We start from the raw sequence: 144,179 nt of genomic DNA, 5'->3' as shown, positions 1-144,179 counted from the left end.
CTCTCAAATAGACAAACCACACGCCGTGGCGCAATGGTAGAGGCTTCGCCTCTAGCGCCGCCGTCCGAGGTTTGATTCCCGACAGGGTGTGCACAGAGTATGTAGGCACTGTGGTCCCTGGCAGGGACGCCCAGGAGGACGAGAGGAGGGCTTGTGCCTCCTCCAGACCGTGAGGGGGCGTCCGTCCTGGTTATGTTGGGGGCCTCGGGTAGGGGGCTTGGAAGCCCAGCCCTGTAGGGACCCTTGGCCACCGCCAGGCGGCGCCCCAGTGCCTATTTATCCCGGGAGCTCGGCACTTCCACCACACCAGGAAGCGCCGGGGGGAAGACGACAGGGGACAGCCGGACGGCTTCCGGGTGCGCAGCCGGCACTTCTGCCACACAGGGGTGTGGCCAAGACGAATTGCCAGGAAGCAGCTGGAGCCCATCCGGGTTCCTATAAGAGGGGCCGCCTCCCTCCAGTCATGGATGGATATCGGGAGGTAGCGAGACAGAGCTGGGGAGAGGATTGGAGGCGGCCAGGAAGAGAAGGCACAGTGACTGTGAGCCCTGGACTTTGGGGGAATCGGTGCAAGAGGCACTGGGGTTGATACACGAACTTGTAAATATTGTAAATAAACAGTGTGTTGGGTGAACTTATGATGTCCGTCTGTGTGTGTCCGGGCCAGCTTTCACAGCGCGCTTCCCGATTCATTTTACCCTCGCATCTCCATGGTTTGAGACGTATGAAAAAATATGTGGTTAACGCAGAAAGACAGATCACCAATTGAAGCTTTATGAATAATGGATACAAAGCGCGTTCCTAAAAATTCATTTCAAAAGACTACCCGACGGAAGCCTTGATAAAAGCGTGGTTTTGTGCAAACTGTCCAAATACGAACCTGATTGAAAGAAATTATAATCAAATCCTTGATGACAGCAACACTCATAATGTCACAAAACTATTACATTCGCAATTATGTTACGTTATTTTTAAAATGTTTCCTTTTCTTAGCACAAGCACAGCTGAGAAGCTTCGATGCATGTACTCCATAACGTGTTAAAAAACAATAACGCATTTAATCACACTTTCAATTCCAAGCAAAGGGGAACTTTTGTCAATGCATGATTTCCTGGTATTTCGATTACACTGATGCACACATCACAGCTACAAAAATGTTAGAGTCGGAATAAAGCGCGTTCCTATGACTGATCGGAGCAAAATTTCATTTCAAAAGAATACCCGAGCGAAGCCTTGATAAAAGCATGGTTTTGTGCACACTGAAAAGCAAGCAAAATTAGATGCATTACAGAAAGCAGACTTTGTGGCTCTTACTGGGAATCATTGGACTTCCGTGACCGCTAGTAATTCTAATTACATCTAATTAAAAAATGTTCAATGATCACACTGTTTTAGCCTAATGTACAAAATAATTTTGGCTAAGGTTACTCAGAGTTTAAAGATGAAGCTGGTCAAATTACCTTTTATGTTTCTGACTTACTTTTTTAAGAAGAAAAACTGCACTTTATGTTGAAATTTTAGGTTATTATTATTTAAAGACAATACCATTCTGAAAATGTACTTAAAGTACTTAAACTACCACTTTAATTTTAAATCTGCCCAATTTTAGCCAGGGATGATATTTTTGTTTCTGTTTTGAATTGAAATGCAGTTTAAAAAGCATTTTTTTTTTAGAAATTAAAAGAGCTTCAGTTTACAATATTCCTGTCCATGTCTATTATTTGATTCTGTCGCCCACTAAAACCCTTTTAAATAAAAAAAAAACCATTTGCGATTTCGGGCAATTTTTCATGTGTGTTTACATACGATTAATCAAGATTAATTATTACACAGCCTCTAATTAATTAGATTAATTTTTTTAATCGAGTCCCACCCGTAATATATATGTAGATATATATATATATAGATTTGTATATATATATGTGTATATACAGTATATATGTAGATATGTATATGTATATATATGTGTGTGTGTGTATATATGTGTATATATATATATGTATATGTATATATATATGTATATATATATATATATATATATGCCAGCAACACTCATGACAATGACAACACAATTACATTGTCAATCATGTTACGTTATTATTAAAATGTTTCCTTTTCTTTTTCATTACTTCTTTAACACACTACTTCTCCGCTGCGAAGCGCGGGTATTTTGCTAGTTATTATATAAACATTGATTTCTGAATTGTTCAGGGCTCATCCTGATTTGGCCGAATTGGGTTGAGTCCGTGTTATTGTTTTATTACAATAAAGCTATAAATTCTGTTTGCCTATCCTCTGAGTTCCTAATAGCCTTCATTTCAGGTAAAAGCTCTTTGGTGACAATTTTTCGCCATGACAGATTCAGGGCTCCGTAGTAGAAAAACTGATGCAAGTTTCAGGTCTGAGAACATCTGGGAATTTTTGAGTGATTTTGGAAAAATGATCTATGAATGAATGTGATAAAACTCTTTTACAGAAATGTGCAATGTTATGTGTTTTACCTTGGAGTTAGCAGAACTCACCAAATTCATTTTGGGTTGGCCTGTTCTGACACCCTAACCTTAACACACACACATAGATCCTACTCACTTAAGCACTACTTTTCAGAGATGTTTGCAAAGCCTATCACTCCACAGTACTCCACATACAGACTCAGTGGCTTTAGCAACACACAGATGTCCCAGACTATTATAAAGAGGACTTGAGTTTGAGCTGCTAATGGTAGAATATAGCAAATGCAAGCAGGGAAACCGACATGATGAATTTCATTATTTAAGCATTATTAAAATAGCTAGTGCCATAAATAAAAAAGAGTGTGGTAATCCATACCATACAACCTGGATGTTGTCATTGCTCCACAATGTTACTGTTACACAAAGCTTTGATGGTGACTCAACACCTTCTCAGGTTGACATCAAAGACCACAAGTTCTCTGTGATCAACTCTTTGGTAACACTTTACTTTAGGTACATTGTTCATTTACTCTGGTTTTGGTCTTCATACCACTTATAAAACATCAGTAAATAGAGTATTCATCTCTGTGCAGTGCGGAATATTGGCTTGATGGTAAAATGACTTGTTATAATGAAGGATTCTCTGGTATTATGCTAAATATGTAATATCGAGAGAAATGTGTCTCAGTTAAGCCACCTCAGACCACTCCAAAGTGAAGTTTTGTTAGCAGGTCACATTGCAAAGATGAATAAACACTTTGTATTTTGATGAAGACCAAAAAAAGTGTATGTTAAAGTCTTGTTATGTAATAGTAAAAGAGTAACAGATTCATGTTTGCAGTACCCAAAACTTTTACCAACTCTTTCACTGGCTTTGCAAAGCTAATCTAAGTGTGGTGAGGTCATCAGGCCTTCAAGACAACTTTTACCTTCTTGTTTCCAAATTCAGTCGCTTTTGGAGCTCACATTTCTAAGATTTCATGCTTGTGTAAGTTTGAAATGAGTTTGTGAAACCATTAACTGGGGAAACAGCTCTGCTTATTCATTTGATTTAAACTGCTTCCTATCTCTTATCAGCAAACAAAATGTGCAGCCAAGTAACAGAGTAGCATTCCTAGAACTCTAGACTTAAAATACTGCAGAGTTTTAACACATTATACTTTAAATTATCAACCTATTCAGAGAATTTTCATCTAAATACCTAAGCATTAACACATAGTAGCCAATTAACATAACAAGCTGTTTTAGCACAGAAAAGGATTGCATGGCGATGTAAAACTCCATTTTTTTAAATGTTACAAGAAAAGTTTTACTATTTTACCCTGCATCCTGATTGCACACCAAACCAAAAATCACATTCCAACCTTGAAACAGGGTGGAGAAGGAATCATGGCTTGATGTTTGTCTGCTACCAAAAAAGAAAGTGTGAACGTAAAATTGCATTGAGATGTTTGACAGGAGACTGGCAGGGTAGCAGATGGGTGACGTAACAAGACAATGAGCCAGAACACAGCAGTATATTTATAACAGAATGGTATAAACTGAAGAATGGCATAAACTGTTCTGAGATGGCCAGATGTGAACATTATGGAGAAATATCTCACATGGGATTCTAGGATTATCAAAGAACTGAAACAGTTTGGTAAGAAGAAAATGGTCTACATGTCCTCCTAACCATCAGACAAATCTAAAAAGAAGGTAAAGAAAGTGTTTTGTGTATGTAACTGAAGCTAAAGGAATTTAAACTAGATACTAAATATAAGGATTCACATACTATTTTGACCTGAATTTAGAAAATTTGAACAATGTGTTTAGTACTACAGAAGAGCAGGTCCAGTTGTTAGTGTGTTATTAGTTCAGCACAATTGTGTTTGTTTATTATTTTCTCTTAGTTGAAAACCAGACCACTTTTTTATATTGGGTGGTGCTGGAAAACGGAAAATTTTGGAACTAAGTGTTGGTGACCCTGGGATGTTGGCAATTGTTTGGGAATGATGCAACCTCGTTTAGAACCCCTTGCCATTAGTTATAATAGAGCAGTGGAGTGGTGTGCAATGAGCGTTCACTGTGAAAGCCTTTTATAAGAATGGTGATAGTGTGACTGCTGCCCAGTTGGGACGTCATGATCGTGCCCCGTCAGCTCATGCAATTACAACATGGGTGCATAATTTCAAAGAAACAGGTTGAGCCTTAAAAAAGAAGTCCCCAGGTGGAGCCACTTCACATACTTCCCTACAATCGATGGCAGCTATTCGACAATTGTTTGGAAAGGGCGTCATTTCACACAACGGTGACATTCTATGGCTTCTTAGATCCCCAGATCTCACTGTTTGTGATTTTTTTTTTCTGTGGGGACATCTTAAAAGCCAAGTGTAGCACACATGTCCTGCAACCATTGCTCAACTAAAAAGGAGGACTGAAGAGGAAATTGCCGGCATTCCTCTTGATACGTTGAGCAATGCAGAATTTCCACCACGGGCTGTCAGAATGTGTATGGAGAAATGGACAACAACTTCATGTTGTTTTCTTCAAAAAATAAAATGAATATTGATTGCATCAATTGCATATCCTGTACAATACATCCATCCATCCATTTCCCAACCCGTTGAATCCGAACACAGGGTAACGGGGGTCTGCTGGAGCCAATCCCAGCCAACACAGGGCGCAAGGCAGGAACCAATCCCGGGCAGGGAGCCAACCCACCGCAGCTGTACAATACATTTCATCATTAAATGTATTTTGTAACACATTTATTCATCGATTGAAAATTTCCCATTTCCCTGCACCACCCTGTATGTAGTTAATGAGAGATTGCATAAAGTTCAGCATTTGCACTTCCTGGTCATCCAAAATTGCCAATTTTAACTAAAGTCTTTGCAAGTGTGTTTTGATTATTGATTTTGTAAAGAAAATTGGAAAATGACTGAGAAATCCAAGTAATTCCAATGGGTTTACTAATGTTATTCTCTAATTGTGTATATATTGTATATGGGCACTGTTATTTATAGATATACATGTATACAATATGACCTGCAGGGGGCACCACTGAGCCCTAAACCCCAGACATAACTCCACAGACACAAGTTCTGGGTTCAAATAATAATGCATTTGACCAAAAACTTTCAACAGATTTCCAGAAGTCATGCCATACACAACTCTTCCTTTTTCGTCTCTCTGTTTTCTTGTCCTCCTCTATTCCTCCCAAGCAAGCTTTGTTCATCCTCCACACCTGACTCACCTGGGTGAGGCAGAGAGTATTCTTTAATCTCAGGCCTGGGAGTACTTTCCCGTTCCAGAGCATTACCCATAGGAAGAACTTCCGGTTCATACAGATGTTTCACAATGTAGTGATCACATATTTTTAAAGAACCCCCTTGTGGCACTCACAGAACCCAGCAGGGCTGCTTCATAGGACTACAGCTCCCAGCAAGCCTTGGGGGTGCCCATACAGGTACTACAGCCCAGGGATGCTGCCACCTAGAGCATAGGAGGAGCCACTGGTACAAATAAGTCGTCACCCACTATCCCTCCATTATACTGGCTTACCAGCTGGGATGCCACTGTACCAAACTTCCAAGTTGGCATCTGCCAATCTTCTAACTAAGGTAAGGAATGCCCTGCTATTCAGTATGGTGTCTTCCTGACAAGTTAAGGGATCATGCACTATCCCAGTCAGGATGCCAGTCCCTGCCTACCACTCATCACGGCAAATATACAACAGCAATACCACCCGCACTTCAGAAAAGGTTACCCCCCCTGAAGCTAAGCATGCTCAGGCCTGGCCTGTACTTGGATGGGAGACCAACCAAGAAAATTTTGGGATGCTGCTGGAAGAAGTGTTACTGAGGCCATCAGCATGCATTTACAGTACCCTGTGGTCTGAATGTGAATCCAAATGCCCCAGTGCAGTGACCGAGGACACTGTGCTGTAAAAATAATGCTGTCCTTCAGAATGAAATGTAAGGCAAGGTGCTGACTCTCTGTGGTCATAAAAGACCCCCTGGTATTTTTCAAAAAGGGTACAGTATTTTTGTGAGGTCTTGGCTAAACTGCTCACCACAGCCTGGTCATTCTGACCACCTGTCCTTTATTGGTTAACTACCCCTTTCACACCTTCATAATCTAATAGCCAATGTGTAGTGGATGTACTGGTGCAAAAGTGGCTGCCGTGGCATCATCCAGGTGATGCTAAATATTTACATATTTGCAGTCCATATTTTACTGATAAAAACATATTTCTGTAAGAAAAGTTATGTGCTGGACACAGCAATTTTTTTTCCTTTTTCAGCAAGCTACCTGTACAGGTATAAACACCGCCATATGCAGAGTCAGGGGCTTGTACATGCTCTATATATTTTTGCTGTTTAGCGTTCTTTTTCAGATTAATGATCGGGCTCAACATTTGCATTTTTGCTGGCCTGTCACAGTAAGCAGCTCAAAGGCTCAGATGGATGCATTGGCCTTGTAAATAACTATTTTTTTTTTTGTGCTACTGTTGATATATGACAGCCAATATGCTACAACAAGATCAACAGCAGACCTCTTGTGTCTGTACAACCAAATGTCTCCCCTTTTTAAGAAGAGCAATGTGAATGTTACCTCATTTCCTCCAGTTATTTTTTTTTTTTCGCTCCACTCTTTCCAGGACATTCTCGTGTTTTTAATATACAATGCCCACAAATACTATTTGCCCTTTTGAAAGTTTTTACATTTTATTGCTATTGATCATTGAACCACAGTGAACCTCATTTGACTTTTTTGTAATTGATTAACAGAAAATAGAGTCTTTAATGTCAAAGTTAACACAGATCTCTACAAAGTGGTCTATATTAATTACAAATAAACAACACAAAAAAATATAAATGATAGCACCACCTTCAAGTCAGTATTTAGCAGATGGCAGCCATGAGAGCCTTGAGTCTATGTACACAGGTCAGCTCTGCCATTTTTATCCATTCTTATTTACAGAACTGCTCAGCTCTGCCCTGATGTATAGGGATTGTGAGTGAACAGCCTTTGTCATGTCCTCCATTGGATTGAAATCAGGGGCCTCATGCATAACGCCTTGCGTAGAATTCACACTATAACATAACATAAGCACAAAAGCCGAAATATGCTTACGCACAAAAAAATCCAGATACATAAATCTGTGCGTTCGCCAACTTCCACGTTCTTCCGCTATATAAATCCCGGTCAGTGTGAAAATTAAAGCACGTGCACGCGCCGGCTGCCCCACCCCAACTACTCCCTGAATTACACATCTTTGAATAAGCAAATCAATATAAATAGCCCTTAAGCTAAGTTTTCTGTGAAAAGGCAATGGCAAAAGCACGAGGGAAAATAGAATTTCGGCGAATACCAAGTGGAGGCAAAGGAAAACCCATTTGTTGGTTTAAACAGTGGTATAACAAAAGGACAAACAAAAGGAAGTTGATTGAGTGACATAGCGTGTCGGAGAAACTTGAAAGCTCAAGTCGCACAGTGCCCGAAGTAAAAAAGAAGTTGTCAGATATCAAAGTCGCCGTGAAAAGGCGAGTTGTAGCCCACCACTTGAGTGTCATATGAAAGCTTATTAGGGTACAGTGTTAAAAAAGTATGAAAATTCAACTTTAATCTCAAAATTTCCACTTTAATCACATAGTTTATTTTGTCATTAAAGTAGAACATCATACACTTCATCTTAAAATTGTTTTATTAGTTTCTCAAATCCCATCGTAACTAAAGTAGCATGTTAAATGCTTTGTTTTGTATTTGATCTTCTATGTGCTCTATGTGTGTGAATCACTACATGCTTCTTAAACGGGCTTTCTCTTCCTCCGACAGGACACAGAATCCATTACATTCGTGATATTACAGCTCTCTGAATAATTAAAATACTGAGATGTATATGTGATATCATTTTCATAATGATAGGAGTTAAAGCATGTTATTAAACATGGGAACACGGTGGCGCAGTGATTGTTCATGTCTCATGCAAGTTGCTTGCTGTGCCATGCGTGACCTTCGATGAAATTATTTTTTGCAGCAGTACTGTCTCTTTCTAACGTACTAACTTCCAATTCCTGTCCTTACTTTTCTTTCTCCAAATACTCAATCGCCATACAATCAGCTCTGTAATAGACAATAAGCCATCTGTAAGCTTAGAACGCCGATTCTTCAAACCTTTTAAGGAACATTGAAATATCTTCATAGTACGTGTTTAATTATTCTATCCATCTATCCATCCAGTGCTGCGCCAGCCCCAGCAAATATATAGCGTGAGGCAGGAACAATCTGTGAACGGATGCTGCAGTAGCTAGTCCTCATATATCTAATTATTAACAATATTTATTATTTAAATGAAGTTAGTTTTATCTGTATAATATAATAAACATATTTTGCTGCATTTCATCTTAAAAATGATATTGTCATCATATGTAAATACACACTTTATAAAGTGGCTCAGGTTGTGCAATATTATAACTGTATCTCAAGTTTACAGTGAGGTAATTGTACTTATAAGTACAAACAGTTCTACAAGGAGCACTTGATATACTAATTGAGTGCATTTAGAGTCCTTGGGATGAAACAGTTTCTGAACCGCAAGGAAAGACTCTGAAGCATAGACAGCATGGCTGAGGCAGCCTGTTCTTGATGCTGTATACTGATAATTCTCTTTCCGATCAGCTGTTGTACAGCTGTGATTCACACTCAGATACAGTGACATAAATACTCTGAGTGGTGCAGTGAGAGTAATATGGAAAAAGATGATCCGATGTGGCAACCCCTAACGGGAGCAGCTGAAAGAAGAAGAAAAAGGTGCAGTGAGAGTAACAACACTAAAGCAGCTATGGTATTTAGAATAGTTTGACCATTCTGTGGACCATTATATTGTTAAGGTTAATTACAATCAGATGCATTAAACTAATAAACAATATGCGGTTAATTTCAGTGTATTTATAAAGTCACGTCAGGGATGTGGATATAAAAAAGAAAGGAAAACCACATAGGAAGAATAGCACTGCTTTGATGTTGGGTGCCACCAGTCTGCAAAACCGAGCGCAGAACTTGCATATGACAGGGTATGAACTACCATGGAAATGTGCGTGACTTTACGCCAAGTTTAGGTTTTATACATCGCGATTTGAACGTGGCAACATTTTTGTGCGAATGCACCGTTTATACATGAGGCCCCTGGACTCTGTCTCCACACTTTTGTTATTTTATAAACTATTCCTGTGCGACTTTCGCTTTATTCTTGTCAACACTATCTTGCTGATAACACACCTCCATTTTTTAAAACATTACAAGAAAAGTTTTACGACTTTATCCTACATCTCTATTGCACACCAAACCAAAAATCACATTCCAACCTTAAAACATGGTGGAGAAGGAATCACAGTTTGATGTTCCTGCTACCAAAGAAGAAAGTGTGAATGTAAAAGCTTTGTTGTTTAATAATCTATTCCTGTGAACTTTGGCATTATTCTTGTCATTATTGTCTTGCTGATAACAGATCTTCTCTCAAGGCTCAGGTTTCTTTCAGGCTCTTATCAGATTTTCCCTCCAGGATTTCCCCGTATTTTGCTTCATTCACTTTCCCTTGATAAGGCCACTAAGGCCTCCTGCAAAGAAGCATCCCCATAGCATTACGCTGACACCACCAGGCTTTACAGTGGGGATGGTGTGTTTTAGGTAATGTGAAGTGATTGGCATATGTCAAACATAGCATTTATTTTAATGGCCATAAAGCCCAGTTTTGGTGTCATCAGACCTTAAAACCTTATTCCAGCTGACTATTCCTTCTTGCAGTTTCTACCTAAGATGTCATAAACACCCTGGGTCCTCTCTGTGTGGAGTTTGCGTCTTCTCTTCGTGTTTGTGTGGGTTTCCTCCTGGTGCTGCGGTTTCTTCCCACAGTCCAAAGACATGCAGGTTAGGTGCATTGGCGATCCTAAATTGTCCCTAGTGTGTGCTTGGTGTGTGTGTGTGCCCTGTCTTGCACCTTGTGCTGGCTGGGATTGGCTCCAGAAGACCTCCATGACCCTGTGTTAGGATATAGCGGGTTGGACAATGACTGACATGTCATACACGCTTTTTTAACAGTTGCTTTCTCTTTGTCACTCTTCCTTTAGACTGTAACTAGTGTTGTCTGCATAGTCTCTCCAATCTCAGACACTGTAGCTTCTCTTGATGGCCTCCCTCATTAGTCTTCTTCTTGCACCTTCACTCAGTTTTTGCCCGCTCTAGGCAGATTTACTGTTCTTGTGCCATACTCTTTTCATATCTTCCTCGTACTCATACTCTTCCACACTCGTGCGAGTAGGAGGCAGCTAAATGGATTGAGTTATTGTAATTCTACACCAAACCAGGGGGTGGCGAGGTGCACTGACTGTATCTCTCAGTTCCCTGCAGACCTTTCTCGGGAAATCCCACCGGTTTCCGGCACCTCTGAAGACGTCACTTCCACCTCCAACGCCTCTGAAGATGTCATTTCCAGCCCTTATGATGACGTAATTTCCGGTCACGCCCCTTATGATGATGATGATGATGATGATGTCACTTCTGGTCTTGAAGACGTTACTTCCTCCACTGTCCTTTAAAGGTGCCATCTTTTCTCATAATGATCAGTTCTGTTTTGGACTATGTTCTATGAACACCTTCTTATTAAATTCTAAGCAACTTTGTAGCCAGGAAACAATATATGGATGGCTGCCCCAAACCTTTGTGATATCTGTGACTGTTCTTGTGACTCTGGATATTCAATGACTTAGAGATTTTCTTGTCTCTATCTCCTGATGTGTGTTTTTCCATCCCCTTTTCACAAAGTTCCTTAGAGTGTTCTTTTGTCTTCATTGTGTATGTTAGCGTGGGGTGGGTTTAAGGTATCTCTCATACAGTTTACTGTTATCATGCTTACATAGTTCTTTTTTTCTTCACTTATACACAATTACTGTATTTATGCCATTCTGTCAGTATTATTAAGGACAAATTTAAAAAAAAGCACTATGCTATGACCCCATTCTGTCTCTAACTGTATTTATTGCCTTCCAATTTTTCTATTAATGGTATAGAATGTATGTTGTGCAAAACTAACATTTATATAAGCACTTTCATTTGTAAAACTAACATTTATTACCAGGACGCTGCAATATAGACCTATGCAAAAATGATAAACTAGTTGTCCCCAGCTCTGCCCATGCAGTAGTGAAACAGGAAAAATTTTGAAAATCAATAAAAAAAAAAAAAAATTTAATTCTGGCCAAGCAGAAGGTAGGTACAATCCAAACATCAAACGTTGCCACTATATCTGATCGTGATCAGCACTGACGGGAAAGCGTCCTCCACATGAGGAGAAAAGCACGTGGCCATTATATCTCTACCAATCAGCAGCTACCCTCTAAAACACATGTAGCTCTGATATCTCTTAAAAACGTCAAATGTTACTCCTTAACAATCTCTAGATGATAATGTCTGCTGAACAAACATGTATCACTAGCTAACCAGAGGCAAGGTACACTCCAACACGTGACCAACTCGAATGAAGGCTGGAGCATGAGTGAAGAGGGCCCCACACCCCCTCCATTGAACCCGCAGCATCTCTCTCGGATTCACGCAAATAAATTGCTCTTGCAAGTGAACTATAATACTATACTATAATGAGAGAAGTCGCAAAATCAATCGGAATGTTCAAGCAAATTATAGAAACAAATCCAATCTAAATCCGTTAAGTAGTTCTCTCTTGAAAAGCTGACAAACATGCAGACAGACAGATGATGGATTATATATATATATATATATATATATATATATATATATATATATACATATATATATATATATATATATATATATATACTGTATATATATAGATATAGATATGCTAAATATAACATAAACTCAGCAAACCTAATTAAAAAGTAAAGAAATTAATTACTATGAAACAGTTTTTTTTTTTTTTTATCAACAGCAACTTTGTTAAAAATGTAAAGAAACTGTTAATTACTTTATTTTGACCAGCAACATGACTACAACTCTACAATATAATAAGAGTCCTAGAAGCATGGCATCTTGAAGAGTGCAGGCTTGGAAGCACATGTGTTGTTAATCCAGCACATTTTTTTGTGCTGCCCACGCTTGTTGCACACAACACTCTTAGTAGCTGTTGACTGTTTGCACACAGTGGGTGTCAGAATGTCCATGTAGTTGTGACAAGTCAGATGCCTTATGATGAAGAAATGTTTTCGGTGCAGCCATCCGCATCAGTACCAGAGCCTACAGGGTCCTCACCACCCAAATGATTGTCTTGATCACTGTAATTATCATCAAAATGTTCATCTTGCCACAAATCTGGCTGTTTCAAAACATCAGCAGCTTTATACTTTTGTCGTTACGACATAACTACAGACTATTAATAGCACTGCTTTCCGCAAGCTGTTGCTACCAAAAAAAAATTCTACAACTACCCACTAGATGGCAGCACTGTAGCAGATAGCTGTGATGTAACAGCAAACCTTACCAATAATCTGGTTGTGTCTATAATAGCTGTGTATACTGACATATGAGTTCTCTCGTATGTCGCACCCTGACTGACTCAATAAGATACGACTTAACTCCTACCTCGTGTTCAAAGTGTTAATCATTTACATCATTTACATTATCAGACATTTACACAAGATGGCTTGTACAATAAATAGGTAAATATGTTCTTGCTGTTGGAGTTTTTTCTGTTTAGTTTCCAAAAGCATTGACCTCAAAATTCTGCAGTCACTAAATGGATCATAAAAATGCTTGAATGTCTTCTAATGAAAGCAGGTGCATTGGTGAACTGCATTCTAATTAAAGGGTAATTGATTTTGCAGGTCATCTGAATTTATGTCTTTTCCAAGTGGGTTGTACTTGTATGACCAACAATGTAATTCATCTAAAATGGATAAATGGACTAGCTAATTGATGCAAAATGATTCTCATCTAAAACATTATTTCAAGGTTGTTGCCCTGATAAAAAAATAGGACTTACAACAATAGACGACTCAAAAAAAAAAGAACATGAACATGAAATTACAGCTTTTGGCTTTCAACAGGTTTGAATTTTTCCTAAAACTTTAGAAAAAGGGGAACTTTATTTCTTCTCCTTGTCTGCAAAGTAACATGTCATCAGGACTTTGAAACAGTTAAAGCCGTGGCCCATGTACCATACTAATTTTTGTTGCTTTGCACTTACACTTGTGACAAATGAGAATTTTTCAGGATTGTAAAGTAGAACAAATAGAACTGTTTACTGAACATAGTATACATACAAGGCGTGCTGATTCATAGCAACTGATATTTACAATATGGCAACATACTGCTCTCTTAACACCAGTGACATTGATCAAGTAGATCTAGTCAAATTCTTTCAGCTGAATGGTGAATCACATATGTGAGGACACTGGTGTAAATTAAGAAAGAGTGTATTTATGACTGAAGCCAGACAAATACTTCTTATTGCATCTGTTTTTTTAACTTTTCACAACACTGATAGTGGATTAGTTAAGATTGTAAATGATCTTCTCATGTTTGCAGATTTAGAGGTCCCAAGCCTTCTTATTTTGCTAGATCTAACTACTGGTTTTGATACTGTAGATCGTAGTGTTTTGCTTGATCGTTTGAATGACATAGGAGTCTCTGTTACTGCTTTGAGGTGGTTCCATATTTACCTTACAGGTTGAAAGGAGTTTGTTGCTCTCGGGAAACATCAATCAAAAACTAGTTGTGTTTAATCTGCAGTTCACCAGAGGTCTGTACTTGGCCCTATTTTATTTTTTTATTACTAGGGGGCTCTGATTCCTGCTCACTGACCCCCAGGCGACCCCCCCGAAGGACATCAGGACAACCCTCCATTAGAGAAAGCAATTGTATTTAAAGACTTAGTATATAGAAGTCTCTGGTGACTCTTCCTGTGAAGTCAGTGGACGGATTGGGAGAGCATGTGGGGTCATGAGGTCACTGGAAAGGGGTGTGCGGCGCTCCCCATATCTATGCAAAAGGACGAAGGTCCAAGTCTTTAGAGTCCTGGTGCTTCCTGCCTTGCTATATGGTTGCGAGACATGGATGCTATCCAGTGATCTGAGATGAAGACTGGACTCCTTTGGTACTGTGTCTCTCCGTAAAATCCTTGGGTACCATTGGTTTGACTTTGTGTCGAATGAGCGTTTGCTCATGGAGTCCCAAATTAGGCACATTACCTGCATTGTGAGGGAGCATCAGCTACAGCACTACGACCATGTGGCGCTTTTCCCCAAGTGTGATCCGGCTCGTAAGATCCCCTTTGTTGGGGACCCGAGTGGCTGGACCAGGCCAAGGGGTCGCCCACGTAACACCTGGCTGCGGCAGATAGAGGGTCATTTCTGGAGGCGGGGACTGGACTGCGTGTCTGCCTGGGGAGTTGCAAACCGGGATCCTGAGTTGTTTCACCGTGTAGTGGGTGCGGCAACGCATTGTACCAGTGCAGGCTCCCCAACCTGACTTGACTTGTATATAGAAGAGTGCCCAGGATGTGGGAGGAAGACAGTTTGGTCCATAGTTATCCTTAAGTATTTCACTACAACTGTCTATTTTCAAAACCAATGAATATTAAAACATAGGTAAAAGTACGAATAAATAAGTAGAAGTAAAAAAGTAAAATGTAATAAAAAGTAAAAAATATAAATAAATTACATTAATACATGGTCAAAAACAATATTATGAATTACTTTATTCTATAACTTACATTCTATAAATGTTGCTTTTTTTGCATTTCTGTTCACATATTCTCGTTTATTGGATGATTCCCTTTATTCTTGATTTTTATTTTATGCAGCCCTTTTCTGTACATTTTTTTTCTTTGACGTTCATTATCAAGTCTTGTTGTGGTTTTTCTATTGCAATCTAAAATTTGATGTTCTTGAATTGATAATCTCCTTTTCTGCCTTGCCATTATAACTGACTGTGTTGAAGGGAGAGTCACCAGCACTGAGAGTGTCACAGGATGGGATGGAGAGAGGATATGCGCAGTGGGAGTAACGACTGGGCGAGTGGTGTGGAGGGGAGTAGTCAAGGCTGAATAATGCGGACATGACAAAAATCTTAATTTAATATAATAGAGGGATTTTTCATTTGTTTGCCACCTTTAGGTTCAATCTTACATTAGCATAACATGTCTTGTCACTGCTATACTGATGATACTCAGATTTATCTCCATACCATTCCTGATGGCCATTTTCAACAAACACAAGGCACTCGCTGTCTTAGTGATATTCAGAATTAGATGAATAATAATTACTTACAGTTAAATAGTAGTAAGTTCAGTGGTTATACTTGTGGGCATTCCTTGTCAGGTAAAAAAAAGTCCAACATGAAACATATCAGTATTGATGGTCACTTAATTCCAGTTTTTTCACTGATTACAAATATTGGGGTTATGATTGGATTCTATGAGTACACTTTCATTTCAAAGTCACATTATGTCCTTGTCCAGAACCTCAGCAAGAATTACATCTCTATTGTAAATAAATGATGCAGAGAAGTTAGTGCATGCTTTCGTAACATCTCATCTTGGCTACTGTAATTCCCTGTTTGTTGGTCTTCTTAGAAAGACCATTCAGAGGTTACCGGATGTCTAAAACAATGCGGCACATATTTTAACCAAAACACATCAATTCATTTACATAACCCGAAATTGTATCATCCCTGCACTGCTAACTATTAAAAAGAGGATCCATTTGAAGACCTTAATCTTAGTTTACAAATGTCTTGCTTGTACTGCCCCTGCCTATCTTCAGGACCTACTTATCACATATGCACCTGTTCATTCTTTGCACTCAAGGTCTTCTAACCTCTTGGCTGTTCCCAAGACTGGGCCCAATGAGCAATCAAGCCTTCTGTTCTATTGGACTTCCGTTTGTCCGGTTTTTAAGTTTTAGTTTAAGAAGAATTTAGACAATGTTCTTTAATAATCCATGAAAGGAATATTAACTTCTATTTTATCCTGTTACATAATATTATTATTTAGTTATTGGATTATTTATTCTTGATTTATAAAGTCCCTAGTGATGACTATATTACTTTTTTGTGCTATATAAAGAAAATGTAATATTATTATGGAGAATTAACCAAGTCATGTACTTTAAGCAAAAACCTGGACAACCTTTAAGAATGATCTGGATGAGATATGTAACCTCCTCTGGGCTTTGTAGCTCATTTGTTGAGCTTAATTATTAGCTAAACAAATGAGTTTGATGGACTAACCGAATAGTCTCCTCTTACTTGTCAAAATTCTTATGGATGTTCCTGTGACGATTGCAGTGTAAGGAAAATTAGGCCATTTTATAGGTCCAGGTGCACTCTACACTGTTAAAAATAATTATTATTATACACTGACAAGCCAAAAAGTTATGACCACTCCTGCATGTTGTGAATGACATTGAATATCTCTTATTAACAGCTCATGTCAAGGTTAGAGATTTATTAGATGGTAGGCTGACATTAGATACTCATAGTTAACATGTTGAATTTAGAAGACATGTGCATGCTGTATATATTAAGACCTGAGAAACTTTGATAAGGGCAAATTCATTATGGCCAATTGACTAGATCAGAGCATTTCTGAAATAACAAGACTTGTTTAGTGCTCACAGATGAGTTCCTATTGAAAGTGTCCCACCATGGGAAAAATCACAAACCAAAGACAAGGTGCTGGTAAGCCAACAGGCCTACGAAGGCTATACAAACTTGAATGAACCAACAGGCCCCCTACTGTAGCATGAATCTGATCATTTTAATGATGGTTTTGGGAGTTATGTGTCACAACAACAGTCCATCAAACCTACTGTGTTACCACAGGCCACTCGAAGTGCCCATGCTAACCCTGTCCAATGTCAACAACACCTACAATGGGTACGTGAACGCTGGAACTGAACCTTGGATCAATGAAAGAAGTCAGTCTGGTCCAGGGATCCTCAATCCCAGTCCTGGAGAGCCGCAGTGGCTGCAGGTTTTTGTTCTGACCTGGTTGCTTAATTAGAAAGCAATTCTTGCCAATAAAGCACTAACAAGCTATGAAATTAAATTAACTCTGCTATGTCAGGTCATTCTCATATCCTAGATTTTCTTTCCCTTTCTATCATGCAAATGATTTGAAGGCTAAAATGGACGAGTAATTCTCAGTCCTTCACTTTTTTCTCTTCACTTTTCTTCTAAGTATTTAATTAAACCCAATAGTGCAGATAAATACACACAGGTGTAAATGTAAATAAGCTAAATGGAGAAATGCTGCTCTCTCTTGTCATTTGCATGTTATTGATAATAAGGAGCAATTAAAATAGCTGTTTAAGACAAAATTAAGCAATAAGGGCTCAAAATCACTAAAGTGAAGCAGAAGTGTTACTTTAGCAATAAGTGCTTTTTATTAAGCAACTGGGTTGGAGCAAAAACCTGCAGCCACTGCGGCTCTCCAGGACCGGGATTGAGGACCCCTGGTCTGGTCCAATGAATCCTATTTCAGTTGCATCATGTAGATAGCCAGGTACATGTGTGTCAACTATTATAAGAAGAGATGGTACCATGATGCACTGTGGGAAGAAGATAAGCCAGAGGAGGGAGTGTAATGCTTTCTTAACATACATTACAGGAAAATTAAGGATGGAAAGAAGAAGACTGAGCAGCACAGTTTTATGGAACAGTCAGCATGGGTTCAGAAGATGCTGGAATTCTATGAGATAGCAACAAAAGAATATGATCAGATTGGTGTATAAGATATGATCTATCTTGACTTTCAAAAAACATTTGATATGGTGCTACAAGAGAGGCTGGGCATCAACCTAAAAGAAGTGGGAGTTCAGGGGGTTGTGTGTATATAGGTACAAAATTGTCTCAAACACGGGGAGGAGAGGGTTTTGGGGTGAGGATCCTCATCGGAATTGGCTGATGTTAAGAGTGTTGTCCTTTGGAGGTCAGTGCTAGAGCCATTGCTATTTTTAATATATACAGTTAAATGAAAATGTTTGGGGACGCCTCTCAGCCTGCATAATAATTGACTCTACTTTCAACAAAAAAAGGTAGCAGTGGTATGTCTTTTCTAGGAATATTTGAGTACTGGGGTATCTTCTGAACAAAGATTTTTAGTGAAGCAGTATTTAGTTGTATGAAATTAAATCAAATATGAAAAACTGGCTGTGCAAAAATGTGGGTCCCCTTCTCATTGTGCTGATTTGAATGCCTGTCACTGCTCAATGATGATTACTTGCACCACCAAATTGGTTGGATTAGCCTGTTAAGCCTTGAACTTCATAGACAGGTGTGTCCAATCATGAGAAGGTATTTAAGGTGGTCAATTGAAAGTTGTGCTTTCCTTTGACACTCCTCTGAAGATTGACAGCATAGCATCCTCAAAGCAACTCTTAAAAGATCTGAAAACAAAGATTGTTCAGTCTCATAGTTTAGGGGAAGGCTTTAAAAAGCTGTCTCAGAGGCTTAAACTGTCAGTTTCAGCTGTAAGGAATGTAATCAGAAAATGGAAGGCCACAGGCACAGTTGCTGTTAAACCTCAGGTCTAGCAGGCCAAGAAAAATACAGAAGCGGTATATGCGCAGGATTGTGAGAATGGTTACAGACAACCCACAGACTCCAAAGACCTGCAAAAACAACTTGCTGCAGATGTTGTATCTGTACATCGTTCTACAATTCTGCACAATTTGCAAAAAGAACATCTGTATGGCAGGGTGATGAGAAAGAAGCCCTTTCTGCACTCACGCCACAAACAGAGTCGCTTGTTGCATGCAAATGCTCATTTAGACAAGCCAGATTCATTTTGGAACAAAGCGCTTTGGACTGATGAGGCAAAAATGGAGTTATTTGGTCAGAACAAAAAGTGCTTTGCATAGCGGAAGAAGAACACAGCATTCTAACCAAAACACCTGCTTCATACTGTCAAATTTGGTGGAGGTTCCATCATGCTGTGGGGCTGTGTGGCTAGTTCAGGGACTGGGGCCCTTGTTAAAGTCGAAGGTCGGATGAATTCAACCCAGTATCAACAAATTCTTCAGGATAATAATGTTCAAGCATCAGTCACAAAGTTGAAGTTATGCAGGGGTTGGATATTCCAACAAGACAATGACCCAAAACACAGTTCAAAATCTACAAAGGCATTCATTCAAAGGGAGAAGTACAATGTTCTGGAATGGCCACCACAGTCCCCTAACTTGAATATCATCGAAAATCTATGGAATGATTTGAAGCAGTCTGTCCATGCCATCAAATATAACTGAACTGGAGAGATTTTGTATGGAAGAATGGTCAAAAATACCTCCATCCAGAATCCAGACACTCATCAAAGTCTATAGGAGGATTCTAGAGGCTGTTAGATTTACAAAAGGAGGCTCAACTAAGTATTGATGTCATATCTCTGTTGGGGTGCCCAAATTTATGAACCTGTCCAATTTTGTTATGATGCATATTGCATATTTTCTGTTAATCCAGTAAACTTAATGTCACTGCTGAAATACTACTGTTTCCATAAGGCAAGTTATATATTAAAAGGAAGTTGCTACTTTGAAAGCTCAGCCAATGATAAACAAAAATCCAAAGAATTAAGAGGGGTTACCAAACTTTTTCATTTCACTGTATATATAAATTAACTGGATTGGAATATAAACAACAAGCTGGTTAAGTTTGCAGATAATACCAAGCTTGAAGTATTGAATCATTGAGGGATTTGGACAGCATACATGCTTGGGCAGATTTATAGCAGATGAAATTTATTGTAAGTAAATGTAAGGTGTTACATGAAGGATGTAAACATGAGATTTGAATACACAATGGAAGGTATGAAAATTGAAAGTACCACTTATTAGAAGGACCTAGGAGTCATACTTTAGTTGACTATTCACTATCAGCTGTCAGAGAGCGTTCAGAAGCCATTAAGAAGGTTAACAGAATGTCAGGTTATAAAGCGCCTTGATGTGTGGAGTACAAGTCACAGGAGGTTCTGCTCAACCTTTATAACACACTGGTGAGACCTCATCTGGAGTACTGGGTGCAGTTTTGGTCTCCAAGCTACAAAAAGGACATAGCAGTACCAGAGAAAGTCCAGAGAAGAGCGACTAGACTGATTCAAGGCCTGCAAGGTATGAAATATGAGGAAAGACTGAAAGAGTTGAAGCTTTTCAGTTTAAACAAGTGGAGATTATGAGGAGACATGATTGAAGTGTTTCAAATTATGAAGTGAAATAGACCAGTGGATCGAGACCGTGACTTTAAAATGAGTTCTTCAAGAACACAGGGACACAGTCGGAAACTTGTTAAGGGTAAATTTTGTACAAAGTTCAGGAAGAACTATAGACACATGGAATAAGCTACAAAGTAGTATGACAGACAGCAGGATTGTAGGGACATTCAAATTTTGGTTTCATGTTGTTTTGGAGTAATTAAGTGGAATGGATTGGATTGGTGAGCTTCTTCTGGGCTGAATGGTCTTTTCTCGTCAAAAGCAATGATATTATCCTGTGGAAGTAGAATGTTTCAGCAGGATGATATTCCCTGAGGAACATACTGAAGAGTTCAAGGATTATATATATCTTTCTTATGTAAGTACACATTATTTATTTATCTTTTGTATATTATTTATTATTTGTATCTAAAATTAATTTGTTTTTCTTTGCATGTAACTACTTCTTTGACATGTTGTAAAGCACTTTGAGCTACATATCTTGTATGAAAATGTACTATAGAAATAGATGTTGCCATGTTTGTGGTGCTCTGGCCTGTAAATTCCCCAGATCTCAATCCAGCTGAAGATCTGTGGGATGTGTTGGGACAACAAGTCTGATCCACAGCAGCTCTCCTGTGCTGTTTACAGGTGTTAAAGGATCAGCTGCTAATGCTCTGGTGGTGCCAGATACCACGAGACATCTCCATAGGTCTTGCAGAGTCCAAGCCCCAGCAGATCACAGCTGTTTTAGCAGCATACACAGGAGCAACAGCATATTAGGCAGGTCTAATATTAGCGTCTAGTTAAGTATTTCCATTGCTTTTTCACTCCTTGTAGATGGCAATAGTTTTGTGCTCCTATACTGTGTAAAGCAACCATTGCTGTTGTATTTTTTCTCAAAAGTTCTTGTTTTTTTCTCCTTTTATTGTGCAGTTCACAGCTTTGACGTCTTTGTATTTTTTCTGGTGTACTGACAAAGTTTCATCATTTTATATGAGCAACTTCATGTCATTTGAGCTCCCAGATTCTGTTGGGTGGTTAATGCAACTGAAGTTCCATACTCTGGGAAAAAATAAAACATGCAGCACTGAGCCATGTTGATATTCAGGTCCCCAAACTGCTTAATTGTAAGTCGATGCTTTGTACTTAGACATAGTTTGCACCGTAGTGCATTGTCGGCCTGTTAGTGAGCTGAAAGCTGAAGGATTTACTTCATTTTCTGCAATACAGAATGAGCTCACAGGTGTATGAATAGCATCTGAATGTTCATCCCTGTCAGCTGCCTAGTTAAAGAAGGATTTGGTGGCATCAGATATGCGGGTGAATAATGTGGTTCATGAATCAGGAGTCGTACACGAGAGGTGGCATAGCATGCCTAATTAAGAGAAGAGAACAGAACTGCTTTTATTTTGCAAGAAAAGCTTTCACTGTCAAGCAACCCGGGTAAACATCTTTTCACGTTCCAAAAAAATATTCTTGTGCTAATTATGGCAGGTGGAATAAATAAAGGAGAGAAAGAGAGAGAGTTATCAATATTCAAAAAAGTAATTATAAGCTTAGTTAAAAAATACCTGGAAATTTGCCACTAGAGCCGAATGTACCGTAAATCACAATGTTTTCACCCTGATGCTAGTTGTCATCTTTATTACAGAGAAGAGCTATCTTTACACTTAATGTTACGTATTTGACAGATTTCTAGACCAGTGAGTTTTGCCATGCTAAAATTAACTCAATTCACAAAACTTTACATTAAACAGATGTGTGGATAACTGTTGAGTAGTAAAGAACATTTCCTTCATTTTTATTCCATTAGTCGAAAAAAAAAAAAAACAGCAGTAGATTTTGCAGCTGGGGGTCTGTTGTGACTCTGACTTCTTTTTCAGTATAACAATGCAGTCGGTTTGCCAGTTACTTAAGTTAAAAAACAACCAGTCTGTCATTTTCCAACCCACTTAGTCCTGATCAAGGTTGCAGGGTTCTGCTCTAGCCTATCACAGCCTACATAAAGTACCAATTTAGTATTGCCAGTCCACCAAACGCAAGTGCTTTTGGACTGTGGGAAGAAATCAGACCACCTGGAGGAGACCCACGTGTATACAGCAGGGGGCATTAGCTCCTTTGTTGGAATGAGTTCTTTTGTAATTGTGGTGTGTTACATAAACCAAATCTATATAGCTATGATAATAAAAGGCAATATCCCTCCCTAAATAATACGGCGGTAAGAAATCACATAGCAGAAATAACTTAGCTTTCTTTAATGGCGGCTTACACTGCATAACAGACGAAGGAAGCCAACGGCAAGAACCCAGTTCGGGAGTGGGGCCCGATGTGTAGAGTCTGCCATTTTTGCCGCTGCATTGGAAGGATTTTCAGGATCGGATGACGTTATCTTCCATCTGTCCGTCGACTTCAAAGGTGTGCCGGGCAATGTTTCAAGGCTTTATACTATTTCTTCACGTAAAGGCCCCCACTTTGGTGAATCATACCATTCCAAACAATGCAACGGAGGAAATAATTTCATGCTGACTTTAATACACAAAAATAGTATACAATGGTCATCAGTCTGACTGCCCATTTCACAGATGTCCCTAACTGTCTTGTCTTATAATGCTTGCCTAGCTATTCTTATATGGTGAACTCCTGTGCTAAATCTGGCTCTGTGTCAACTGTGCATGTGAGCAAAAAAGGCAGATTAATAAAATATATTTGCACAGAGCACAATGACACATTTAACTTATACACTTATTACACCATGCAGACATTTTGAGAACATGTAAACTCTGAACCCTGGTCTCCTTACTGTGAGGCAACAACACTATAACTGTGCCACCCAGTTAAAAAAACATCCATTCTGATATAGAACTTCTGCACATTCAGAATTAAGTAAAAGCAACGGTTTTGTTTTGTTTAAGCAAAATAATTGTATTCAGAAGCAATGGTCCAGTTTTCATGAGAATCAGAACTGCAGCTCCTATATAAATTATTCACCACTTGGAAGTTTTCATATTTTATTATTATACAACATTGAATATTTGTGACAACCTGGGCCATTGCTGGGCATAGGCGGTCTAGGCAAGCGTCTAATGGTCAGGACACATTACTGCACCCCCATGTAGAGATTCTTATCTTTATTTTGTTTAGAATTTGTCCGGTTCGAACAGGAACACAAAGAAATGTTTATGTTGTGCGCCTCAGCAGAGCCTGCACTGTCTGCACTATGCACCGCACAATCTGTTGTCCAGAAACGGTCCTGGACAATGCAACATTTTTTTTTAAACAATGCAGACCTACAAACACTCAGCCTCAAAGCCAATGTCCGAATACATTGTTCTATATTATCTTCGCATACTAGCGGTGTTTAGTCTTAATATCTGACATACACAGTCCAACAATAACACGTACAACAATAATGATGATGCCAATAATAATAATCTTCAAACTGTAGCATAGAAGAGAAACACATGGCAAAATAAAATGAAACAATCAAAACGGCAACAGGACTGTAACTCTTGAGTGAATTGCTAAAAGTTGATTCAAACCAAAGTATCCCCTTGAGGTTAGGAGCATGCACTGATACAGTGAAATGGACACACAACTACTAAAACAATTGAATTAAACAATTAAAACTTATGTTAAAACTTAGCAAATATCATCCTCTGTTGCTCACCACCATTTGTGAGATTTGCTCTGGGCATGCTAAGGTAGTTGTGCTTTCTTGTGGTTCAGTTAGATTGAATGATTTGCATACACATGCAAATGATAAACAGGAATTGTGGGTATAAAGACTCCTATTTAAAGATAATCATTATATTTTAGCGTCCCAGCCAGGTTAAAGCCTGGTTGGGGATTGAGGGGCAGGGATTAATGGGTCGGCGCTGGGCTATGGTGGGTAAAGAATGGCATGCAGCAATAATATTGGGAATATGATTGACAGTAAATGGAGGAATAGGGGATGCACCCTGGATGGAGGGGTGGGAAACAGAGGCAAGAATTTTTCTAGGTGGTTTGAGGAAGAGCTGGGGGGTCGTGAGGTGGGTTATCAGCTGTTTGTTTTGTTTTTTTGTCCATTGACAGTGTCTCTCAGGGCTAAAACAATGAGAGATATAGACTATTGTAAACAGTTCAAGTTCAAAGTCATTTGTTTTTATTTTGTGTATTTTTTTCTTTCACTGTTCCAGTAAATTGTTCTGCAATGCCTTCTTTGTTCTTCTGTGTTTCTTCCTTTTCAAACCTGAAACACTGAGGTCAATACAATATTCACAATTTCACTGAATATTGTCATTATGCTAAGTTATGCTATGTAGAATATCACCAATATCAAAAGGAACATGTTTAGCTGGTGGTTTAAATAGATAACTATAGAAACTACACCATAGCTTTAGTAATAACTTAAGTGTGTCTTTCTAAACTTCTTTACAGAATCATTTGAAGCAATAAACAAAGACTACTAATACAGCCTGATCCCTACTGATCTTCTGAAATTGCTCTCCTTAAGAGCATATTTTTCTGATACAGTCTTGTAAACAGATTTTTCTATAACTCAACATTCTCAAATTTTGAATTTGAGGTCCCAAATACTTTGCTGTCCCCAGTCTTGTCTCAATGTACAGGTCTGGCAGTGCTGTAATGGGGAGCCATTTACAAAAACCCTTGAACTGGCTCTGGTGACAATAGAAAAAGCGTGAAAATAGATCTCTGAAAAGTGGTCTAATTACAAATATAAAATACAAAATAAATAACCTCATAAGTACAGTATTTACCCCCTTTAAGTCAGTATTTAATAGTCAAGTATGGGTGCTCAAGTCTCCTTTGCACATCTGCTCTCTGTCCTTTTTCTTCATTCCCTTTGTAAAACTGCTGAGGCGCTGTTGGGTGTCTTTGTAAAAATGAAGGAACAGCCTTTTTCAAATCCAACCACAAATTCTTAATTGGTTGGAGATCTGGACCCTGATTTGACCACTGCAGGACATTCACATTGTTGGTTTGAAGCAATTCATGTGTTGCTTTGGCTTTAAGCTTGCGATTGTTGTCTTGTTGGAAAACAAATCTCTCAAGGTGCAGGGTTCCTTCAGACTACATCAGATTTCTCTAAAGAATTTCCTTTGTATTTTGTGGTATTCATTTTCCCCCCACAAGCCTTGCAAGGCCTTCTGCAGTGAAGAATCCTGATGCTTCTTCATGACTGGGTAGGATGGTGCATTTTTGATAATGTGCAGTGTTCAAACATTACGTTCAGTCTTGGCTGAAATGCTCAATTTTCGACTCATCAGACCATACAGCCTTCTTCCAGCTGACTTTAGAGTCTCCCATGTGCTTCTGGCAAACTCTGAGCTGCATTTTTTCACTTTGCCAATCTCTGATGAAGCTGCTGCTCATGAAGTTCCTGTGCAACAGCTGTTATCTGCATAATCTCTCCAATATCAACCATTGTGGTTTGCAAAACTTTCAGGAGTTTTCCAAGATTTCCTGATGGCCTCCCTCACTTGTCTTTCTGCACAATTGTAACCCCCTTGCACGGCCTTTCCTTCTCAAGGAGTTCTTTAGTTTGGAGTCGCCACCCAATAGTTAAATTTACTTTCAACTATTTAGCTCATTTGGCTTGTAACAAATTACACCTTTCACTCAGTTTAAAGAACAGAAAACGTTCTCTTTACTTGAAACCAAGAAACAGACAACCAAACATTTGCATATTATAACTATTGACAGCATGAAAAATAACATGTTATTTACAAAACTATACGCTGTCCTTTCAACACTACTTGTGAACTCATCGTTAGTGCCTATACCCTTTTACAGCAATTAGTCACTTCGCTGGGTGCCCCAAACGTAGCTCGGGTGCTTAGTGGCCAACAAACAAAACAGCACTGGCCCCTTCACTTGAGCTTTACCTCAAGCCACATAAATCAAAACAAATAATAATAAAAAACACACACAGACTTTGGGTGGATGAACTCCTTGTGTCTCTCCTTTCGTCTCACCCCTTTCTGGTATCTGGAAAAATGCACCAGTGGGTTGCACTCATTTACCCCTGCTGGACACCTTCTATCCAATAGTGCCTGTTTGGGAATGGCGTTCGCTTTCATCCCAATGAATCATTTAACAACTTCGCCCCCCGCACACCAGTGTTCTGCTGTACGTTTCTTTTTCTTCCTTTTTCTTTTCTAGATTTCAATATATTATAGTTTTATCATCCTCGTCAGCATTATGTTACCTCTTAACTTTACTAGTTTGGTGTTTTGCTAAAGCTGTCTTCTTATAGCTGTGTCACACTTCAGCATTCCGCTAAAGTTATCCTTTCTCTCTTAACGCCGTTCAGCTCTACCCCACGTGTATTCCCCTCTACCCTCTTTTACTTCCGTGTTCCTCCAGTCCTCTCTTTTTCCTCCAACCCCATCCCTGTATCTACTTGACACAACCTGAGGAGGGACCAGTGAGGGAGCACTAACAGGTGTTAAGCTAGGCTTTATGTCCCTGCTCTGTTCTGGGTTACAATTTGCAACCACACTTATTTTAATTATGACATTAACTTTATTAACAAAATGCATTCTGCAAAATCTACCCTGGTTACACAATCATTAAGCTTTTTGAGAATGGCTACATATTCTCTTTCTGATACACTAACACTGAGGACTTTCAGCCCAACAAATTATTCAGCAGAAGTGTGTCAAGAAACATGACTGGGATTCCAACAGCAAAACGCCCGCATTGTCCCTCACTGGGATGGACTGCGGCAGCCAAGCCATACATTTTTATTTCTTTTTAATTTTCTTCTTTTATAGTCATTCTGGTGTGTGCTCAGACCAAAATGTGTGTGTATATTTATTTATTTTGTAGTATTATTTATTTACTTATCTACCTATTTATGTATTTATTAATTTTAAGAGCTTCTGTATAAAGCAAAATTTACCTTTGGGGACAAATAAAATTCCATCTATCTATTGAAGCATCCTCCCCCAGTATAATAGATGGCAATGCTCAGCTGGCGTGGACCCAGTAGGGATGCACGCAGGGGGATATGGGAGTCATAATCTTATGGGTCCTTGGGTGCCATCAGAGGGTGCCTAAGGGAGAGGGACTCTCAGTTTCAGGAGGCTTTCAATGGGCTATGCCTGCCCCAGTACTGGAAGTACTCCCGGGTCTGACATAAAAGTGAGCTGTCCAGCCTCCACAACTGAAACAAAGTTGGGATGCAGAAGGCAAAGCTCACCTGAAGGAGGAAAAGGGAGAAGTAGTTTATTGAAAAGCTTTTGACTGGCCTATGTATAAGGTATTTTGTGCAATAAAAACCTTTGTTTTGAGCCTGGAACTCTTTAGTGTGGTGTGTCTGGGGTCTTGTGGCTCTGTGATGCCCCCTGTCTTGTACACTATCTATCTATCTATCTATCTATCTATCTATCTATGTAAATATACAGCTGTACCATGTTCTATTTCTTCATGATTGATTTAACTGGATATTTAGTGACTTGGTTATTTTCTCATCTCCATCCTCTGACTCGGAGTTGCTTGAAGTGTTCCTTTATCTTCATTGTGTAAGTTAGTCCACCATAATGACTCACCACAAGTTGCTCCTTCCACATTCAAGTAAATCAACTGAAACCCCAGGCAGTTGGTTTCTTCTGAGCTGATTACAAGACATTTAAATCCAGCTGGCAGCATCAGTGAAGATTGGCATGTTTCATATTAGAGGAATAGAATACGTATGAGATCAATTTATTTGTGTTTTATTTTTATAATTAGGGTGTCGCAGTGATAGCACCGTAGTTTTTCAATAAGGATACCAGGGTACACATCCCATGCCCTCCCTGTGTGGGATCTGTATGTGCCCCCCATGTCTATGGAGGTTTCCTCCCACAGTCTAAATACATGCAGGTTTGGGTGGATTGGCGATGTTTAGTTGGCCCAAATGTATGTGTGTGTGTTCACCCTGCAATATCCAGGAATTGTTTTTGCTATGCTTGCTGGGAAAGGCTGCAGCCACCCACGGCCCTGCTTATAATTAAGCACACGTAGAAAATGGCATGGTATATTTGTAAATAATTTAGACCATTTTGCGGAGACCTGTTTTCACTTTGTCATTAAAGAGTCTTTTTCTGTGTCAAAAAAAAAAAAAGCAAACAAATTAAATCCACTGGGATTTAGTGTTAAAATTTGTAAGGGTGAACGTGCTTTATTGGTACTGTACATCTGTATGAATTTCATATATAATTTGAAGTGATTTGCACTTTATATGTGAGTATTTGCTCCTTTCTATACCTGATCTTCCAACGTCATTCAAGTCAATTCTAAATGCATTGTATTGATTGCTTATTTCAGGTTAGTAAGCCATGCTTTAGCTAGAAGAGAAACTCTTGGCCATGTGAGTGCGCAGTATAAAAGACACAATAAAAAACAAAGGATTAAATTAAACTAAATGGCATTTAACCTGACAAACTTTTACAAAACGCTGTGTTTTCCTTCTCTGGTGCAGGTTTAGCCACAACAAAAGAACACTTTGAAACAGCAATCAGTTACAAAACATATACACTCTCAAATAACTTTTCATTTACCAGTGCGGGATCAGCAGAGGAGGGTGGCTGTGATGAATGGTCCGTGATGAAGTGCGATTTTAAATGAATGGTCTGTGGTAAAGTGAGGTCCGCGGTTGACTGGCATTTTAAATAAATATTCGCTGCAATCTCGTCTTTTTGTGGGAGAATGTGGTGAGAGTGGTTCCCGTGTGCGATGCAGGAGTAGACAGCCTTGCACTTAATGCACAGGTACAGGATTGTCCGCCGGGAGCTGCCGATTGCCGCATCTGTGCCTCGTCCCCACGTATGAAAAGGGAAGCACGAGTGTGAGAGAGGAGGGAAAAGGAACAAACTAAAGAAAAGAGAGCAGAGGTTAAAGGGAAAAGAACAGAGGCAGGAATGTGACAGTGAGGCGGTACAAGGAAAGGAGGCAGACGGATGGGTTTGGAGCCCCAGGGAGAAGCGTGTGTGGTGAGCACTGAGGAGGGAGCTGAATGGTCAAACTCTACCTTTCAGTAATTTAGTTTAGTTTTTCTATCCTGTTTTGTTCAGTTTGAGGTGTTCCACACTTGTTTCCAGGCCCCAGGCTTGCGTGCAAATGTATTTCTCAGCTAGTAAATGAACAATGTTTGTATTGACTTAACTGTTGGCAAATTGAGTCAATTATTCTTTTAAATGAAGAAACAGACAACGACTGAGGAGGGGAAAACACACACATCTAGGATCGACAGAAAGCTGCTTTTGGTTCACCCCATTCACTGGCTTGATGAGGAGAAAGATGACAGAAGAGGAAGAGAAAGCAAAATGCAAGGAACCAACTCCAGTAACTGCAAAGAAAAATCTTCCTAAACCCAGACCCCAAGGGGCAAAGCAACTCTGGAAAGTCTCCTGCAGTGTTATTAGACATCTAACTTTTGCAATGTTCCTGAAATGGGAAAATGCAGTGCCAGTAATCTAGTTAATATGCTATTTAAAGTTTAGGTTTGAGTGTCTAATTATACCAAAATATTTTACTTTCGCCTTGACTTTAAATTCTAAGGGATCAAGTATGTTTCTAATAGCTCATTATTTCCATGTTTACGAACAACTAAGATTTCAGTCCCCTCTACTACTGAAGCACCTCTCCCATGATTGCTCAGTTTCTCTTGCCAATTGTTCCAGACTTAGTCCATTTATGAGTTATGGAGTCCACTGTGCTCTTGGGAACCCTCAATGTTGCAGAATAGTTTTTGTATCCTTCCCCAGATCTGCTCCTCGGCACAATCCCCTCTCTAACCTCTACAGGTAATTCCTTCAACCTCATGGCTTAGTTTTTGCACTGATACACATTGTCAGCTGCGGGACCTTCTAAGGACAGGGTGTGTCTTTCCTAATCACGTCCAGTCAAGTGAATTGACCACTGCTGGACACCAAACAAGGTGAAGAAACATCTCAGGGGTGAACCATAGAATGGGGTGCATCTGAGCCAGACATCAATGGTCATAGCAAAGGATCTGAGGACTTGTGTCAATAAGATAAGAAGCACTTACCTATGAAATGGATATTTTCAAAGGCAGGTTAATATATTTTTAAAATGTATTGCAATACCCAAAAAAGACATATTTTGAAACATACATATTGGAATAGTTTTCTAAAATATATCTTACTGTATATATTTCTGATTATTTTAAAATATATTAATGAAGATTTGAATATTTTGAAAATATATGCAGTATACAAAAACAACAAAATGTACTGCAAACATTTTGCAAAAATATTACAATATGTTTATCCTTAAAGAATTGTATAACTTACTTTAAAATGTATTTATTTTTGTAGTGATATATATTTTTTAAAATATATTTTCCATGTGCTTCATTTTTCTAAGGGAAATAACCTATGCAACAATAAATAATAACTAATTGCTCAAAAATGGAATTTGGAAAAAGAGTCTATTTTTTTTAAACATAATTAAGACAGCTGATGATTACAATGTTCTTTGGGCGTCTTTCAATGCAGAGGACGAGATGTGACATCACATGCCAGCTCACATGAATACACCAACCACATTAACCTGTTGGTGCCATCTTGTTTTTCAGAATTAAGTGAATAAACACTATGAGAAACAGCCTTGATGAGCACAGACACCAAGACAGCTTATGTCCAGAATACACGTTTTTTTTTTTCCAAAACAAGTACAGTGCACTAATCACTCACAGTCCTTTGCTCTTTTAGTCTTTTTTTGCCGCCTCCACTTCTCTTTCGTAAGCTTTGTTCCGCTCCCTCCTAACTCCAGCTCCTCTTCTGGAGTGAGGTGGCCCCTTTTATGTAGTACCCGGGTGTGCTCCATGTGCTTCTTGACTATCTTCCTGCAGCACTTCCGGGTGTGGTGGAAGTGCTGCCTGAGCACCCGGAAGCACACCAGGTGTATTTGCCTCCTGGCCTTCCCAGCTCCAAACGTGTGGCTCACCTGCGAACCAGGGCGGTTGCCCTGTCGTGTCCTGGGGAAGGTATTGGCCCTCTCCCGGTCCTTCCACCTCCCAGGCATCCCGGCTGTGCAGACACCCCAGCTGTCTGTCACAACACTCATCAGGCAAATCAGAAAGAAAGAAAGAAAGAAAGAAAGAAAGAAAGAAAGAAAGAAAGAAAGAAAGAAAGAAAGAAAGAAAGAAAGGTCTCAGAAACAAAGACATTTAGCCAAGTGTAAAATCTGAAAATCAGCATATTAAGAAATCCAGCCTTGGTTTTAGCAGCAGTAAGCATTGCCAGGTGTACATTTTGTTTAATTTTGTTATTTCTTTTAACTGTATACTTGCTAGAGAGAAGACATACCATATTCATTGAAACAGTGTATTTCATTTGTGGAGATGGATGTTCATACAGGCTGCTTCAAGTTGTCACGTGAGGTATATATAGAACAATATTCCATTTTAAGTGCTATGGAGGAAAACACAACTCAGCAGTGGGTGACAAACTGGAGTAGTACTGGTTCTGCGAGCAATGTACTAAAACCAATACATTTTTCCCTTCATACTCCAGCGGAGGTTGCAAATATTGTATATCACACGAAAAGAAGTCCTCATAAGTTGAAATGATTATATTAACAGACCCGTGTGTCATAAATGTTATGTCAATGTGAAAGTCACCATTTATAGACTACGTTTTCATGCACCACCCAGTAGATCTGTAATTCTTCCCTTCTTTCCTTTCCTTCACAACTTTTTGATGGGTGCTCAGCAAAAAAAAAGTTGTTTCTTACATTTAGTGCTTATCTATAAAGCAGTTTATGGTAATGAAAATATATTTCGCCAGATAGTCACCACTTAGAGTGGGGCTACAACAGGAAGTGACTTTGGCATTTAGCAGGTGATTACAACATTCTTCTGGCTTCTTTCTATGATGAGGACAATATGCGACATCACATGCCATGCTGCTCTTGTTGCGCTTTTCATTGAGACAGCAGTTAGACTTGAGGATTGTCTCCTTTTAGACTCATAAAACACACAAACCTAAACAGTGTACTAATATTCTTTTAACTGTAGGTTAGTAATAAAATGGCTACAGCTAACTGATATCCCTCCATACCATCAAATCCAAAGAGTCAGTTGAAGTCTGCTATATGCTCAGGATGATCCTGGATGATCTTAGTATGTATTTATGGTAAAGCGTCTAACTTTTGGGTTTAGTGCTGTTGCTTTGTGCTCCAGAACTGCAGACTAGCAGCGAACTAAGACAAACATGAAGTGCAGTTACAGTGTGCTTCTGGGAGTTGAAGGGGAGCAGAGTTAAGCACTAACCTTAGACCATCTCTTCAGCAGGTTTAATGGACACAGTATAGTGCGTAACGTGACAAAACATATTTCACACATATCAGACAGACTGTTACGGACATGAAAAAACACTTATATGCCATTCAGAAATATGGAAACTATGTTATAATTTGTATTTATATTTGGACTGAAGTATGTAGTGATGCTAAATCAAATATATTCAACTCAATACTATAGAAAAAGACAAGTGATGAATGGAAATATTTATATTACGGAATGTAAGAAGCTGAAAAAATCCTGATCAACATACATTTAACCAAATCAAATTTTAGTTGTTACTCAACACATACTGCAGATTGTAGTGAAAGTCTTACATGCAGAAGCTCAAGAAAAATATAAATATTACAAAGAAACAACAGTCCATCAAACGCACATTAGAATTTCTAGCTTTGTGGGTGTCCTTCAGATCTCCCTCATTATGTATTATATAGGGTTTACACTCTAATGTCAAGTTTGTGCTGCGATGACACCTTCTTTATGAACATTGTCCAGCCTCTGAATAGGTATGGATTAATTCAGATATTAGGAAAAGTTGGGCACATAATGAATGACAAGTATTAGCTCTTCTATATTATGTGCCTAATTGTTAAAGAGGTTACAGAGAGACGATTATGCTTCAGATACAATTCTCCAAATGTGTAGATCTTGTCGTCATGATTTACTATTTACTTAGGGTCTTTTTATATGCCAAAGTGAATAATGACAGCCATACTCATTTCGATCCAGTATACCTCAGCAACTACAATTTTTTTATTATGTTTATAGGTAAATGAGGATGTACTTTCTGACTATGCACTGCCCTTTAAATTGAGACGAATGTGTAATTGTACATCATTAATTGAGAGAAGTCCAAGAAGTAATAGGAAGAGTTATAATGACAAAAATACAGATACATAATAAATAAAATAATAACACAATCAATCAATAAATAAATACATCTAAAGAGACATTACAAATAAAAAAAATAAGACAAAAGAAATAACTTACTATTAACTATGCACAGTAATTATTATGATAAACATCAGAATCCAATGCTATGGTCAGAGGGAATATGTAAAACAAAAACTATGGCCGACAAAATTAATCTGCAGGGGTTTCAAGACCAAAAAAAACACCAGCCCCTGAACATTCTGCAATACATAACTGTAATACAATTATGCATCATCATTATGAAACACTTTAATAGTTAATAATTGTGGCATCCCCATCCATCCCAACATTAAAGGCTACCCCAGAAAAACAGGAAAACAAACCTCATTCATTGGTCAAGAGTCTTGTCTTCAGTTCCAAAATACAGTCCCTTGTAGCTTGAGTTTCCTGTTTATGATGTGCACTGATTTTTCCTGGAAGTATTATTTAACAGTTTTAAATGTTATGAGCATATGGATGGATATGTATCATGTGAATTATGTGACACAAGTAGTGTGGGATTTTATTTATTTATTTATTTTTTGGTCCAGGGAAGTGTATCACATTGTCTACCATTGTCCAGCATTGCCTACAATTGGCTTGTATTATATCAAAAACTTTTATTATCATCATTCCGCATGAAAACATGACATTAAAAAAATTGAATTGGCCTTCTCTACAAACTATATTGGGTAACTAATATATACATTTTTTTTATTTTTGACATGGAGTATTCTTTTAAAACAGTACATCAATGACTACTGTCACAATAATAGTCCACAGACATCAAAAAGGTTTGGGGCAGCCGCCCATATACTGTATTATCCCTTGGCTGTAAATTAGTTATTTTTGTTGAGTTGTTTACAGGTTGGAGTCCAAAACAAAACTGATTTACGAGCACAAATATGGTGGACTGGGACCAGAAGTGACGTCCTTGGAACGGGATGTGACGTCCTCAGTAGTGCCAGGAGCGGAAGTGATTTCCTGTGGATGGTCTGCAGAGGATTGAGAGAGAAAGTCAGTGCAGCTCGTCACCCCCTGGTCTGGCATGGTACTATTATTATTCAGGCCCTTTTGCTGCCTCCCAATCGCATGTGTGTGACACTACCAAAAAATGTCTATGGTATCAATAAACAATGGTTGAATACTACACTTACGACCTTAAGGAAAAGTAAAGAACAGTAAGGAAAAGCTAGCAAAAGGACAAGACAGAAATCATGGTGATCAACCAGAGACAGAGTCAAAGCATGAACAAGTAGTAAATGAATCCAGTTGGCTGAGTGAAGAAGATGTCCAAGGAGTCAAAACAAGTGTTAATGCTGAAAGTCGTTGTACATAAGTCATGTGTGCTACTAGAAACCAAACGTAAGATGGTGTCATTAGAAAGAATCACAGGCTAAAGGCATTGGTAGCTTGACAATGCAAATGACTCTAAGGAAATGCATGGAAACTTGGGATCATTGTTAAGATATAGGGGTTTACTACATAATAATGAAATGTAATTCACATCACTGCATATTACTTTAATCTGACCTGAGCACCCTGAAATGGTGTATGCATGTGTAAAATAAAGAGAACTTAAACATTAAAAATGTATTCTTTCTTATTTCTAAAGTTTCTGCACTGGAATATAGAGTTGTGTTAATTTTTAAGATTTAACAAGTAATTACTTAATAAGTAATTTATTCTTAATCTTTGCTTTCAAGGCATTTTTGTATTAAGGCTCTTTATCATTGCCTGCTCAGCATGCAAATTACCACTGCATTTGTATTACAGAGTCATTTGTAAGAAATGACTGCTTTGTCACTTCACGTTTGTCTCACCACTGTGAGAGACAAGCACTGGGCAGTGAATTCTTTAAGCAAATACATTTTCAGCTAGATAGAAACTCTTGGGAAAACATCAGTGTCTATTCTTAGAATATTAAACTTTAATATTTGGAAGAAAGAAAGAAAGATGCTCTCAAACATATTGGTACATTTAATATCAGAAATTGTTTAAGCACAGAACTAAAATGCATGCACCTCTTATAATTAGTTTGTAATAAACTCTAACCTGAATTTATAATGAAAAAAAGACTTCAGTCAGCAAGAGACAATAGGTTGATAGGTACTGGCATTCTTATGCTAATTATTGTATCTGGGAAACAAAAATTCTATTATTATAGGGTTTTGCTGTAATACAGCTCCCAGCCCTGGAGGAAATTTACAGCACACACTGTCTCAGGAAAGCCACCAGCATCAGCACTGATCCCACTCACCCATGCTACAGTCTATTTGAATTTTCCCCATCCAACTATAAAGCCTTTCATGCGCAGGCCTTGAGGCTCAGAGACGGTTCTATCACAAGAGCTATAAACACACTCAATCAGTACATCAAGAACTGCTTGTATTTACAACAACCTCCCTGTAAACTTGCACTACAACCATAACACTGCATAATCTGAGCCATTTTATGAACCATTTGCACTATTTACACTATATGTATATTGTACTTATTTTTTTATAGTGTATATTTTTATTGTTTTATTGTATTGTTTTTATAATTTAATAGGATGATTATTTCATGGAGGAGTTGAAACATTGAATCTCAATTTACGGGGCAAAATGACAGTAAAGGAATTCAATTCAATAAATCTATACCAGACTGAATAAAAATAATAGTTAATCACTTCCATAAAGTGTAATGAATTTGAAATCCTCATTTCATACAGTACCTTTGGTGTCACATTACATATTAGAAGACAATACAGGCCTAATTTTGCCATGGTGCCTGATGTGAACTGCTAGTATGGAGCAGAACCCAACCAGGTAATCCTGTGGTCAACCTGATTGGCCAATTTTGGAGCTCAATAATCTAATCAGCAATCGGCTGAAGTGAAACCGATCAGGTGCCAGCGTTTTGAGTGGCAGAGTTCATCAAAACCTTTGGTGCACACGTAAAAGGCGTGATCCAAAAGGTAGAGGTAAGTACACTTGAGAAAGCTCCTGATTTTATAAAGTAGCTAAGCATTTTTTGTTCTTAGGGAATAATATTTGGGGCAAAGACACATTTTTCCTTAATGCACCCCTCTGTTCCACCGCTCAAAATTACAAATCAAACAATTAAGATGGGATTAAAGTGAGCCTGTACTGACAGACTCCAAAGGAAGTCTTTGGGTCGAAGCAAGTCTTGGTATCTTATGGCAGGACTAATGAAGCAATGAAACACCCCTGAAGAATCAAATACACCTGTGATGTCAATTGTCCCAAACATTATGGTACCTTGAAATGAGGGAACCATGTAGAAAAACTGTTGGCATTTCTACACAGTGCGAGCAAAATGTATGCAAATTCCTTTAAATCAAAGTCTGCAATGTGCACTTTAATCCGTCTGATTTGTAATTTTAAAATATGAAACAGAGACATACATCAAGGAAAAATGAGTCTTTGTCCCAAACCTTATGGAGGGCACTGCATATACATTATGTACATTGTGGGATTGTCTGTGTAAGAAAAGTAACATGATTATGGAGAAAAGTGGGACAAATGTGCAAATGTGAAACTGTTCCTGATTGTTCCTGATTGCTTAAACACAGCACTCTTTACTTTATTCACCCTCACCCTGCACCTTGTCCTGCCCTCTGCTCCCCTATTTACATTTCTGAACATTCCTGTTTGGGCCAGGGATTCCCAAACTGGGGTGCTCGCAAGATGGCATTTTGGGGTGGGGTGTCACCACAATGATGAATTGTGCAAAATTAAGTGAGGTGTGTTGTCCGACTAAGAAAAGACGTCAGACAAATATGTCTTAATTTTATTGCCATTTTATATACTTTTATTTTTATTTTTAATGCTCTATATTCTTTTCTGTTCAATTTTGGATACTGAATGACTTCTTGGAGAATCTTTATACTGATGCAAATGGTAATGTAATATGTGATGTTGACCTGGTGCATCATGGGACACTCTCCAAGGTGATGGGCAACACATATTCCACAAAATTGCGAAGTCTATCACTAAAACAAAATGGCATCAATAAAGATGGTAAACAAATAAGAACTTAAAAATGAAAGCTCTGATTAAAATTCCAATTACAGAAAAATATATATTTTTTAGCTTCTGAAAAGTCGGGGAAATATTTAATGAGATCAACATTATAACAGTTTGTTATCTCTGTTATACAAGAAAACCTAAAATGAAAATGTCTTCTGGGTCATCACTAAAAACCACATGAGGTAAATAATATATTAAAAAGTATCTCTGGGTGCAGTATTCCTTTAACGTGCATATGTCATTGAACAACGACAGTCGGCAGTAATTCTGACTGTTACGTCACAATGGGGCCAAGTCCAAGGTAGAGGACAGGAGGAAATGTGTTATACAGGCAAGTAGGCTAATTTCTTTTCACTTGATTCACAGAATACTTCTCCACCGTGTACACCCTAAATGGGATAGATGGGTGTTTGTTATTTGCTGTTGACCCTCACATTTTGTAATAAAGTCAATCAAGCCCTTATGGTTGGTATTTTGATCCATTGTGTCACCAGTGTACACTGATTGTCATAATATTGAAATCTGTACTAATTCTTTTTATTGGGAATATAAAGGGATGTATTTATTCATTTATTTGTTCGTTTTTTGTTTGTTGGCTCAATCCTTGCCCATCTTTGCTGGTCATTATTAGGTGTTATTTCCAACAGCTCAGCCTATGTAGGTTGCAAATCTGGGAAAACTGAAATAAGAAGTGAACTTGTGATGGTTCGTATACTCCTTTTACTGTGGCATTTCATCTCAAACCATTAGCACAGGGATCACCAGCAGCAGATAGTCCTGTCTGATTGAGGGGCTTATTATTTCAGTAACTCAATCAGTGGGATCCGGAGACAAGGAGGAGTAATTACATCCAACATCCCTGTAACTCAGCATGTCTGTCAAACACAGATAATTACATAGCAGGGAACTCACACTGGCAGCAACACTCTGCTGTAAGCACATTAACCTCTCTGTGTAGCTGAAATAATCACCAATTATGCCTTATTTACCTTGTTAGTGTTCTAGAAAACCAATTTACTATTCATACCATGTGAATACGTATTAATGCATTAAATTGTTGCACATTAGATATTTGTTTAGAAATGGAATATTTTACCTGCAACAAAACATAATGGCATTTAATGAAGAAGGTTTCAGAGATGCCTTTTTGATAGAGCACAAGGGGAACATGAGTATATTTTAAACTATTCCTGATGCAGGGAATACAATGACAAGATGAGCAGGCATCTAAGAGCATATTATCAAACTACCAAGAAAGTATTTAGAATAAATATGAATTTTTAACCAACTTTTTTCATGGTCACTGAAAGACGACAACTACCCAAGTATTAACAAGCATATGGAAGGAACAGGACATTCCTGTGTCTTAAATGGGTGTCCATTCTATTACAGGACAAACTAACACAGAGATTCATAAGTCAAGCAAAAGTAATGTCAAAAATGAACTTAACTGCACATATTTAGAAATCAAGACATTCCAGAGGAAAGACAAAGAGAGAAAGTACAAAGTCCACAAAGATGGCACCTCAAGTGGGGCTCTGACTGTTCTGGTGAGGAAGCAGTGTTATTTTCGGTGCCTCCTTGCAGTCTTTAGTAGTGTTGCATTTATTCTTTTGGAAGAAAAGAATAATTGTGAAAGTCCTTAAAACATAAGTTGATAATTGGTTATTAGGTTCTAAAGAATATGGAGGGTTGGCCTGATGTACAGTTGGGGTTCAGGTCATGGTTGTCTTAAGTAACAGCATATCTATACATACGAATAAGCACATAAAACCCTTAAAATTTCTTGTCAGTTTTCATCTAGCAACTTCTGCTTTTTTAGTTACAAATGAAAAATCTAGTTTTGAGGCAGATGAAAATGTGGCAACTATCACTGCCATTCCGGAATAATACTGCATGCTACAAACTTGGTGACCATTTTATATCATTTTGTGTTTTAGTGCACACATGTCACTGACTGTATCGACAGCACACACGGTAAACTTAGTGACAGGTTAGTGGCTTGAGTGGCTTCAGTCCGTTTAGCTAAGAAGTGGTGCAAACAGCAGTTTGTGATTCTCAGCCTGCTAAGTATGCTTTGGAGCCGTGCTATCAGAGGGAGTACAGCCGCTACGAGGAGGATGTGACATTCTGAGTGACCCCTCAGCAAAGACAGCAAATCTTTGCTGAGGGATCACTCGCCAGTTTGAGGTTTGTTTTGCCTTTTCCAACTCCACAAGGAACTGTATATACTTACATATATGTGGTACATTTTAAATGTTTTTCTGTTTTGTGATTTAAAGTACAGTCAGATTTCTTCACTATCATTCTATTGATAAGTTTGAAATGTTTCTCTGTAAAATAACAAGTAAAGCATTCTGCAATTTAGCCAATATTTCCATTAACAGATATCTACAGTACAAGTTCCTACTTGGGTATAAAATCAGAGAGGAACAGAACTCATTAACCCGAGCAATACCTTTGACATTTCAGAGAAATAACAGTAAGTATTATGCTGGTTTGCAACAAAATCTTCCCACCCTATAATATTGGTGTACTTTATAGAGTTATGTGTTCTGAGACTGGAATTTCTCTACAACAAACCATGTCTGAAAGAAACGTAATTTAATTTTTAAGTAAGTCATTTTTATGTCATAATTTATCATGTTCGGGATATTATTTAAAATATATTTTGACATGAAAAATGCCTTTCTTCCTCATTCTTAATATCGAGTGTGTGTGGAGATAACCCAAATTCATTTATTTGCTTCACATTTTTTGCTCTCAGTCATTATTTTTTCCCTCCCTTCTTATTACTCCTAAAGAGATAGGAAATTATCTTTAGAAGCTTAGAATGACGTCTTTCCATTGCCCAGAAGAGAGAAAGCTATTGTTTAAATAATTTAAATGGTTTGAACATGGAGAGAGCTTCCACCAGGACATCACTCAAATAGTGGAAAGTGGAGTGAGTCTACTTTAGCAGACTTCTGTTGGTCATCTTACCATGAAAACACCTTCAGAGGATTATAAACGAGAGTAAAAACTACCAAGCTACTTTTTGTAGGTAATAATTGCATATATAAAATACTTATATGTGCAACCTTCATCTACCAAAAACTGGATATGTCATGGCAATTCTGTTGTCAAATCTATAAAGAACATCTAAAATATTTTGCAGACTGTCATTATCAATGAAAATAATAACCCAAACGATATTATACTACATTTGGAACAGAAAAAGAAAGTATGGAGTGTAAAGACATTTTCGGGGTCAAATGGGCTCCAAGTTTTCAAATGTTCATCTGCAGAGCAATTCTGGATCTAAGCGTAACGGATATTTTCAAGTATGAAGCCAAACAACCATTTTAACCTGTAAAATAAAATGCTGTGCCAAAGAAGCTTAACATTTTAAGAGTTTTTGACCTTCCTGTATTTATAATGGAGAAATACACATATACTGTAGTAGCAGTAGTAACATTGTCAAAAGTATAATTAAATTCTTTCTTGCATGCAGTATATCACCACTCTAGTGTGTCATGATAATCAAGAATGTATTAAAACACATACAGTACCTTCATTTTATTGAATGGAAGCCCCTCTGAAGTACTCCTTTTCCAGATTTTCATTATTGTCTCAATAATGACATTGTCATTGTTTATAAGTTTTTAAACTGTTCTGTTTGCAACATTCCTATTTTACAGGAAAATTATGCAATTGTTCCTTCCTTGCTATCCTGCACAAATCAAGGCCATCCTAATAACTCTTTATTTCTGAAAGTCTCACTATTAAAATTGACTTGTTGGCTTATTAAGAGGCATTTGTGAACACATGAAAGGCAGAAAAAGCTTTTTTTTTAATTTAATATTGAGTTATGTTTTGTACATCTCCCTTCTTCATATATAGTTGTGATAAACTAGAAGAATGCCTGTGGCCCAGCTTTCCGCACCTTGGTAACTCCAACACTTTTATTCCCCCAATGCCCAAACAACAATTTGAATATTGTGTTCATAAAACCACTTTTCAAATCTCTTCTGTTTTTAGCCAATGGTATGAGAAAAGCCTCACATATGATATACCATTCGACTTGTCTTAACACCTACTTATGCTTACGTTGCTTTTTGGGGTTTTCCCTTTTTTTGGCCCTCTAAACTTGTAAAACCCTCATTGTTAGGCCATTTTTTGACCATATTTTGTGTAGAAAATCACACCCTTATGATAAAGAGTAAACCCATCACTGTCTTTAGCAAAAATTAATCAGAAGGACATCAAGCTGTACATGAAACATCAACTTGACCCCAGGGGTTCAATCCCTAATTTGATTCAAACAGTCAAATTCTGAAAAAATAAAAATTGTTAATATAAACATGTGGAGTGTCATTTTATGTATTTCAAATGTACTAATCATAAATCTAAAATATTTGAGTTTTGATTTTTATCAGTGGTCCAACCCAGAAGGTTAAAAATGATAAATGTTAAACACAACCATGTGGGATATCATTTTAGACTATTTCAAGGTCAGTGATTACTAATATGATGTTATTTTTGTTTTTTAGCCGTTTATTAGGGGTCTAACCCTCTATGGACAACTATCAGATGGTGACAAATGACAAATTTCTATTACAATTGAGAATATTTGGATGTTAAACAATTAAATTGAAGTACAAATGCTAATATTTTAGATACATGATGCAACTAAACTGCTCAAAAAAGTTAAAGGAACACTTTGAAAACACATCAGATCTCAATGGGAAAAAGAAATCCTCCTGGATATCTATACTGATATAGACTGGGTAATGTGTTAGGAACGAAAGGATGCCACATCGTTTGATGGAAATGAAAATGATCAACCTACAGAGCCCTGAATTCAAAGACGCCCCAAAAATCAGAGTGAAAAAATGATGTGGCAGGCTAGTCCATTTTGCCAACATTTAATTGCAGCAACTCAAAATTGTACGCAGCACTTTGTATGGCCCCTGTGTTCTTGTATACATGCCTGACAACATCGGTGCATGCTTCTAATGAGATGACAGATGGTGTTGTGGGGGATCTCCTCCCAGATCTGGACCAGGGCATCACTGAGCTCCTGGACAGTCTGAGGTGCAACCTGGTGGCATTGGATGGACCAAAACATAATGTCCCAGAGGTGTTCTATTGGATTTAGGTCAGGAAAGTGTGGTGGCCAGTCAATGGTATCAATTCCTTCATCCTCCAGGAACTGCCTGCATACTCTCACCACATGAGGCCAGGAATTGTCGTGCACCAGGAGCCACTGTACCAGCATAGGGTCTGACAGTGGGTCCAAGGATTTCATCCTGATACCTAATGGCAGCCAAGGTGCCTTTGTCAAGTCTGTAGCGGTCTGTGTGACCCTCCATGGATATGCCTCCCCAGACAATCATTAACCCACCACCAAACTGCTCATGCTGTATGATGTTACAGGCAGCATAATGTTCTCCATGGCTTCTCCAGACCCTTTCACTTCTGTCACATGCTCAGGGTGAACCTGCTCTCATCTGTAAAAAGCATAGGGCACCAGTGGTGCATCTGCCAATTCTGGTATTCTTTGGCGAATGCCAATCGAGCTGCATGCTGCTGGGCATTGAGCTCAGGACCCATTAGAGGACATGGGGCCCTTGGGTCACCCTCATGAAGTCTTTCTGGTTGTTTGGTCAGAGACATTCACACCACTGGCCTGCTGGAGGTCATTTTGTAGGGCTCTGGCAGTGCTCATCCTGTTCCTCCTTGCCCAAAGGAGCAGATACCGGTCCTGCTGATGGGTTATGGACCTTCTATGGCCCTCTCCAGCTCTCCTAGAGTAACTGCTTGTCTCCTAGAATCTCCTCCATGCCCTTGAGACTGTGCAGGGAGACACAGCAAACTTTCTGGCAATGACACGTATTGATGTGCCATCCTGGAGAAGTTGGACTACCTGTGCAACCTCTGTAGGGTCCAGGTATCGCCTCATGCTACCAGTAGTGACACTGACTGTAGCCAAATGCAAAACTAGTGAAGAAACAGTCAGAAAAGATGAGGAGGGAAAAATGTCAGTGGCCTCCACCTGTTAAACCATTCCTGTTTTGGGGGTCATCTCATTGTTGCCCCTCTAGTGCATCTGTTGTTAATTTCATTAACACCACAGCAGCTGAAACTGATTAACAACCCCCTCTGCTACTTAACTGACCAGATTAATATCCCATAAGTTTCATTGACTTTATGCTATACTCTGATTAAAAAGTGTTCCTTTAATTCTTTCGAGCAGTATATTTTTGTTGATTATGTAAGTCTACCTGACAAAGTAAATCATTCTATTTCTTATGAATACCCCAAATTAGGGCAACTTTTGCTATTTCTGACTATTTGGGTTTTGGAAATGAGCATCAGGGGGAAAGCAGAATGTCTTGATGACTATGACTTTTTTTTTTTTTTTCTTTACCTAGTGACATCTTGGAACTCCAAAATTTCTTAAATTACTGTAAAGAAACTTGTTGACTGATCATTTTGATTCATAATCTACTTATAAGTCAGGAAATAAATTTAGCAGGGGGTAACTGAAAGTACAGAAGATTTTGATTAAATTTATGCAATGTGTTGGTTGTTTTGCAGACAAAACAGAATTACACAGAGTAGCAAATATTATAGGGTTGGTTGAGCTCCTAAAAATGCCCTTTTTCTCCTTACACATACTGTAGAACAATCCAAAGCATCTTATATAGTGGAAATTCATATACTGTATGGTGACATTTTCTTAGACAACCCGTTACTTTACCTTTGAATTAACAGTGAACATAATTAAACCTGCACTCAGCCATATGTACATTTATATACAGCACATCGATATGTACCACAGCAATATAACAGATCAGTGTAGAGTTGGGTTATTTTGCAGGAGATTCGGGCTCCATGTGTTACATTACATTTGATGTGCATGCTACTCCACCTGGTTTTGATTCAAAACACTTTTTCATGAAATTGATACTTAGCCGATTGACTTCAACACTTGAGGAGATACATGCAGCGAGTAAGACAGAGAAATGATATGCAGTGTGTGGTGTGAGACTGATGAGAACATGGCAGAATAGTGTGAAAAGGACGAGACTACAGCTGGCACATCTGTAACTAAAAGTTCAGCCTCCCACTGTGATTTTATTAATACTGGGAATCATAAGCAGGCTGGCATCTTCAGATCTTAATGTGCACTCTGCTTTGTAAGTAATGATAAGTTCAGATAAGTAAGCAGGACCTTGACCATTTACGGCTTTATATGTTAAAAGGAGGATTTTGAAATCAGCCCTAAACTTAAACAGGATCCAGGGTAAGGACTTGAGTACTGGCATTATGTGTTTGTACTTTCTAGTTCTTGTAGTAATTCTTGCAGCAGCATTTTGAATTAACAGAAACCTGCATAAAGGATGATTTGAACGTCCAGTGAACACCGCATTGCAGTAGTTAATCCTACTAGAAATAAATACATGAATCAATAATTTCAGTATCTTGCATATTTAGAAAATTTCTTAAACTTCCAACATTTTTAAGATGGAAAAAACATGTTTTGGACTTCATTGCATCATTGTTTCTCATATTTATTCATTCGAACTACTGGCTTTTACCTGTTTGCTGTGGGACATTTGTTGGTGAAGAAAGATTCACTGATCTTGACTTTGCTGATGATGCTGTGATCTTCACAGAGTCAATAGAAGCTTTGATTGGGGCTCTCAAGAGACTGATTGAGGAGTCTGAGTGTCTGGGTTTGCGAGTGTCCAGATAAAACCAAGATCCAGGGCCTTTAATGACCTCTTAGGCACAGCCATCAGCAGTGTGTCTGTCTGTGGAGAGAGTGTCAATCATGTTGAGAGGTTTACTTACCTTGGCAGTGACATTCACGTCTCTGGTGACTCCCTCAATGAATTCAATAGATAGATTGGGAGAGCATGGGGGGGTCATGAAGTCGCTGGAAAGGGGTGTGTGATGTTCCAAATATCTCTGCAAAAGGATTAAGGTCCAAATCTTTGGAGTCCTGGTGCTTAAAGTCTTGTTAGATGGTTTCAAGATATGGATGCTATCCAGTGACCCGAGATGAAGACTGGTCTTCTTTTGTACTGTGTCTCTCAGGAAAATCCTTGGATACCGTTGGTTTGACTTTGTGTTGCTCATAGAGTCGTGAATGAGGCACATTATCTGCATTGTGAGGGAGCGTCACTTATGCACTACAGCCATGTGGCTCGATTCTTTGAGGGTGATCCGGCTCTTAAGATCCTCATTGTTGTGGACTCTAGTGGCTGGACCAGGTCAAGGGGTCGCCCATGTAACACCTGGCTGTGGCAGATAGAGGGTCATTTCTGGAGGGTGGGACTGGACCGCGTGTCTGCCTGGGGGTTTTCCAACCGGGATCCCGAGCTGTATTGTTGTGTAGTGGGTGTGGCAACACACTGTACCAGTGCATGCTCCACTACTTGACTTGGATTTAATGATTAGAAAATTGCTTAATAGAAAACTTTATTATGCAGAAGTGCATTGTATATTTTTTTCATTACATGGCTAACAACAAAAGATGCTGTATATCGTAAAGGTTGGTTAAATCATTTCTGCACTGCGTCAAAGTACTTATCAGTGCTGCTATTGTCTTTCAGGTTGTATTTTGGGCTGCCTGACCTGTGTTATTTCTTTTCTTTTCATATAAAGTTTGATGAATCCCCACTGAAATTATTTTCAAAAGAAAATGCAAGTATTATTAAATAAGGCCTGTTTACAGGTCACATCAGCTAATTTCGGGTCACGTATCTGTTTATGTGATAGAACTGCTAGTCACGTACTAGGAAAAATATTGGACTTTTTCAGATTATCAGCTCAGCTCAGCAAATAACCTCACGCTGAACAAGTATAAAAATACATTATTTCAATGTAAAAAAAGTGGTATAATGGGATGTGAGCGCAGATCCTAATGTATGAACATGAAGTCTGAGTCACACAAGTCAATTTCAGCATAGCACCTACAGTTGTGATCTTATTCACCAGACAAAACCTGTCTAAATTTATAAGCAATCATTTCTCTAGACCAGGCTTTACAGCCAAGAAACACATCGGATCTATTCATTGCTTTGCTGTTTCAAATAATTTTTAGTAATGATATCCTGCCTGCCAAAGTTTTTCTTACATCTTTGGTTCTATTGACAAGATATTCCCCCTAAAATTAGTGAAAGGTCTATTGTATCTCTCCTCCATACTCATACAGCCCCCTAACACAATGAAGCTATTAATGTTTCAGTGTCTATTCGAATATAGTTAACGGTTCACTGCTGGACTTTTACTCATTTTAGTTTAGTTTCTTTTTTCTTGCCATGTGTCACAATGACAGCAGAATTCTTATACGTGGTTGCCTTATATAAAACAAGAAAATACTTAATAAATATTACAGCTTCCACAACATATGCTTCAGAACCAAAAATATAAATGAATCAGTACAGTAAATAATAAAATGTATTTTTGTTAGGAATTTTTATATTTATTCTTTATAAACATTACTCTTTTTTTTGGTAAAATCTTTGCTTCAGCATTTCATAAATTAGTCATTTCATGGGTGCTGTCAATAAGTATGTTTAGTCAGGGGCAGCTCTAGCATTTTTGCTACTCTAAGTTGTAGCGGACAGAAGCCGCTAAGATTCACACCGTCGTGAGTGACAGTGATTTATTTATTTTATACAAGGATTACCAGGGACAACCCCAGCCTTGGCACGACACACACACACTACAGAGACAACAAAGAAAACACACTGGGAACTTAAACGATAAAAAAAGTATAATGAATTTAAATTAACTAAATGAAAACAATAATACCACCCCTGATCCCTTCAACGATATTACATTTAACAGATAAACACGACAAACACGCAGTAAAGTCCATGTATGAAATGATCAGCGGTGAAGTTATGTCCAGCGATTTGTATGAAGCGAGGGAAATGGAAAAACACAGTCCTACCGGTAATTGCTGAAGTATGAAGACAGATGAATGGTTCAGGAGCGCTCCTTCTTCCGTGAAAGCCAATGAATCCAGACAACGTCCTCAGTAACAGTAAACAGGTAGACAAATGATTCCAGACCACAACAAAACAATACAATCCAGGACATGAAGATGTAAAGCAGGTAAACGACAGGCAGTTCAACAGATAAATACAATCAGCAAACAAACAAACAAAACTTTTTTTTTTTTCTACGTCCCCTGCCCTCCTTTTAAACCCCTCTGGCCACCTTTGAACCCAACAGTCCCTGCAAGTACTGCTGGGAGATGCAGTTCTAAGTAATGGTAGCACTGCTACAAAGTGATGCTGTACTAGTCAAACGAAAACCTTACATCCCCCATAATAAATGAACAAGTGTCGGTGTTTCTGTGTATCTGTTTTTTGTCCATTTGCTATGCCTCTGTGTCACAAACATTAACACTGCTTTTACAAATTCCACACCAAATGGCATATAACATGTACTCCAAACAAAGTCTTGTTTGATCAAATCCACTGTCCAAACTTATCATAATACTGGGTTATTTGCATGAATGTACCTCTAGCAATTTGGATCATCTTGACTTAAGAAGGTCAACTTATGTTCCTGCAGTAAACATTTTTGTACACATAAGACTTTGGCAATTAGTTGATTGTTTAGTTTAATTTTCATTCACATAATAATCACACAAAATATAAAGACACTATGTTGCTGAGTTATTTAGTCATTGTGCAGAATGCCCTGAAAGGCCTTTTTTGCATACCTGAAATAAGAAAGATAGTAAATCAAGGAGCCTCAAAACCTGCAAGATGTGAGTGGCTGACTAAATAAAAAAGCTCCTTATGAGCTTAGAGATAACACCACAGTTCTGTAAAAATTAAATAGCCAGTCGAGAAGTAAATAAATATAATCAAATGGGTACAAAGCTCTCAACATAGTAACTCAAAGAGAAAACACAATAACTTAATTGGAAGAGAAACGTCAAAGCGAAGAAAAGCCAATTCTGAAACAGTCTTTTCTAAGGCAAAATTCAGAATAGATCCCATTTTTTCAGGTGTTTGTAATTCGTTTGCTCATGTCCTTTCATTTATCCATCTCCCTAACCCGCTTACCCAGCACAGGGTCGCAGGTGGAGTCTATCCCAGCAATCATCAGGTACAAGGCAGGAATAACCCCAGACAGGGCTTGGATGGTATTTTTCTGGGACATGCTGTGCATTGGTAGTACATAACTGCTTCCAGTCTGAGTTTTTTGCACTCGTTTAATAATCTCTTGGAACAAAAAGAGAGCACAACAATTAAGAGATGGGGTGCCAGCCCAGCCACCTGGCATAATTGGTTTCAGCAAAATCATAACAAAATTCAGAATTATTGTGAAGTCATCTTTGCAGATGTGAGGTCAAAACAGAACTCTCCCAAATGTGGGGCCTCCAGTTATGGGTCCTTCTGGCAGAAAGAGGAGAGTCCAGCTGGACAGACACAGGAAGTGGCTTCAGAGGTGGTCTAGCCATCGACCAGCTGGTCTGCAGAGGGAGAGAAAAGGCATTAGGACACTGCGCCAACCCTTGGAGTGGCGGTAAAATTGTAGTTATTAGAGCCCTTCATCTGCCCCATATGTGTGTGCACAACACTCTATATATGTAAGGAAGGGGTGAGAGACTGAGAAAAATAAGGAATTTTTAAAATTTTAATTTATGTATCTGTTTTTTTATAGTTAGACTTTTAAAACCCTAAATGTAATACAAATAAATGGTAATGTATAAATTGTTACCAATAGGGTTGCTCGAAATCAAAATAATTCCATAATGATCAATGAAATATTAAAATAAAATAAACAAGGAAAGGCTTTTACAAAGGATACAAGATAAAAAAGGAAAACAAGTAACCGTTGTCTCTCTGCACCTGCCTAAACAGAATCGTTAACCCTGTTTTCTAGAATGGATGCCTGGTACAAACAGCAAGAGCTTCTTATCCTCACCTTTACTCCAGTGACATCCCTGGCCTTTCTTCATTAAACAATTTGAACACAAAAATAAAACAATTGTGACGAGAACAGGGCATTAAGCCCAACAGGCTTGTCAATCCTAGTCATCAAGATTCTCCAAAATAAGCTCAAATCGAGATTTAAAGGATCCTAATCTCATATTCTTTATCACGTAGTGCCACTTTACAAGTTACTAATTTATAACATGTGATTGTGGTTCTGTGTAGAAAAATGTCCTATTGGTTGAGTTCTTGCCTCTCCCTTTCTTTATAGTAAAATAACCGCTACAAGTTTGACCAAAATTACATTTTGGGCTCTGTTTTGTAACTTTTTACAAATTCACTAACCTCCATCTTAATGTGTTTCTAATGGCAATCTGGGCCCTTTAGTGCAGAATCCTAGTCCATACTTAGAAAGCCATGCACCTCACAGACACCCATCCAAATGGGTAGCATTGTCATGCATGTGGGTATGACGTTGGCTGATAACATGGGGAAGAAAATAGAAGTAACACTGCTATTAATGCAATTTCTGTTTGCTTTAAAAAGAAGGAGAACTATCCAGAGGAGCAATGACCTTACATTGTCTGACCAGGAAGCCAGTGGCAATGCCCCTTCCTCTTCCACTACCTATATAAGCCACATGAGCCAGAATTCCCTTGTCATTTTAGCCATAACTTCTAACCAGAATGGAACTCTGTAAAGAGCTAATCACCTCAACATAGGCACATCCTTTTTTGGCATTCTTTTTTTTCAATAGTTTTGACATTAAACAGGGTCACCCCTTCTTTTTTTCTGTTCTTTGATTCCGCAGTATATAACATTCCTTGGTACTTCCACATTTTTGAATGGGGCTCTTTATTTCTCCCAATCTCCTCCTCTAACCCTGCAGCTTCCATTTCTTCCATCTGGCTTCCCAGGTGTATGTACAGTTCTACTAACAGGATGCATACCTTTCTTACTTTTATGGGTAGCTAATGGACTTTACTCCTCCTTCCTGATGGAAGCCAAGCCCCCTCTGCAGAAAGACACAGGTTGTTTTTTCATAAGGAACTCCCTAACAGGGCATCTTACGACTTGACTCCTGTCCCAAACTGCACACATCAAACTGCAACCTCAGTCCCTACTGGTACCGATCCCTCTCCCACCTGGACAGAGGCAGTGGTGCTGTAAGAATTATGTTTTTGGACTTCTCTAGTGCCTTCAACACCATCCAACCTCTGCTCCTTAGAGACAAGCTGACTGAGATGGGAGTAGACTCACACCTGGTGGCATGGATTGTGGACTACCTTACAGACAGACCTCAATATGTGCGTCTTGGGAACTGCAGGTCTGACATTGTGTGCAGCAATACAGGGGCACCGCAGGGGACTGTACTTTCTCCGGTCCTGTTCAATCTATATACATCAGACTTCCAATACGACTAGGAGTCCTGTCACGTGCAAAAGTTCGCTGATGACACTGCTATTGTGGGCTGCATCAGGAGCAGACAGGAGGAGCAGTACAGAAAGTTAATCAAAGACTTTGTTAAATGCTGCAACTCAAACCACTTACACCTTAACACCAGCAAGACCAAGGAGCTGGTGGTGGATTTTAGGAGGCCCAGGCCCCTCATGGACCCTGTGATCATCAGAGGTGACTGTGTGCAGAGGGTGCAGACCTTTAAATATCTGGGAGTGCAGTTGGATGACAAATTGGACTGGACTGCCAATACTGATGCTCTATGTAAGAAAGGTCAGAGCAGACTATACTTTCTGAGAAGGTTGGCATCCTTCAACATCTGCAGTAAGATGCTGCAGATGTTCTACCAGACGGTTGTGGCGAGTGCCCTCTTCTACGCGGTGGTGTGCTGGGGTGGCAGCATAAAGATGAAAGACGCCTCACGCCTGGACAAACTTGTTAAGAAGGCAGGCTCTATTGTAGGATTAAAGTTGGACAGTTTAACATCTGTGGCAGAGCGACGGGCATTAAGCAAATTCCTGTCAATCATGAAGAATCCACTGCATCCACTGAACAGTGTCATCTCCAGGCAGAGGAGTAGCTTCAGTGACAGACTGAGGAGATCGTTCCTCCCCCACACTATGCGACTCTTCAACTCCACCCGGGGGAGTAAATGCTAACATTAATTTTATTTTAATTTTTTTTTTCATTTTTATTACTATTTAATTTAATATTGTTTCTTTGTATCAGTATACTGCTGCTGGATTATGTGAATTTCCCCTTGGGATTAATAAAGTATCTATCTATCTATCTATCTATCTATCTATCTATCTATCTATCTATCTATCTATCTATCTATCTATCTATCTATCTATCTATCTATCTAGCTCACCTTATGTTAAAACAAGTGAGCACTGGAGCAAAAGAAGACAAACCTCCATGGTATACAGAGTGCCGATGGTCCTTAGTAAAACTAGAATTCAGTTAATCTGACCCTGGTCAATTGGCAGCTCAGTCCCTACTTAAGCTTTCCGCAGTGATAGGAACTGTTCAGGCTCAGGTCTTAAGGAGTCATACTCTTTTTTTAATAGCAAGGATTCTGAGCAGCATCCATCATAAGAAAGAGCAAGTGCCATACACTCTTCTATAAGAAGCAGGGTTTTTCACCTAATATAAATGAAATAACTGCTTGCTCACCCAATACTGCAAGTCTAATTCTTAAGCAATATATTACTATATCAATCACTTAGTAAATTAATCAAAAATCATTTGCTTTACAGAAAGACATTCCCAAACTGCTTATGACTTTAGGCTTTATGCAATTAAAGTGTAATTATCAGTGAGCTGAGATGTGAAGTCTTTTGAGAAGTTAGAAGTGCCAGTCATGTCTGCAAGACAAAATAATTAACAGAGGTACATTCTTCTTACCAGAAATCAAGACACTAATGTATTGACATTTATCTTTCAAACAATAAGAAATATTAATTAAAAGATAGAAAGGCCTATTGTTGCTGTGATTACAACCGTTATGTGATAATGAATAGCTACAGAGTTTTTTTATGGTATAATACAAAAAAACATTTCATTATACAGTAAAATATTGTTTTGCTACCCAGTCACAGATAAAGAGCCCCTAGCAGATGCAGGTTTTCTTCCGGCTTTGATCTTCCCAGTGTGAAAACTGTCCCACATTTTCCCATTTTTCAGAACATTCTACTTCATTTAATAGTCACTTTAGCTCCTTCAGCCTTCATAGCACCCTTTCTTCATTCTGGATGTATCAATATTACATGCTTGCTTTCACTGTTAATGCAGCTTTATCTGCTTTAGCCGTTATAGATCATGTAAATATGAATGTTATCCACTCTAGGGGTTCACTGTGCCATGTTTGCACACCTGGTGTGTTAGATGTTTCTGTCTTAGGCGGGCAGAAAAAGCCCTCTGAGACTGGAAAAACTCAGCAGAAAACTTTAATGACTGATAGCAGAGACAGAGACAGAGAGAGACAACAGCAAGGGAGCTCAAAGACAAGGGGTTCACCTGTCTAGGCGAATGTCTCACTCTCTCATTGAAGCTGAACAACTACAGTCTTTTCATACCATTAAAGTCACAAGGGTTTGTCAATCAAACCTTTCCAGTACAGGTATTTGGAATCCTGTTGACCTATGGGAAATCTGACTCCTTTATCCTAAGAGTTTATAGTTTGTTGTCCATCCATTATCCAACCCGCTATATCCTAAGTGCAGGATCACAGGGGTCTGCTGAAGCCAATCCCAGCCAATACAGGGTGCAAGGCAGGAAACAAACCGCGGGCAGGGCGCCAGCCCAGCGCAGTATACTTTTTTTATGTTTAATAAATATATGTTGAAGACTCATCACAAATGATTGGCTTATACATACATATTTAATTTAGCTTATTAGCTCACACTCATATATTTATTTATACATTTCTAATAAGAACCTTCTAAAAATGTAATTGTTTGTGTGTTTGTGTATATATATTGTGATGTGTGAGTCCCTGTCTTGGACCCCAAAACACGAGGCTGAGTCTCAGTACTTTAGCAAATCAGCTTTATTCTGCTTGAAACAGAAACAGCAGGGTTATTTATTGTAGTGGGATCTACCACTCTCCTATACCCACACACAGTGGTCAGGCAGGGTTATGGCCAGGTTAGTGACCAAGTAATACTGTTCCCTTGCATCACCCACCGATGACAGGCGTTTATAGCGCAACTGCGGTCGGTTCGGACTTGCTTTCGCAGCAAGCTTGGTATCTTTCACACTTGGTACTTCAGGACGCTTTTCAGCATGTCGTCCCATTGGAGAGAGTCCCAAAACAGTTTAGAAACCTATATATATACTGATATATATATATATATATATATATATATATATGTGTGTGTGTGTGTAGTAGAGGGTGGAGACAGTAAGGACCAGAAGAACCGAAGAATATTTGTGGTGCCAATTGGGCTACCCTGTTTACTGCAGTCATCCAAAGAAGCAGAACAAAACTGAGCATGTGGTGTCACAACAGAAACCAGGTACAATAAATGCCTCTTTATCCTTAATGGTTTTTCTAAGCCATCAGCTCTCTCAAGCAGGTTTGTTGCAGGAGGCTCGTGCATGTGTGATGAAGATCCGTATACTGAGACGCCAGCCTCCATTAGCCTTGGATTTATACCGTCCTGACCAGAAGGGGTGTGGCTTACTTGAGTGGAGGGTGTGTCTAAATTGCCCTACATGGATGCCATCTCTAAACTAGAGAAAAGAAATGAGCAGATATGGTTAGATTAGACTTGGTGCCCCCTCTTGTCCTGGTTGGTTATTGCATACCTTAATGGAGCCTGGAAGGTGATGTCCAGGTGCCTGTGTGTGAAAAGTTTCACTCTTGAACATGTTGTCAATATTGTTATTGTGGATGTGAAATTGTGTTTAACACTTGTCCAACCATTCTTAATCCATCCATAAACATGGTAAAACACTGCCTGCCTATGGTGCACCTTTCACCTGAAAAAGAAAGGTTCACTGCTCACTGTTCTTCTTCATTGCAAATGGAGAAGAGAGCAGCAATGTTTGCTACTTAAGTGAAACTTAACGATGAAAGCTGAAACTTTACCACTGTGAACACATTCGTGCAGAGGCAGCCATAGAAGCCAACCCAAACAAAAATGTCAATAATGATTGACTCACTGTAATCAGTATATATAGCAGGCAGGCAGGAGCTGGCCTTCCGTTCAAAATGGTTAGTATTTCATTACCTGGCCAGGATGCCAATATAATGGACTAAAATAGAAAGACTGCCACTTGGAGCCACATGTTTCTCCAGAATGCTGGATGGCAGCATCTTTCTGGTGGAGCTCCTGCATTCCACGAACTCCTGGAACATTACACTTTACAAGCCCAGGAAGGCTGAAGAAGATGGGTGGAAACTTCTGGGGCATTGCATAACTAAAGCCTCACAGAAGGTAAGGGGAGGTCATAGACATGACTCTAGAAGATGATCAGCAATACTGGAAGAGCGAACGCATCTTCAGAAACAGCATTAGTTTTAGAAACTGTTATTTCAGGAGGCATTTTCCATGGCCATAACAGCAGAAAAATGGTTCTTCTAATTCACTTGTTATTTTGCATTAACTCTCTCTCGCTGTGTGTCTCGGTCATTCAATCTCGGTACTTGTTACAGCAATCCCACCTAATTGGTATTTCTGACACTCACACAATGCCTTTCCCATTTGAATGAGATGCACTGAGGGTAGGCCCGTTTAAAGAGAGGACTCGATCAGAGCTCTCACTACACAGATACAGGGAACAGACTATTGTGGTCCTCCTAACAAGCAATCTTACTTGATGAAGTGATAGTGATGGAGGCTTGAAATTTTCTTTTCCCCAGGATCATCGAAAGAAGAAAACTACTGGATTATGGTTAAAGGGGAAAATTTTGAAACTAAATTTTAATGGTTTTCAGAAACGAGGAGTATGGTGCAGTACCTCGCAGCCAAAGTGTGGGCCTCACCATACAAAATCTATGGTTAGCTGTTTGACAGGTGTCAGGTCAAACTTACAGGTAATCTAACTTAGACACCATTTAAATATCCGACTACGCCACCCAGTTTATTAATAGACTGGGAACTCCTGAAATTTACCAATAATAGCACACAGTGTTCTTTAAATTGGGTGGTGAGTAAACACACAATGAAAGACACAACAGTAATATCAGGAAAAGCAACTGTAACTTCTGTTACACTAGACAATAATAAGTACGTGAAAAAGATAAATGAACATAAACAAAATCTAACAATATCAAAAATGAATTTCCTTTTTCTAAAAGGAAAACACACAGTCCACACTCTAAAAGTCCGTCAAAAACAGAATTGGAGGATACAACCTTTAGTGGTGCAGAGTCCAGTTTGTTCTCTGTGTTACCCCAAAACTTAATTGTTCAACGGTCCATGGATGCACTCTGTTTCCTGGACACTCGATCCCCTACAGAAGTTGTGTCAAATTGTTGAATCCCTGTCAGCGTCTCTTCGTTGTTCCTTTTTCTTTCACTCTGGGCTCCTTGTGTGGCTGGGAGCTAGGCACGCCTCATTTCTCGTCTGTCAGCTTCACTTGGTCCTTTCATGCGGATTCCCTCTTTCGCTGAACCCACATCCGGCGTCTCTTTGTGGAACTGTCTCTTCCTCCCTGGAAGTGTTGCCGTTCTTGTGCCTCACGTCATGCCAGCCAGGTACCTTTGTCTGCCTGTAAGTCCCTGTGCTCTGTCCGAGTGCCTTGGCAGTGTTTTCTGTGGACTGTCCCCCTCTGACAGCTGTTCGAACTAAAATACTCTACTGTTAATAAGCAAGATGTCACTGAGGATACGTAGACCTTGGGTTTTTTAGCCAGACACCTGGATTAGAGAACAGAATATCCTCATTCCTCAATGAAAAGAAGAAAAAACAATTCAAACTATATTACAGTGCCTAGTTTGCAAGGCGATTGCTCACAATGATTTGTAATAAGATGTTTTTCAATAATTCATAAAAAAACGTCTCATTCAGTTTCACTTAAGCCCTATTAATGCAATATGCCAGAAGAGAAATAGAACAGTGTATCACCTTTCTCCTGATTTTTATCATCATAACTAGCCCTGTTGCCTCCTTCAGTGTGTATGCTGAGGAAGACATGCTAAATAAAACATGCTTACCATTTGGATGGGGACAATAAAGACTGAAAATTGCATTCCTGTAATTCCAGATTTCATTTCAGAAAGTAAATTCTGTGGAATCCCAAGGGCCTCTGCTCTCAGTCTACGTTTGATAATTGGTTTAAGTTTGGAAAATTTCCCCATCCAGGTGCAATTTCTAAAACCTGATAACACTTTCAAACTGTAAAGCAGACTAAAGGCTATATTTAAGGTTGCATTATAAATTTAATTCAGTTTTATTCCAAATAAAATTGCTAAAGTTTGAGTTTATTGCCTCAGGTGTTTGAAAGAATATGCCTGTTTTTTTGTAACCTTAAATACCGAGATATGAAAATGTGTTATAAAAATATTGAGATTGGTAATCACCAACTGTAATTTACAAAATGGACTATTCAAATATGACTGTATGTATATATTTCATAACACCGTTACATATGTTCACCAGAATTTTGCTTAGTTCTTATTCCTAGGTGCATTTGTTCATCAGATTTCCTAATGACTATCTTTACACAACAATCACAAATACTAATAAAATTTAAATATTGCCTTAAATATTAATAACTTCACTCTGTGATCTTTGTCAGAAACTAATCTTCCCACAATTTTTGAACTGAATGAGCAAATTTACAAATTACACTTGCATGTAGTTAACCCCAAGGGTTTTTCAGGCTCTGAATTTTGTCTAAATACAGTTAAGCCTGAGTGTCTCTTGGGTTAGGTTCTACTGTTTACATGTACAGTATTAAGCCCAAAGAGCATGATGGAGAGTATTCTGATGCATCTAGGGAATAAAATGACATCATCCTGCAAAACAATCATAAATATTTCTATGCATTTTGCCACTCTTTAGTAGCTCCTCAGTATTCATGAATGGAGTGGAGCCTTCAACCAGACACACAAGGGTGTGTAAATGAAAAGCTGTAAAGCCAGTTTTAGAACAAACTGAAATTGACCCATTAGTTGAGTCAATTCACAGGGATGACATGACGTGAATTGGTCATCAGTCATTGACCCGGATAGTAAAACTGATGCGTACAGCACTGTACGTATGGCACTGTATGACTGAATCACCATGATATGCTTGATGAATTTGGTCACGTGAAGCTTCAGCATGCCAAAAAAGTAAAAAAAATTGCAATCATGGGAAACGACAAGAAAGATGTTAGGCCCTTAAGCACATTCACAATGCAGTAGATGTCAATATTTGTGTCAGGGGAAATGTGGAAGTCACTAAACCTTGTGCTGTGGTAGACTACAATAACAGAATTTGTACATTGGTCAGGCACTGACATTCTACTGCCTCCTTTCCACATGAAGCCTGAAAACCATGAGGACTGATCGAGATCATTTATGTTAGGTAGAATGCGTAGAGGGGGCTGGGCAGTTTCGTGGCCTGGAACCCCTGCAGATTTTTATTTTTTTTTTCTTTCTCTAGCCGTCTGGAGGTTTGTTTTTTTTTCTGTCCTCCCTGGCCATCAGGCCTTACTTTTATTCTATGTTAATTAGTATTGCCTAATTTTATTTTCTTCATCCTGAAAAGCACTTTGAGCTACATCATTTGTATGAAAATGTGCCATATAAATAAATATCGTTGTTGTTGTCATGCTCAAGCAACAGAAAAAATATTATTAGAAGTCTGTGGAAAGAAATAAGTTTCTACTGCCCCACCTGACATTGGGCTGGGCATTGATTACTGTTACAAACCTAATCACAAGATGGACATATACTGCATCTGCTTCAGTAGAGCAGTGGACACTAAATGTACATTTCCTGATGTATTTATGATTGCATTTTGGCATTTAAATGTTTCTGATACACTTTATAACATTTTCTCTTGTTGAAACAATTCAATGTTCTTGTCTCGTTGTTCATAACGCTAAGGAGGCTACAACAGGTACCAGCTGTTCTGTGATGGACTGAATTGCCTCTCATTTGGCAAATGTCTTCTGGACTATTTTGTTTTATAATTCTGAACATCTCAATCATGTCTCATTTGGCCTAAACTGAAAAGGCTCAACTCTTGCGATCTTTTCTCATAATCCAACCCCTGTAGCCCTGGAATCAGCCTAGTTGCTCTTCTCTGGACTTTCTCTAGTGCTGCTATGTCCTTTTTATAGCAAAGAGACCAGAAATGCACCCAATACTCCAAACAAGGCCTCACCAGTGTGTTATAAAGCTTCAGTATAACCTCCTTGGACTTGTACTCCACACATCATGGCGCTACATAAACTGACATTCTGTTAGCCTCCTTAGTCGCTTTTGAACACTGAAGCTGATAGTATCTTGAAGTTGATAGTGAAAAGTCCTCTATGACTCCTAGATTCCTTTCATAAGGTGTACTTTCAAATTTCAGACCTCCTGTTGTGTATTCAAACCTAACATTTTTAACTCTATATGTAATACTTTTTATATTAAATTTCATTTGCCACAAATCTGCCCAAATCAGGCAGTCCTTGAATATTTTCAGGATCCTCACTTTCGCTACATGGCCCAATATTTGGTTAGAAATTAAAGCAACACATTTTCTGAAGAAGCCTTTCCAGTTAGAATGAACTCTTTACTTTCCAGTTGTATCCTTTAGAGTAGCGTAAAGTTCCTCTAACATTCTCATATTTGCTACATCAGTTGTAGGGATGCAGGATGAAAAGCAGGAAACCAGTCCTGGAGAAGCAGCCAGTCCATTACAGGACCCATTTATGCACAGTCCTGTACTCACATACAGACAAGAACCAACGTAGAATCACCAAAGAATCTAATGTGTGTCTTTGGAATGTGGAAAGAAAACCGCAATACCTGGCAGGAAAACCACTGTCAATGTAGCAAAGTGTAGTCTGTCTTTTGTAATTTTTGTAGCTACAGTATTAGTTATGTACTTCTTCAAAAATCAATTGCTCCTGTATATAGTTAGTATCATAATGATTGTATGTCATAGTAAAAACATAGATAAAACTAGACACTCCACCAGGGGCATCTGTAATAGAAATTTAATTCAAATTAAAACAAAAAATATATCAGCAGTTCAGAAAGAACCATGCAGTTTTAAATGCTGTTTATTGAACATTCGCTCTCTTGGCACTAAAGCTGTTTTGGTAAATGATATCATATTAAGTTCAAAATCTGATCTGTGTCTTCTTACTGAAACCTGGCTTAGTAAATGTGACACTGTTCCCTAGCTGAGGCGTCACCAGATGGATACTCGTTCCTTCATAAGTCTAGAGATTCTGGTCGAGGAGGAGGCCTTGGAATAATTCATTGTAACAAAATGCAAATCACTCCTAAAAATTTAGGCAACTTTACATCCTTTGAGGCATTCATTTTAAATATTAAAACAGATTCCAACACAATAATAGTGCTAGTCTACAGACCACCAGGGCCATATTCATTGTTCATGACTGAATTTAGCAACCTTCTGTCTGATTTGGCTATAAATTATGATCACGTAGTTCTGATGGGGGATTTTAATGTACACATCGATGTGGAAACTGACACTTTTAGCAAATGTTTTACTTATTTGTTAAATTCAGTAGGATTTTGTCAGATTGTCAAAGGTCCAACTCATAATCATAACCATACATTAGATTTAATTATAACTTACAAAGTTGAAATTCAAAATTTAAATATTACTCCATTAAATGTAGTTATTTCCGATCACTTCTTAATTACGTTTGATTTAGTTCTGCCCATGCCAGCACTCGCAGATTAAAACAAAGACAGTGCGACATCTAGATTGTAATTCTGCTTCAAAATTTATAGATACCTTGAGTAAGTCGAGTGTAATTGTGGAAAACCATTTAGATCAGTTAACATCAAATGTAAACGTGGAAAACAATTTAGATCAGCTAACATCACATTATAATGTGACCTTGAGAGATGCTCTGGACACAGTGGCTCCCCTAAAACAAAAGTGATCAAAGCACATAGAAACTCTCCCTGGTTTAATGAAAACACTCGAGCTCTTAAATTAGAGTGTCGAAAACTGGAGCAGATGGAGAACAACAAAGCTACATGTCTTTCAAATTGCATGGACAGAGAGTGTTAATAAATATAAAAGGCCCTCTTTAAAGCTCGCTCAGAATACTATTCTACATTAATAGATAGCAATAATAAAAATCCTAGGGTACTTTTTAGAGCAGTGGCTAAATTAACAAATGGGAATTCAGATCAACAGTGCAAAATACCAACAGATATTAGCAGTACAGACTTTATGAACTTCTTCAATGAGAAAATTAAAAATATAAGATCCCAGATCTCAGCATCACAGTACAAACCAAATACTAGCTTAGCAGACCCTGTCTCACATTGCATTCAGCACTTTAATAATTTTAATCCTGTAACTGAGCAGGAAGTCTTAACTTTAATTCTAAAATGAAGCCCACTACTTGTTCCCTAGATCCAGTGCCAACAAAACTAGTAAAAGTGCAATGGATGTTCTTGTAGCACCTATTCTAACATTATCAATAGTTCATTATTGCATGGCACAGTACCTGATGCACTAAAAGTGTCAGTCATTAAACCTTTACTTAAAAAGTCAGACCTAGACCCACACATACTAAATAACTATAGGCCTATTTCAAATTTACCATTTCTCTCTAAAATACTAGAGAAAGTAGTCGCCAGTCAGCTTCAGTCACACCTTACGCATTACAATTTATTTGAGAAATTCCAGTCTGGCTTTCGCACTGGTCATAGTACAGAAACGGCACTAACACGGGTTGTAAATGACATTCTGATATCCTCTGATGAAGGAAATTCCACTGTAATTATGTTGTTGGACTTAAGTGCAGCATTTGACACCATTGACCATTCTATTTTACTGCACAGGCTAGAAAACGATGTTGGGCTTACAGGCCCGTGCTCGCTTGGTTCAGTTCTTATTTATCAAATCGATTCCAGTATGTACAGAAATGTGCTGACAGTACTCCATCATTATACACAGAAGTTCAATATGGTGTCCGCAGGGCTCAGTACTGGGACCTTTACTGTTTTCACTTTACATGCTTCCACTGGGATCTCTCATTAGGAAACATAATGTTAATTTTCACTCGTATGCAGATGACACCCAGTTATACCTTTCATTTAAATCAAATGAAGTTTCTCCGATGTTGTCTTTAATTAGTTGTGTTAGTGAATTAAAGGAATGGATGAATGAGAACTACTTGTCTTTAAATACAGATAAAACAGAGATGTTAATTGTTGGAGGGAATGACGCTGATCACAGCAATATTTTGTCGTCATTTAACTCAGTTGGAATCCCAATTAATTTTACTGAATCAGCCCGCAATCTAGGAGTTATCTTTGACTCTAGCATGTCATTTAAAGCATATTACAAAGTCGTCCAAAACATGTTTTTCCATCTTAAAAATATTAGGAAATTAAGGCGCTTTCTAAATAAACAGGATTGTGAGAAATTAATTCATGCATTTATCTCTAGTAGGATTGACTACTGCAATGCGGTGTTCACTGGCTGCTCAAACTGTTCTCTATACAGCCTCCAGTTAATCCAAAATGCGCTGCAAGAATTATTACAAGAACAAGAAAATATGAACACATAACCCCAGTTCTTAAATCTTTACACTGGCTCCCAGTTAAATTTAGGGCAGATTTCAAAATCCTCCTTTTAACATATAAAGCATTAAATGGCCAAGGTCCGCTTACTTGTCTGAACTTATCATGACTTACAAACCTGAGCGCACATTAAGATCTCAAGATGCCGGTCTGCTTAGGATTCCAAGGATTAATAAAATAACAGTGGGAGGTCGAGCTTTTAGTTACAGGGCCCCTAAACTGTGGAATGGTCTTCCTGCTTCCATAAGAGATGCCCCCTCGGTCTCAGCCTTTAAATCCCGGCTGAAGACTCACTACTTCAGTTTAGCATATCCTGACTAGAGCTGCTGATTAACTGTACAGACTGCATCTCTGTTGTTAGTCATTAGCACTAAAACATAAGTAACATGATAATTATATTTGAATACTAACCCTCACCTATTCTGTTTCTTTTCTCGGTACCCAAATGTGGCCATTGGTGCCACGGCCCACCTGCCAAGTTGTTTGCCTGCCTATGGTAAAGTCATCCCTGATGGAGGATCACAGGAATCATGGGAAAGAGGGGTCCTTTCATCGGAGCAATGTTTCAGCCGTGGCATGGCCAAATGGAGATGCAGCTAGATGGATGAGGTCTCCAGGACTCTAAAAATATCGAAACCTAATTATGTCATATCATCTACTGTTAAACCGTAATTCTAAAATTTTTATTATGCTGTCTTAAGGAATTGTTCTGTTGTGTATATTGTATTGTATTGACCCCCTACTTTTGACACCTACTGCACGCCCAACCTACCTGGAAAGGGGTCTCTCTTTGAACTGCCTTTCCGAGGTTTCTTCCATTTTTTCCTACAAGGTTTTTATTGGGAGTTTTTCCTTGTCTTCTCAGAGAGTCAAGGCTGGGGGGCTGTCAAAAGGCAGGGCCTGTTAAAGCCCATTGCGGCACATCCTGTGTGAATTTGGGCTATACAAAAATAAACTGTATTGTATTGTATTGTACTTATGCTAATTAATGCTACACTAAACCCCTTTGTTAAACCGACAGACACGGTGGATGCGTATTATGTGATATCATCTACTGTTCAGTTGTGCTCTGTATTTGTAATATTTCTATTGTACTGTTATATCGTTTTGAGGATTACTTGTGTTCTGTTCTGTGTATTGTGTAGTATTGATTTTCTTCTTTTTGACACCCACTGCACGCCCGACCTACCTGGAAAGGGGTCTCTCTTTGAACCGCCTTTCCCAAGGTTTCTTCCATTTTTTTCCTACAGGGGTTTTTTTTGGGAGATTTTCCTTGTCATGGCTGGGGGGCTGTCAAAAGGCAGGGCCTGTTAAAGCCCATTATGGCACTTCTTATTTGATTTTGGGTTATATAAAAATAAATTGTATTGTATTGTAGGGGTAAGTCATATTTTCAGCTCTACCCAAGACATTTTTAATTTTATTTTATTTGACATGTATATTATTATTATTCTGCAGTGGGTTGGCACCCTGCCCGGGATTGGTTCCTGCCTTGTGCCCAGTGTTGGCTGGGGTTGGCTCCAGCAGACCCCCGTGACCCTGTTTTCGGATTCAGCGGGTTGGAAAATGGATGGATGGATGTATATTATTTGGAAACTCTCAAGTTTGTCATAAGTCATTTTTTTTTCAAGTTCTTACTTGTGGTTTTTCTGTGTTTAATATATAAAAAAAAAGTTTGTGTTTATTCTTGTACCTCAGTGCCAGGCTGTTTTAATGTATGAAGTGTGAGCAAAACATACGGTGAATGTTTTAATAAAAAAACGCTTATTGCAGTAAAAGAGTTCCAACTACTAGTCCCCCTCAAAATACTCTCCTCCACTTTGAATGCACTTATCCCAATGCTCCTGCCACTTTGCAAAGCAGTTTTCTTTCAAGCGTGTCTTTAGTTGGGCTGTCATAGCTGCATGGATGTCCTCAATGGATTGAAATCGTTTCCCTTTCGTGATCATTTTCAATTTAGGGAACAGCCAGCAGTCACACGGCGCCAGATCCAGAATCAAGTGGATGCGGACACAGCATAATTATACAACAGAAATTTTTGTACTAGAAAGGATGTGTGACAAGAAGCATTGTCATGATGAACAATGAAACTGTTTCACCGTTTTCCTCAGTTATTGATGTTGAAGGACATCCTGATCTCTTCCTGTCTTCAACCGAGTCAGATCCATTACGAAATGGATCAAACTATTTGTAAAGAGTATTAATTGTCGGTGCAGTGTCACCATAAACTGATTTCAACATCTGATAGGTTTCCTGAGCTTTTTGCAGTTTGAAACTAAATTTCATGTTAATGTGTTGCTTGATATCCATTATTAACTACATACTTGAAAAACACTCTTCAACTCAACAGTGGCTCACAAACGACTGAAAGTATCAAATAAATTGAAACTTGTCACAAACTCGGCTCTAGGATGGACATATCAGAACCTGCATTGAACTGTTTACTGTTGCTCTGCATCAACATTCACGGTACTTTTTGATCACACCTTGTAATTTGCAGTGGTGTACAACATGGCCACGTGAATATTTTGGGCTAATTTTATTTTATTTATTTTGTCTTAATAGTTCATGTTAATAATAATTAGTAATCAATTTGATTTATTATTGAATAGGAACTGACAAGAAGCTGTTTGTATAATTGGAAAGATATGCTATTTTATGTTTTCTTGAGAATATATACAATTATAAAGTTGGAATATTGTTACTGTGCTAGGGTAGGTAAATTGTTTTTTCCTGGTGGTGTGTATGATGTATTGTAAATAGTTCTATATGTAATATGCACAGTTTATTATGTTATGAAAAAAGGCCAGATGCATGGCAAATAGTGTAAAGTTATTGACGAGAAGCTGATTGCACGATGCTCTGTTCCTTTTTTACTTCCTAGGAATAAAAGAGAAAAGGAAATTAACTTCTGTTTTGCCTCTACAGTATGTGTCTCTTATTTGACTTCCTTCCGACACAATACGGAGTAGGACAGATTCCAGTCGGATTATATAAACACAGGGAATACATGCAAAAAATAGATTGCAGCTGCTTTAACAATTTCAGCACTCTACCATGTATGCTGAAACAGTCAGGTCAGGTCAGGGAACATGCACTGATACAGCTTGTTGCTTCACCCCCCCATATAACAAAACAGCTTGGGATACTGGTTGGCAACCCCCCAGGCAGGCGCGCTATCTATCTATCTATCTAGTCCCACCCCCCAGTGTTAGGTGGGCTTCCCTTGGCCTGGTCCAGCCACTTGGGTCTCAACAATGAGCTGGATCACCTTTGGGGATTCGCACAAAATGGCCATAGTGCCGTAACTGACTCTTACTGAAACAGTGCTTTAATAAATTGAGGAAATGTATCATTCAAAAGAGGCATGATGTCACAGACAACATCATTTTCATCCATGTCCTGCTGAAAACCATTCTTTGTAACTAGTGATGAATGAAACAGACAGATTTCGATACTCATACAGTTTCATGAAACTGACACAAAAAATGTACTATTCTAAGTGTTTTCACAAATACAAAAATCACTGAAAGGAGGTTTCTGGAGGTTCTGAAAGTGGTCAGAAGGGCAGATACACGGACTCTGATTGTCTACACAGAAGGAAGTTGTTTTTAAAGATCTCAGTCAGCAATAGACGCCGGAAACAGAAGTGAAGTCATCGAAGGCGCTGGAACCCTGCAGGATTTCCCAAGAATGGTCTGCAAGGGATCAATGCAGAATTACTATTATTCAAGCCCTATAGGTGTCTCCTACTCCCCCAATTTCTTTCACACGTGTGACAGTATATATACTGTATATATATATATATATATATATATATATATATATATATATATATATATATATATATATATATATATATATATAGTAAAAGATTGAGGAGGAGACAGCAAAAAGGTTTGGGGTTTTCCGGCCCCGTATATTGTCAACAATCCACAATAAAAAACTGGTCAAAATTCTAAACAAAGAACTGTTCATAAGTGCGACGGCGAATCATGGCGTCGGCGGCCATTTTATGGAGGATTCGCCGGAAGTGGAGGAATGCTGGGAAGGAACCATGAGGGAGGATGAGATCGATGACATGAGGAAGGAGGAGGAAGGCCGGAAGTAAGCGTAGTGCGGGCAAACCCGGCTTATGGTGGTGGAGCGTCTTTTTTCCTGTAAGGAAGCATAGGGAGAAAGTTATTACCCCGCCATTCCCTGCCGGCGAATGTCTTCCCAGGTGTGTCAAGATCCTTCCGCTGTCTCCCACTCGCGCGTGCGTGACACGATCCCCCCCTTAGCCCAAGACCGTCAGGTCGAAGGACCTAACCGAGAGGTCGTGGATATGGGAGAGCGCATCGGCGTTGGCCTGAAGGTTGTCCCGACGATAAGTGACGGTGAATTTATAGGGTTGTAAATCCAGAAACCACCTGGTGACTTGCGGATTCAACTCTTTATGTAGGGACATCCACTGAAGTGCAGCGTGATCAGTCACCAGAGTGAATTCGTGTCTCAGCAGGTAATAACGGAAATGGGTCACCGCCCACTATGGCCAAGGCCTCCCTCTCCACCGCCACATACCGGGTTTCCCGGTCCGTCAGTTTCTGGCTCAAGTACATTACGGGATGCTCGACACCGTCGACGCTTTGGCTCAACACGGCGCCCAGGTCTGTGTCCGAAGCGTCGGTCTGGAGAATAAAAGGGAGCCCAAAATCGGATGTCCTCAATACAGGTGCCAACATTAGGGCCTTCTTTAGCTCACTGAATGCGTGTTCCGCCTTGTCGTTCCACACCACGTATAAGGGAGCACCCTTCTTTGTCAAAATGGTCAAGGGTGCTGCTCTTTCGGAGAAACGGGGCACGAACCGGCGGTAGTACCCCGCTAACCCCAAGAAAGCCTGCACCTGCCCCTTGGTATTCGGATGGGGCCATTCTTTGATTTTTGAACACTGTGGTGTCACCTGTCCCCGTCCCACGAGGTAGCCTAAATACTTGGCCTCCTTTAAGCCAAAAAAACACTTTTGAGGGTTTAAGTGGAGGCCGGCTTTAGCTAGTGTTGTGAGGACAGCAGAGACCCGCAATAGATGTTCCTCCCAGGTGCCGGAATAGATGACGACGTCATCCAGGTAGGCGGCACTATAGAACTGGTGGGGCTTCAGCACTCTGTCCACCAGACGTTGAAAGGTCGCTGGGGCCCCGTGCAGCCCAAATGGGAGGACCTTGTATTGCCAGTACCCGCGAGGGGTGCTAAAGGCTGTTTTTTCTTTTGCGGATGCCGTTAAGGGAATTTGCCAATACCCTTTCGTCATGTCAAGAGTAGTCAAGTATCAAGCCGTACTCAGCCGCTCAAGCAGGTCGTCAATGCGGGGCATCAGGTAGGCATCGAATTTGGAGACTTGATTCAGACATCTAAAGCCGTTACAAAATCTCCAGGAGCCGTCTGGCTTGGAGACGAGGACGATAGGGCTGGACCAGGGGCTATGGCTCTCCTCAATGATGTCCATGTCCAACATTCGTTGCACCTCTAATTCCACTTCTGCGTGTTTTTCCTCCGGGAGTCTATGGAGGAGGAAGGGCGGAAGTAAGCGTAGTGCAGGCAAACCCGGCTTATGGTGGTTGAGCATCTTTTTTCCTGTAAGGAAGCATAGGGAGAAAGTTAGTACCCCGCCATTACCTGCCGGCGTATGTCTTCCTTGGTGTGTCAAGATCCTTCCGCGGTCTCCCACTCGCGCGTGTGTGACTATATATATATATACACAGTATATAGTAATCCCTCCTTAATCGCGGGGGTTGCGTTCCAGAACACCCCGTAATAGGTGAAAATCCGCGAAGTAGAAACCATATGTTTGTATGGTTATTTTTATATATTTTAAGCCCTTATAAACTCTCACACACTGTTAACATTATTAGAGCCCTCTAGACATGAAATAACACCCTTTAGTCAAAAGTTTAAACTGTGCTCCATGACAAGACAGAGATGACAGTTCTTTCTCACAATTAAAAGAATGCAAACATATCTTCCTCTTCAAAGGAATGCGTCTCAGGAGAAGAGAATGTCAGAGAGAGAGCGAGAGAAAAGCAAACAATCAAAAAATCAATATGTGCTGTTGGGCTTTTAAGTATGCGCACAGCGATAAAGCGGCGCAAAGAAGGGATCAATGTGAAGGTAGTCTTTCAGAATTTTTTACAGGAGCGTCCGTATCCTCTAGGCAAACAGCCTCTGTGCAAACTGCCCCTCTGCTCACACCCCCTCCGTCAGACGCAGAGAATGTCAGAGAGAGTGAGAGAGACAGAGAAAAGCAAACAATCAAGCACCGAGTGGGAAGCATATCTTATATCATTGAGGAGTTTTAGTTAATATGTAATACATGCTCTGATTGGGTAGCTTCTAAGCCATCCGCCAATAGCGTCCCTTGTATGAAATCAACTGGGCAAACAAACTGAGGAAGCGTGTAGCATAAATTAAAAGACCCATTGTCTGGAGTAATCCACAAACCATCAAGGGATCACTGTATATTATATATATATATATATATATATATATATATATATATATATATATATATATATATATATATATATATACACACACACACAGTATATACAAAATCAGAAAAAATAATGCTGTTTGAAAATAGCATATAGAAGAGAAATAAAACCTGGAGTTTTCACAGTATTCTGTCTGTGCTCCCAAGACTGACACATATTATATTTTAATAATCTTTTTTCTAGATTTTAATAAGTATAATTAATCATTTTTTTATTTTCTCATTAAATATTTTTCCTTGCAAATAAATACTAATGAAAATCAATTTGCATACATTTCAGACATTATATCTACACTTAAAATTTATTTTGTAAAACCATAGAGATTTGTCATTTTAACTGCATTTGTAGTTTCAAGGACATGAGATGAAGGAGCTAGCTGTTTCGTTTCTTTTTTTTTTCCCTGGTACAGCCGTTTTTCATTTTTGAAAAGGTCACCAAATTATATATTTTTATAAGTCAGCTATGTGAAAATTCAAATGTTAATCTTTTAAAGAATTAACTTTAGCTTGCCCTCAGTGGGAAGGTAAATTTTATTTTAAATGCCAATTGAACAGAAATGATCTGCACACTTGTGATGTAACTTAAACATCAAGTGATATCAGCCCATTAGTATCATTAAAAGCCGCCAGGCTTGAGCTCCATGTCCATATCTATGATATTTTATAATAAAACCCCATTTCCAAAATGGTTTCAATGTTGTGTAAAACGTTAACAAAAACAATGTGATGAGTTAGATATTTAAACCCATATTTCTTTGAAAACAGAAGAAAGATAACACATGCTGAATGCTGAAACTGCAAAATGTTATTGTTTTATGAAAAATATATGCTCATTTTGAATTTGGTGCCAGCAACACATTTCAAAAAATTTTGGATGGGTTAACAAAAGACTGGAAAAAACAAAAACTGGTGGAACATCTCACAACTTATTAGGCTGTTGGAATCAGATCAGTATCATGATGGGATATGAAAAGAGCATCCCAGAGAGGTGGAGTCACTCCCAAGTAAAGATGAGGAAGAATTCACCAATTGATTAAAAATTTTTCAGGTACATCATTTCATTAAAAGATGCAGAGAATCTGGAGAAATCTCTGTACACAAGGGACAAGGCCAAAACCAATATTGGATAGCCATGATCTTTGTCATCTCAGGTGGCACTTCTGTTCTCTTTCTCCGATGTAGAACCCTCATCCTCAACTGAGTTCACCACTGTTGTGAACACTGCATGTCTTTATAGCAGTGCCAGATCAGGGGAACCGTGAACACAACTGAGAGAATGAATCCATCCATCCATCTATTTTCCAACCCGCTGAATCTGAACACAGGGTCACGGGGTCTGCTGGAGCCAACACAGGGCATAAGGCAGGAACCAATCCTGGGCAGGGTGCCAACCCATCGCAGGAGAATGAATCTGAATAATAAAAAAAAAAAAATACAAACTTTTATAAGTACCATAAATTTACACCAGCTGTTATAGTCTCAAATAGATCAAATGTATGTTTTTATTCTATAATAGTAACAATAACATCAGCTCACTACTCAAAACGGTAAATCTAGGAAGGGCCCGGAATCAAACCTACAACCTCTTGATTATGAGTCAGCAGTTCTCACTTCTACACCAGCCAAGCAGTCATGTCAGCATTGTACCCTAACCCAATTTCTTTTTCTTCGGTTATTTTCTTGAATAAAAACACACTTGTTATGTCACACAGTACTTGTACCTTTTGCGTTTATTTGATATTTGGACTTCAGTCTTCACACATTGTGCACTTTATGTCTTCATTTTGTCATTAGTACTATAACATGAAAAAAGTTTCTGTTTTAACTATGTGTTCAACATTTCTTGCCTCGCATTTCCTGTCATCCTACACTTACCCAGATCGTGGAACACACATGAAATGCATGTGTTTCAAATAACAATATATTATTTACACTCTACAATTCCAGACACCTCACACCCAGGTAAACAGACCTGAGTTCTGAGAATCTTGTGTGCGACTTGAGCTGCATCAGTGTGGGGATGGGATAGCAGACTGTTTGCTTCCTGTGCTGATTGACACCTTTACAAAACAAAAAATACTGATGGAGAGGTGCGAAGGAATTTAAGGTGGCCCGGGAATGCGTTTTTTCGTAGGTTTCAAGGATTCTAGTGTTAAACTTTTCAAGTGACAGCTTTCAGGTGAACGGCCGAGGCCTGAAAGTATTGTCAGGCTGGACAGGAGTGAAGTGGATTCTGTGAAAGCTGACAGGTAGAGAGCAGGACCTTAGAATGTTGTGTATAGCCGGTCTGTTTGCAGCTTAGTGCCGCTTTTAATGTTTGTGATGCGCCAATACAATGTATTTTATTACTACAAATGTTTGTGATGCACCTCTGTTGGAATGACAGAGCCAATGCAACCGTATGGATATACAGACACTTTTATTAAGGAGGATAACTGAGGAACTGGACCTTCTGGGAAATGTCGTCTGGCATTAAATGAAGACTGCATGAACCTACCCAATTGTGGCACCCCAGGCGATGGCACCTTTGCACAGTTTCAGACTCCAGGCACCTGGAGTGGTAACTGAGAAACTGGGGAATGGGAGAATTGAGACACAGACAAAAATAACTATTCAAAAACAGAATTCCTGGTTTATTCCAGATGTGCCAAAACATTGAGGGACAGTAAAACTAAAATTAGAAAATAGAACTAACCTTAACAAAACTGATAATGTCATTACTCAATGTAGTCTCCACCCTTCTCGTTGCACTTGTGACACTTGCCCGGAAGTGCCTGGATTCTAGCAGAATAAAAGGTTTTGTCTCGTCCTCACAACCCCTCGTGCACCAGAATTATTGTAGAACACTACATGCCGAGGTTTAATACAGTCACTAGTGTAAGTTACTGTGACATGCTGGAGACCAATGTGAAGCTTGCTATTTGATCAAAGCAGCCAGGACTGCTGTCTCAAGGAGTCCTTTTGCTACCAGACAATGACACACACATTGCTAAGAACACCAAGGCTTGTCTGGACAAACTGAAGTTTGAGGTAGTGTCACATCCTCCTTATTAGCCAGATTTGGCACTGTGTGATTTCCACCTTTTTGGACTGCTAAGAAAACATGTGGGTGGTCATTGATTCAAGTCAGATGACAAAGCCAATAACTTGTGCACGAGGGGTTGCGAGGACAAGACAAAACCTTTTATTCTACTAGAATCCTGGCGCTTCCAGGCAGGTGGTGTAAGTGCATCAGGAAGGGTTGAGACTCCATTTAGAAATGACATGAACATTTTTGTTAAGGTTCATTTACATTTTCTAATAAATTCCATTTACAAACTTCAGCTTGTCTCCCTCTCATATTTACAAAATAATGACTTGAAAATCTGTATAGAGTTCACTGCTAGAACATTGACAAAAACAAAAAAATATATAACTATAATTACATTGGCTTCATGATGAGAAAAATAGCAAAAAAATGTTTTCTTTTCCTCCTTTTCCTTCTTCTACTCAGACAGTTCACAAAGGACTGACAGAAAATAATCAAATTCAAAACCTGAAACCAAGCAAAACGAAAATAGTGAAAAAGGAACACTCACAGCCACAGGTTACCACAGCATGTCAAATATATACCAATACTGTATTAACAAAATCAATCACTTATCTTTATGGCTACACTAAGTCGCTCAAAACCACAGATGTGTTTAGTAGCCCCAAGACTGATTTAAAGACAACCCCTGGTGGTTTGGTCAACAGTTTTTTACAGTAACCCCAGTGGTTCTCAACCTGTGGGGCAGACCCCCCTAGGGGGGCACGATGTAACAAAAAGAGGGGTGCAAAGAAAATATAAAAAAAAATCTGTTGAAACCAAAACAAATTAACTTAAACTACATTCTGATACTAGAACAATAAATATAGAGTTAGATAAATGTCGTTAAGTAGGTATAATAAAATATGCATGTACATTTCAAAAAAATGTTAGTGGGGGCGATTAAAACTGTTATGAAAACTCGGGTCGCAAATACTTAAAGGTTGAGAAACGCTGAGTAACCCCTTTCATTTAGCCAATCCTCATGCACGCCTTCTTGGGTTATCTAATCAAGAATGACATTAAGATGTACAACCTCTGCTCAAGAAGACTTCCTCTATGTCAGCCTTCAAACTCTACATGCGGAAGTGTGTTTACAACCACAACGCTGCTATTGTTTATTATATTAAAAAAAACTACAGACTACAGTTCCCATGGAACCATGCAGGTGTTTAAGCTGGAATCATGCTAAAGGAGAACTGCCCCCTACTGTATGGAGGTAAGAACTGCTCCAATCATTCAGATTCTCTTGAACTATCCCTTATTCTTCCACCCTGGCTGGAATAGGAATTGAAAGCCAGCCCCACTTATGAAGTCCATCCATTACAGTGTCCCGGCCGGGAAAGTCATCAATCTCCATTCCAGTCCATCCATTAAGCAATTAATGCTGGTTTTCACATTTCTACCTATGCCCCATTAAGAAAAGAGCCTAAGGGGTTATATTGGTAGGTTTCGTGTTAGATGCATGTTACAGGTAACATGAAAAAACATTCTTCAAAACATTTTGTTTATTTAATCATATTTTCATCTCTAACCATACAGCGTAAATTTCGAGAATCTCTGATTCACCGTGCTTGTAATGTTTTCCCTGAGATTGCCAGGCAGGGCCCTTTATCCTCTGGAATGATCATAATTTATGAATTTGGACATAATTTGCAAGGCTGTCTGGTACGTTACGGACTTTTGACAAGGGAACTGAGAGGTAAGTTTGGCTCGCTTCTTCTGAAGGCCGTATAATAAAGGCACTTAAACAAACTGCAAACATATCAATATATTCAGTTTTTTTACGAAAAGTATCTTTATTTTTTTGTAAAGATGATGAATTGACATCAAAGTACAGAACATACTGTAACTTGTGAATTAATTAACACACAGCAAAACAAAAATAATCTTTTTTTAAGATAAATGCCTAACATTCTTTTCATAATGTGATCGTAGGGCCAAAATGTTTTAACTTCTTTTGTTGATTTTTCAGATCTTGAATTTCAATTTTAACAGCCTCTTTTCATAACCTTTCAAAACTTTTCAAATATTTCACTTCTTATTTTGCTACTTCATAAAGTGGTTCAATTTCTGCATGAGGAAAACTTGCTCGGTGTTGGAGTATTCATGAGTGGGGTCTGTGATGAACCGACCCATCCATCCATCCATCCATTTTCCAACCCGCTGAATCCAAATACAGGGTCATGGGGGTCTGCTGGAGCCAATCCCAGCCAACACAGGGCACAAGGCAGGAACCAATCCTGAGCTGGGTGCCAACCCACCGCAGGACACACACAAACACCAAGCACACACTAGGGCCAATTCAGAATCGGCAATCCACCTAACCTGCATGTCTTTGGACTGTGGGAGGAAACCCACGCAGACATGGGGAGAACATGCAAACTCCACGCAGGGAGGACCCGGGAAGCGAACCCAGGTCTCCTAACTGCGAGGCAGCAGCGCTACCACCGCGCCACTGTGCCGTCCTGAACCGACCCATCCTGAATTAATTCCTGCCTTTCACCCAATGCACTCGGCATAGACAAGGCAGCCTCAGACGCTTGCATAGCTTAAGTGCTTTAAGATTGTTTAATTCTGAATGGGTTTGGGTGTGTTAAGGAGCACAAGAAGATTGTGATTCACCTCGGAGTGTTAGTAATAACACTTCATAGATGTCAAGTGTCATTGTCACTTCAGTTGACTTACCAGTGCGGCTATTGCAGCATGACTTTTAATAATTCAAAGAGCTCTTCATGCAGTATAAATTCAATAAATGAAATAAGCACACAATGCTGAACAATTACTGCTAGCAACGATAAACAAGATAATGCTAAGCTCCATGAAACATCAAAAAAGAAGACCTATAGAGCAACAACTTACTTAACTATATCAAACGTTCACAATTGCAATTGCAATTTGCCACTCTCTCTAATTGTCTGACATGCTGTACCCCTTATTCAAAACTGTACACTCCATATTCCAGTGCGGGAAGCTTGTCATTTCACTCTGCTAAAAGAATGGTGTAATGGCCGTTGATCTTTGTTACTTTGTGTCTGAAAAAGTTCCTCTATTGTTTTTACAGTATGAACTTTATTGATTCTGCTGCAATGTTAAGGTACTTCAACAAGTACATTTTTAATCTATCCATCTGCTTTCTGGAACCATTTAAGTTCCCTTAAGGGTACAGGAGGCAAAAGCCTACCCCGGGAGCATCGAGCAGAAAGCAGACTCTATTATATTGTGGGAAACACTTAGCCCTCCTACCCTCACTAACACCCTTATTCACCTACATACATGACTTCCATTGAAACCACAAAGAAGGTCATGAGATGAAATGAAACTTTTTAATATAAGATTCTACAATAACACTATTCAGGGGACACCATGTTATTTTAGTCTATTACCCATTATCATAATATGATGTAAGGGACAGCTGGCATCCTTACAGGGCCAGGATGTCCATGAGGTGGAAGGATGGGGGAGTACAGCTTCTTTAATGCACTGTCTCCCCAGAACAGTAGATGGCAGCCCCCCTGAGTTGCAGCAGTGCCTTGGATTCACACAGAGCATCATGGGACATGAAGCTCCTTGATTCAGCACTGTTGGGATCCATGGGTGCTGTCAGGAGGTGCTTCAGGGACTGGGGAGCCCATCTTCATGGGGCTTCCACCCCACCTGGAAGTGCTTTCAGACCACATGTACAGAACACTGGAAGTACTTCTGGGTGGTAGATAAAAGGATCTGCTTGCCTTAGTTTTGCGAGCCAGAGTTTGGTGGAAGGTGGGCGAAGCTGGTGAGGAAGACTGGTGAAGGCAGTGACCAGTGACAGAGAGGAAAAGATAAGGAGTTGTCCTTGTGTATTGCTCATACTTGTGGCTGAGGTGGGAAACACTTGCTTAAGAAGAGTTTCCTGCAATAAAAGACTCTTTTGGCTTTTACACTTGTGTCCAAGCCGATTGTGATGGCTGTTTGGGGAGCTGAAGCACCCCTGGTGTCTGCAATGACAGCAAAGTTCATAAAATAGAAACAAAAAATGTTTTCAAAATAACCACTTGTGATAAACTTTAGCTGCTCGGGTGCACATTTCCATATTAATATTAATGTTAAGTAGTGTTAAATCAGTGCATTTATTTTGCAATTACAGTAAATGGTGTTCTTACTACTGTACAATACATATTAGAAAATGATAAAAAAAAAAAATGATGTAGTAGCATTTTGTGAAGTACAGAATATACATTTATTTATGAGCTTCTGTAAAATGTCACATTTCCCTTTGGCACAAATAAAGTTTTATCTATCACAGTCTTTTTCAAAAAGTGTGCCTCAGCACAGTAGCACACATAAGTGTGCATTGGCAGTAACAGTGTAGTGCACCTGTGTCTGAACCTGAGAGGGAAAAACTCTTCAGGTGGTTGAGAACTGTCAGATGAAGACATGACTTCTGGAAAAGCTAGCATAACAGCAGCTCCATGGTCGCTATGTTGAAGACATAGCATTTCAGACGCATCTTTAGGCTGCTAGAGTCCATCTTGCTTGGGTGTGTGGTCACCAGTGAGTTTCATAGGGCTGATGGAAAGTGGGCATATGACTTGCCTCTGTGGCAGAGAGAGGTGGTCAAAAGGATGAAGCATCTGGGAGATGCCACCAAAGTGCTCACTAAGTGCCATGTCTGTGAACTCTGATCTTGGAGCTGCTTTTGTATTGGCTTCTCTGGTGGTCCTTCCACTTCAGACAGTTGAGCACTTGTACAATAAATAAAGAATTTGTTATTAGCAGAACAGTGATGAGCCTTAGGATATTTTTGTGCCACCACAGAAAAAAGGTGAAGAAACACCGATCTTTCAAATAAAGTTGGTGCCACTGGATAAAAACATGCTTCAAGAATACAAAAGCATGAAGTGCAACATGTCACCATTAATTAATTTTCTTCATTCACCCCTGGACTTCTTCTCTGCTAATCCTTATGCAGTCAGCACCAAACACGGTGATAGATTTCACAGGGAAATTGCAAAGACAAAAAAACAGTATATGGGTATACTGGAATCCATCAATGTCTGCCGACTATAGTTGGAAACTGAAAGGAGAATCATCAGATGCTTAATGTAAATGAAAATCAGCAGAAAAATGTTTTTAGCTCTATTGAACTAATGCAATGTGTCAGCATCATTAAGTGTTTAAACATACTAAATTAGAAAAAAAAAATCATTTAGCTTGTTGATTTGGTGGGCCTCTCTTAAAGTGATGTATTAGACCAGCACACTGCAGCATAAAATATTGCACTGGAAAGAGTGGTAGAAGATAGGAAGGATGTCACTTCCCACATTAAAGGAACACAGTCTTCTAGAGAAGTAGTGTCAGTTCTGTCCTTTCTAATATTGTTCCTCTATGATACAAGACAAGAGGCCTCGTGCATAACACCGTGCGTAGAATTCGCACTATAACATGACGTAAGCACAAAAGCCAAAATGTGCTTACGCACAGAAAAATCCAGATGCAGGAATCTGTGCGTTTGCCCACTTCCGCGTTCTTCCGCTATATAAATTCCGATCAGCGTGAAAAGTAATGCTCGTGCACGCGCTTGCTGTTCCGCCCTGTCTCCTCCCAGAATTACGCCTCTTTGAATATGCAAATCAATATAAATAGCCCTTAAGCTCAGTGTTCTGTGAAAAGACAATGGAAAAAGCAAGAGGGAAAATGGAAGAATTTCAGCGAATACCAAGTGGAGGCAAGAAAAAATATACTATTTGTTGGTTTAAACAGTGGTATAAACAACAAAAGGAAGTCGATTGAGTGACATGGTGTGTCGGAAAAACTCGAAAGCTCAAGTTCACAAAGTCGCACAGTGCCCAAAATAAAAAAGAAGTTGTCACATATCAAAGTTGCCGTGAAAATGTGAGTTGTAACCCACCATCTGAGTGTCATATGAAAGCTTATTAGGGTACATACAAAAATAATAGGCACACAGTGGGAAAAAAGCAGGAAATGTCAACTTCAATCTTAAAATTTCCACTTTAATTACGTAGTTTATTTTGTCATTAAAGTACAACATCATAAACTTCATCTTAAAATCATTTAATTAACCAGTTTCTCACATCGTAATTAAAGTAGCACGTTAAATGCTTTGTTTTGTATTTGATTTTTTGCTCTATATGTGTGAATCACTATGTGCTTCCACTTTCTCTTTCTCCGACAAGACACAGAATCCATTACATTCATGATATTACAGCTCTCTGAATAATTAAAATACTGAGATGTATACATGATATCTTTTTCATGATATAGGGGTTAAAGCATGCTATTGAACAGGGGAACAAGGTGCGTGATTGTGCGCGACCTTCGATGAAATTATTGTAGCAGTACTGTCTCTTTCAAACGTACTAGCCTCCAATTCCTGTGCTTAATTTTCTTTCTCCAAGTACACAATCACCACATAATCAGCTCTGTAATAGACGTTAAGCCATCTGTAAGCTTACAACAACGATTCTTGAAAACTTTTAAGGAACATTGAAATATCTTTGTAGTACATGTTTAATTATTCTATCCATCTCTCCTTCCAATGTCGCGTCAGCCCCAGTAAGAATAGAGCACAAGGTAGGATCAATCCGTGAACTAGCTAGCGCTGCTGAACCGTGTCCTCTCATGTTTAATTATTAACAATACAGATTATTTAAATGAAGTTAAAGTTTTATATATATAATATAATCAACATATTTTGCTGTATTTTATCTTAAAAATGATATCGTCATCATATGTAAATACGCACTTTATAAATTTGCGCAGGTTGTGCAATATTATAACTGTAGTGCAAGTTTACAGTGAGGTCATTGTACTTATAAGTACAAACAGTTCTACAAGGAGCACTTGATGGACTGATTGAGTGCGTTTATAGTTCTTGGGATGAAACTGTTTCTGAACTGCGAGGTCCGTACAGGAAAGTCTCATAAGCATTTTGTGTGCTTGAAGCTGTATATCGATAATTCTCTTTCCGATCAGCTGCTGCTGTGATTCACACTCAGATACAGTGATATAAATACTACGAGTGGTGCGGTGAGAGTAATATGGAAAAAGATGATCCGCTATGGCAACCCTTAACAGGAGCAGCTGAAAGAAGAAAAAGAAGGTGCAGTGAGAGTAACAACGCTAAAGCAGTTATGGTATTTGGAATACTATGGCTATTCCCTGGACCATTATATTGTTACAAGTTAATTACAATCAGATGCATTACACTAATAAACAATATGTGGTTAGTTTCAGTGTATTTATAAAGCCGCGTCAGGAAAATAAGATGTAACCACACAGGAACAGTAGCACTGCTTTGACGCTGGGTGCCGCCAGTCTGCAAAACCTAGTGGAGAACTTGCGGATGACAGGGTATGAGGTACCATGGAAAACTGTGTGGCTTTACGCCAAGTGTAGGTTTTATACATCGCGATTTGAACGTGGAACCGTTCTTATGCAACATTTCTATGCATACGCACTGTTTATGCATGAGGCCCCAGGTTAATCTGTTACATGATCAGACCAACATGCTATTAATGTGGAGCTACGAGTACTTGTAGGAGTGGACCACCTTTACATCCACTAACTTGAACAGTGACCAGATATAGAAGCTCTTTGGTGCAGTAAAACTCAATAAGCAGTTCCTTGGTTTTATTGATGTTAATCCATCCATCCATCCATTATCCAACCCGCTATATCCTAACTACAGGGTCACGGGGGTCTGCTGGAGCCCATCATTTACTGATGTTAAGCTGCAGACAATTCTCTTTGCACCAAGAAACAAAGTTCTCCACCTGACTCCTCTCCTCTGTCTCATCCCTTTATCAATACACCCCAGAAGTGCAGAATCATCTGAGCATTTCTTGATGTTATATTTATAGTTGGAGATGTACAGAGTGAACAGAAAAGGAGTCAGGACTGTTCCTTTGTTGAAAGAGTTAAATTCTGAGCTGAAGTCTCCAGCTAGACTTGTTGGCTGCAACAGATCAGGATGGATATCAGGTCCTTGTGATGCTTTGCAGATAAATTACAGTGTCAGAGAAATACTGAATAATTACTGTTGTGGTGGACAGCCAGAGCCCTAACCTGGCTGGGATGCCTCAACAATGGAAGGACCAGGAGGGAGAGCTTGGCCAGGACATTACTTCCCCCGTAATGATAGAGGGCAGCCCCCCTAGCTTACAGCAGGGCCACGGGTTTGGAGCACAGAAGCTCAACTTTGCTGGGGCCCGTGTCCACTGCCACGTTGTGCCTGGACATTTACCAAGTCCTATTTGACATCGCTTTTCGCTGCTGGAAGAAAGTCTTTGGACACCTGGAGTCCTTCCGGGTGTCCAATTAAAGAGACCAGCTGCCACTACTCAGAGGCCAGAGTCGGGAGGAAGAAGGATGAAGCTTGTGAGGAGGATTGGAGGTGGAATTAATGGCAAAAGGTAAGAAAGAAAAGGACTGTCTTAGTCTGTTTTGGTGCCGTATTGTGTTGTGCCCTGGGGAGTGAGGAAAAGCGCATGCAGGCTCAAAATAATGAGTGTTGTGTGTTGCACCTGCGTCTCTGCTTGTCTTTGTCGAGGTTGAGGCAGCTGTATGCTCCCCAGGTTTCCACACTGTATAATGTGCAGATAATGTAGCTATGAAGTTATTTTTGGTGTTACATAATGTAAATGCTGAGAACATATTTTATCACTGTATGTACAAGTCGTATGATGTTGTGTTCTTTTTCTACTCATTTCTAGATAATTTCATTGAGTTTTGGCTGTCCCTATTTGTGTTTCTTTTTTATATGATTACAAGGATCGTTTACTTGACCTGGTGTGGGTATGGACAGACAGAGATGTAAGTTTGCCAGTGTTTCACTGTCTTGAATTAGAAATCTGTTTAGTTGATAGGGGAGCTGCTATCATACACATAAAAAAGAGGAAAATGCACAAAATATGCAAGTTGAAATATCTGCTCTCAAGGGAAATTTGAAACAGTAAACTAACCCATAAATGAAGATGCACAGAATGAATTTGAATATTCACCAACACTTTTCTATGGCAATTTTGAAATTTCAAAAATGTGTATATGCCGTTCTGTTTGAGAAATCCCAAAAGAAGATATCCCAAAAATCAGACTTTCCTGATAAAGTTTTTTAAAAAATAAGCATGCAGAATTTCAACGAAACTGGTCCACTGGGCGTTGAGCTGTTTCATATTTACAGACAGAGCTAATAACAGAGTAAGTGTTTTATCACATTAAATTCAAACTGCATGGCATCTATTCTGTTTCTTTTCTCGGTACCCAAATGTGGCCATTGGTGCCACGGCCCACCTGCCAAGTTGTTTGCCTGCCTATGGTAAAGTCATCCCTGATGGAGGATCACAGGAATCATGGGAAAGAGGGGTCCTTTCATCGGAGCAACGTTTCAGCCGTGGCATGGCCAAATGGGGAGGCAGCTTGATGGATGAGGTCTCCAGGACTCTAAAAATATCCAAACCTAATTATGTCATATCATCTACTGTTAAACCGTACTTCTAAAATTTTTATTATTATGCTGTATTAAGGAATTGTTCTGTTCTGTATATTGTATTGTATTGACCCCCTACTTTTGACACCCACTGCACGCCCAACCTACCTGGAAAGGGGTCTCTCTTTGAACTGCCTTTCCCGATGTTTCTTCCATTTTTCCCTACAAGGTTTTTATTGGGAGTTTTTCCTTGTCTTCTCAGAGAGTCAAGGCTGGGGGGCTGTCAAGAGGCAGGGACTGTTAAAGCCCATTGCGGCACTTCCTGTGTGATTTTGGGCTATACAAAAATAAACTGTATTGTATTGTATTGTATTGTATTGTATTGTATCTGTTATAATCACATAGTTTCTTCCTTTTTTGCCTTCTCTATGAGATCTGAATACATGTTTAACTTGGAATGTTAGGTTTTGTATCTAAAAGAATATCGTTTTTGCATCCATTTACTGTTTTATGTATGTAGCTGCGTTTATCTAAAAATTGCCAAAGGTCTGCAGTTTTTAGTTTGCTTCATAGGACGATTCAAACACCAGTGTGACGCGTGATAAAATAATTCCACAGACAAAATTTCTTCATTTTAAATGTTTTAGTAAAATTTCAATGCAAAACATCCATCCATCCATTATCCAACCCGCTATATCCTAACTACAGGGTCACGGGGGTCTGCTGGAGCCAATTCCAGCTAACACAGGGTGCAAGGCAGGAAACCAACCCCGGGCAGGACGCCAGCCCACCGCAGTCAATGCAAAACAGTTCACACAAAAATAGATAAAAATTGATATAGCAAGGAAAGGAAAAGTTCTTTTCAGGCTTATAAATCTTGTTTCATTTCTCTAAGTTTGGTCATACAGTTGTACTTGAGGCACGTTATACAAGATTAATCTCGTAAGCACGGTCAGAAAACTGTATGCCATCTCCTATTTACAAACATATCTAACAGTCCATTCTAGCAGTAAGACTATTTCCCTAACTGGCTTAATTAACACTCTGTGTAGGCCCTCCAAACAGCAGGGAAAAACCTTAGGGTTGGTGGCAGAATTGGCACTCCAGCCACCATAAAAAACCTCCCACTGTTCCACTCCATCTGAAACCTACTGTGGTGCTGAGGTGTCACCCATTGCATGGCTGCACTCGGGTCCTAATCTGGGATCCTGAATTGGTTTGTCATGTGGTGGGTGCAGCAACGTGCTGTATCAGTGCCTGCTCGTAACCTCTCTCTCTCTCCAAATCTCATTAGATATAGCTAAGAAAGTTCTATCTCATGTTAACTTATGGGGAGTAAAGGACTATACCGTATCCTAGAACCTATAAGAATCTGACATTCTATAGAAAGTAAGCAAACAGTAAATGCATTTAACATTAAACATTAGCTTTCTATGACTGGCTCTTACAATGTATTATTTAAAAAGTTTAGCTTTAATAACGACTTACATTATTGTAGCATCAATTTTTTTACGAATTGAGCATCACTATTTTGTTAGCAATTGCCAAAGCTGTCCTTCCTTGGGAGAGCTCTCCTCAGGACTACGTGATGTGTGATTTATTCGAATCGCTAGCATAAAAGTCTCTTCTATTCTGGACCATCAGATATTAGGATACCTGCGTGGTGTGTGTTGCTTTATTCTAATGTGTCTGTTCCCGGTTACGCACAAATATTTTTCTAGTTTTGAAGATTTAGATTTTCGGTTCATGTTTTAAACTTGTTGTTTAACTGTCTATATTTAATTGTTATAACCCTTACCTTTTATTTCCAAATCCTTTTGATTTAAAAAATCTCTACTGTGTCTTTCCTATTTATTTATTTGAGAATGATCGAGGTTAAGGAAAGATTACAAAGTAAAGTATTATAACGCAAATGCATATAATATTGTTTTTCATAGCCTAGTTCAGTGTTTCCCAACCTGTGAGTGTCATTGCAGACAGGCCACAGCTGGCCTGGTAAGAAATCCCATCCACACCTCACCGTTCTGACAATCATGCTTGATTCACAGAGGCAGCATTGCAAGTGGATTATGGCTGATCATGGATGACCTCCCAAACCCCAGCTCTGATTATTGTACTCGATTCACCAAGAAGGAAAAGCAGTAACAATCATACTTGATTCGTCTGGTGATCATGGGGGACCCCTACTCATTTTGAAAATCGTGTTTGATTCACCAAGTAGAAAAAAGCATTGAAGATCATGCTCAATTCACCAAGGATACGACCTCCAAAGCCCACTGCTCAAACGATTATGAAAAATTCCTGGTCCCCCCACCCCAGGTAGGTGGTAAACACCTCACATCTGAAAAATTGTTGAGAAGCACTGACCTAGTTAATAAAGACTAAAGTTTGAAACATGATGTCTTTCCATTTTCTTTACAAATAAATCATATTGTATGACTCACAAAACAAAATGAATGGTGCGCTAATCCAAAATAATCTATATACGGTACTGTATATATAGCACATATCACTTTAGATTTTGTGTTTATAAAGGAAAAAAAAGAGAATCATGTTGTATAAAAACAAACTAACAAGAAAAACAACCTGAAACATCCAGGAACAGCAGTCCTCACATTACCAGATTCTTTCAGATTTCTACTTTAATATAAAATAAGTTTAGTCTCATGTGAATCTTTAATTTCCTTGCATTCAGCAGACTATTTCTCAACAGCTGCAAAATTTCAATCCTTGGCACCCTTTATCTGAGACAAGCAATTGTTGTTTCAAAATGTAATATCAGTAGAACATGTTAGATTTAGTTTAACTTTTCAAACAAAATTGAACTAAAGCCAGAAAATTCCAAGTAACCGTAAATGTGGGCCAGGTGGCTTAAGAAGCATCAATAATTTATTTTGAATATAGTATAGCTCATAAAATTACAAAGTGCTGAAGAAAAATAAAACGCTTTTTGAAATTGCTTTTAACTTCTCAGTGCTGCTAATGGTGTTACACAATATAAAGATGAATTGATAGATCGACTTCTTAGGCTTATCGGGTCAGTGATGTACCCACAGAGTACAGTGAAATTCTTACTTGCTCACACTAAATAACTTGCAGCATGTGTCATGAAGTTTGCATCTTCTTATGGAGGGTATTTGGGTGGGCGCCGTAGTGGGGGGAAAAAGGGCAATGAATACCCAGGACCCGAAGCCTTGAATGAAAAGTTTGTTTTTGACAGAAATGGGCCCACAGAGACTGCTTACGGATAGGGGCCAGAGTTCTGTGTTACACCCCCGGTATATGGATATTTTTCCTAATCCTCTCCCAAAACTTACTTTATATTCTGTTGAATTGGTCTGGTTTGAGTGACTATGGGTGAACATGCCCTGCAATAGACTGATGGCCTGTCTAGGGTTGCCTGCTGATTTCTTTTTATTTCTGCAAGGATAGATTCTAGTTCTCTGCAACCATGATTTGAATTAAAAAGGTTTAGAAAAAGTTTAGATGTGTTTTTGTGATCCCAGTATCAGGGGTTGATGTTCTCACATATCAGGCATCACTAGTTTTGGGATTTAGTTTAGGGTTCTGAGTCATTGTTTTGTTTATTTTTGGCCTTTACTTTGTTTTTTCCTTTATTTCAGTGTTTTTTTATTCCAACTATGGTTCAAACTTTAAACTGCTATTTTGCTAAACAAATGTTTATAACATATGAAATTCAAATAAAATATTACATAGCAGGTGGAATGGTGGCTCAGCTTTGTGTATGCAGCAAACATAGTTTGAACATACCACCTGAACCTCAGAAGAGGTCATCCACCTGAAACTCATCCATACTTGGATGGGAGACCAACCAGGAAAGCTTGGGTTTCTGCTGGAAGAGGTGTTAGTGAGACAAGCTGGGGGTGCTAACCCTGTGGTCTGAATATGGATATGCCCCAGTACAGTGACACTGTGTTGTAAACATGGTGCTATCCTTCAGGTGAGACCTACAACTGAGGTTCTGACTCTCTGTGGTCATAAAACATCCCTGGGCCTCCTTCGTAAAGAGTACGGTGTATCCCAATGTCCTGACTAAATTGTCCACCATGGCCTGGTCATTCTGGCCTCCTAATCATCACCTGTCTCTAAATGGCCATCTCTCTCATCCCTTCACCACCTAATAAGTTAATGTGCGGTGAGCGTACTGGCACAAAGTGGCTGCCTCTGCAACATCCAGGTGGATGCTGCACATTAATGTCCGATGAAGTGGCTCCCCACTCACTATGTAAAGTGCTTTGAGTAGTGAGAAAAGTGTTATATAAATGTAAAGAACTAGTGTTCTTGTGGAATTTATACAGTACATCCCGCCTAAGTCTGTGTGAAAAGAATGGGAATGGAAAAAGATGGAGAAAAATAAGAGAGCAAATAAAAATACAAGAGCAAAAGTGCTGGCACTCGGTGAGATATATATACACACATACACACACACACACATATATATATATATATATATATATATATATATATATATATATATATATATATATATATATATATATATATATATTGTGGCAGTAGGGACGCTAGTGCTCCCTTGAACCCTCAGGTACAACTCCAGACACCGGATAAAAGTCCAAGACTCTTCTTTATTTTTCACAGTGCACCAAGCACCTTCCACACTACTCATAAACTCACAATAAATCACCATAAACTCTCCTCCTCACCCAGACACTTGCTCCTCTACCTCCCAGCTCAGCTCAGTGTCTGGACTGAGCCATCGTCCTTTATAGCCCCTGACCCGGTGTGCCTGTTCCAACAGTCCACAGTTCCTTATTCCTTCTGGGTCAGGGCAATCAGGCCTTTACTTCAACCAGGGAGCACGTTGTTCCTTCCCGTCACATGACCGTGACGTACTCCCGGGTCATAAGGCATAAAAGAGCCCATAAGCCGGCAGTCCTCCACAAATATATATATATATATATATATATATATATATATATATATATATATATATATATATATATATATAGTCACGCTTGGTTCACAGATTTGCACAGAAACACAGGAGACATGAACTTTATGCAAACACTGCAAACAAAGATTTGTCTCTTTTTCAAAAGTTTAAACGTGCTCCATGACATGATAGAGACAACAGTTCTGTCGGGAGCACAGAATGTCAGAGAGAGAGAAAGAAAAGCAAACAATCAATTCCAAACTGACAGGCGCTATACAAGGCTTTGAAATAAGCGGAAGAGGTTTTAACCGTGCAAGAGGTTTATCACGCGTTATAGCGCAAGTAAGAAGGGTAAGGAGCAATGTGAAGGTAGACTGTGTTTCAGGGGTTTTCCCAGGGACGTCTGTGTCCTCTGAGGGTACGATCAGCTCTCCAGCTTACAATATATATATATATATATATATATACATATTCAGTACATACTGTATATATACAGTATATATATATATATATATACATACAGTATATATATATATATACATATACTGTATATATATACATACATATATATATATATATATATATATATATATATATATATACATACATATATATATATATACATACAGTGGAACCTCGGTATACGTCCTTAATTCATTCCAGACCCTTTGACTTATACCAAACAGGACGTATACCAAACAAATTTTTCCCATAAGAAATAATGGGAAAATTATATAATCCATTTCCATGAAAAAAAATTCTGATTGCTATTGGCATATTATACATTGATGGGGTTGTATAAAATAATTTAAACACTGCTTAATACTAAAATACATAAATACAAAAGCAATTAGATGAAATAAATGAAAATTTAACTTCACGTTGCTTTTTAATAACGTCTTTGTTTTTCACAATCGTAGATACAGTCGTTCTCGGCAAACGGTATGCAACAGCCATGTCCCGGATACGCATGTCACCTTCATACTTTTCAACAATCAATTCAAATTTACATGAAAAAAACACAAAATCATGTTGTGACGATGCAGGTTTGCTGTATGCTCCCATCTGCTGCCGGGGAGCCCTTGAACCCTACACCGTCGGTAATGTGCCTCGCTGCTAAGCTCATCGGTAACAACAAAGCAAGGGGATGGTGAAAAAGTGCAAACTGCTTTTATTAAAACAATTAACAAAACAAGGTGTTCAAATTAAAGTGCAGTCTCCAAAGTTTAAATAAATAATCCATAAAATCAGAAGTGAAACGTGGAGGTTAAAAACAATAGAACAAAGTCTTCTTAAAAACAACGAAGTTAAAATAGAGCAGGAAGCATTCTTTAAAAAAAAAAAAAAACAAGAAGAAACCCGGTGCCTTTTTACCTAGCGCCCCCCCTCCATCCCAACAGGGGATTCGCCCTACTTGCAGCTGACGTTAACTCTGCCTACTTCAGCTACTTCGCTCTCTCACTCTCTCTCATTTACTCAACCTCCCGTCCGTTCTTTCTTTTTCCTCCCCTTCTAGCCGACTTGCGCTTCTGTTTATCAAGATAAGCAGCCCCAGGAACAATCATGAATGCAGACGGTCCCTCACAAGTGCACTTTGGTGAGAAACGCCCACATCGCTAATCGATCTGACAACCTTCATCCACATAACCACCACGCCCCCTCACCAAGCTGTGAGCGCGGTGATTATTTATTTTAAAGCTGGACTTTGACAGGAGCTGTGGACCCGCTATATCACACACGTGAAAGTTCACAGAGTGTTATAACGCGGGTTGTTCACTGAATGCTAGCAACTGGCGCACTGAGGCTCGTGGGCAGTCGTGGCTTTGTCTCGAGAGAGGTAAACAAGGTTAGCATGCGAATCGTATTCCAAACAAAGGTCGTATACCAAGCAAAATTTTTCTTGTCCAAACAGGACGTATACCAAGTTGGACTTATTCCAAAGCAGATGTATACCGAGGTACCACTGTATGTATATATATATATATATATATATATATATATGGTTGAAATAGTTTTACTGTCAAATAATGCAAAGAGTATGCGGCATGTGTTTCGCCCTAATTCTGGGCTCATCAGGCGTACACACTCACTGCACCCCCTCTTGGGAATCGAACCTCGGACGTCAGCGCTAGAGGCGAAGCTCCTTGTGTTGCGCCACGGCATGTGGTTCGTTTATTTGACAGTATGTAGATCGGGGTAATTACATTCAAGGCATTCGTAGTCTAAATCACAATCTGATTGTATGGGTGGTTACCTATCAGGTAACTCTTGTGGTTGGTCAGCAAGTCGGCTAACATCCGCCATGGTGCCCTTTTTCAGTTGCGAGAAGCAGATCATAGAATGCATATATGGAAAGAGAGAGTGAGAGATTAGGAGCATGTGCTGATATAGCGCATTGCCACTCCCACCACATGACAAATTAACTCAGGATCTCAGATTAGGACCTGAGCGCAGCCATGCAATGGGTATAGAAGTAGAAACTCCAGAAGGGGAGAAAATAACATTCAGAACAGTGAAGGCTCAAAACAAAGTAACAAAAGATCTTACCCAAATCAAAGAGATAAAGAGTGAATAAGGAATTGTGTTAACTAATATGGATAAAAAGGAAATGGGAAGGAATACTTTAAGAAACTGTTGAATGAGGAAAAAACAAGGTTAGTTTTTGATGATGGAATACCAAATGAAGGTGTAACAACAGGGATAAGCAGGGAAAACATCAAGCAGGCAATGGAAAATATGAAAAACGGAGAAGACAACTGACTTAGATGGGATACCAGCAGAAGCATGAAAAAGTCTAGATGAGAAAAGAAAACATTTGTGATGGAAGCTGATGTCAAAGGTCTATTGTGAAGAGAAAATGCCAGATCAGTGGAGAAGCACTGTGCCTATATATAAGGAGAAGGGAGACGTCCAGGATTGTGGAAATTGTAGGGTTTTAAAGCTGATGTCACACACAATGAAAAAAGGGAAAGGATATTTGATAAAAGACTGACAAAAGAGGCGACAATAGTGATGAACAGTTTGGATTTATGGCAGCAAAACCAATGTGGTTTTCCCCTTGAGACAGACCATGGAAGAATATAAAGAAAAAAAACCTGAAGCACTGCATGTGGTATTTGTAGACTGAGAGAAGCCATTTGTTAGAGTATTCCAGTGAAAGAAATGTGGATGTGTACAACAGAGAAGGCAGTACCAGAGAACCTGGTAAGGATAGTGATGATGCTGGAGTACCAGAAAAGTATTTAAGGGAAGTGCTGACACTTTCAGCCTACCTGGTCATCCTGCGATAAAAGAAATGACAGGACAGAAAGTCGGCGTTCATTCTATGGATCACTGACTGCCAGAACCAGAGCACTCCAACCAAGATCACTGATGATTACTGAATGATTGCTGTCATTTCTTTGCCAATTTTTGAATTTAAAACTAGCATCTCTCCTATTTAATGTGGACATCACTCTGAGGTAACTAATACTGTACTTCATCTCGTTCTGAAGTTTAGCTCTAAATATAAAACAATGCCAAGATTCTTTACTTCTGGCCTTTTTTGTAAAGTCATACGGCAAAGCTTATTTCTAAAGTCCTCACTTTTTTGTTTGCTTCCAGTCATTCAAATTTCTGTTTTCATCCTTGTTTTCTTTGAGAAAATTATTGCTCATCCATTGGTTGATGCTAGTAAAACACTGGGTCATTGGATTTGGAGCTTCAGGGATTTCTGGCCCTTAATACAAATAAATCTTTGTGTCATCTGCATAACTATAACAATTCACTTCCTGTTTTGAAATGATCAGGCCTAATAGGAACATTTAAATCGAGAACAATAAGGGTCCCAAAATAGGTTCTTGTTACACCCCATACATAATATCTTTGATCTCTGTCCATTTAATTGTCGCAACTGACAAAGAATTTTCTTCCTGTGATACAAGAATGAAAAATAAAACACTGATTTACTGATTTCCATCACAAAAAAAAAAAACAGTCAAATTATTTTCTAATAAGCTAAGTCAAAAATAAGTAGAACGTAGGAAGTTTAAGAAATGAGAGGAGACATTTCAGTCCATTAAACTCATTTGGGTTAGTTAACTGGTAAAATGTCTCAAATTTTCATCCAGATACTTTTTAAAGCTGACAAGGTTTATAATTCAACTACATGACTCTGCAGTTTGTTTTGGACTGTGATTGTGTAAAGAAGTTCCCCGGTTTCTATCTTAAATGCACTTCCTTATAATTTTCTTGAGTATGTGATTCACTATTCAATCAAAATTAATTAGAGAATTATAAAGTCCTGCATTAGGTACTAAACACAGCCTTTTATACTCAAAAGCTAAGCCTGTTAGAGTCCTAGGGCCTCATTTATAGTTATCATGCTCAAAAAGACACTTGAAATGTACGTACACAACTTCCCATGCAAGCATGGGGATTTATAAAAGTAATCATGATGGGAGAACATGCATATATTTGCGGCAACTATGAACCATGCATACTCAACATTTTAAAGAAACTGAGAAATTACAACACCCTATTCCCAAGTAGGGAAATAAACGCAAACCAGGTAAATGTCAACTCATATGTATAATAATTAATATCACCAAGCTGTTATTATAATGTGCACAGACATAGCAAACATATTAAAGCTGAAATGTGATGAACATGATGCACAGACTGTATTTTTCTTTCCCTTTTAAGAGGGCCAATGCTGCGCATTTGCACTAAAGAACTTTTTTTGCAGAAAAAAATGGCAAAAATATGCACTCGATCAACTTGTAGCGGTCTAAAACCCAGCTAAGATTCACACCGCCCGAAGATGGTGATTTATTTGTTTTTTCTGTAAGGATCACAGGAACGCACACAGCCTTGGCCCGACTCACACATACTCCCTCACAGAGACAAAAAAATGAATGGAAATAAAGCAGAAATTCACAAATGTATTAAACAATAATAAATGAAATCTAATCACATGAACCAAAATAATCCCACCCCAGTTCCTTTACCAGCGATACACAATAAACACAAATTAAGCAACAACTAACATGAACTACACACGATGAAGTCCATAACACAGTCCATAGGAAACTGCAACCAATATAGTGAAATGACAAAGTTTGAATAATCCAGAGATCAGCACACTGTAAGTAAATGTAAAGAACAGTCCTACCGGTATATCCTGATGATGAAGGGTCGGGAGCGCTCCTTCTCTGAAGATCAACAAACAATCCAATTCAGTCTTCACGCAGCAGGCAGACACCAGACAGTCCATACACATGAACAGGAGATAATCCAGGACAAGAACAATAGTCCACAGGCCAAGAATGGGAAGACAAAAAGTCGGGTAACTCCAAACACAAAACAACTCTCTTCTCTGCATAATCTGGCTCCTTTTTAAAACTCATGCTGGCCTTCTTGTCCCCAGAATCCCCTAAACCTTTAGCAGGTGTCCAATCAGATCAACTGCAAGGACTGCTGGGAGATGAAGTTTTTACTGCCCGGTAGTATTGCTACAAACTCAACATGATACCATCTGGCGAACTTAGTGGGATATTTGATAACTACACCCTACTCCTGTGCTATGAACTGATTCCAACTGATTTTTGGGATTTTTTGCCAAATCCCCATTTATTGTTATAGTTTCCGTAAGTTCATAGACTAAGACAAGCACTTACAAAAATCCTGGTAATGTGACATTCTCTCTTGTTGTGTTTTAATTGTTTATTTTCATACTTACTTTGACTCATCATGAAGGGTTCTGGACCTAGCACCTGGATACTCTTCACTTGTGCTTCTGAAGTGCATCTGGCTTGTGTTTGTTGAACATGTTATTTGCATAAATTAATGAAATATCCTATATTCATTATCTGCTCATTATAGCTCTTCTCCTGTCTTCTTGTCCATATTAAAAGTTCAATGTGAACTACATGTGCCATCTGAAAGGACATTGATCTGCTCTTCACCCTCTTCATTCAGTCTCTGTATTTGTGGCAGCCACTATAACCATTAAGTAGTTGTATAGAATTTCTTGCCCGAAAGTGTGAACAGGCAGTACATAGCTCATTTGTTAGTTTTATTTACCCTTTGTTCCATTTGAATAAAGTCATTGGTGCACCATAGATACCACATTGCTAGGATGAAATTACTGCTGCCATGGGCATCATGGGTCACATTTCTTGCGAAGCACAATGCTAACAGATGTTTGACATTGAAAAATGAAAACATATTATTCCTTAGACAACGCTAAATGACAAACAAGCGAAGAAAGAATTTAGTTTTGTTCGTGGACATACTTCAGAGGGTAAGTAATCTGGGTTTCCAATTACTTTGGGAGCTATTTAAGGTTCAGCTTATTTTTATATAGCACCTTTTACTGAGTGCAGGCACACAGTGTTATGACAAGATCTCCGGTAAAAAGCAAATACAATCTTAACAAATCACTAATTACATAATGAATACACATAAAGACAAATTTGTTTAAACAGGCAGAAAAACAAAGTGGATTCAATACTATCTGTCCATCCATCCATTATCCACTGCTTATCCAAGGTCGGGTTGCGGGGGCAGCAGCCTAAGCAAGGAAACCCAGACCTCCCTGTTCCTGGCCACCTTGTCCAGCTCCTCTGGGAGGACCCCGAGGCGTTCCCAGGCCAGCCATATAATACCTCCAGCGTGTCCAGGGTCTGCCCCATGGCCTTCTCCCAGTGGGGCATGCCCGGAACACCCCCCCAGGGAGGGGTCCAGGGGGCATCCTAACCAGATGCCCGAACCACCTCAACTGACTCCTCTTAATGCGGAGGAGCAGCGACTCGACTCCAAGTCTCTCCTGGATTACTGAACTCCTCACCCTATCTCTAAGAGAAAGTCCAGCCACCCTGCAGAGAAAACTTATTTCGGCTGCTTGTATCCGTGATCTTGCTCTTTCGGTCACTACTCAAAGCTCGTGGCCATAAGTGAGGGTAGGAACGTAGATCGACTGGTAAATTGACAGCCTCGCCTTTTGGCTCAGCTCTCTCTTCACCACCGTTCCAGAGCCTGAATTACTGCAGATGCCGCACTGATCCGTCTGTCAACCTCCGCTCCACTCTTCCCTCACTCACTATCTGAGATGACTTTAACATGGGCAGGAGAATGGCCTGGCAGTAGAGCAGCAGCACCAAGTCCCACATCAAGGTGCCAAGAAGAGAAACAGAACAGAGGAGGATTAGTAACAGGTTATAAATATTGTATTACTTATATTTTTATCTAAATTATTAAAAAACAGAGATAAAAGATGCACAAATGAAGCAACTCTAGTCAGGGTATGCTGGACTAAAGCCATGAGCCGTCTGCCTGGATTTAAATATGGAGACTAAAGAGGCATCTCTTATAATAGGAAGCAGATCACTCTGCAAATTTGGGATCAACTAACTAAAACCTTGACCCACTATATTTTAATAATCATGGGAATCTTTACTAGGCCACCATCTAAGATCTTCATGGTTTCTAAGTAATACGTTCAACAAAAATGTATTTCTTGTATAGGCCAAAATTACACAACGAATGCCCCAATGGTCTTTAGCAGGCTCTACTTTTTGAAAAGCCCCGAATCTCTAGGAAGACAAGAAAAAATTCTGAAAAATGTAGGGAAAGAATGGAAGAAATATTGTGAAGGGCAATTCAGAAAGAGACCCCTTCCAGGTAGGTTTAATATGCAATGGGTGTCATAAAATGGGATAAATACAACACACAAAACAGAACACAAGTAATCCTCTTTACAGAGTTAGATGGCCAATCTGTCATTGCCACCTCATAAATACGGTACAACAGTAAAAAATACAAAAACATATATGGCTATAGATTTGTTAAAAATACACCATAAAAACTAGAAACTAGTTGACATAAATGAAAAACAACACTGTCTGTCCATCAGTCAATTGTAGATCCACAGACAGATTATAGAAAAGGAGTTAGAATCAAGCCAAACACAGACAGAGTCCTGGAGACCTGGGCCAACAAGCCGCTTCCCCTTCTGAGTCAGAGTTGGACCAGCCAATCAAATGAAAAGACCCATTTACCTGATTCCAGTGCTCCTTTATCTGAGTTTTCCATGGGCAAGCAAACAGTTTGGTAGTAGTGCCACATGAGGACACTGAGAAGAGAAGCAGAATAGAGGAGGGTTAGTAACAGTTTATAAATATTGTATTACTTATATTTTAGTAGTAATGACTAACCACAGAGATGTGCAGCTAATGAGCAGCTCTACTCAGGGTAAGCTAAACTCAACTTGTGTGTCTTTAGCCAGGATTTAAAAGCAGAGATTGAAGGGGCACCTCTTATAGTAGCAGGCAAACCATTCCACAGCTTCAGGGCCTTGTAAATAAAAGCTCAACCTCCCACTGTTATTACAACCCCAATTCCAATGAAGTTGGGACATTGTGTAAAACGTAAATAAAAACGGAATACAATGATTTGCAAATCTTTTTCAACCTATATTCAATTGAATACACTACGAAGACAAGACATCGAATGTTCAAACTGATAAACTTTATTGTTGTTTTTCAAATCTTCACTCATTTTGAATTTGATGCCTGCAACACATTCCAAAAAAGCTGGGACAGGGGCAGCAAAAGACTGGGAAAGTTGGGGAATGTTCAAAAAACACCTGTTTTGAACATTCCACAGGTGAACAGGTTAATTGGAAACAGGTGCTTGTCATGATTGGGTATAAAAGGAGCATCCCCAAAAAGGCTCAGATGTTCACAAGCAAGGATGGGGTGAGGTTCACCACTTTGTTAACAACTGCGTGGGTAAATAGTCCAGCAGTTTAAGAACAACGTTTCTCAACATACAATTGCAAGGAATCTAGGGATTTCATCATCTACTGTCCATAATATAATCAAAAGATTCAAAGAATCTGAGGAAATCTCTGCACGTAAGCAGCAAGGCCGAATACCAACACTGGATGCCCGTGACCTTCGATCCCTCAGGCGGCACTGCATTAAAAACCAACATCATTATGTAAAGGATATTACCACATGGGCTAAGGAATACTTCAGAAAACCATTTGTCAGTTAACACAGTTTGTTGCTACATCTACAAGTGCAAGTTAAAACTCTACCATGCAAAGCAAAAGCCATATACAATACAATACAATACAGTTTATTTTTGTATAGCCCAAAATCACACAGGAAGTGCCGCAATGGGCTTTAACAGGCCCTGCCTTTTGACAGCCCCCCAGCCTTGACTCTCTGAGAAGACAAGGAAAAACTCCCAATAAAAACCTTGTAGGGAAAAATGGAAGAAACCTCGGGAAAGGCAGTTCAAAGAGAGACCCCTTTCCAGGTAGGTTGGGCGTGCAGTAGGTGTCAAAAGTAGGGGGTCAATACAATACAATATACACAACAGAACAATTCCTTAAGACAGCATAATAAAAATTTTAGAATTACGGTTTAACAGTAGATGATATGACATAATTAGGTTTCGATATTTTTAGAGTCCTGGAGACCTCATCCATCTAGCTGCATCTCCATTTGGCCATGCCACGGCTGAAACATTGCTCCGATGAAAGGACCTCTCTTTCCCATGATTCCTGTGATCCTCCATCAGGGATGACTTTACCATAGGCAGGCAAACAACTTGGCAGGTGGGCCGTGGCACCAATGGCCACATTTGGGTACCGAGAAAAGAAACAGAATAGGTGAGGGTTAGTATTCAAATATAATTATCATGTTACTTATGTTATAGTGCTAATGACTAACAACAGAGATGCAGTATGTACAGTTAATCAGCAGCTCTAGTCAGGATATGCTAAACTGAAGTAGTGAGTCTTCAGCCGGGATTTAAAGGCTGAGACCAGGGGCATCTCTTATGGAAGCAGGAAGACCATTCCACAGTTTAGGGGCCCTGTAACTAAAAGCTCGACCTCCCACTGTTATTTTATTAATCCTTGGAATCCTAAGCAGACCGGCATCTTGAGATCTTAATGTGCTCAGGTTTGTAAGTCATGATAAGTTCAGACAAGTAAGCGGACCTTGGCCATTTAATGCTTTATATGTTAAAAGGAGGATTTTGAAATCTGCCCTAAATTTAACTGGGAGCCAGTGTAAAGATTTAAGAACTGGGGTTATGTGTTCATATTTTCTTGTTCTTGTAATAATTCTTGCAGCGCATTTTGGATTAACTGGAGGCTGTATAGAGAACAGTTTGAACAGCCAGTGAACACCGCATTGCAGTAGTCAATCCTACTAGAGATAAATGCATGAATTAATTTCTCACAATCCTGTTTATTTAGAAAGCGCCTTAATTTCCTAATATTTTTAAGATGGAAAAACATGTTTTGGACGACTTTGTAATATGCGCTTTAAATGACATGCTAGAGTCAAAGATAACTCCTAGATTGCGGGCTGATTCAGTAAAATTAATTGGGATTCCAACTGAGTTAAATGACGACAAAATATTGCTGTGATCAGCGTCATTCCCTCCAACAATTAACATCTCTGTTTTATCTGTATTTAAAGACAAGTAGTTCTCATTCATCCATTCCTTTAATTCACTAACACAACTAATTAAAGACAACATCGGAGAAACTTCATTTGATTTAAATGAAAGGTATAACTGGGTGTCATCTGCATACGAGTGAAAATTAACATTATGTTTCCTAATGAGAGATCCCAGTGGAAGCATGTAAAGTGAAAACAGTAAAGGTCCCAGTACTGAGCCCTGCGGACACCATATTGAACTTCTGTGTATAATGATGGAGTACTGTCAGCACATTTCTGTACATACTGGAATCGATTTGATAAATAAGAACTGAACCAAGCGAGCACGGGCCTGTAAGCCCAACATCGTTTTCTAGCCTGTGCAGTAAAATAGAATGGTCAATGGTGTCAAATGCTGCACTTAAGTCCAACAACATAATTACAGTGGAATTTCCTTCATCAGAGGATATCAGAATGTCATTTACAACCCGTGTTAGTGCGTTTCTGTACTATGACCAGTGCGAAAGCCAGACTGGAATTTCTCAAATAAATTGTAATGCGTAAGGTGTGACTGAAGCTGACTGGCGACTACTTTTCTAGTATTTTAGAGAGAAATGGTAAATTTGAAATAGGCCTATAGTTATTTAGTATGTGTGGGTCTAGGTCTGACTTTTTAAGTAAAGGTTTAATGACTGACACTTTTAGTGCATCAGGTACTGTGCCATGCAATAATGAACTATTGATAATGTTTAGAATGGTGCTACAAGAACATCCATTGCACTTTTACTAGTTTTGTTGGCACTGGATCTAGGGAACAAGTAGTGGGCTTCATTTTAAATTAAAGTTAAGACTTCCTGCTCAGTTACAGGATTAAAATTATTAAAGTGCTGAATGCAATGTGAGCAGGGTCTGCTAAGCTAGTATTTGGTTTGTACTGTGATGCTGAGATCTGGGATCTTATATTTTTAATTTTCTCATTGAAGAAGTTCATAAAGTCTGTACTGCTAATATCTGTTGGTATTTTGCACTGTTGATCTGAATTCCCATTTGTTAATTTAGCCACTGCTCTAAAAAGTACCCTAGGATTTTTATTATTGCTATCTATTAATGTAGAATAGTATTCTGAGCGAGCTTTAAAGAGGGCCTTTTATATTTATTAACACTCTCTGTCCATGCAATTTGAAAGACATGTAGCTTTGTTGTTCTCCATCTGCGCTCCAGTTTTCGACACTCTAATTTAAGAGCTCGAGTGTTTTCATTAAACCAGGGAGAGTTTCTATGTGCTTTGATTACTTTTGTTTTTAGGGGAGCCACTGTGTCCAGAGCATCTCTCAAGGTCACATTATAATGTGATATTAGCTGATCTAAATTGTTTTCCACGTTTACATTTGATGTTAACTGATCTAAATGGTTTTCCACAATTACACTCGACTTACTCAAGGTATCTATAAATTTTGAAGCAGAATTACAATCTAGATGTCGCACTGTCTTTGTTTTAATCTGCGAGTGCGCTGGCATGGGCAGAACTAAATCAAACGTAATTAAGAAGTGATCGGAAATAACTACATTTAATGGAGTAATATTTAAATTTTGAATTTCAACTTTGTAAGTTATAATTAAATCTAATGTATGGTTATGATTATGAGTTGGACCTTTGACAATCTGACAAAATCCTACTGAATTTAACAAATAAGTAAAACATTTGCTAAAAGTGTCAGTTTCCACATCGATGTGTACATTAAAATCCCCCATCAGAACTACGTGATCATAATTTATTGCCAAATCAGACAGAAGGTTGCTAAATTCAGTCATGAACAATGAATATGGCCCTGGTGGTCTGTAGACTAGCACTATAATTGTGTTGGAATCTGTTTTCATATTTAAAATGAAAACAACATATATCAACAACACCCAGAAACGCCACCGGCCTCTCTGCACCCAAGCTCATCTGAGATGGACTGACGCAAAGGGGAAAAGTGTGCTGTGGTCTGATGAGTCCACATTTCAAATTGTTTTTGGAAATCATGGACGTCATGTCCTCCGGGCCGAAGAGGAAAAGGACCATCCGGATTGTTATCAGTGCAAAGTTCAAAAGCCAGCATCTGTGATGATATGGGGGTGTGTTAGTGCCCATGGCATGGGTGACTTGCACATCTGTAAATTTACCATTAATGCTGAAAGGTACATACAGGTTTTGGAGCAACATATGCTGCCATCCAAGTGACGTCTTTTTCAGGGACGTCCCTGCTTATTTCAGCAGGACAATGCAAAGCCACATTCTGCATGTGTTACAACAGCGTGGCTTCGTAGTAAAAGAGTGCGGGTACTAGACTGGCCTGCCTGCTGTCCAGACCTGTCTCCCATTGAAAATGTGTGGCGCATTATGAAGCACAAAATACGACAATGGAGACCCCGGATTGTTGAGCAACTGAAGTTGTACATCAAGCAAGAATGGGAAATAATTCCACCTACACAGCTTCAACAATTAGTGTCCTCAGTTGCCAAATGCTTATTGAGTGTTGTTAAAAGGAAAGGTGATATAGCACAGTGGTAAACATGCTCCTGGCCCAGCTTTTTTGGAACGTGTTGCAGGCATCAAATTCAAAATGAGTGAAGATTTGCAAAACATGATATAAAGTTTATCGGTTTGAACATTCAATATCTTGTCTTTGTAGTGTATTCAATTGAATATAGGGTGAAAAGGATTTGCAAATCATTGTATTCTGTTTTTATTTATGTTTTACACAACGTCCCAACTTCATTGGAATTGGGGTTGTATATTAATCCTTGGAATCAATAAGCAGGCCATCATTTTGAGATCTTAATGTGCATTCTGGTTTGTAAGCAATGGTAAGTTCACATACGTAAGCAGGGCCTTGGGCATTTAAGACTTTATATGTTAGAAAGAGGATTTTGAAATGAGCCCTAAACTTAACCAAGAGCCAGTGTAAGGACATAAGAGTTAGGTGTTCATATTTTCTTTGTTCTTGTAAAAATGCTTGCAGCAGCATTTTGATTTAACTGAAAGCTGTATAAAGAACAATTAGAACAGCCGGTGGAAACTATATTGCAGTAGTCAATCTTAATAAAAATAAAAGAATCTCAGTATCCTGCATATTTAGAAAACACCTTCATTTTCTAGCATTTTTAGGATGAAAAAACATGTTTTGGATAGCTTTGTAATGTGTGGCTTAAATGACAAAGATAAAATGTAGATTTCGGACTGATTCAATAAAACTAATGGTGATTCCCACTGAGTTAAAAAATAAAGACATTTAAGGGTTTACATATTAGAAGGAGGGTTTGAATTCAGCTCTAAGCTTAAATGGACATCAGTGTAAAGACTTACAAAGAAGAGGTATGTGTTAAGATTGGAGTTTCTACAATGAAGGTACACTCTACCTTGGGGAGTTATGGATTTTAGAACAGAAAGACTTTACTGTTTAATGGGAAAATTATAAAAGAAAACATTTATGTCTAGCTGGAATAAGAAAAGGAAAAGGAGAGTTTGGCTTGGCCTAATAATCAATAGTTATTTTAAGATGTGGGGCTTAATTAAAGGAACATTCAGGAGGCACCCCTGTTATTCAGGGCGAGATTATGGGAGTTTTGTTTCAGACTTCTTTAGTCTGAAAAAAAGAAAGAAAACTTCAAGATTTTATAAACACAATGTGACTTGGAAGATAGAATCAAGCACTACGCACTGAGTTAAAATAATATATGCATATACACGCATATATATGCTTTGTATAAAGAAAAAGAAACACGTTCATTTTCTGTTTTCATATTCTAATTCTGACCTTGGCAGTCCCCTTTTTATGTGTTTTTTGCTCTCTTATAATTTAGATGTCTTGATTAATAGTATTTATTGCTTTGACCTTAACATTGTCTTGATTGAAAATTCTAGTTCTTCACGTACTGAATCATTATGTGGTGTCATTGAACTTACAAAAGGTTGGTTAGCATTACAATTAAGTTTAAAATCTGGTTACTTAACCCCTTTCATTTAAATTAAAATAGATAAGCTACCGAGTAGCCAATAAAACATATATTGCATTTTTTATTTTTCTTGGTGGACTTGATTGTCACAACATGAAATTTGGTGTCTTGCAGCCGGTCATCTGTGGGATCGCTCAGATTTTTGGGATTTTCTCAGCTTCTTTTCACTATCTACAGACTATACAGACTGCATCTCTGTTGTTGGTCATTAGCACTAAAACATAAGTAACATGATAGTTAGAATTTCTTACTGACCCTCACCTATTCTGTTTCTCTTCTCGGTACTCAAATGTGCCAATGCCCACCTGCCAAGTTGTTTTTCCTGCCTAAGGAGAAGTCATCTCTGATGGAGGATCGCAAGAATCGTCGGGTAGAGGGGTCCTTTTATCAGATTGGCAGGCCCAGTGCTGACTCAGCTGTGGAATAGCCAAGAGGGGGAGGCAGCTTGATGGCCAAGGTCTCCAGGACTCTGAACAAATCCAAATCCTATTATGTGATATCATCTACTGTTCAATTCTGCATTGTAATTGTAATATTTTTATTTTACTATTATATTGTATTGAGGATTACTTGTGTTCTGTTCTGTGTATTGTATTGTATTGTATTGACTCCCTTCTTTTTGACACCCACTGCATGCCTGGCCTACCTGGAAAGGGGTCTTTCTTTGAACTGCCTTTCCCAAGGTTACTTCCATTTTTTCCCTACTAGGGTTTTTTTGAAGTCTTCTTAGAGAGTCAAGGCTGGGAGACTGTCAAGAGGCAGGGCCTGTTAAATCCCTTTGTGGCACTTGCGTGATTTTGGGTTATACAAAAATAAATTGTATTGTATTGTATTGTATCTACATGTCACTGGTGAGATTAATCCCCATGTGCCAGTCACTAGCTGATAATTTCTACCTACATTTGAAAATTTTGGATGCATATTAAAGATAGATAGTTCACAAAAGAGCTGAACACTAATAACTAACACTTTCAGTTGTGGGATCTCATGTTTAAGTGAAGAAACAATTTTGGCTCCGGAAATTTTAAATCCAGGTACACCATCCCAAATACAGCATATGTAAGCAACAGCACATCATTAGAACAACACTTTTTATTGTTAATTTTATCTCTAGTTTATATTTTTCTGTTTGTGTATTGTGACAGATAGAGGCTGTATCGCTCCCTTGAAACCTTGTCCATGACTTCAGACACCAGGAAAAAGTCCAAAGGTTGACTTTATTTAAATGCAACAGTGCACAAAGCACCCTCTCCTCCACTATATTCATACAAATAATCACAATAATACAATAACTCTCCACCACTCCCAGACGCGTTGCCACCCTTCCACCCAGCTCAGCTCACCGTCTGGGAGCTCCCACAGTCCTTTTATACACCCTGACCCGGAAGTGTTCCCAATCCCCAGTCCATGTGATTCTTCATCACTTCCGGGTCAGGTATAAGTCCTTTTCTTCACCCTGGAAGCACATCTTTTTTGTTGTCGCTCTTCCTATGACGTACTTGCGGGTTACAGGGCACAAATGATTCTTTGGTCCTCCCTGCAGCTCCCTCGTTGCGGCCCCTGTGGTATCCAGCAGGGTCGTGTATAAAAACTACATAGTCCATGATTCCCTGCTGGTCTTCGGTGCACCTCCATACTGCAGGGAGGGCTCCATCTAGCGGCCTGGGGGTATTGGCCGTGATGACAAGTCGGCCATAGACCACACTATGTATATTTATATATTGTATATGCATAGCTGTATACTGATTTAATTAATATGCATATTAGAGTCTTTCAGAGCCACAGTTGCTGTTATCTTTTTAAAATCTTGTTCTTCAAAGCCATCCTAGAAGCCTCAGTAGATACTGTACTGAGGGTAAGCGTGGAGGATGTGATGGTGCCAATATATACTGTACATGCTGAAGTCCAAAGGCTGCACTGAAGTTTGCACTGAATCTTACAATGAGAAGACTGGTGGTCAGCTTTACTGGTACAAAAGTGTGCAATGCTGAGCTGTAATCTATTAACAGGACCCTGGAGTAACGGTTTTTATTACCCTGATGCACCAGGGCTGTAAGGGTTATGGCGTTATGGTGTGGACCATTTGTGGTGATTTGCAAACTGAAGGTGATCAGGACTAGCAGGAATATTATTTGTAATGTTTTTCCAAAGCACTTTATGATGATTGGAGTGAATGCCATCAGTCATTCAGACAGTCTACTTTTATTTACTTATAATTGCTGTCCTTTTGAAACAATTAGGGACCTCCAGTTCTCAGTGAAATGTTAATGATGCAACTGAAGATGACAGCCAATTTGTTACAGTGGGTTTCTAAAACTGACCCTGAAATTCCATCTGGACCGGATGCCTTGAAAGTCCACAAAATGTCATGTACAGAAACAGAAGGATGAGGCAAGTGGTGCAGCAGGCAAGCTAATGTCAGACTGATTGTGGCTGCAATGAAAACAAACATAGAAAATATTACATTGCTCTGGAATGAAAAATAAAGATGACAGATTAAGTTTTTACTTTGTTTTCCATAATATGGATTTTGGCCCACTGATCACAAAATCACCTTTAAATATTCCAATCATGCACTGTTTTCTTGCAATCGCCTATTTTTATTTGCTTTCATATTACAAATCTTACATATATGTACAGTATTTTCAGTTTGGGTGCTATGCTATGTGGCAGCCTTTTTGCAGAAGCTCTCTATATTCTTTTGTTTATTTAATTTGATAATTTCTTCTTTTTTGTTATTAATTATTAATATTAAGATTTGGTCTCTCGCTTGTTTCTATTACTTCTCTTTTTTTAATGGATTTTTAAATGGAGGATATGCTGCTATCATCGCTAACCTGAGCTTCGGCTCATCTCAGTTGCCTTGCATTTAGCTGCAAACATGAGAGATGTTACATGGTGAATGTAAGAGACTTTCAGTAACATAAAGTGGGATATACGAGAGGCATTCAATAATTTATCTCACCTCAGTAGGAAAGAAAAGAGTTGTTTTATTTTTCAATATAGTCCCCTGATAGCTAAATACACTTCATCCACTTTTCTTGCAATGATTTTAACCCTTTTGAAATAAAATCTTCTCTTTGACCTTCAAACCAGTACATCACAGCTGCCTTGACATCTTCATCATTTGAAAACTGCTGCCCATGATGAGATTTCTTCAAAACTCGGAACAGGAATTAATCTGAGGGAGCCAGGACAGGACAATACGGTGGATAGTTCAACTGCTGGAATCCACATTCTCGGATGGTAGCATGTGATTGACGTGACATGTGAACTGGCGCATTGTCGTGAAGAAGCATACTTGATTCGCACGAGGACTCTCCTGACTCTTGGAATGTTAGACTCGCAGTAAGCCACAACTGTGCATGAGTAACCTTGAGACATGTCACAAAAGGCCCAGACTTGTTTCAACATGCTTGCTGCTTTATTTCATACTCAGGTAGATAAATCATCCATCTATCTATCATCCAACCCACTATATCCTAACTACAGGGTCACGGGGGTCTGCTGGAGCCAATCCCAGTAAACACAGGGCGTAAGGCAGGAAACAAACCCCAGGCAGGGTGCACACACACAGCACACACTAGGGACAATTTAGAATCAGCAATGCACCTAACCTGCATGTCTTTGGACTGTGGGAGGAAACTGGAGTACCTGGAGGAGAACATGCAAACTCCATGCAGGGAGGACCCGGGAAGCGAACCTGGGTCTGCTAACACAGCAGCACTACCCACTGTGCCACTCTGCCACATTAGATAAATTATTATTGTATTAAATATTCCTGTACTCAGATAGTAGCATTGTAATCACTACCACCAAAGGAACTATCTTACTACTGTGAGGCTTCTGAACTCTTTTGAACTCTTTTAGGACCCCCCTCCCCAAACAAGATGGCGTGCTGAAATGTCCCTGCTGTGTCAGTGGGGTACTGCTAGTCTGTTGCTGAGACAACCACAGGTTTGCAGCATAGCAGAAGAGTGCCGCAGAAACAACTACGAGACAATCAAGATCACACTATAAGCACCTGTCGCTGATGGGTGATGCAAGGGACATTATAAAGGCAGGGAACAGTTTAACTTGGCCACGACTATGCAAGTTTGCTGTGTCTGTGTATAGGAGAGCGGCAGATCCCGCTGCAATAAATATCCCTGCTGTTCCTGTTTCAAGTTGAATAAAGCTGGTTTTGTTAAAGTACTCAGCCTTGTGCTTCGGGGTCCAAGACAGGGACTCATGCATCACACTAAGTATTGGAGGAACAGCCCGTCTGAGGATGGCAAGGGCGAAGATATGGAGTGAGGATAAACGTAAAGTGGAAACAATTCAGAGCTGGCCAGCCTTGACCACTTTTTAAAGTGAAAGGACTGTTATACCTCCCTTACCATGAGTTCAGGTATTGTGGTATTTTAGGTACTGCAGAGAACCAATGGATGGGTTACATCTCATATGATCAGACAGAGTGGAAAAAGCAAGCAGAGGTTTGGACAATATGTGAATAAGACATAGTACAAGTGTGAGCACATTACAATTAAAGCTGAAACTGTGTGTTGGCCAGACATTGAAATTCAGTATGAATTCATCCACATTACTAACTAGGCGAGAGTTCTATCATCCTGTGTTACTTTTTATAAACTGCAAGAAAAATTGATTCACTCCGTTGTGAAGACTCTAAAGAAAAGTCATTCTGATTGCTACTGACCAAAGTAACAAACTTCTAAAACAGGATGTTCCTTTAGTGGACACAGCAAACTGGACCTGCTGTATTCAAATGTTAATGTCTTTAAATGTAAACCTGTGGTACATCTGGACAGGCCTCACCATTGTGCTGCCACCTACAAGCCTCTTACTGACTCTTCATTTTCTAGGATAGAAGTTCTTATGTATGTTTGGGGCGGGTTCTTTATTTGCTTATTTTAATATTTAATAACTCCAATGTGAAACATAGGGCATTTGGGAACAGTTAGAGAGGAATATAAGGTAAAAGAGAACCCACAGAGATTCTTTCAGTATTTTAGTACTAGGGTGTTGTACCGTGTTACCCGTTATGAATGTAGTGAGAAGTCAAGCAAAATGACACCTTTAATTGGCTAACTATAAAGTATTTTAGTAGTAAAACAACAGTCAAGGAGGAGGTTAAGTGAATCAGGAATAGTAAAAAGGGAAGTAAAAAATATAGAAGGTGAAATAACGGATGCTCACATGTTTTGAGGTCTTCACAAGTGAGGAAGTGGATAACCTCTCAGTGGTAAAGGGACTGCTAAGGACAAAACTGAGTGATTTGGAAAATGTAGATGGAGAAATGCTGCTCATATTATGCTCAAGAACCCTCGAGTTCTTAAGGAGGTTGGCGATTACAGATATAAACCCTTGACACATAGATTTAGTAAGTGACTCAGCAATAGGGGAAATTCCATTATATAATCCATTATATAAAATGGGAAATCCAAGCAACTATAGGCCAGTAAGCTTAACATGCATCACAGGTAAATTCATTCTTACAGGTTCCTCGCACAATTGACCTCTGCCTTATGTGTTTGAGCCAATTCTGCACCCATCTAAACACATCATCCTGAACTCCCACTTGTTTCAGTTTAATGTCCAACCTCTCATGTGGCACTTTATTTAACGCTTTCTGAAAGTCCACAGAAAAGTCAATCAAAATGACACCTTTATTATTGGCTAACTAAAAAGATTACAATATGCAAGCTTTTGGGGCAACTCAGGTCCCTTCTTCAAGCAAGATGTAATACAGAAACTGGAGTTCCCTGTGTTTATATACACACTAGGACAAGAAACAACATTGTTAAATCTTTAAATGAGAAATCTTAAATGTAAAAAATGAATAGACTCCTTCAGGCCCCTTCTGGACCCTGTGATCATCAGAGGTGACTGTGTGCTGAGAGTGCAGACCTATAAATATCTGGGAGTGCAGCTGGATGACAAATTGGACTGGACTGCCAATACTGATGCTCTATGTAAGAAAGGTCAGAGCCAACTATACTTCCTTAAAAGGTTGGCGTCCTTCAACATCTGCAATATGATGCTGCAGATGTTCTACCAGACAGTTGTTGAAGGTGCCCTCTTCTACACGGTGGTGTGCTGGGGAGGCAGCATAAAGATGAAAGACGCCTCACGCCTGGACAAACTTGTTAAGAAGGCAGGCTCTATTGTAGGAGTAAATCTGGACAGTTTAACATCTGTGGCAGAGCGACGGGCATTAAGCAAACTCCTGTCAATCATGAATAATCCACTGCATCCACTGAACAGTGTCATCTCCAGACAGAGGAGTAGCTTCAGTGACAGACTTTTATCACTGTCTTGCTCCACTGACAGACTGAGGAGATCGTTCCTCCCCCACACTATGCGACTCTTCAGTTCCATCCAGGGGAGTAAATACTAACATTACTCAAAGTTATTGTCTGCTTTTACGTGCATTTTTATTACTATTTAATTTATTATTGTTTTTTGTATCAGTATACTGCTGCTGGATTATGTGAATTTCCCCTTGGGATTAATAAAGTATCTATCTATCTATCTATCTATCTATCTATCTATCTATCTATCTATCTATCTATCTATCTATCTATCTATCTATCTATCTATCTAGGCTAGCGTTCATCTAACAAGAGAGAAGAACAATGTATGGTCAAGATCTTTGGATAAGATAACTGTCCAACAAAGTCTTTTATTGAGTTTTTTTGAGTTTTTCAAAACAATGTGGATCTGTAGACAGGTTGTCTCTGTCAGTCTGAGAAATAGATAGATAGATAGATAGATAGATAGATAGATAGATAGATAGATAGATAGATAGATAGATAGATAGATAGATAGATAGATAGATAGATAGATAGATAGATACTTTATTAATCCCAAGGGGAAATTCACATAATCCAGCAGCAGTATACTGATACAAAAAACAATAATAAATTAAATAGTAATAAAAATGCACGTAAAAGCAGACAATAACTTTGAGTAATGTTAGTATTTACCTGGAGATGATCCTGTTCAGTGGATGCAGTGGATTCTTCATGATTGACAGGAGTTTGCTTAGTGCCTGTCGCTCTGCCACAGATGTTAAACTGTCCAACTTTAATCCTACAATGGAGCCTGCCTTCTTAACAAGTTTGTCCAGGCGTGAGGCGTCTTTCATCTTTATGCTGCCACCCCATGCAAATGCAAACAATCCTCATATCTGGCCATAAGACCCATGTCTTTATTCAAGCCATATTGTAATGTGTTAAATTTTAACTTCCCATCTTTTTCTCTCTTGCTGTGTTCTGAAGTTTCCCATAAGTACTGTGACTTAAAAGTCCTTCTCACAGTGTCCATGGCTGTTGAAGTCAGCCACTACAGGAACATCTGTGTTGACAAGTTTAATGTGGAACCTGTGTAAATTCATTCTCTGGGAGAGTGTTTGTCCAGTTTCTCCCACAAAGAGTGCAGTGCCAGAACATTTTAATGCAGAGAATTAGGTAGACCACATTAGATGATCTGCAGGAAAATGATCCCTTTATGTGATGTTCTAGTCGGCAGTGTGATTTCTCGCTTAAAGATTTACCAGTGTTGTTTCTTTTCCTAGAGTGTATATAAACAAAGGGAACTCCAGCTTCTGTATTACATCTTGCCTGAAGAAGGGGCCTGAGTTGCCTCGAAAGCTTGCATATTGTAATCTTTTTAGTTAGCCAATGAAAGGTGTCATTTTGCTTGACTTTTCTCTACATTCATGATGGCTAACATGGTACAATATCCTAGTACTACAGACATGAAAGACCAGATAAATAATATCATAAGCTCCATTTTGATCATCCCCTTTTTATTTTTTGCTTCCTCATAGAATTCCAGCATGTTAGTAAAACATGACCTCCACCTTCTGACCCATTCTGACCGTTCAGAAAAAATTGCCAGGTGTTGCTCAATCTTACCCTTAATAATTCCTTCCATTAATTTTCCTGTAATGCATGTTAAGCTTACTGGCCTATAGTCGATTGGATCTATCTGATCACCCTTTTTATATAATGGGATAATATTGGCCATTTTCCAGTCTTTCTGAATTTCCCCAGTGTGCAATGACTTCCTAAAACAACAACAACATTTATTTATATACAACATTTTCAAATAAAATATGTAGCTCAAAGTGCTTTACAGGATGAAGAAAGAGAAAAAAAATATATATAAAAATAAAATTATGCAATACTAATTAACATAGAATAAAGTAAGGTCTGATGACCAGGGACAACAAAAAAAAAACTAAACTAAAAAAAACTCCAGACAGCTGGAGAAGAAAACAAAATCTGCAGGGGTTCCAGGCCACAAGACCTCCCAACCCCCTCTGGGCATTCTACCTAACATATAAATATGTGTCAAGGGTTTACAGTAATCCCTCGTTTATTGCGGGAGATAGGTTCCAAGGCCGGCCGCAATAACTGAATTTCCGCGAAGTAGGGACACTATATTTGTTTACTAATTTAACATGTATTTGGACGTTTTTAAACCCTCCCTGTACTGTTTACAACCCACCCTTTACTCTATTAATAACAGGGACAACTGTTAAGCAATATGAAATCGGTAGATAAGTTTACAGTTACTGTATAGCGAAGTACACTTACCTATATATGACGTGATGATGGTGATAAATATGCTGTACAGTAAAAATGATGATGATGATGAAGGTGATGATGACTTTTACTGCGTAGCCGATGACTGTATTTTATGTCTCTTCAGATGCCGGTGCCATTTCCTGGGGCACCTCTTCCATGGTTTCCGAAGGTGTATCCGTAGTAGTAGTAGGAACTGGCTCTTTTTTGCGAGGCTGCAAAAACATTGTGATCGGCAGCTGCTGTTGCTGCTTCTTTTTCCGGTCGGAGAGAAGCTTGTAGGCGGTCATGAGGTCGTCGACCTTGTTGCAAAATTGAACCAATCGAACCATATCGTCGTTCCATTCCTGTGACCACTCTTGCAGATCCTTAGCCAGTCTGCAGCCACAGCCGTGAACGTTCTCCCTTCCTTCAACATATCTAGAAGTTTCACCTTCTCAGCGATCGTCATCATTCTTCGTTGGCGTTTAGGCTCAGCACCAGCCTTGGAAGAAGGAGCACGTTTGGGAGCCATTGCAGGGGGTGAAAATCGAAGCGAAGTTCAACACAAAGAAACCCCAAAAAAAATTACACACACAGTACAGTGTAAAGTAAACCGCTCGGCGAAAGAGCTTGAAGCGAAATGGCCGCGACAGAGAGACAAGGGGAGGTGCTGTGGGATCTGGGCATCAGTTAGAGCACCAATCACGGGCCCGATTAGAAAGCGGGAAGCTGTAATTTGTCGTCTCTCTCCCATGTACCAATCACAGCCCGTGTTACAACGCACTTAGTCACCAAACTTGTTTTGTTGTTCTTAGACTAGGAAATACTACTACTATATTTAAAAACCTGCAAAGTCGTGAATCCGCGAAAAGTGAACCGCAAAGTAGCGAGGGATTACTGTATATCTGTACTCGCTAGCCTCCTTAAGAACTCAAAGGTAAATATTAGCTGGTCCTGGTGATTTGTAAGATTTCAACCTGTTTAATCTGAGCAGCTCTTCTCCCTGTTTAATTTCAAAATCATTCAGTAACTCCTTAGAAGTCCCTTTTACTGCTGGGAGGTTATCCACTTCCTCACACATAAAGACCTCAGGAAAATCCGAGTTTAGAACAATGCTATATAAATAAATACCTATGACCTAGACACGTGCTGCATGATGGAGTTAATAGTGGTTTATTTTTTTTAGTTTATTTAAAACCAAGCAAGCTTGTCACTCGGCTTCCACTGTTATACTCATTCCTATAGATACATTAATGTAAATCGTCATCATCTTGACTTTGAAAATTAATTAAGCTTATCCTTTCAGATCTTGATAACAGTTAGAAAGATTACATAAAAAATAATATTCTCTGACCCCCTTAATCCAATTTATAAATTATAAAGATTCAAATATTGAAAATATACATTAAGCTCACATAACTCAAAAAAACATCTTTTTGGATCAAACCATGGCACCTACAAAAATGATTTTCTGAAAGCAATTTACTTTGCTCTTCTCCTTAATGCAAATAAATCTGTACTGATATACCTGCAGATGTTCTAAATCTGACAAGATTGTTGTTTCTTTTTTGTGCATTAAGTATGAGCAGCAGGCCTTAGAAGGGTTTGTAAATTTATTGAACAAAGGATATCATTTGGCATTACAAGACATATGTTTAAAAATAAATTAAACAATGAAAGAGAACACAAAATGTTATGTATTATAAAGAATGAAGAAGTCATAGGAGAAAGGAAGTACAAGATTGTTATCCTTGTACCCGTATATTTTTACTTAATTCTCGGGATCTCCTTGACACAGAGTCAGTTGTTTTATTTGATTGCACTTGACCCCATGGCAGGCCATTATCTCATCCATGAAAGCGGCAATTCATCTGTTATTTTATTATCTGTCCTTGACTGGAGGTGTGGAGTGCCGTGTGATAGTCCGTTCATCCATTATTCTTAGATTTTAAAGGTTAACTTTTGAATGAGGGCGGCACGGTGGTGCAGTGATAGTGCTGCTGCTTCGCAGTAGGGAGACCTGGGTTTGCTTCCTGGGTCCTCCCTGCGTGGAGTTTGCATGTTCTGCCCGTGTCTGCTTGGGTTTTCTCCCACAGTCCAAAGACATGCAGACTAGGTGCATTGGCAATCCTAAATTGTCTCTAGTGTGTGTGTGTGTGCCCTGCGGTGGGCTGGCACCCTGCCGGGATTTGTTCCTGCCTTGCGCCTGTGTTGGCTGGGATTGGCTCCAGCAGACCCCGTGACCCTGTGTTAGGATATAGCAGGTTAGAAAATGACTGACTGACTGACTTTTGAATGAAATGTAAAGTGCATTGCTTTAACCTTTCGTAAATGATCTTCCAGTGGTTGTGCCAAAATGCCTGCAGCCTACTTATGTACAACATCCCGGCGAACAGTTAATTCAATTAACCATGTAATTAAATTTAAAATGGTTCAATGCTATTAACTTTGTCTAATTGTTGCAGTTTGCACATTCAATTTGAAGTATATTTTAAAGGAGTGGAATAGTGTCAGAGGAAATGGCTGCCTCACCCATTCAACGTCCTGGGTTTGAACCCCATGCCCAGGCGTTATCTCTGTCCAGTGTACCCCTTTGTTCAGGCGTCTCTGTGTTTTTTACCTTCCAGGTACTCCATTGAAATTTCGAAGAAAATTTTGAAACTCACAAGGTTTTTATTATTTGGAACTGAATTATGTTTAAATTTTTTCTGTGCCATTCTGATGATGGTGACGCACCATAATGGGTTTTGCTTCCTTGTTTGCATAGACACATTGAACAAACTGAAACGCTGAACTGGCATTACTGGAATAGCTAAATTTGAATAAGGCTTAACAATTGGACTTTGTTTTAACACTCTTGTTTCATTTGATTCATTTTTGATAATTGATTGTTTGTTTGACAATCAATTCAACAACATATACATTTGAACGGTGTCTTAATTATTTACTAGTTGTTTTTAAAGTTTTAGTTAGACTACAGATAATGAAGAGGCATGGCTGAGCACTCACAAGAGGGGCATACTGTTGCATAATAGACAGAAGATATATAGCAGAAAATAGCCTGGTGAGAAGCTCTTCTTCTTTTGCATATGAGGATAGCATAACCTTACTGTGAATAACTAGAACTCTACTGTAACTGAGAAATGTGCTGCCTGGACATGAGCATAAAGAGCATCTTAAAACTGATGCAGTACTTATTATTAGTATTAATAACAATAATAATAACAAGCAGTGCTGAGTTGCTGCTGCTGCCTTGCAGTAACTAGACCAGGGTTCACATCTCGGGTCCTCTCTGTGTGGAGTTTTTTTCTGGGTGCTCCAGTTTCCTTCCACAGTCCAAAGACATGCAGGTTAGGTGGATTGACAATGTTAGATTGGAACCTAGTGGATGGTTTATGTGTTTGGTGTGTGGGTGTGTGATGGAGTGGCACCCTATCCAGAGTTTGTTCTTGCCTTGCACCCTATGCTCACTGGGATGGGCTCCAGCACCCCTACAGCCCTATTCAGGACTAAGCAGGTTAGAAAAGGAATCAAAAAATTAAGCAATAAAACATTTTATTGGGTGACACCTGTCATGGTCACTTTAGCATAAAATCAACAGCAATATAAAACACAAACATTAAGAATAAAAATAAAATAAATTAATATAATAAAACAGCACTGTAGTTTCAATAAGACAATTCAAAGTCCATGACCTATCTAAGAAATAGGATCTAACAGCAAATTTAAATTTTGTAATAAGAGCCATGTGAGGAACAAGTGAGTTCTCAAATTTGGTCACAGGGTGAGAGAAGGTCGTAATTCCAAAAATACTAAGGATATATTCTGGGATAGAAAGTAAACCTGCTGATGAAGATCATAGAAACTGTGGGGGATTGTAAGTCTGAAGAAGATCGGCAAGATAGGTTGGAGCAAGAAAATGAAGGTCTTTAAATGTTATCAGTAAAATATTAAAGTATATCTGGTAGGACACTCTTCTAGCAGGGGGTGCATGCTCCCTGGGAATATGTTTGTTAGAGATTGCAGCTTTTACTAAACCAAACATTAACTGTATATAATATAATATAATATAATATAATATAATATAATATAATATAATATAATATAATATAATATAATATAATATAATATAATATGAAAATTAGGAGTTGTATATTGAATCTCATTCTACTATATAGTGACAACAAAGGAATTCAATTCAATTCAATAGAAGAGAGCATGTATTTACAGATGATTATGACTGGCTTCTTGGTTGACTTAGATTTCTAAGAGCTATGCTCTTGAAGCTGTGTGCTGTTAGAATACTAGACTGTATACTTGATATCACTTTTACAATGAAATGTATTAAAGTATGTATAGTACATTTTACAGATAATTTATTAATTTCATGTAAATAATATAAACTGTTAATAATTAAACATGTGGGGGCATTGTGAATCCATACCGTAACATGTCGACAGGATCGTGCAGGCAGCGATCACCTCATAGAATACGTTACATTCGTAATATTACAGTTCTCTGAACATTTTAGAATACTAAGATGTATACTTGATATAATTTTCATGATGAAATGCATTAGAGCATGTATTTAACATGTAGGGGAACAGTAGTGCACTGGTAGCAAATATGAAGACGTTTATTGAGTGGCGAATGGTTACGTGGAGAAAGAAAATGGAAGGAAAGGAATTGGTAGTTGGTACATTTGACAGAGACAATACTGCCAAAATAAAGAATAAAGAATAGCTCATCCAGAAGAGCATCTATCCCAGGACACCTTTTCACAATATTTCTAAAAAGTGATTGCAAAAGCAGCTGTACATTCAATGCAGAGAATATTTATGGAAGTTGTGATGAGATTCCAAGAGGCTAGATGTTTGAATGAGTATCCCCATGATTTTAACTGAAATAATGTGTAAATGTTGGGCTCATGAGCTGGTGGTCAGGGACACAAACACAGCGATGAATGTAATGTATTCTGTGTGGCGATCACTGCCTGCACACTCCTGTCTGCATAAGAAAGTGTCAATTTAAGAAACATGCTCAGATTAATGATTGGGTCAGAGAACTCTTAGAATATGAAGCATTTAACGTGCTACTTTAGTTACAATGAGATTTGAAAAACTGTAGTAAATTAAACCTCGATTTTAAGATGAAGGTGTGACAACATTTTCCTTTAATGACAAAATAAACTACGAGATTAAAGTGGACATTTTGAGATTAAAGCCACCAAATAGTATGTTTTTCCTTGCCTATACTTCACTGAGCAGGACCTAAATTTTACATTTGCTTAAGTTCTTTGTTCCACATGCTTTTCCCATTGTCTTTTAACAAAACACTGAACGGAAGTGGCTATTTATATTGATTTACATATTCAAATATGCAAAATTCTGGGAGAAATTTGGGTGGGGCTGTAGGCGCATGCATGTGCATTAAAATTCACGTTCATTGGTATTTATACAGGGAAAATGCATGGAACTTTACTTACACACAGTTTTATGCCACTGAAATTATTTGTGCATACACACATTTTTTGTTTTTGTCCGTACAACATGTTTTAATGTGGATTCTATGCACGGTGTTATACATGAGACACTATCTGTGCCACCTGCTCTTTGCAACTGTGTTTTGTACTTTTTAACAGGCAGGCCCCAGTCAATCAGGCTGGGAAACAAACAGTTCCAAAACATTATCCATAAATACAGGAACACCACAAGGATGTGTTGTGAGTCCCACACTGTACATGCTCTTCACTCATGACATGTGTCACTTCCCATCATATCACCAGCATCATTAAATTTGAGGGCGATACCACCGTCATTGGACTGATTTCTGGGGGTGATGAGTAAGCCTACAGGATGGAGGTGGCTGGCCTTCTGAAGTGGTGTCAGGACAGAAAATCTGTTTCTTAACACCAGTAAAATGAAACAGATAATTATTGACACACAGAGGAAGAGATGACAGCACCCACCACTGTACATTGGAGAGACTGTGGTAGAGAGAGTGGCCACATTTACATTTCCTGATATTAACATCTCTTAGGATCTCAGTTGGACCTACTACGTCACAGACCAGGCATGGAAAACCCGGTAGCATTTGTATTTTTTGAGAAGGCTGAGGAAGCTTGGCATGTCAAGTACTACCCTCAAGAACTTCTACATTGAGAGTATCCTCACCTACTCCATCACAGTCTGGTTTGGGAACAGTATAGGAGGGTTCTGCAAGTCTCTACAGCTGGTGGTAAAATCTGTGCAAAATATCATTGGAACAGCACTCGCTGCACAAGAGGATATCCATAACACCAGAGTTCTCAGGGGGGCCCATAACATTGTTATGGACACAACCCACCCACTACATGAACTATTTATACTTTTACCATCAAGGAGACGCTATAAAAGTACAGCAAGGATGAAAGACAGTTTTCTCCCTTATGTCATCAGCCTTAGAAATAAAACCCATCCACTGCCCACCCCCTCAGCATTGCAGGCTAGCGTGTGTATAGAGGATGAAAGGCCTTCTTGAGACCTTACTGTATACCTGCAGAGCTTACATTGAATCATTTATTTATTTGCACATGCATTCTTACTTCTGTTTGTTTTTGCACTTCTTTTACACCTGAGTACTTTTATTTATTGTTGTGTATTGTTGTTTGTTGCTAGAGGACTTGCAGAATATGATTTTCATTGTGCCTATGACAAAACAGTTAAGTTAAACCAGGGTGTGATCTGGAGATGTTTCACAATGGAAAAAGGCAACATGTGAGCAGTTAAAATGAGACTTGAAAATACGCCTTATAAAAAGGACCTCAGAGTCATAGTGAATACATCATTATCTACATTCAGACTCTATACAAAATCAACTAAGACGGTTAATAGGTTGTTAGGTTTTATATCACATGGTGTCAAAGGAGGTTATGATTAAGTTATATAATGCACTTTGGATGGGGTTGAATCCTATTATGCTTTGTTTTCTCTTTATTTTCTGTTTTTCTATTATTTTCATTGTATTCAATTTAAAGTAAACAGTTGTATCTGGTATGATTACTATTATATGTTTGATTAGCATAATGCTATTGGAATATTCTGGTTTTCAAAAATAAAATATTTGAAAAAAAGGTTATATAACACACTACACTGGAGCACTGTATACAGTTTTGGTCTCCATATTATAAAAAAGATATAGCAGCGCTAGAGAAATCTCAGTGGAGAGCAACTAGACTGATTCCAGAACTAAACTGAATCTTTTCAGCTTAAGCAAACGGAGATTAAGAGGTGACATGAATGCAGTGTGTTTGAAATTCTGAAAGGAATGAGTACAGTACATAGCAGCTGTTAACTTAAACTAAATTCACATTTCCACGGTACCTCATACCCTGTCGTAAGCACATGCTCTCTGCCTTAGCAAACAAAGTGGGTGGTACCATTTCTATTGCTTACTGTCACAGAGTGGTAAATATACCTGTAATTGTGTGAAACACAATACAAGTAGGGATTATGATCCCTAAATCACATTACATATTGTATGTGGACTCATAATAATGCTTACCTTAGGCAGCTTTATTTAACACCTCAGCCCTGGCACTATCCATGCAAAAATACATCTCATCTCAATTAACATCATTAGAACAGGAGGCAGTTTACTACAGGAACAATCTGGATGAGATCTTGGGACGGCTTATCTATTAGCTAAACAAATGGTCTGGATGGACTGAATTCTTTTCTCTCGTTTGTTAAATGTGTTATGTCTAATGTAAGTATAGCTCTCACCCACTTACTATCACTCTTATAATATGAGTATTGCAATAAAAGGCAAATGTTTTAAAAAATGGACTTTTATCAAGTCATCAATACAATTACTAACATTGCTTAAAATTTTTTGGTTGATTAATTTTTTTCCAGAATGCTAAAATATGGTGTATTCTGCTGTTTTCAGCATTTCAGTCCTTACTCGTTAGCACTCCGCTCTTTGTTGTTTCATTTCCAGAGCTCTTATTTTCCCATGAGTCTTGACATTTGTTTCTAAAAAAATAATGGCATTTCTACCATATTTCAAAGCCCTCTCAATGTCCAATAGCTTAAAATATCATGCACATTTTAAAAAGAACGAAAGCCAGAATTACCAGATGGTCCTCTAACAAATCTGGCCAATGGATTTACCACAAAGGCCTAAATGAGGGTGTTTCCTTCAGCATAGGCTTCTGTAGAAATCATTTTTTTCCTATTAAACAGACAGAGCAGGTGTCATGCCTAATTCCAGATTAATTACTACTTTGTGATAGGAAATAGTGGAGGCTGTCCTCCAGTGGGACTGGCATTACCATCTGCTATCTTATCCCTACCCAATGAAACTCATTAGAAGTGTGGCATCATTTCAGATCCAGCCAGTTGGTTAATGTGTCAAATGTAAATCCATAATCATTTTTTTCTTTTACAACTTTCTACTTTATGAAAGAAAAGCTGGAAATTACTTGTTATATTCCAATTTGATTATAGTTACTTTATTTTTTTGGTAGGACTTCAAATCATCTATCTATGAAAACCAACTTCTTTCACTTATTCGGGCAATAGAGCTCAAGGCTACACCATCAGCAACATAAATCAGGTTCTTTTAATGTGAACCAACAGTATAATGTTTAATTTTCCTTTACTATGCTATTTTTCATATCTTCAACACTTACCACCCTTTAGGGGATATACAGTTCATGGCTGCAATGCACTTTCACCCAAGATTCCAGTCCACCACCTTCTGTCAGTGGTTCCTTCGGACTTTACCCTGGCATGACTGTCACTGTTGCCTTCCTAACAGGAATGTGAGAAAATTCTCAGTCATCCAAGTGAAAATATCTGGTAGTTGAGTCATGGCAACTGGACCTCGTTCTTGTTAGGTAGATACATTTCACTACTCATCCAAGCAGCTTCTTCAGTCTGAGGAATGATGTTAGAGACCACAAATGTATCCTCCAGGTTAGTTTCACTTCACACCTGCCCTGAATAGGCTCGTTAAGTAAAAACAAAGGAAGGGGACGGTGTGGGTAGATGTAACAGTCACACCTTTTAACAGCCCTTCCTACCCCCAATTAGATTAATTAGCTCACGACGCAACCCAGCCACAGGGGATGGTACAAACCAGTGTGTTTTTTTGTGCCGGTCCCAAGCCTGGATAAATGGGGAGGTTTACGTCAGGAAGGGCATCCGGTGTAAAATTTAGCCAAATCAAATATGCGGACAACAATACAAATTTCCAAACTGGATTGGTCGAGCCCTGGGTTAGCAATGACAGCCACTAGTACTGTTAGTCAACAGGGTGTTGGCAGAAATTGGGCTACTGTTGGCTGAAGAAGAAAAAGGAGAAGAAAGTGGGGAGATGTGTCCGGAGTCAGGAGGAGAGGAGGAAGGTAAAGAGAGTGGAACTGAGGGTAGGAACTTTGAATGTTGGCAGTATGACTGGTAAGGGGAGAGAGTTGGCAGATATGATGGAGAGAAGGAAGGTTGATATATTGTGCGTGCAAGAGACTAAATGGAAGGGGAATAAGGCCAGGTGGATTCAAATTGTTCTATCATGGTGTGGATAGGAGGAGAAATGGAGTAGGGGTTATTCTGAAGGAACAGTATGTCAAGAGTGTTTTGGAGGTGAAAAGAGTGTCAGGCAGAGTAATGATTATGAAAATGGAAATTGGAGGTGTGATGATGAATGTTGTTAGTGCATATGCACCACAAGTTGGGTGTACAATGGATGAGAAAGAAGATTTCTGGAGTGAGTTGGATGAAGTGATGAACAGTGTACCCAAGGGACAGAAAGGGGTGATTTGATTTCAATGGACATATTGGTGAAGGGAACAGGTGTCAAGAAGAGGAATGAAGAAGGTCAGAATATAGTGGATTTTGCCAAAACGATGGACATGGCTGTGGTGAATACGTATTTTAAGATGAGGGAGGAAGATAGCGTGATGTACAAGAGTGGAGGAAGATGCACACAGGTAGATTACATCCTATGCAGAAGAGTCAATCTGAAGGAGATTGAAGACTGCAAAGAGGTGGCAGGGGAAAGTGTAGTTAAGCAGCACAGGATGGTGGTTTTAGGATGACGTTGGAGATTAAGAAGAGGAAGAGAGTGAGGGTAAAGTCAATGATCAAATGGTGAATGCTGAAAAAGGAAGACTGTAAGGTTGAGTTTAGGGAGAAGGTGAGACAGGCACTGGGTGGTAGTGAAGAATTACCAGACAGTTGTGAAACTACAGCAGATGTAGTAAGGGTGACAGCAAGAAGGGTGCTTGGCATGACATCTGGACAGAGAAAGGAGGAAAAGGAAACCTGGTGGTGGAATAAGGAAATACAGGAGAGTATACAGAGGAAGAGGATGGCAAAGAAGTGAGATAGTCAGAGAGATGCAGAAAGTAGACAACAGTACAAGGAGATAAGGCGCAAAGTAAAAAGAGAGGTGGCAAAGGCTAAAGAAAACGTGTATGATGAGTTGTATGAGAGGTTGGACACTAAGGAGGAAGAAAAGGACCTGTACCGATTGGCTAGACAGAGGGACCGAGCTGGGAAAGATGTGCAGTAGGTTAGAGTAATAAAGGATAAAGCGAGAAGAGTGTGTTGAGCAGATGGAAAGAGTACTTTGAGAGGCTTATGAATGAAGAGAATGAGAGAGAGAAGAGGTTGGATGATGTGGAGATAGTGAATCAGGATGTGCAACGGATTACCAATATGGAATTAAGGACAGCTATGAAGAGGATGAAGAATGGAAAAGCCGTTGGTCCAGATGACATACTTGTAGAAGCATGGAGGTGTTTAGGAGAGATGGCAGTGGAGTTTTAACCAGATTGTTTAATGGAATCTTGGAAAGTGAGAGGATGCCTGAGGAGTGGAGAAGAAGTGTACTGGTGCCGATCTTTAAGAATAAGGAGGATGTGCAGGACTGTAGTAACTACAGGGGAATAAAATTGATGAGCCACAGCATGAAGTTATGGGAAAGAGTAGTGGAAGGTAGGTTAAAAAGTGAGGTGATGATTATTGAGCAGCAGTATGGTTTCATGCCAAGAAAGAGCACCACAGATGCAATGTTTGCTCTGAGGGTGTTGTAAGAGAAGTTTAGAGAAGGCCAGAAGGAGTTGCATTGCGTCTTTGTGGACCTGGAGAAAGCATATGACAGGGTGCCTCGAGAGGAGTTGTGGTATTGTATGAGGAAGTTGGAGTGGCAGAGAAGTATGTAAGAGTTGTACCGGATATGTACAAGGGAAGCGTGACAGTGATGAGGTCTGCGGAAGGAGTGACGGATGCATTCAAGGTGGAGGTGGGATTACATCAGGGATCGGCTCTGAGCCCTTTCTTATTTGCAGTGGTGATGGACAGGTTGACAGATAAGATTAGACAGGAGTCCCTGGACTATGGACTATGGTCCGTGGACTATGATGTTTGCTGATGACATTGTGATCTGTAGCGATAGTAGGGAGCAGGTTGAGAAGACTCTGGAGAGGTGGAGATCTGCTCTAGAGAGGAGAGGAATGAAGGTCAGTAGGAACAAGACAGAATACATGTGTGTGAATGAGAGGGAGGTCAGTGGAGTGATGAGGATGCAAGGAGTAGAGTTGGCGAAAGTGGATGAGTTTAAATACTTGGGATCAACAGTACAGAGTAATGAGGATTGTGGAAGAGATTTGAAAAAAAATGTGCAGGCAGGGTGGAATGGATGGAGAAGAGTGTCAGGAGTGATTTGTGACAGACGGATATCAGCAAGAGTGAAAGGGAAGGTCTACAGTACAGTAGTGAGATCAGCTATGGTATATGGGCTGGAGACAGTGGCACTGACCAGAAAGCAGAAGACAGAGCTGGAGGTAGCACAGTTAAAGATGCTAAGATTTGCACTGGGTGTGATGAGGATGAACAGGATTAGAAATGAGGACATTAGAAGGTCGGCTCAAGATGGACGGTTGGGAGAGTCAGAGAGGCAAGATTATGTTGGTTTGGACATGTGCAGAGGAGAGATGCTGAGTATATTGGGAGAAGGATGCTAAGGATAGAGCTGCCAGGGAAGAGGAAAAGAAGAAGGCCTAAGAGAAAGTTTATGGATGTGGTGAGAGAGGACATGCAGGTGATCAGTGTAACAGAACAAGATGAAGAGGACAGAAAGATATGGAAGAAGATGATCCGCTGTGGCGACTCCTAATGGGAGCAGCCGAAAGAAGAAGAATTAGCTTATTAAACATTCCATGTAGTTGTACAGTCATGCAATGACTCATAGTGACCATGTTAACCGCTTGTAAAAATTGTTGTGAAATCGCTTCAAACTGCTTCTGCCCTGAATGCAGCCAAGGTGGCATGTGTATCCTACCAATACTGGTTGATGCGTGTTCAATACATACCAAGGATTGTATTGGAAGCACTGGTCATGCCATCTAGCAATCATAGTGAAGGCTACATCCGACTGATGGAAGCAAAGAGTTGGCGTGGCCGTGAACATGGATTTTGGCTGCTAATTTTGAGAAATTGTCCAAATTTGAGATAAACTGTGCTAAGATAAAAATATGTACCAGCTTATTGTCTGATTGTGTGCTATATTCAAATTAACAATCTCCACTTAATTTAGCATCTGCTTAACAGCAAAAACACAAATAATGTATTATTTTATATAATTGTAAATAAATGTAGGCAACAAGGGGTTAAGGCAATGCATACTTTTGGCTGAGGGCCAGGGGGAAACAAAAGGGTAATAATGTTGTAGAAATTGCCAAATCCAGCTGCAGTAATAAATCTTTCATTATTATTATTATTATTTCACAATGTCTAATATGTTTTCTGACTCTCCTTTAAAGGTTTATTTTGATTACTGTCGCCCCATGTGGCTAATACATTCAGCCTGCACCGCCTTCCATTACACCAGTGTTTCTCAACCCCTAAGGTCCCAACTGACCTTGTTTTGCCTTTTTAAATTCATTGATGACATACTAGCAGTGATTACAAATCGCCCCCTTGGTGAAATGAGCATGACCAGGGTTCCCCTTTGGTGAAACAAGATCACTTAGAAACTGGGAAACATATCATGCAGTGCTGCTGCAGTCCTTCTTGCAAACCAATAACGGCAACCTGTGACCCATCAGTGGCAACCTGGGCCCCAACCCAGTGTTAGACAAATACTGGCTTAGGTGGACCATGGCGACCCATTCCTGAACAAAAATTGGCAATAATCAACCTAATGGCACAGAAACACTGTGGACAGCAAGACTCAAAGATCAGTTTGTTTCCATGTGGACAGTTGTAAGTATCTGTACCAATGACCCACAGAGCCTCAATTGCAATGACCTGTACACTTTGTGACTGACATAGAGTCAATATGACATGCGACCAAATGTCTGGTCCCAAATGGAGCCATGACCTAGCGCATGAATGTATTATATTTTTACTGTGCATTTTAAGAAGGACTGCTTGTATCGTAGATAAATATGTATTAACCCTTAAACCGTCGGAACCGGGTATAGTCAGTTCCCAGTGCAATTTGCCAGCACGCCAGGGCTGAGTATATTTGGCGACATACATTCGTTGAATGCAGGAACTGGCTGTAGTCAGTTCCCAGTACAATTTGCCAGCACACCAGAGCTGATCAGTCAGTGCCGTATATTCGTTGAGCAGCCAGCTCATGACCACTGGCACCCCTAGTGAATCAGCATCACTGTCCCTGGGATTCAGCCGATGCACTAGACTGGCCTGCAGGCATCAGCGTTGGCCTCTGTGTGTTCTTGTATGCACCTTATACATATAATAGATTGTTGCAGTAGTTTTTTTTTATAGCTTTTACAGTTCATTGGCAGTTTGTAAAATGATCAGTATTACAGTAATTGTGATGCTATTTGCATGAACAAAATATGTGTTCCATTAAAATTTCACTTTTTCTTGGTGAATTGTGATGTTTCCTTAAAAAGTGCAGCAAACAATATTTGGTGTCCAGGAGTGCATTAACCCCCCAAGTATGTGGCAATTTAAGGGTTAAGGCATATCCTGCTGTGGCGATGTAGGTTCTGGCTCCACACTCCCATCTGATTTTGGGAACCCTTGAACCCAACACCGTCGATAATGTTACCGAGTGAGCTAGTCAGTGAAGGCAATAATTGAGCATCTTAGCAAGGGGAAGGTAAAAAGTTTAAAAGTGCTTTTATTAAAAACAGTCAACAAAACAGGTGTTCAAATAGTGCAGTTTCAAAGTTCTTCATTAAATAAATAATCCATAAAAAGAACGTGGGAGTAAAACCAATAAATAGAAAAAAACAATCCTTAAAACCAGAGGTTAAAATCTTCTCTAGGAAGCAGTCTTAAAACAACAAACAAATCTGGTGCATCGTTTATTAGCATCTCACCTGCTTATCCCGTATGGGCCAAGCAGCAGGCAAGACGCTCTCTGCAGCTGCCCTCCTACAACACACGCATGAGACTGGAGACCTCCCGATCCCTGGCTCCGGTATGGCACTCATCCCAGCCTCGGAGAACTTGGTTTCCACCAACGGCCAGGTCGCCCACGTTGGGGACTCCACCACCAAGCCTCCCGACTTCCGCTGCCTTTCCGCGGCTTCTCTGCGGCCCGTCGCTTTCACCTGATCACTCCCGCTACATGGTCGCTCAGCGGGAGCAACCTCAACTCAAGCGCCTGGGTGTCGGCCTAACACCCAGCTTCCTTGCAGCTGCCCATGAGCGCTCGATCGCGCGCTCACCACACGCACGCTCCACGTGTCTGTCTCTCCTGCACTGCATGCTTCCTCGCTCCCTTTAACCTCCGTCCTCTTTCCTTTCCTTTTTCTCTCCGATCGTTTCTTTTTCACCCCCTTCAACCGACTTGCGCTTCTTTTTTATAACGTGAGGGGCCATCACAGCTGTAGCATTAGCCACGGGAGCAATCACGAATGTGGGCAGTTCCTCACCTGTGCACACGGTGAGAAACGCCCACATCGACGACTGCCCCGCGGCTCGCTACAACAACGCCCCCCTCACAAAGCCGCCTCGGGTGCGGTGATTATTTAAAATGAATGGCCTTTTCTCAACGAGCTGTGGACCCATAACACCACACCTGCCACTAACATAAATTTGTGGGAAACATGCAAGTAACAATTTAATTATATTACGAATGAAAGTTTGGAGAAGGCATTATAATGTAAATATCCTCTCCTTACTGATAAATGGCATAGAAATCTGGATATTGATTCAAGCATAAAGAAAGAAACTAGAGGCAAACCATCAAACTGGTTTGAGAAACATTTAGGCAATATCATGGAAAAGTATGGTGAATGAAATGATTCATGTGAACAACAGTAAAACTCAGTGTTTCAATCAACAATAATTACGTAAAGTAAATTGCGTTTCACTTGCAGCAAAATTCATGCTGGAGTGGATAACAAGGGTAGATTAGCATCCTGGCCAGGATGGACCATGTTCTCTCGCCTGGCTAGGAGGCCAGAGCAGTGATTATTCAGGGGCAGGGTATGTCCTGTTTCAGCCAGAAGGTGGACATGCTGTGCAAACATGAATGAACACATACTAAGACTGCAAGTACCTCCAGTGCGTTGGTTGTCAACATTTCTGAGTTGATGTACACAGATCCACAACCGCAGGGCATACTGGGAATTGTAGTTCCATGGGGCATCCCAGAAGGATTGCAGGAAATGGGTGTCCCTACTTTGTGAGGCTTCCATCTTATTTGGAAGTGCATCCCAGGTGCAATGTGGCAACTCCAGATGTACTCTTGGGTTTGGTATAAAGGAGACCACTCTGCCTCACACAGGCTAGTTGGAGTCATGAGGAAGATGACAAGGCTTGCTCTGGAGGAGAGTGGAAGAGATTTGTTTTTACATTGCGAATACTTGTGGGTGAACAGAAAGAACCTGTGAAAGATACTTTTATATAATAAAACTTCATGTGACTGGATCCAATGACTGTTGTAACAGATAGGGGGCGCTATTGCTCCCTTGAACCCTTCTCCAAGACGCCAGACACCAGGTAAAATTTCAATAATCTTCTTTATTTGCACAAATCCAGTGCACAAGCACCCTCCTATCCATCCACAATACTCATTAAATTAACACAATACACAATCAATAAACTCTCCACCACTCCCAGAGGCGTTGCCACCCTTCCACCCAGCTCAGCTCATTGTCTGGGAGTTCCCACAATCCTTTTATAGTCCGTGACCCAGAAGTGCTTCTGAAACCTCAGTCCATGTGACTTCTTAGCACTTCCTGGTCAGATCAAAAACTCTTCTTTTTCTTAACCCCAGAAGTACGTCATTCCTTTTGTCCATGTGACTCGGACGTACTTCCGGGGCATAGGGCAAATAATATTCTTTGCTCCTCCCTGCAGCTCCATCTAACGGCCCCTGTGGTATCCAGCAGGGCTGTGGATGAAAACTCCATTGTCCAGGATTCCCTGCTGGTCTTCAGGACAACTCCATGCTGCAGGGAGACCTCCATCTGTCGGCCTGGGAGTATTGGCTGGGATGACAAGCTGGCCATAGACCACACTGTGTATGTGCATTTGTGTCTGGTGTCTGTGGCTTTGGAGTGTCCCCTTTTGGTCACAGTGCCACTGACCCTAGAATAGAGGTGTTTAGTCCTGTCCAGAAGCATAAAAGATGCATTAATTCCACATGTGTCTGTCTGGCATTTAGTATTTATAAAAAAAAATTGTCACTTTATAATCTTTTGCATTGGAATCAAGATCTCAGGAGATTGTCAGTCATTTTTAAGAGATGACAGAAAAAATGCAATTACTAGTTAAAGAAGAGAAAAACTACATCCAGAACAATTCTAGAAGTAAATCAATACATGCATTTAATATACAAAGGGTTCATATTGTAAGAGTGGTGTCTTGTTTTTTCTCATTTGTCTAAGCTAAAAGCAATGCAACATGATACGATTTTTTTGGGGGGGTCAGGGCTTTACGTGATTGTGACCATTAAAGCTACAAATGAGGTGATGACCTTGAGATTACCCCTTCTATGCTACTGGGACTTCTTTTTACACTTTATTGACTGTAACGGTTCTACTTATTCCTGAAAAAGACAAAGTAGAAGTGATGGGAGTATTTCAAATTTTGGGACAAGAAGAAAATTTAAGCTCTCAAGATTCCATATGAATGCAGTAACAAACTTTTTTCACACAAGCCTGTAGTGTATCTAACTGAATAAATCTGGAAAGAATAGCCAGGAAAGCCAGCGATTCCCCAAGGGACATCATGGGCTGGGTCTCGAAAAAACACTATGAAGGGCAAAATTATGTTACAAAAAATAAAGGAACAGGATTGAAGGAATCTGTCTGTTAGATTTCTTCAGTCTGCCATGATGCATTGAACAAGGCATGTGGGGTCTCCACCACTTGATGTAAATAAAGGACATTCATATATAACGATGGCTCAGAACTCTTTTATTTACTAAGAATTTTTCACAGCAGTATTCTTTTTTGTGTGTGCGTGTCATTCTGTGGAGTTTCATCATACCTTATCAAACATGGTAATAAACCTGAACTTTAATTGTTGCTACATTTTAAATCCTGTGTTGAACTTGAAAATATGGCAATCGACAATCTTCCTCAAAGCCATCGACAGCAAGTTGTCTCTAGACAGAATGCAACTTCCGGCGCTTTATAAACTCATTCATGGCAGTCCTACTGGAATACATCACTCAGTGCAGCTGAATGTTGAGTCAACACAGAAAGTCTAATACAGATTGAATCAGAGATTACACAGAAACAAACAAGAGCAGTCTACTACATGTAACATATGCTTTATTTGAAATAAAATAATGAAATGGGCTCTGTGCTACTAGGCAGAAACAACTTCTTTTATCAGATATGTGAATGACGTCTTACAAATGACATGTGTAAAAGTAAGCCCCTTCACTGGTAATTTCATAACTTATAACTAGCCAATGATGATAAGTAAAAAGATAAAAACTAAACACCCAATCAATTTTTGTAAAAAAAAAAAAAAAAAGAAGTTTTAAGTGGATATCATTTTTGAATGGCAAGATGATGAAATCAGTCTCAAAATGCCTGACTGACATTTTGTTATTCACTTGAGAAACTTGTTGATTGTCATGACTTTTAAAGGATGTGTGGGAAGTACTTTTACAATGTGAATAAACCAGACAGAACATATTTTTCCAAGAAAAGGAGTATTTCTTATATTGACTATTAAAGGTGGTTCTATATAATTCACAGAAAATGCATGTCTGAGCAAAACAAGTTGATTTATGTTTATGTTGATCTGCACTGACAGGCTTTCTAAAGCAACTTAAGTTAAACTTTTGACAAACAAAAGCAGCAAAGAAGTGATTTGGACATTCCAAACAATTTCTGCAAAGTGCAGTGCAAAGGTTTGTCAATCGCAATTTCAAAGAAAACTAAAGAACTGTAAGTATGTGTATTTGTAATTCAGTCTAGGTAAATGTGTCTGCAAAATAAAGTCAGCAGTATACATTTGAACAATCTAGATAGAGCAGACAATTAAGATCAGCAAAGCTCACCAGTCCCTTCCACCTAATTCTTCTAAAATAACATCAAGTCGAGTTTTGAAAGTCCCTAAAGCAAGGTTATTATAGTTAACGAAAACTAAAATCAAAACCGAAACTATTAGTAAAAAAAAACATTTTTGTAAACTGAAAACTAATAAAGTAGCTGGAAAGACTAACTGAAACAAAATAAATGACTAAAAACATTTTTAGGTTTCATTTCTGAATGAATATTCTTGTCGTTAGTCTTTATCCCTTGTAACTTTTAACTCTAAAACAGAAAGTAATCTTCCACGAGTTGCCCGCATAAATTCATTCAGTAAACGGTGGCTGGTGGCGGAGGGCGGCTGTTCACATAGCATTTAGCATGGTGACACAGCGAGCTGAATATGGGTGTGTAAAGTGTGTGAAATAGAAAGTGATTTACTGTGCCGCTTTTTTTGAGTTTGTTGTATATCAAGATGTAATTCAAGCAGCTGAAATCGGAATGTGCTGGTCAACAAAACCTTTATCGTATGTTAATTTCTTTTTGTTGACAGTAATTCACCTGCCACTTTCCACAGGAAAAATCCTTTTTGAGAATAAAATGGCACTGATTGAGAGATTGATGGTCAACATGCAAGTTCAGTATACTTTTATTGACCAATCACTTTGCTTTAAAAAAAGTCATTTAACAATGAGGCGAGACAAACCTTGTAAAATTCCTGAAATTCTACTGAACCACAGATAGGTAGTTGAAGAGAGTCTGCCAACTGGTGAAAAACTTAAAATACTAATGTGTTTTTATATTTATTCTGTATTTATTTATTTATCTTTTTTTAGATTATATTCAGTTTCTCTCTCTCTCTCTCTCAAAACAGATACTGTTCTGGATAAACGGGTTTAGGGAATGTAAATATTGTTCTTAATCTCAGATGCTGTCTCTGTTATTTTTTGCCTGTCTATATTATCTACTCTTGCCCTGCTCATTATGGGTTTACTGTTCTTATGCTTGGGCTATTCAAGTCTCAGCCCCACTTAACTTGACACTAAATGCTTGTTTTTCTTTGTTTCCCCCAATACATCTAGGTGGGGTCTGTAAACTGATTTAAGTCTAAGAGCCCTGCTCTTCCTAAGCCCCCATGATTTTCACAATCACACCTATCAGAATTTGTTTTCTGATTTTTGATATATTTTCAGGCCTGCAGGTGGAACAGTTCTGTCTATAAATTGTATGTGCCAGAGATGGACTCAGGGATCAAATGTCTGGTAGAAAATAACAAAGCCCAGTATGGGAGATTTTTGAATGCAATATTGAAGGCATTCATTATAAGCACATTGTATTGGATTAGGGAATGTTGTGTGCTGTAGACAGTCAGTCAGTCATTGTCCAACCCACTATATCCTAACACAGAGTCAAAAACCCTCAAACCTTAAAATTCACCTAAATTTCATTACAGATTGGCCCATTCTGGGAAATAAAAAGAAAAGATGAAAACTGTCAAGAGTCAGTGCACATTTGTTCAGCACAAATGACATAGAAAATATTTTAAAAAATTATAAAATTGTTCATATTCAGTATCTGGTTTTTATTATGCTTGTTTTTATCAGACAAGTGTAGTAAGCTTCCACAAATATTAAACTAATATTATATCCAAAACCATTAAGTGTACAGTTCTGTCTGATTGTAACACAAAACTAAACTCCATAGTAACTCTTTAACCGTATCATAATTACTAAATCTAAAACTGAAACTAATACATATAAAAATAAAATAGAAATGTCTTTGTGAAATAAAAACTAAATTAAAACTAAAAATATATGTTGAAGGAAAACTAAAACTAAACTGAATTTCCAAGTAAGGTTAGAAAAAATATAGAAATTAAAGCTAATATAAAAAGGCAAAACTATAATAATCTTGGCCTAAAGTCCTGTCTACAACAGTACTTTGTCTCTTATTCCGTGTGTCTGTGGTTCTTTGTGTAAAGAAAAACTTCCTAATGTTTGTGCGTAATCTTCTTTTTCTTAAAGTGTAAAAAGGTTCAGGTTTTGGTGGACTTTATCCCATTTCAGACAGGATTTTATACCAGGATGCGGAGCAATCTTAGCCCTGTCCAAACTGCTCCTATCAGTTACTTTTTACGGACTGCGCATTCATGTCTGGGTAAAGATTATGGAGCCTTTAACATTCTATAAGGAGACCATAAAAAATAACACAAGGCTGAACTGTCCCATATGTATATCATGTCACTTACATTACATGTAAGCAAAATTCCATCATTTTAGGGATTCAGTTGGGACTAAAGTTATAGGGGCCTTTAGGCAATAATTACTTTACCCCACCTCCTGGTATAAAACTAGTCCATTCCGAATATTTCTTTTATTAACCTAGAGGGAAATTCATTTACTGTAAGAGATATACAAATCTAGAACATTATTCCATTAGCACATTACGTAAGAATTAATAAAAACAGTGGATTCAGAAAAGTATTCAAACCCATTCACTTTCTGCATGTTATTGCATTGTAAATTGAATTTAAAATTTGCCACTTTTGCCCATCAAGCTATCCTCAATAGTGAATAATGGCAAAGTGAAAAAATGTTTTCAGAAAGGTCTGCTAATTCTTCAAAACTGAAATATCTCATTCATAGAAGACCCTTAATTCAGTATTTTATAGAAGTTCTTCTGGCAGTGATTATGATTGAGAGCCAGAGATCGAAAAAAAAAAAAATACAATATTCACAAATCCCACCAAAACCCACCAGAGAACATTCAAAATGAACCACACCAGACTTTAATTCCCAGCCTGCCTTTACAGTCTGGGGGCAACACCTTAATGATGATGGATGGGGGCTCTGCCTCTTGGGGATCCACTCACAGAATGAAAGGGAAATATATGAACTACAAAATATATATATATAAATATATAATTCATAATAACTAAATTGAATACAATTACCAGATGATACATAATGAGACAAATAATAAATAAACAGAACAATATAATAAAAATGGCAAACAATGAGCAATAATGAAAAGTGAACAAAGAGGACAAAAAGGAGCAATTTAAACACAAGCTGTAGGAGGAAACCTGGCTTGAAGAGCAGGTTCTGATCTTTGTTCTTGAAAGTGGTCACTTCAAGTGTGAAAACAAGAAGGGACAGAGGTGTAAAGTGGTTTGTTAAAAGAAAGCACTCAGCAGCAGACTTTATTGTTCTTTGGCACCTCAGTGTATTTCAGTCTTCTTCAATCAAAGCACATGTGCACTTTCTGCTAAACACAGCACCTTCGACTTGTCTCTTTAAAAAACGAAGAACAAATCTTTTCCCTGCATCTTAAAATTCTTCTCCTTGCTTTTAATAATTTTTGTATTTAACATTTTTTTTTTTTTAATTATAAAGGGCAGCACAGTGGTAGAGCTGCCTCATGGACTCGGTGATCTTGGCGAGTTTAAACTCTGTGTCTGGTCATTGTCAATTTGGAATTCCCCTCACATTTATGTAGGTCTTCCTCCCAACAATATGCCTGTTAGGTTAACTGGCAATTTCAGTTTGGCCCACTGAGTTGGACTGACGCCCTGTCCATGACTATTGTTTTTTTTATTATAAGAAGCATTTATAGACCTTCAAAACATATTCATTCTGATATTTTATGCCTGACATTCCAAAAGCTTGAACGTGAAGATTATTATTATGGTCAAGCATGCACATTGTTTAGCATTCATTTCACTTTCTACAATGACGTTATTGGGTATCACACGGTTCCTTTGCTGCTTTGCAAGCAGCTAGTCCTTTAATTGTACCAGACAGAACTGTTCCAAATATATAAACTTACTAAAAAACAAATGACCCCAAAAGAAATAATATATTTTACATGAACGTCTACGAATACTTTATAAACAGTTATGTGTTATCTCATCATCAAGGAGGGTATGGGAACAGGAATTGTTTGGCCCTGATGCCAACCTCAGTCGCACTATATCGCACACAAGAGGGATGGTGTTAGTTCTCCATTTTGCAATATGGTGGACTCCATGGTGACATTTTCAGCCAACAAGAAGAAGAAGGGAAAGGAGATATAAAAATGACTTGTTAACAAAATACAAGAATGAGGTAATTAAAAACTCAAAGCACCAACACACTTGATGCCAATCTGATCTTTTCAATTACAGGTTTTGCACCCTAGTTCACTGCAGTATTAGTGCCAAACATTCCCCTTTTTACTGGACCTCTTACACCTTTTCTGCTGACTCTGGCTTGTCTTACTCCATCTTACTCCATCCTATTAAGATGTATTCATTCTATTAATCTAACACTGGCCCTCTCAATTCCAAGCCAGAAAGCACAATTACATGTTCAGGCCCAGGCTAAAACTATCCTGATAAGCCCCACCTCAACTTTAAGCACAAAAGAAGTGGTGAGGCAGCCTGTGCTGCTATGTAGTAAAAATCTGGAATGGTTTACCAAAAGAGATAAGCTAGGCTAACACTGTGAATCATTTAAAAAAAAACTCCTAAAACCCATTTTGTTAATTTGGCCTTCCCATGACTACAGTTTAGTTGTATCCTTAATGAATTAGATATGGACAAAATGATGACACTCTTCATTGAACCTGTAATCTTCATTAATCTTTAATTTTCTCTGTTTTCTTTTCTGGTTCTTCTGTATTGGTGTTCTGTGCCACAACCAACTGATCACAGTCCATCTATTCTTATCTAATTTGAATTTGTTTTTCTTTGTATGTAACTACCTCTTTGACATCTTGTAGAGCACTTTGAGCTCCATCATTTGCATGAAAATGTGCTATAGAAATAAACGTTGTTGTTGTTGAGTAACAGAAACTCAAGTCAACAAATAGTTTTTAATTTTATTTTTACCTCCATCTAATCCTTGCCATAATGCATTAAATGGGGAATCCAAAGTGAAATCCCAACCCGCTTACATTTTCTTTCACACTGGTCTGTAGTACCAGGGTGCTATATTGCAAACAAAAAAATTGGAGGAAGATTTTATGTCAACGTACGTCTTAAAACCAATGTTGTATCTCCGTTACATATATGATATCTTCATAATCTGGACTGTCAGTGAGAGGGGCATCCTCCATTTTCATAATGAATATACAGTGGTACCTCGTTATACGTCCACTTTGGAATAAGTCCAACTTGGTATACGTCCTGTTTGAACACAAAAAATTTTGCTTGGTATACGACCTTTGTTTGGAATACGACTCGCGCGCAACCCTTGTTTACCTCTCTTGAGACAAAACCATGACTGCCCATGAGCATCAGTTAGCCAGTTGCTAGCATTCAGTGAACAACCCGCACTATAACTCTCTGTGAACTTTCACATGTGTGGTATAGCGGGTCCACATCTCCTGTCAAAGGCCAGTTTTAAAATAAATAATCACCGCACTCACAGCTTGGTGAGGGGGCGTGGTGGTTGTGTGGCTGAAGCAGTTCTCAGGGCGATTCGCGATGTGGGCATTTCTCACCTAAGTGAACAGGTGAGAGACCATCCGCATTCGTGGTTGTTCCTGGGGCTGCTTATCTTGATAAATAGAAGCGTGAATCGACTAGAAGGGGAGGAAAAAGAAAGAAAGAACGGACGGATGGACGGGAGAGAGAGAGAGAGAGAGCACGCGAGTGAGTGAGTGAGCGTGCATGAAGTAGCTGAAGTAGGCAGAGTGAAGGTCAGCTGCAAGTAGGGCGACTCCCCTGTTGGGAAGCAGGGGGGCCGCAAGGTAAAAAGGCACCGGGCTTCTTCTTGTTTGATTTTTTTTTTTAAGAATACTTCTTGCTGTATTTTAATCTCGTTGTTTTTAAGAAGACTTTTTTTCTATAGTTTTTAACCTCCACGTTTCGCTTCTGATTTTATGGATTATTTACTGTATTGGAACTTTGGACACTGCACTTTAATTTGAACACCTTCAAGGGCTCCCCGACAGCAGATGGGAGGATACAGCAAAGCCGCTTCGTCACAACGTGATTTTGTGTTTTTTCACGTACATTTGAATTGATTGTTGAAAAGTATGAAGGTGCCATGCGTATTCGGGACATGGCTGTTACATACCGTTTGCCGAGAACGACGATTGTGAAAAACAAAGACGTTATTAAAAAGTAAAGTGAGGTTACATTTTCATTTATTTCATCTAATTGCTTTTGTATTTATGTATTTTTAGTATTTAGTATTTTTAAGCAGTGTTTAAGTTATTTTATACAACCTCATCAATGTATAATATGCCAAAAACAATAGGATTTTTATTCATGGGAACGGATTAATCATTTTCCCATTATTTCTTATGGGAGAAAGTTGTTTGGTATAAGTCCAAGGACCTGGAACGGATTAAGGACGTATACCGAGGAACCACTATAATTTTTTCCACCCCAACATAAAGCTGAAGCTGAATTACTCAAAAACAGAAGTCAGCTTCCTGGACACCACTGTTCAACTGAAAGATAACACCTTTCTAACCCCTGTTCTTCACAAGCCGATGGACAGGCTGACCTACCTGAGAAGTGATAGCTTCCACCCCAAGCATATGAGGCGCTCCATTATTTTCAATCAAGCAATACGTTACAACCGTGTTTCCAAAGATTCAACAGACCAGGAAAAACAACTACAAGATATTAGACAAGATTTCATTCGTTAAGGTTATGCCCTCCAAAACAAAAGACACTCAAATAAGAAGAGCTACTGCCATACCCAGAGACAACCTTCTGGAATATAAAAAAAAGTCAATAAGAACCACATTCCTCTTGTTCTCACCTATAACCCATATCTAGATGCACTTCAAAAAATTATAAAAGAACTTCAGCCAATGCTAAACAATGACCAAACACTGAAAAATGCATTTCCTAAACCACCTCTCCTGGCATACAGACAACTGCCAAACCTGCAGCAACTAATCATCTGAAACTCCTTAAGTGAACCAACAGAAAATGGCACATCTAACTGCCTACAGAAAAGATGTAAAACATGTCCTTACATTTATGATACAGATTGTGTAGTTCTACCACACTGCCAACTAGAACATCACATAAAGGGATAATTTTCCTGCAGATAATCTAATGTGGTCTACCTCATTCTCTGCATGAAATGTCCTGACACTGGACTCTATGTGGGAGAAACTGGACAATCACTCCACCAGAGAATGAACTTACACAGGATCCACATTAATCATGGCAACAGAGATGTTCCTGTAGCAGCCCACTTCAACAGCCATGGACACTGTGAGAGGGACTTTAAAGTCACAGTGCTTATGGGCAACTTCAGAACACAGCAAGAGACAAAAGAATGGGATGTGAAAGTCATGCTAAAATATAATACATTACAACATGGTTTGAATAGAGACAAGAGTTTTATGGCCAGATATAAGGATTGTTTGCATCTCCTGGACTGACACAGACAACCGGACTACAGATCCACATTGTACTGAAAAACACTTCAGAAACTTCACTTGTTGGACAGTTATTTTATCCAAAGATCTTGACAATACATTGTTCTCCTCTCTTGATAAATAAATCTTAGCCTGGAGAGCTCTATTAATTTTTTACTTTTAAGATGTCTCACTTTAAGGTTTTCCAATGCTGTATCTGTTCTGGTGTCTACATAAGCACAGGGAACTCCAGTCTCTGTATTACATCTCGCCTGAAGAAGGGGCTTGAGTTGCCTTGAAAGCTTGCCTATTGTAATCTTTCTAGTTAGCCAATAAAAGGTGTCCTTTTGCATAACGTCTCACTATTTTTACACTGGTCTAATGTCTTAATTACCTACTTTAATGACTTTGTTTAGCATGCTAGTGTTTGCATTGACAGAATAGCAAAATTCAGTGGTAATGTACAGTAAAAGCAAGTGAGTCAACAGAAACTAAGTAACAAAAACAGTTCAAGTCTGTTAACTATCTGTCAAAAATAAATATTGCAGTACAGTCGACTAAGACCCTGTCAAAGTGCCCTTGCATAAGGGGTTATAATGAAAGAGATTCAGCTCAAGCATTCAGCTAAAGTGAAATGTTGCATTTCAAAAACATGTTGCCATGTAGTATGGGAGAGCCTGGTACTGACTGACTTTATGCATAGAGTAAATCTCACTGCAAAGAACAGTCAGGTTCCTTTCAGTTTACTGATTGAACTTTTTTTTTTCCCCTGCTAGATTCAGTCCAGTCCATTAAATTCAAGGATAATAGGCATTTTCCTGAGCTGTGATCTTTTTAATCAAATACAGACAACCCACTTTATTGTTCTGTCTAAATAGCATTTGGATTACCTGTTTTTAGATTAGCTGTGCTAAACCTTGGAGCACGATAGAAGTCAAAGTCCTAGTAAATGATGGTAAATTAGTTGTCAGTTTAACAATTTCTTTTTCTTGGCTTTATTTTTTAAACACCTCCATTTTTTTTTTTTTTATTCTGTTTATATATAAGACCAAATTATCTTACCGACTACGCTATTTCAAGTAACTGCTCAGTCAGTCATTCAGTTATTATCCAACATGCTACATCCTAACACAGGGTCACGGAGGTCTGCTGGAGCTAATCTCAGCCAAAACAGGGCACAATGCAGGAACAAATCCCCAGGCAGGGTGCCAACCTACCGCAGGGCACACACACCCACACACCAAGCACACAATAGAAACAATTTAGGATAGCCAATGCACCTAACCTGCATGTCTTTGGAAACTGGAGCACCCTGAGGAAACCCATGCAGACGTGGGAAGCGAACCCAGGTCTCCTTACTGCGAGGCAGCAGCGCTACCACTGCGCCACCGTGCCACCCTTAAGTAACTGCTCATTTAAAAAATGATCTGTATAGAAATATTATTTATAACAGGACTCCATCAAAAGGCAAGGCGCTTGAATATGCAAATCACACCGTATACACTTTAAACTGGCAAAAGCTCAGCACCATCCACAACCACATTCGCATTTTTATGACCTAGGCAGCTTTGCAAAAATGGTGCTTCTAGTTTGCTTGTAAAAGTTTGCTCTCACACTGACCTGAGCCGTGTACTTTCAGAAATCTCTGGTGCAAACATTTTTCTAAATCTAGTTTGTGCAAATTGGAAACTCTGTTCAAAACACGCATGAATGCATGGGCAGAGCTAGGGGAAGTGGTTATTACACTGAGGGATACTCAGCTGTCAGTTTCCTCAGCCAAAGTGGACTCTTGTAAATAAATAACCTTATTCCACTCCTGACACACAAGGCGTAACAAGCTGGAGGATTATGGATATAAAGTAATTTGATATCAGTGCGAAAGAATTACTTTGCAACACTACTTACCAACAACTGAAATATTCATGATGAAGAGTGTAAAAAAGCTGCAGAATTGTTTGCTGCAAAAAAGAAAAAAAAAACACATTTACCATGTTAATTTTAAGCATGTGTTATATTCTAATATAATGCCTGACTTCCAAGGAGCTACAGGGCATAGGACAGATTCTTAATAGGCAATAGGCTTCTGTGATTAAAAGATTAGACAAAGACATCATGAAGATTTGGGGCAACCACCCGTATATTGTTTTCCCAGCTGCAAAAGTGTAGCTTTTTAGAAGCACGATCTGCATAGAACAGAGTCCAAAACAGCATTGACTATAGAAGACAAACATGGAGGTTTTAAAGGCCCATAAAGGAAGTGATGTCATCAAAAAGGCTGGAATCGGAAGTGATGTCTTCTGGTCCGGAAGTGACGACAGCAAAGGGGTCGGCACCGGAAGTGATGTCTTCAGAGTCAAAGGTCTGTAGGAAACTAAGAAAGACAGTCAGTGCATTCTGCCACCCCCTGGTCAGATGTTTTATTACAATCACTCAGGCCCCTTAGCTGCCACCTACTTGCATATGTGTGACACTTGGAATGTGACACCAGAGGAATCTGCTAATGTAATGAGAGTAACTCCCAGATTGCTAGAGTAAGTAAACAGTCACTAGGGAGCGCAAGTCCTTAAAGGGATTATTATGTGGATGCAAAAGTGAGCGGATCTCAGGGGGATGTGACAGAATGATTGAAAATTTTCACAGAGTAACAGGGGGCAGCAAAGGGATTCTGCTGGGAATATACAGACCACCGCTGTATATTATGTATGGAGGACGGCTTTGAGCCAATAAGAGTTTTTTTCCCATGAATTTCAAACAAAATATTCATGATGAAGAGTGTAAAAAATCTGTAGAATTGTTTGCTAAAAAAAAAAACAAAAACAAAAACACAATTACCATGTTAACTTTAAATATGTGTTATCATATTCTAATACATTGCCTGGCTTTCAAGAAGCTACAGGGCATAGGAGAAATTCGTAACAGGCAATAGGCTTGGAATACACCTTATGTGAGAAGAGGAATCTGCAAATGTAACGAGACAAACTCCCAGATTGTTAGAGTAAGTAAACAGTCACTAGGAGGCGCAAGTCCTTAAAGAGTAAGTAAACAGAATGATTGAAGAATTTTCACAGAGTAACAGGGGGCAGCAAAGGGATTCTGCTGGGAATATACAGACCACTGCTGGATATTATGTATGGAGGACAGCTAGTTAGCAACTAAAAGTGCCTCTCCCATGAATTTCTAACAAAATTTTCATGATGAACAGTGTAAAAAACCTGCAGAATTGTTTGCTAAAAAAAAGAAGAAAAAAAAAAACACATTTACCATGTTAACTTTAAGTATGTGTTTTATTCTAATACAGTGCCGTGCTTTCAAGGAGCTACAGGGCATAGGAGAGATTCGTAACAGGCAATAGGCTTGGAATACGCCATATCTGAGAAGTGGAATCTGCTAATGTAACAAGAGAAACCCTCAGATTGTTAGATAGATAGATAGATAGATAGATAGATAGATAGATAGATAGATAGATAGATAGATAGATAGATAGATAGATAGATAGATAGAACTTTATTTGTCCCCAGGGAAAATTTATTTTTTTACAAAAAGGTCTCGCTTAAGGTAGCCTGGCCCCAAAAACTGGGGCTTGGGTTTTTAAAAGCTCAGAACCACTGGCTTGAGAAGACAATGCCATGTAAAGAATCTTTATAAATAAAAATTCTATTTATAATAAACAAGAGGCACAGTAACAATAACAAAACACAGCAAGAGATTACCTAGAGAGGCAAGCAATTTTAACAAGTCCAATCCATAACCCAAAGATACAATCAGGAAAATAGAAGTCACAAAAATGTAAAAATCCAAACAGCAGTTAAAATAATCCTGTAGATAGCACAAATCTCTACAAACCTATAAAGGATATAAACCTCAACGTAAAATATAAAAGATAGATAGATAGATAGATAGATAGATAGATAGATAGATAGATAGATAGATAGATAGATAGATAGATAGATAGATAGATACTTTATGTTAGAGTAAGTAAACAGTCACTAGGAGGTGCAAGTCCTTAAAGAGATTATTATTTGGATACAAAAGTGAGCGGATCTCAGGGGGACTTGACAATGATTGAAGAATTTTGCAGATCAATAGGTGATAGCAAAGGGATTCTGCTGGAAGTATATGGACCACTGCTGCATATTATGTATGGAGAACAACTAGGGAGCCACTAAGAGTGCCTCTCCCATGAATTTCAAACTACGAGTAGCTGTGTTACTCAGCTCAACTATACTGCCAAAGGTATCAGAAATACTATGTAAGGAGACAAGTACTTTCCTGTATACAATATTTGCATCCTTTTCTGTATAGAATATTATTCCCACTCAGGGACTAATATTATTAGTTCACTGGAGCTCCTTACTCTTGAATGTACTACACTATACCATTTTCTAAGCTTGCTCAATCCTGAGCAAAGATGCTGGGGAACTAAAGTCTAACACAGCAAGCATGGGGCACAAGGCAGGAGAAATCCCTGGACAGCCCATCGTAGGATGAACACCCACGTACACACACACATACGCACACACCTTGGCCAATTTAGCATCACCAGTCTCCCTAACCTGCATGCCTTTGGACTGTGGGAAGAAATCAAAGGATCTGGAGGAAACCCACAGTGGAAGAACATGCAAACTGTAAGCAGGGAGGTCATATGAAATGAACCCTGCTCTCCTTACCGCAAGGCTGCGTGCCACAACTACACCGCCATGCAAATGAGTAAAACATTTATGCGCTAGATCAATTCTTGGTTTTCTTAGCTTTTGCTGATGGGTCATTGAAAACAGTTTTAGAGGAAACAGTATTTTTTTTTACAGATAGGTAGTAGGAATAATGGGAATTTTTATGTATACTGTAAATATAATTTCACCCTGGAGCACATCTGTAAAAATGCTAGCTTCAGTCAGATTTGAATGTGTTGCTTTAATGAGTAACCTTGTGTCATTACAAACTTTTGGAAGTTTTAGATCAAAAGCAGTATGCACCTACTCATGGTTTCCTTTAACTTATTATATACAGCACTGGTGTTTACAAGCTGCAGATTTATGTGCCCCATTTAATGAACTTTATGTTTTAAGCACTGTACAGAAAAGAACAGGCGAAAAGAAATAATATTGTGAACTATGTACAAAGTCCACGTCCTCTATGTTCTGTCCATGGAGGACATTTGTAGTGAGCTGCCCAACTGTTTAAACTTATGGCATTATGGGGTCACTCCTGGCTTGTGTTTTACACAGGGGTTGAAGTGGTACTGGTCCGCTGTACTGGTGATTCTTTATTTGTAATTTGCAAACTGGAGAATAGCGTAGTGCACATCGTGATCTGACCTGCAAGGGGATACTCCTGTTCTTCACAATATTGCATGTATTTTACCACAAAGAATCCATAACTCCTCATTCATTGAAGTTTATGTATATACTGTATGAGTGCTCAACAACCCAATATGGCTTGAATTTGAATGTGTTTTATACTGCATTGAGAGGAGTAAGAAGAGGCCAGCAACTTAGGGAACACACAAAGAAGCCACTTGCTAACCAATCTCCTTTGAGTTTCACTTAACATTTCTTTCTCCACTTCACGTTTTATTTTCCATGAAGCCCATCACCTCGTCCCTTTTTCTTGTGCAAGGAAGATGTCTCTTTTTACTCACCAGCCCCATTGAACCTTACTCTTATTCGATGTTAATGTTGATTTATTTTGTTTTATAATTGTGTCTTTCATTTTTCTATTCTTTAATATGTAAAGCACTTTGAGCTACTGTTTGTATGAAAATGTGCTTTATAAATAAATGTTGTTGTTATCAGCTTGTACAGTGGCAATGCTCTGCTTGTGGCATTCATTTGCCATGCTGACTAAGAACACCAAACTCGTTACATGTTTATTATCAACAAATATCGAGAAATGCTGGCATATTTACCTAATTCTATAGTGTCACCAAATTTCATTCAAATACAAGAAGGTATTTTGGAGATTTGGGGTATTTAGTTTTTCTATTGTGCCGGGATACCCCTAAATATTGATATATATTGAAAGATCCTCTCTTAGCAGAGTTTTTCACTAAATGGGAAATAACATTTTTGTTCATGAGTGTGTGAATGAGTTAGTGAATGAGTCAATCAAATTTGCATTTTATATATATTTATAGATTAGGATAATGGGATAATTTGTGATGCCCCATGCTGTGGCACCTTTACCAATGTGACCAGAGTCAGAGATGAACAAAGAGGAACTCTATAAGAAATGGCAGAGGAGTCTTCCTTAGGAGGCTTCACTCCTTTAATGTGGGAACTGACATCCTTCACATCTTCTACAACTCTATGATGGCCTATGCAATTTTATACACTGTGTTGTGCTGGGCTGGTAACATCACTTCAAGGGAGGCCCACCAAATCAAAAAAATAATTAAAAGGGCAGACTTAGTTATGGGACGCACTCTGGACCTCCTGGGGGTCATAGCAAAGGAAAGAATTAAAAAAAAACTGAGTGCCATTATGAACAATGCTGCATATCCTCTCTGTGACACACCAATACTGAGGACTTTCAGCCAGCAAATCATTCAGCAGAAGTGGGTCATGAAACACTACTGGGGGTTCTATACCAACAACACATTTTCTTTCTTTTAACATTAATAGTCATTGTGGCATGTGTTCCAACCAAAGTCTGTGTGTATGTTTATTTATTTATTCAATTACCTATGTATGTATGTATGTATTTATTTTTTTAAAGGGCTTCTGTAAAAAGTCAAATATCTCCCTGGTGACAAATATCTAACTATCATGAAATAACGAGTCTCAACACACTAACAAAGGTTTGGGGCAGCCACCTGTATATTGTTCCTAGCTGCAAAAGGAGTTTAAGTGAACAACTGATGTTGCTTGTTTGAGTTCCCAGTATGAACTGAACTTGGTTTGGCAATATAGAGGATTTATAGTCTGTAAGTGAAGTGACTTCAGTCTGGGAGCCGGAACCGGAAATGACATCAGTCTGGGAGTCAGAACCAGAGGTGATGTCGAATCAGGTAGGTTTTCCGATATTTGATCTGCAGAATTAACAGAAACAGGTTTAGAGCACCCCGCCACCCCCTGGCCCGGCGGGTAATCACCTCCACTTGGTCCATTCAGCGCACTCCTAGTCTATTTACTGTTTGATCTCCCTGAAATATTTGAAAGGCTTGTGTGATATTAAAAACACCAGAAATCCCCTTGGGATTAATAAAGTATCTATCTATCTATCTATCTATCTATCTATCTATCTATCTATCTATCTATCTATCTATCTATCTATCTATCTATCTATCTATCTATCTATCTATCATATAGTGCCTTTCACATATATATGTCTATTATACAGTGCCTTTCACATCTATCTATCTATCTATCTATCTATCTATCTATCTATCTATCTAAACTGTGCATTTTGTTTGTTATATTATAACACCTATATATGGATACTGTTTAAATTAAGATCAAATCTTGATATGTCTATACATGTTAGAAAAGAAAAACGTTTCCTATGGTGTACTTACTGGAACTGGACTGTGCTAACATAAGCACAAAATTGCATAATATGGCAAACAAAATGTTACTGCGGTGATGTCAGCAGGTATAGCAATTAAAAAAAGAAATCAATGAACAATGTTACAAAAGATGGCAAAATGTACATAAATGACAAAGATACATCCACACCAATACCACATCCTACTGATGCTGGGATAGACTTCATGTAGCTCTTTACTCTGAATTTTGGTTAAAAAAAATTAGAAAGATAGATGAACAGACCTTAAACTAACTTAAATGAATACACCCAAAAATAATATTTTTTTAATATATTATTTACCTCATGTGCTTTGTGGTGATGGCTGAAAAAAAAATCTTAATCACAAGTTTTTATGCAGAACAAAGAGATCAAAGTTACTGACTGAATCGGCGAATGTGGTGACCAACGCTGGACCAATGTCAAAAACATCCATTAAAAGACTTCATATTTCTCGTGGCACCCATCAAGTCATCCAGCTGTATGCTTAAAACATGCAAAACACAATATTTTTTGCCACTCAGATGCATACAGCATCCTAAACATATTTTTACTGAAATATTCTTAAGTAAGCCACTTCAAGACAGCACTCTCATGAACAACAATGGAATGTGCGAAGATATGTCCAATCATTCGAATTAAAGATCTGCCTTCAAGTAAAATATTTTTCTCTTAATTCTCAAATGTATTAGAAGTCAATCACTTATTATAATTCACATAACATACCTGTATGCTTTTTCATTGTGAATGTGACAGTGACATGAAAGAGAAATCTGTAGCCTTTATAGAAGAGGATATCACTGTTTGTTTATTTAAAATAAAAATTGTATGGATTTTTACTAAAGTAAAGGGAGTGGTGGCTCTTAGGCGAAGGGTCTGCACTAGTATCTGGAAAGTTGCTGGTTGAAATCCTGTTACTGCCAGAAGGGATCCTATTCTGTTGGGCCCTTGAGCAAAGCTCTAAGCATGAAAAATTTTCCAGAGGCACCGTACAGCTCATGTGAAAAGGCCATTTCCCCTTAGGGATTAATAAAGTATATCAAAAAAATATTTCCAATTTTCTTTCATTGTATTTGGATACTATATTTAACAGGATTCTGGAATAATAAATGAATAAATACATAAACAAATAAAATTAAAAAGACCTGTGTATAAACACATCCTGTCGATGTTTTCAATGGGAAATTATGACACTCTAAGTGCACATTTATTAATTCCTCTAATGCCTTCTATCAATAAAAAATTCATATATCTTTCCATGCAATATAAAACATAGTTACTTATTTCACTATTCTTTAATATATAAATAAGT

This window comes from Polypterus senegalus, chromosome 2, assembly GCF_016835505.1.
Source record: "Polypterus senegalus isolate Bchr_013 chromosome 2, ASM1683550v1, whole genome shotgun sequence".
Taxonomy (NCBI): Eukaryota; Metazoa; Chordata; class Cladistia; order Polypteriformes; family Polypteridae; genus Polypterus; species Polypterus senegalus.
The sequence above is the reverse complement of the archived record's forward strand: the minus strand, read 5'-3'. Positions refer to the sequence as shown.